We start from the raw sequence: 142447 nt of genomic DNA, 5'->3' as shown, positions 1-142447 counted from the left end.
TCGTGTTGTTACCCCTACTCGACAGTCCTCATGGGATACTACGACTTGTGAAGGGCATAGTACTGGGTGTACGTCAGGCTTAGATCATGTTTCTATAGGGAACAGCGTTGCTCCTTCACAAGCTCGGACAGTATCATCTCCAGTTCAGACTGTCATCTCTTCTCCTCAGCCGCTACATCACATGATCACACGTTCAAAAGCCGGCATTGTCAAGCCGAATCCTCGTTACGCTCTGCTTACTCAGAAATCTGCTTTTCCCACTCCCAAGACCGTCACTGAGGCACTCAAACATCCAGGTTGGAACAACGCAATGTCAGAAGAAATAGGCAATTGCAACGCTACCAAAACCTGGTCTCTCGTGCCTCGAACACCAGACATGAATGTTCTTGGTTGTCTTTGGGTATTTCGGAACAAGCTCAATGCCGATGGTACTTTCAAGAAGCATCGCGCTAGAGTTGTTGCAAGAGGGAATGAACAATCTGAAGGCGTCGACTATCTTGAGACCTATAGTCCTGTAGTTCGGTCCGCCACAGTTCGTACAGTTCTTCACATTGCCACTGTTATGCACAGGGATATTAAGCAAATGGACGTAAAAAACGCATTTCTTCACGGAGATCTTGCTGAGACCGTTTACATGCGACAACCAGCCGGTTTTGTTGACAGAAACAAGCCTGATCACGTTTGCTTGCTTCACAAATCTTTGTACGGTCTTAAGCAATCCCCTCGTGCGTGGTTCGACAAATTCAGTTCTTATCTGCTTCAGTTTGGTTTCGTGTGTAGCATCAAAGACCCCTCGCTCTTCATCTACTCTAAAGGAAATGACGTGATCATGCTTCTCCTTTATGTGGATGACATGCTTATCACCGGTAATAGCTCCTCAGTGCTCTCACGACTTCTAACTGAGCTTGATACTCAATTCAGAATGACGGATCTGGGTCCTATGCATTACTTCCTTGGTATTCAAGTCAACCACCACTCAGACGGTTTGTTTATGAGTCAGCAGAGTTATGCAGAGGACATCTTAGCTGTTGCCTCTATGGCTGAGTGTAAACCGGTTGCTACACCTCTGCCACTTCAGCTCAATCTTCCGATTGGGAATGACATTCTGTTCACTAATCCGAAGTTCTTCAGAACACTTGCAGGCAAGTTGCAGTACTTGACCCTAACTAGACCCGACATTCAGTTCGCGGTCAACTATGTGTGCCAGAAGATGCACTCTCCTATGGTCTCTGATTTCAACTTGCTCAAGCGGATACTTCGTTATGTCAAAGGTACTACGTCAATGGGCATTAACATCACCAAAGACACGGATTTTATGCTTCGTGCCTACAGTGATAGTGATTGGGGAGGTTGCTCTTCTACTAAACGTTCCACTGGTGGTTACTGCACTTTCCTCGGTAGCAATCTAATCTCCTGGTCGTCTCAGAAACAACCCAATGTCTCTCGCAGTTCTACAGAAGTTGAGTATCGATCGCTCTCTGAAACTGCTTGTGAGATTACTTGGATCTGCATTCTTCTACGTGAGCTCGGTGTTCCTCTTCCTGAGACACCTGAACTCTATGGAGACAATCTCTCCTCTGTTCACCTCACTGCCAATCCGGCTTACCACAAGCGGTCCAAACACTTTGAGCTTGACTATCATTTTGTTTGAGAAAGGGTTGCGCTCAAAGCGTTGGTGGTCAAGCACATCCCTGCTCATCAACAAATAGCTGACATCTTTACTCAGTCTCTTCCTACAGCCGCATTTCAGTCTCTTCGGTTCAAACTGGATGTTGATGTTCCACCTACACCAAGTTTGAGGGGGGGATATTAGTAAGCAAAGCTCAGTTTCAGCTCAAGTTCAAAGCAAAGAAGAAACTCCCGCCAAAGCAAGACTTTCGCGTGAAGAAAAGGGAAAAGCAAAGGTGGTAGACGACAAACCTTGTGCCAGCTCAGCCTCCAGCTCTCTTGTTCAGGATCAACGGTCACAAAGAGACATCCTTTCCCAAAGCAAATGTCACGACAAAACACAGAGCAAGACTAGTACGGTTGGAGTGTTCAATGTAAAGCTGTCCAATGCATTCTCAGCCCTTGATGGAGCTGATGAATCCTGATGTCGCCATCTGTCTTAGCTAGGGCTTTCACTCTCTTGTATAAAGACAGAAACTTTGTAATGAAACCCAGCAGAGGAAAAACAAAATAAAGATTGAAACTTTATCTTCTTCTTGTGTGTTTTTGAGGTTGCTTATACAGGATACTTTGGACGATGCTATTAATTTCTCAAAATGTCCTTTTCATCCAAATAATTTATTAAGCCCAAATTAATTTTGTAGTTTTATTGAGAGAAAAATATACCAGCACAGCAACCTAACCAAAACCCACAATAATCTCTCTCATATGCTGCGTTTACTGATATTTAGTTTAACAGAAGATAGTGACAGGGCCGGTTCATTGCGGGGGACAAGCGGTGCGACCGTCCAGGGCCCAAACCCGTGTCCCCCGTATAATAATAATTAAGCGCTCCAATTTTTTATATATCTTTATTTTATATATAAGAAAATTATAAATATAATAAATAAAATTGAAAAAGATCCAAAATTATTTGATATGTATATAGTTTTATTTTCATTACAAAATATATAAAATATTACTGATTAAATATTTTAATAATTATTTAAAAGAGGGTAAAAATAAATTTTTTTGCCCAACAATATTGAGCTGGCCCTGAATAGTGACAAGAAAGGCAGTGCATCAATATTCATGAAACTTGTATGCATACATATTCTCTCTGAGACAATCTTCTTACTGTGAGATTTAGTGTTTAACACATCTAATTGAGAAACAAGATGGAGAAGACAAAGAAGCAGAAGCAGCAGAATGAGAAGAGCCACTGAGCATTGGTGTTCCATGGAAAAGATCCGAGAGATAATTCTCCAAGTTATCAGGCTTAAAACACACCAACATCTCTATGTTTCTGTCCTGCCTCAGCATTGGCAAGTACTTCTCGTAAAACTCTCTGTACTCCGGTACAAGTTTCCTCGCTATAGAAACCTTAAGGTCGTCCCTAAGCTTAGCATCCACTATAATACATGATGATTGTTTCAAGTATGCTCCTGCGAATGCTGCATGAAACCTCTTGAAACATGTAGTGGCCTCCTCTGGTGATAGCTTGGCACTTGTTTTCGCAGGTAGTGATACAAAAACATTAGTCCAAGCTGCTTTCTCGTACTTTTCAGCGTAGCTTTTTAGTTTTGCCTCGTGCTTGGTGAGCCAATCGTCTCCTATGAGGTTCTTGAGTTGACTTGAACGAACTGTATCAATAACAAACTGAAGGTTGTTCACAAGGAAGATGTAAGAGAGAGACACATCATTGTAACTCTCTGCTTTGGTGTCTAGCTTGCATAGGAAAACAAGTATGAGCCAAGCAATATGGACGGAGCAGACTTGGTTGTTGACGTGTTCATCTTCCAAGATGGGAGCCGTGAAGTAAGATTCTAGCAAGCGAGAGTTTTTCTTAAGAGGATGCTCTGCGAGAATCTCAGACAACACACGGCTGTATTCGGACAACGATGATATGAAACTCATCGTTGTCCGAGTCAGCTTGTGAACCCCTCCTTCAGGGGAAAGTTCTTTAGAAGAATCTTTATGTATCGTTGTCTCGAACTCCTTGAGACACGTGTGGATAGAGTCCTTGAGTTTCTTGAGCGTTGAGAGGACAAGAGTCTTCACTGAAGCTAATGAATCAAAGCTGAATATCATTTCTATGTCTGGCCAAAGGTCAGAGATAGCTGCATAGAGATCCATCAGCTTGAAGATCCTCTCATGGTGGTGCTGTTTCTTCTCCTTGTGGGATACGAGTTCAGGCAACGTGAAAAGATTGAGACCTGCTTCCTTTGCTATCTGGTTAAAGCAAGACTGTCCTATCGTGAGGGATGCAGAGAAGACATGGTCGCAGAGAAGCTTCTCTCCTTTGAAGAGTGTTGTGACTCCAATCTTGGCAGCTTTGATCCAGTTCTTGATCATAACCTCGAGGACTCCCCAGTCCATTTTATGGAACTGGGAGGTCTTGACCTTCTCAATCCCAAGCAAGTGTAGCCCTTCATCAACAATAGACTTTCTGATCAACTTATAGCTTTTTATGCACTCTTTACCATAACCACAGCTGATCATAGTCTCTGCTATGACCTTTAAGTCTGTCATTACCAGAGCTGAGGCTTTCTCCACCTGAGAGATGGATTCACCCGCCTTCTTAAGCTCATCATCTTCATCATCATCATGTTCCATATAAACTTCGAACTCTGAATTGCTAGATATTGTGGACTGACCAGAGGCTGAGTCAGGATCAAGATGGTCTCGGTTAGAAGACAGTATCTGAAAGAACTCTTTCTCCATCGTGGACATGCCGATCTGCATCAGGCTCTGCGCAAGGACAAGCTTGTCAGATTTGGAGTCTTGAGAGACAAGAAAGTGCATGGCCTTGCGTAAGTCACGGACGCATCTGATGAATTCTTTGGCTTCTTTTCTGCTGTGTCTGAACAGAGAGATGATCTTGGTGTATGACTGCGAGTTAGGATCCCATTTCCTGATGATTGATTCTGCGGACTCTAAGGCTTCCTCCATCATGGACTTAGAAAAGGTTTGGGTACTGAGTGGAGAAGCAGGAAGAGAATTGAAAGAAGGAAGAGATGAAAGGTTTGATAAAGAAGAAAAGGAAGAGAATGTAACAGTTTTAGCCATTTTCGCCATTGTTGAGGTTTAATGGGAGTCACTTGGCTTTTTATAAATCTCTTGGTTGTCTTTGTAAGATCATTGAAACATTATATAGAGATATGGTTCCCTCTATGTTTGAGTGAAACCTATGACCACAACAGACATTTGATTAGCTTATCTAGACGTGTAAGCTTTGAAATATTCCGTACGCGTGACGTTCATATAGTTTCTTTATTAGATATATAAAATATTTGAACGAATAATCAAAAGTATAAAGGTATAATTCTTTAGGTAAAAGCATCTCATGACTTTAAATATAAAGTTTTATAATTCTTTGTTATGTCATTGAACATTATATAGAGAGAGATATAGTTTCTGATGTTTAAGCGAAATCGATGATGAATGACCAAACTAAACACTTGATTAGCTTCTCCATGTGTACATGCGTTGTAATATTTCTACGAATGACGTTCATGTAGTTTCTTTAAATATTTGGACGAATAGTTAAAAGTATAAAGGTATAATTCTTTACGTAAAAGCATCTCATGATTTTAAATATTCAGTTTTATACACTCGAAAAGCAACTTAAACATTTTAAACTTGGAAGTTTTGAATAGTGATAATTAAGTTTTACTATTTTTAAGTTTCAAAATTTTCAGTCTTTTTTAATTATATACCTTTTTACTAACTTTTTGTTGATCATTTTAATCCTCACTATATTATTCTTATACAAGATATATTAATAACATTAAAAATATTATACAAAACAATATTAAACCGAACAAACTTACTTTGAAATCTACAGATAAAAATAAAAAAAGACTCATTTATCATTACAAAATGCATTAATTGATTATATACTGGAGTAATATGAAAATAATTATAATAAATAATTCTGTATTTATTTAAATTTTGTGATATAATTTATTTTGATATGTAATTTTCTACTAGACTAATGTAATATTTCATTGTTAATAATAATATACTATCCTTATTGTATGTTTTTATAGTTATATAAAAGTTGTATGGTTTTAACAAACTTTTATCAATAGTAAAGATTGCAAAGAGCTGATACCTAGCAGTCTAGCACTAAATATTAGTATATGAAACTACAACTTGCATTATTCAATTTGTAAATAGTGAAACCAAAGATAATAATATGCATATTTATCCCTTTCAGATCATTTTTCATGCCACATTACTAAATTTAAGAATATTAACCTATTTGTTTGGCCAACCGTGCAAAAGATACGCAGATCTCTGATATTACGTATTTACTTGTACATATTGATTTATAATTAGTTAATGTCTTAATGACATACAGAAGGTTTGAAAAAACATATATACTATACGAAATATACGCATACATCTTGAACACGAGCTTAATTACAGAAAATAAGATGTATGACTTATCAAAGTCAATGGCGTATAGATGCAGCCACGATCGAGAGTTCTTTATCAACGCTCACAAGCAAATCAGAGATCAGCAATAAGCTATTCGACGTATTTATTTAATACCGGTTAGCGATTCAGAGGTTGTTCGATAGAGAGATTGAACATCGGTTAGTTTATTTCTAAACTAGTTTGGTTTAATCAACCGAGTACAAAGAGTAACCCGTTACGAAAGAATAATAAGATTGCAAGCGATACTAACACTTGTTTAGATTTACGAAAGAGATTGTTTCAACGAGCTTGGAACATGCATGAGTCACGTTGAGCTGTCCATTTTGATTGTTGTCACGTTGAGCTCTCCATTTTGATGGTTGTTATCATTTACTACTGATGACGATAATAATTTATTTTAATGTGTTTATTTTATGTTTATGGTTTAATTAATTCAGTGAAAACCGGAACCAGAAGAAGTTAAGAACTTGAATAAAGTCGACTATTGCATATAAAACAAGCTGTACTAATGACCAAGTCGAATCTTCTCAGATTTTGTCTTTTTCTCCCAAATAATATATTAAGCCCAAATTAATATTTAGTTTTAATGACAGAAAAGAAATATACAAGCAAGGGGCGGATCTAGAACTAGATTTGACCGGAGGCACATAACATTTTTGTCACTATATTTATTATAGATAGAGGGCACTGTATGTCATTGATTTACTTTAATTGCTTGAAGCACAGTTTCTTAATCAAAAAGTCACGATAATCTCAATACGCTGCGATTGCGATAATCACTCACGATAATGCCTGCATTCGACTGTTTTAAAAATTAAGTGTTTAACAACTCAATCTTACACATTAACGCATATTCTTTTCTTTTGCTAAAATTTGGTGCAACATTAACGTATATACCCGTTTTCCTACACCGTGTACACGTCAACGCGCCACTGTTTATTGTCTACGAGAGTTTTATACGTGGTAGCCACATTGTTTACTTGTTTTCTACTGGTAGATCCATTATATTCGAGAGAATGACGTCGCCATCTGATTAACAATTCACTAAATCTTTTAACGTGTAATCTTTAACGACTTTTGAACTGATGAGTCACCAAATGGTTCAGTGCTATACCAGCGATCAAACCGAGTGAACAAACCAAACTCAAAGTACCAAGAGTGTTGATCGGCAAGTGCTTCAGAAGTGGTGTAAGATCTTTCTACAGCCTAAATTATTAATACAGTCTAAATTTTTGCCAATCATGCTTTGTAAAGATTTTTTATAACTACATATTTTCTTTATTTTTTTTAGCTGTGGAAAATCGTAAAAGAGCATTTATTTTTTGCTTTAGAAAATTTATATGTAAGTCATTGAATCTTTAGCTAGTATTCTACAGCAAAATTATCCACAGTCACAGCAAAAAAAAATCTACAGTTTTATTTCTAAAGCAAAAATATAAAACTACAGTTCTTTCCAATTATCCCCATGATCTCAAAGTACCGAGAGTGCATGATTTGATTGAGTTATTTTTCTTTGTTTCAGCAAATAATCAAGCAATTCCGTGTTTAAACTTTGGTTCCTTGTTTGTAGGAACTACTAGTTCCAGTTTGCTATTTATATAAATGAAAAGGCCAAAAAGAATAAACAGAGAAATTTGCCTGAATTTACGTGTGTTCTAACTTCTAGGTATTCTTTTGCAAGTGTTTTTTTTATCAATATTGATAACCCTGCAACTGGGATCTATCATGAAGCCGTACCAAGTTTTAGCAAAAAAAAAAAAAAAACTTTTGAAGCCAATAAAAAAACACTTTCCGTATGTATACAAATATAAACAGAAGCACAGAATCCTCCCAAACCAACAGAAAACGATCCAGTGGACATATAAATTGCGAGGAAATCAAGTATATATATTTATAGAGATGATGGGGTGTATTGAATTAAGGGTTTTAGGAGATTTTGTGAATTTGTTAAAATCTGATCATGTTATTCAATCACTGATTTTAAAAACGCATTTCAGATTAAATGTTATTCAATATGAGATTTGTGTAAAGTTATTGAAACTCACTTGCAATCAAACTTGACATTCATTTTTAGTTAAAAATAGTTCCATAGATGTTATTTGAAGATACTTGGAAAAAAAAATTAATACATTCTGAAATGATACTCCCTCTGTTTTTAAAAGATGCATATTTTAAACTTTTCACATATATTAAGAAAACTCATTAAATATGCATTGTTTTTTGTGAATAACAATTTTTCATAATTTTTAGCCAATAGAAATTCAATAAACACCATTAATTTTTTTGAAACTTACAATTTTTCATAAAATCATACATTGAAAAGGTAAAAAATGTATCTTTTTGAAACAAATTTTTTTTCCAGAACATACATCTTTTAGGAACGGAGGGAGTAATATTCTTCCTTGGACTTGGTAAATAATGCTTTTGTGAATAATGTGTTTTCATTAAAACAAAACAAAATCGAAAAGAGCTACAAATTCAAGATGACAAAGATGTGATGTAATTAATACGAGAAGGTTACCCCTAATTAATTTATAGCGTACTTACTTATTGGAAAGTACAAAGATGGGATTAGAAACCCTAGAAAAGAATAGGAAGAAGATGACAGCTAATAAAACTTTTAGATTGCAAGCCTATTATTGGGCTGATATCAACATGGGTCGAATTCTAAAGGACAGATGCTGAATTATTTATTAATCAAATATTAGCAAGTAAATAGAATTATTAATTATAAAATCGTCGATCCAATTATTAATTTTTATTAATTTGGAATAAATAAAATATTTTTTTTAAGAACATGAATGATTTACAGAAGTGGACTTGTTTCTAAATAAGCTGAAACATATATAAAGAGAAGAATCATGAATTGGCAAATCATTAGCTAACTCAAATAAGAGGTTTAGTTGAGTCTCAAACTTAATTAAAGCACATCAACAGCAACAACAACTCTACTCCATTCTCAATCACACTTACTTAATCCTACAATGCTGCATTATGTAAACCCATTAATCCCATCCATCATTAAACATCAGACACAACACACAAACACACACAAAACAACTTGGGAATCCAAATAAGAGACCAAAAAATGGTCAAAGCTCTAAACATAACCATTTCAGTGTTTACCTCACCTTCAAAGCTTGAAGAGAAAATGTTGTTGGGTTTAAACCAAGATATGATTCGCTTTTGTATATGTTATTGCTCTCTAGCTTCCACTTGTGCTGATTTTTCTTTGTTTTGTAAAATCTGGTTTCCAAAGAAATTTATTTAAATGAAACTGTTTCAATCTGAATCATGTTTCCTTCATTCAATAGCCTTTTTTGTTTCACAACATCTTTTCTTCAACAACCAAATCTGTTAACTACGGTTGTTTTTTTTATAGTTTTCGAATTATACGTTTTTGAATTTGAACTTTGTATAATTTTATTTCAAATTTTTTTTTTGAAATTCAAAAAAAAAAAATTTGAAACTATTTTTCAAAATTTTATTTTAAGTATTTATTTGTTTGTTTTAAAAAATCCTAAATCTACCCTCCCAAAACCCACTGCTCATTTCTAGACCTAATTGTAGATTAACCAATTTTAGGGTATTTACCAATTTAATAAAATATTTTGGTCATTTTTACTATTGAAGTATGATAAAAACTTTTTATGGTCATCCTAAAGAATTTTCATATTATTAATGACAATGACGCTTTATTTTTAACTAGGGGTTGGCCCGTCCTACGGACGGGTGATTTTACACTAAAATTATTTTAAATCAAAATATATTTTAATTTTATAAAATATTTGAAATTTTATTTTTTACTGGAAATAATAAATGTAATCTCTTTTTTTTCTAAAATTATATATTAAATTTTATTAAATTTTTTTGGTTTTAAGTTGAAAAGACCACTAACAATTCTTTTTTGTCAGAAAACTCAAAATTATTAAATTAAAAATTAAGGAAAATATAATGATTTATATATTTTTTTTATTTGATTTTCATTTCAGTTTGATGTAGTTGAAGAAAATCTAAAGTAAAAACAACTAATATTTTTTTTTAATTTCTAAGAGTATCAGATTTTAATATTTTTACAATAACCAAATTTTCCCGATAATAAATTAATACAACTACCTTCAAGCTAAATCAATTTAAAATCTAATCTAATGTGATAAAATTATAAAAAATTATATTTTAGTAATATATGAATAGTTTCAATGATGTCATAAATAATAATTAGTAAATATTATGTAACAACAAATAATATTTTATAATATATGTGTGTTTCATTTTATATTAGATTTTCAATTTATAACAAAAAAAATTCTTTGATTTCTAGTGTTTGACTGATTATGTTTTTGTAGATTATTTTAGCATTGGTTGAACTTTTTATATAAAAAAATTGTTGGAAATTTAGCTCATGCTATTTGAAAATATTTTTATAGATTAATAGTGTTATAAATTAAAAGAATATTATATTTCTAGCAGAACTTTACTTGAGTTTCATACCCTATGATATCAAATAAAGCATAATCATTAATAATCTAGAAATTAAGATGAAGCAAACTGGATACAAATGTTTTGTGAAAATTATTTTTTTTTCGAAGACAAACTAAAAAAAGTAACTAACTTTTTAATTTTTTCCGTGTTGTATTGAATGCAAGTATATAAGAGCACTTTTATCCCCACCTCTTAAGTGGACTCTTAAGAGGTGGGCCCCATATTTTTCTTAAAACTCAACTCTTCCTCCTCTTCTGCAAGAGGCGAGTTTCATAGAATTTTTGTATTGTTCGCGGTACCGACTGACACGTAGCGATCCGCGATTGGTTAGTTTTTAATTTTTTTGTTTTTTAAATCGGACAAAAAAAAACTTAAGAACCCACGCTCCCCCCCTCCCGCTAGCGTTAATCATGCTCTAATTCCTATCTAATCAAACATAGAAAAACATATATAATTACATAACTAAATAGAAAAAATAACATATTAGGTTTATATTCCAGCCCAAAACAATCAAAGAACATGTCATCATGCAAACAATTATGCACATCAAAACTGCATAGTTTCTGTTTTGAAACTTAAAATGATTTTCAATGATTTCTGGAGATCCATTTTTTTTGTTTCTTACTAATTTTGCTGCTCCATATGCTTTGAGACTTGTTATCAATTCCATACGAGTATAACTCACGTAAATTAGTAAGTGTTCTGTCAGAACATAAATAATGGAGAAGTACGTTAGCGACTGATGGGAGGAGACCTCTACGATTTGCTGCTAATATTGAACTTACGTAGATGGCGTTACCAGTTACCACACCCTATATCTCCATGTATAAATCCATACGTCAATGGAAGAAAGAGTAAATAATTAAGCATAAAAGTCGACCATGATTAATGGGGAGTTCTTAGGATGAGGGTTCTTAGCGGAATATAAGAACCCGTCTCTTAATTTTTAACTAAAAAAGCTAAGAACCAGTTTTTAAATCTATTATTTAATAACCGGTTCTTAGTTTTTTTTAGTTAAAAGTTAAGAGACGAGTTCTTATTTTCCGCTAAGAATCTCACCCTAAGAACCTCCCATTAATCATGCTCTAAGAGAAACTCCATTAGTAAGAACCTATAATGGGTTTTAATCAATAATTTAGTAATTAATTTAGTGATTTGAAAGGTTTAGAATATTTGTTAGTTTAATTTAATTTTTCATGAGGTTCTTAAATTTTTTTTTAAGTTGAATGATTGGATTTCATAACATGAAAGAACATAAAAATTTAAATAAAAAAAATATAACAACATATTAAAAATACAAATACAAATTGTAAACGAGAAAAATCGATTAGTTGAAATTTTGATTTGTTCCAAATTTTTGTCATATATTCTCAACCAAATCAGTTTATTGATGTATTGTTATGATTGTGTATTCAAATTTCATATCTATATATCCAACGTTTTGTTCTTTGGGCATTTACATATTTGGATTCTGATTCTGGTTTAGTTTAAAACGGTTCAAAATAAAATATGTACCGAAATTAACAACAGAAGCATTAACCATTATAGGTTCTTACTAATGGAGTTCAAATGTGTGTTTGAAGTCTTTGTTCTTCGCACGTTTTCTGTTGGCCAGACCATTTGTTCAAAACTTTTGAAGCTGAAAAGAGAGATCATTCTCATTGTCTCCATTCACAATGGAGGAGACAATAATAGGAATGGAAAAAACTGAAAGATTGTTACTACAATCATGTGAATACATAATGTTACATAAGAGAGAAGATATTTCTTCTTCGGGAGACTTTATAGACCATGGCTTGTGCATTAAGCCCTGTTAGTCACATGTCTTCTTGTGTCTACTCCCATGTCTTCTTGTCTCACATGTATTCTTCTTCCACCTGCAAAAAAAAATGATCAGACACAAAGACAACAAATCAAGACGACAACAAAGACTTCAAACACACATTTGCTTGCTTGCAGGGGCAGACCAAGACAGCAACAACAGAAGCATTAACCATTAACCAATAACATCCAAACTCAACATTAAGCAATATAGAGTTTCTGCAACCAAACAGCTAAAGTTAACAGAGAGAAGAAAACCCATATCAGAAGAAAAGACTAAAAGATTCTAAAGAAAGTGATAAAACCAAGCAGAAGATATGAATCAGAACCCAAAGGATTCCGCTCACAGCACAATGGAACTAGAAACTGGCTAAAGACCACAGAGAGAGAGAGAGAGAGAGACCAAATAAAGTAAAAACAGGGTCCAAAATAGCGAAACTCAGAACAAGTCTTACAGTGATGCAATTATTTAGAGATCTTTGCACAGCGGCGTAGTTGCAGCCTCGTTAGCATAGAGAGAACCTGCATTCCTTCTCGTGGGCCAGCTCCTTGCAGAGAACCTGTGTTACCTCATGAAAGAAAAGATGAAGACTGAACCACAAGAGGCAGATACTGAAGCACAGAGTTGTCATCGTTGATGGCTTCGTCGACAACTAGTCGATTAGGAGACTTCTTCCTCTCAAGGATAGCTGTTCTGAAATCCTTCTACGATTTTCTGAATCAAAAACCAGAGCTTAGAGAATATATCAAAACTTTGTGATCGGAATCACCGAACCTTCTCGGTGATTTCATAGCCGGATTCGGAGGAGGACGAACCAGCCATCGAGCACAATCAACAACACGATTTCTCTTGAAAAATAAAAGAGGGATTTGTTGAGAAAATCAACACACAAAAAAATTCAATCGTGAAAGAGAGACGCTAGATCCAGAGAGAGAGAGAACCCAGTTTATATCAAACTGCCACGTATAAGGTTCTTAGAGGATGTCCAATGATGGGCTCTAACTATTAGTTTAATTGTTAATTGCGTACTTTGTACTTTGTGATGTTAAGAACCCTTGTTGACATAATTAGTTTTGTGAAAGTCCAATGTTAAGATTCTTAAATTTTGTTTTACTTAAATGCAATATGTAAACTCTCAAATGTTTTTTTTACTTAAATTCAATATGTAAACATATATTATCCCAAATATATTGACAATGCCATTACAATCCGCAAATTTTGATTGTAAGCTACTGCACTGTTATAAAGAAATATCAGACCTCAATCTCGTTCATCAGTTTCATAGCTTTGATAATGCAAACAACTTGACCCTTCTGCACTTTATCTCCAACCTGCAAAACGCAAAACAGAGCAGACTCACCTCAACTTCAAATATTTAATTACTCTCCATCCGAGGATTTGGGATATACAGCGTTCAAAATCTTTGATTCCATTTCATGCAAGAGAACAAAGATTTGTTGAGTAATTTTTTTGTTTTTGGCATCTTCTTGTACCTTGACAAAAGGAGTCACCGGGTCCAGGAGATATGTAGAAAGTACCAGCCATAGCCCATAGGACTCTTCAGTCACATTACCCGCCTCCCAGAACCAGAGGCGTCGCACCCGGCACCTCCACGGTCCTAACACAACATCCGGCTTTCAAATCTGAGAGGAGAAGGCTAGAGGTGACCATTGAAGATATCAGGGGTTCAAAGAGAAAGCAGGGAATGGTTTGATGAGATTCATAGAATCCTACGATGGTATTTACAGTTACCATGGAAGAGCTGTAGAGCTATTGAATGCGGAGTAGTGATGTAAACAACGTAAATGCGATCATTAGGGGACAATTTAATGATAGGGTTTAGACGTTACTCAGTCGTGTTCTCTGATAGGCGGTGTGGCATAAACCAACAGTCGTCGTGGTCCTTGGTGCCGTCAATAGAGAAGAAACACGATCAGATACAATAAGCACCATAGTGACCATAGATCAACCAAGCAACAACTTGTCATGTACTCTGCTCACTCGACATACATAATAAAAAAGAAACCAAAAGCAAAAGCATTAAGATCCATAAGCATCGGTCACAATCCTAATTTCTCATCTCATCTCAATTTCAATTTCTTATAGACACTTACTGTAAAAGTGTCACATTCATGAATGTCCAAGAATGTGATCGGCTGAGCCCCATCTTCCTACTCTGGTGACAGGGCTAACCCCAGAAACTCCATAGCCTCGATCTTCATCGTCTTGAGCTTCCCCTTCAAGCCCAATATCTCCAGGACTCACTGAATCTGCATAGTGACCAAAACCCCAAATCACATCAATGCTTGTAATACACATAACATCCACAAAGTTCCTACCTTTAACATCAATTCACCACAATGAACCATCAAAATTCATAAATCGCTTCTAGTGATTCGATCAAAACGGAGACAAAATTGGAAACCCTAACGCCGAAATCAAACAGAGAGAAAGGAAGGAAAGTAAAATACCTAACAGAGAGCAAAGTTTTTGGACAGGCCTGGAAGCAGGAGAAGGAGCTTTCCCAGTGAAAGTGGATTTGCAAAGTTCGTAAACCTCCATGGTGATTTCATTGACGGATTTGGAGGAGGAGGTAGCAGTGATTGATCGGTTTGGTAAAAAAACATGCAAAGAGAAAATGAAGAAGATGGAAAGAAGAACCGACGAAAGAGAGAAGGAAGAAGATGGAAAGAGAGATGATTTTTTTTTCCCTTTTGTCTTTAAGGAATAGCCAATGGGCGATGGCCAATAAGGAGTGTTTACTGATTCTTAAAGCTCCCTGCTTGACACCGGTTCTAATGTTTAAATGCATTTTAGATTTTTTTTTTTTTCCTAGAACCCTTTCATTAGACCCTCTAATGGAGGTGGTCTTAGCGGCTCCAAAACTCCTCATTTAGACATCGGTTCTGTCTAATTTGCCTTTTTTCATTTATTTTTTTGACTTTTTTTTTAGAACCCATGTTAAGCATCTCCGATGGAGATGGTCTAAGATAGTTGGATCTTTGAAGCGTTTATTTTTTAAATGTGACTGTGAAAACTCTTCTTATTAATGACTTCAACATTCTATTGATACAGGTGAGTAGCACATGTTAAATTAATGACTCTGAGTGGGACTACCTTGCAATAGTTTACTCTTGAGTAGGATTACTTTACAATTGTTGTTTTTAAAGGTGCTGATTACTTTTTTGCCAATCACGTCGAAACTTAAACTAATTTTCCAAGTGTCTCCTAGAGTTTTGTTTTTGTCAAAATGTGTATTTCATATTAAATATGAGAAAGATTAAAAAGTAACATAATGAAAAGGGAGACGACACACATAAGTTACAAAAAAAGGGTGGCACACGATCTTAAACTTTATGGTGGATCAAATATCTAAATCCTTAATTATAAAACTTGAACTGAGAGAACTAAGTTATGCGTGGCAGCAAACGAAAATAAATCTGCATGCCAATGAGTTACGTGGGATTAGCTCTGGACTATGAGGAAACTTGTGAAGGTGCTAAATGTTAGGAAATACGCGGTCAAATTTTGCGGAAAGCCAGAATTTATGGGAGCGGGAAAGAAGCACACACACCAAATTGTTAACGGAGTTCGGCCAATGATGCCTACGTCTCCGGACCTGCTACAGATCTTTTATTATTAACCAGGGAATTTTTACAAGCTCACAACTCACACCCCGATCCCAAATACACTCAGAAATTACTAGTAATTTCTTAAAGAAGATTTTTTGTGAGAAAAAAAAAAGTTTTTTTTTTTCTTCTTCTTTTTTCTTCTCCTCTCCTCTCTCGTTCTTTTCTCTCTGTTTTCTTGTTTTGGGATGATTTTCCTCTTCACCTCAGCTCTCCTTTTATAAGCATGAAGAAGGTGTTTGGTGGCTCACAATCTTTGACAAAACCAACGTCAACAATTTCAGCTCACCGTCCATGTCGTCACCGTCCATGCCGACCAACACGTAAAACGTGTTTTAACAATCTCCCACTTGAAGACTGATTTCAATCTGTCTTCACACCTTGATCAATGTAGCAGGTATTCCCAGCTTGTTACTCCAACAAGGCAACTGAGGTTGCACACAACCTCAGCTTATCATACGGCACGACCTTCGTCAACATGTCTGCCGGATTCTTGCTTCCTGGGATCTTCTCAAGCACCAACATTTCATCTTCTAACGCGGATCTGATGAAATGATATCGACGATGTATGTGCTTCGTCCGAGCATGGTAAACCAGATTCTTTGCCAAATCGATGGCACTTTTACTGTCACAGTACAACACACCTTTCCCTTGGTCATGGCCTAGCTCTTCTAGAAAAGACTGTAGCCATATCATCTCTTTTGTTGCTTCCGTTACCGCAACATACTCAGCTTCGCAGCTTGATAGAGATACAACTTTCTGCAACTTTGAAACCCAACAAATTGCAGTACCGCCAAAGGTGTAGACATACCCGGTTGTGCTCTTCGTGCTGTCAACGTCACCTCCATTGTCAGCATCAACATATCCCTGCAATCCCGTCTTAGACTTCGTGAAACGTAACGATAAACTTGGATTTCCTTTTAGATATCTGAAAATCCACTTAACGGCTTCCCAATGTTCCTTTCCTGGATTGCTCATAAATCTGCTGACGACTCCCACTGCATGTGCAATGTCTGGCCTTGTACATATCATCGCGTACATCAGGCTTCCTATAGCAGAAGCATATGGAACTTTATCCATACATGCCATCTCGTCTTCCGTCTTTGGAGACTGTTCTCTGGATAACCGAAAGTGACTTGCCATGGGAGTACTAACTGGCTTCGCGTCATCCATGTTAAACCTCTTGAGGACTTTCTTCACATACTCCTCTTGTGATAACTTAAGACCTTCCTTGCTCCTACTGATTCTCATCCCTAGAATCTGTCTTGCTTCTCCAAGGTCTTTCATCGCAAACTCTTCTGAGAGTTTCGTCTTCAAGCTATTGATCTCGTGCAAGTCTGCTCCTATTATCAGCATGTCATCGACATATAGGAGCAATATCAAGTAGGACTCTTCAAGCGTCTTGAAGTAACAACAGTGGTCAGCTTCACACCTCAAGAAACCAACGCCTTTAATAAAGCTGTCGAACCGTTTATACCACTGTCTTGGAGCTTGTTTTAAGCCGTACAAACTCCTTTTTAGCTTGCAAACAAGGCTTTCCTTCCCTTTGATCTCAAAGCCTTCGGGTTGCTTCATATAAATTTCCTCATCCAAATCACCGTGAAGAAATGCCGTCTTCACATCCATCTGTTGAAGATGCAGATCTTCTTGTGCTACCAGCCCAAGAACCGTTCTGATGGTCACCATCTTGACTACAGGAGAGAAGATTTCAGTGTAGTCAACGCCTTCTTTTTGTTGGAATCCCTTCACAACAAGCCTCGCTTTATAGCGCTTACTTCCATCAGGTTCTTCTTTTATTCGGTAGACCCACTTGTTATGCAATGCCTTTTTCTCCTTAGGCAAATCTGCTAACTCCCACGTGTGATTGGATAACAACGAGTCCATCTCGTCGTTCATTGCAAGCTCCCACTTGATCGACTCATCAACTTGCATAGCTTCCTCATAACATTCAGGCTCGCCTCTGTCTGTGAGCAGAATGTAGTTGAGCGATGGAGAAAATCTTACTGGCTTTCTGATGATTTTGCTTGACCGTCGTAACTCCGTGACTGGTGTATATGGGACCACTTCTGAATCATCACTTTCTTCAGCCTCACCACTCTCGTCTTGAGAGATTTCTTCTTCTGCTGTTGCGGTATCCTGTGGCAACTCCGGTGTCAGGATATCTTCTAAGTCAACAGCTCCAGGCTCTTTCTTCTCCGAGCTTTCTCTTAGCTTATCCTTGTACAACGCTTCTTCGTTGAACACAACATTCTTGCTGCGGATGATCTTCCGATTTTCATCATCCCAAAACCGGTAACCAAACTCCGCGTTACCATAACCGATGAAGTAACACTTCTTAGACTTCGAGTCAAGTTTACTTCTTGCAGCATCATCAATATGAACATAAGCTAAGCATCCGAACACCTTTAGATAAGAAAGATTTACTTTCTTTCCGCTCCAAACTTCTTCAGGGATCTTAAATCCCAATGGTACAGACGGTCCTCTGTTTATTAAGAAGGCTGCGGTATTGATTGCATCTGCCCAAAACGTCTTTGGCAATCCACAGTGCAATCTCATGCTCCTTGCACGCTCATTCAAGGTTCGGTTCATCTTTTCCGCTATTCCATTCTGTTGAGGCGTTCCAGGAATAGTCTTCTCCATCTTGATCCCATTATCAGCGCAATATCTCTTGAACTCATCGCTGATGTACTCTCCACCATTATCAGACCTTAGACACTTCAACTTGAGATTCGTCTCAATCTCAACCATGGCTTTCCATATTTTGAAAACCGAAAACACTTCATGCTTGTTCTTCATGAAGTAAACCCACACTTTTCTTGTGGAGTCATCAATAAAGGTCACATAGTAGTATGAACCTCCCAGCGATGCAACAGGAGCGGGTCCCCACACGTCAGTGTGCACCAGCTCTAACTTCTCAGACTTTGGCTCTCTTCCTCCTTTAGAGAAACTAACTCGTTTCTGTTTCCCAAGGATGCAGCTTTCACACATCTGATGATCCACCGTCTTCAGATCCGGAAGAGCGCCATTTTCCACCATGAGTTTCATCCCTTTCTCACTCATGTGTCCCAACCTACAATGCCACAACTTGGTCTGTTTGGCATTCTCGACAACAGCAACAGTGTCTTGATAACTCGTCGTCATATAAAGAGTGCCTCTTTTATGACCTCTAGCCACCACCATGGAACCTTTCTTGACTCTCCAGGCTCCACCACCAAAATTAACATCGTGCCCCATATCATCAAGTTGACCTACTGAAATCAGATTTCGCATCAACTTTGGCACATGTCTGACCTTGGTAATCTTCCACACACGTCCGTCTGACATTTTCAGGTTGATATCTCCAATACCAACTATGTCCAAAGGTAATCCATCAGCAAGATATACCTTTCCGTAATTTCCCGCAACATAATTTTCCATGATGTTATGGTGCGGTGTGGTGTGGAACGACGCTCCTGAGTCAAGCACCCATGAATCAACTGGGCTATCAACATAGGAGATTGACGCTTTGGTGGTATTTGCAGTTGTATCACGAGCTTCAATTTTCCTCGGGGAATCAACAGACACTACTAATGCATCAGCGATTTCACGTGTCACTGCATTGGCTCCGCCTCTAGTGTTGTCTTCCTTCTTCGGTGGTGCTCGGCAATTCTTCTTGATGTGACCTGTCTTTCCACAATTCCAGCACTCTGCAGGCTGTCTGAATTTGGATTGACCCCGTCCATTCCTTGACTTCGATCTGCCATTACTTCGGTTATTTCTATCTGGGTTTCTCCCTCTGTTTTCCACGTTGAAAGCAGAGCTCGTTGATGCTTCCCCAGAGTCTATCCTTCGAACTTCCTCAGCAAGGATACGATCTCTAACATCATTGAATTTGAGCTTTTGAGTACCCACAGAATTACTAACCGCTGCCCTCATTGGCTCCCAACTATTTGGCAGAGATGCCAACAAAATCAGTGCTCGCACTTCATCTTCAAACTCGATTTCAACCGATGACAGTTGGTTGACAATCGTGTTGAACTCGTTCACATGTGCGGCAACCAGGCCACCTTCTTCCATCTTCAAATGAAAGAGTTTCTTCATGAGAAACACCTTATTGTTTGCCGAAGGTTTCTCATACATATCAGAGAGAACTTTCATGAGCCCTTCTGTGGTCTTCTCCTTCGCAACGTTGTGAGCAACGTTTTTCGACAGTGTTAACCTTATAACACCCAGAACTTGTCTGTCAAGGAGCTCCCACTCAGCCTGATCCATCTTCTCAGGCTTCTTGCTCAGCGGTTGATGAAGCTTCTTTCCGTACAAATAATCTTCGATTTGCATTCTCCAGAATGCATAATCTGTACCGTCAAATTTCCCGATACTGTGCGCCGAACCGTCTTCGCCTCCCATCGTTTCTGGAACCACCGTGTATTAGAACACCTTCGTCGACAAACCGATGTTACCGACAAAATTCACTATTCATGAAGTACTGTTCACGTGAATAGTAACCCTGCAAAAAATTTGACCGATCACCGTAACTCAGGCTCTGATACCAGTTGTTAGGAAATACGCGGTCAAATTTTGCGGAAAGCCAGAATTTATGGGAGCGGGAAAGAAGCACACACACCAAATTGTTAACGGAGTTCGGCCAATGATGCCTACGTCTCCGGACCGGCTACAGATCTTTTATTATTAACCAGGGAATTTTTACAAGCTCACAACTCACACCCCGATCCCAAATACACTCAGAAATTACTAGTAATTTCTTAAAGAAGATTTTTTGTGAGAAAAAAAAAAAGTTTTTTTTTTTTTTTCTTCTTTTTTCTTCTCCTCTCCTCTCTCGTTCTTTTCTCTCTGTTTTCTTGTTTTGGGATGATTTTCCTCTTCACCTCAGCTCTCCTTTTATAAGCATGAAGAAGGTGTTTGGTGGCTCACAATCTTTGACAAAACCAACGTCAACAATTTCAGCTCACCGTCCATGTCGTCACCGTCCATGCCGACCAACACGTAAAACGTGTTTTAACACTAAAGCATACTGCGTCCACCATTACAGTCTCGAGCTTCTATACACCAGTGTACTGCATCCCACTTGCGGAGACACTGCCGGCTGTTGCACACAAGACACAACATGGTATGTGACATTAATGCAAACAGTTAGAGAGACATATGTGGACATGTAGACTCTCGAGATACTTCTTCGCGCATCCTATTTTCCTTCATAAAGATGATAGGTTGAAGGATCGTACCCATTCCATCTGTCCCTCTTGCCATCATAGTCGAGTTCACGGTCTATCCATACACGCCTTAGCATTGTGCGTCTTACATCACATTTAAAGAAACGGGAAAAGTTAGAAACTAAAACAAGTTCAAAGCAAAAACAAACAAAAAACACGATTTTTTTTCATCTGTCAACAATATAACCAAGGTTTCAAAATAAGAGAAAGACATACTTTTAACGTGCCCCCTTCCTGTATTTTTCAGCTTGGCAGATTAGATCTATGCACCTCTGTCATACCATGACTTTGTGTAATTGGGATCACTCTTCCATTTCATTTGATGCTTCAGACACTGTCAAACCAACGCAAAAAAATAGAGTATTCAGTGTACATGCCAAGCAAAACAATGCAGAGAATCGAGTAAGCATGCATGGAACATATGACATATACTAAAGACCGTTGGAGGACTGCTTTCATATGTTTTTCAGCCTATAGACGATTACAGAGGCTAGAATGAGAAATACCTCTAGGAGAAGAAGATTTACATTTTTAATATAAGAATGAAAGTCGGAAAGCTTTGTGATGGTAATGATTTAATAATACCTTATCCAGGACGGCTCAACACTGTTAGGGGCCCTAGGGCAAAAATAAAAAAAATTACTCTCTAAAATTTATATGCCAATAATGTTTAAAATATTTTTAAAATTTAATTAGTAATAAAATAAAAATATATACATATCAAATAATTTTGGGTCCTTTTCAGTTTTATTTATTATATTTATAATTTTTTTTATATATAAAAATATAAATTTATATAAAATTGGACCCCTTAATTATTATTATACGGGGGGACACGGGGCCCGGGGTGATCGCACCGATTGTCCCCCTAATAAGCCGGCCCTAACCATATCATCCAAAAGCAGCATGTCGACACTCTGAACTTCTCTAAAAACGAAAAAGTCTGCAAGTACGATCTTACTGCAACGTTCTAGCTTCAATTCGCTAAGCTATAGCTGAGAGAGGTGTCAATGGTTGGCTGAGATTTGTGACCTTCTCTTGAGAGGATGACTGTAATGAATGATAAGTTTTCTAGACTTCCAACTTAAAACCAATTGGCAATTAGTGGATTGGTCCAAGTCCCTTATATATTACTCAAGTCCCTTTCATATTTCCGATGTGGGATCTTCTCTCCAATATCCTCCCTCGAGATAATGATGCGTATAATCAATAATCTCGCAGAATCCATCATACCCCCTCCGAAATCATGCTTTATTTTCTAACGATCTCGGCGGAACTGAGCCTTCTATGGACCATCAGCTAATGGGATGATCGGGCCACTGTTTGGGCCGGATTAATGGGTCAGGGTATTGGGCCCGCTCTGTTACCATGATAAGTTTCTTGGGCATCCAACTTAAAACCAATTGGCAATTAGTGGATTGGCCCAAGTCCCTTATCTATTACTCAAGTCCCTTTCATATTTCCGATGTGGGATCTTCTCTCCAATAATAAATCTTTGAGAATCATTGAAACGCCCAAAACCTCAGCAAAACGAACTTCCGCAGTGTTGGAGCAGCACCCGGCTTTCAATTCGGCAAGGAGGATGAAGGCATTCACCATTGCAATAATCAGTTAGTAGAACAGGCTATTCTCCCTGATCTCGTCCAAGCTTGAGTCGGTTACGGATAAGAAATCAAAAAGTTCGGCGTTGTTCAAAGACCCTGGAGTTCGTCGGAGAAGTCTATCGCTCTTAAACAAAGCGAGGAAGAAATATTTATTAATTACTGGGCTCAAAATGTTTAAAGCCCAAACGAAAATTATTACAAAACCGCACAGCCTAAATAAACAGAAACGCAGCTAATGTATGAATGACACGTGTCAATCATTTGCCCCAATGAAAGATAAAAGTCTACTTTATTAGTGAAGAAGATGTGTTTATTTTATGTTTATGGTTCAATCAATTCAGCTAAAAACGAAAAACAGAACCAGAAGAATTAAAACCTTAGAAAGTCAACTCTTTCCTATAAAACAAGTATAGTTGATTAGAACGCCAAATTTTCTCAAATTTTCTTCCAAATAATTTATTAACCCCAAATTAATTTTTAGTTTTATTGACAGAAAAATATTACCAGCACAATAACTTAACCAAAACTCACAATAAGCTCTCTCATATGTTGCGTTTACGTTAGTTTAACAGAAGACAGTGACAAGAAAGGAAGTGCATCAATCATGAAACTTGTATGCATCAATATTCTCTCTGAGACAATCTTCTAACTGTGAGCTTTAGTTTTTTACACATCCAATTGAACAACAAGATGAAGAAGACAAAGAAGAAGAAGCAGAATGAGAAGAGTCACTGATAATTGTTGTTCCATGGAAAAGATCTGAGAGGTAGTTCTCCAAGTTATCAGGCTTAAAACTCACCAACGTCTCTATGTTTCTGTCCTGTCTCAGCATTGGCAAGTACTTCTCGTAGAACTCTCTGTACTCTGGTACAAGTTTCCTTGCTATCGAAACCTTAAGCTCGTCCCTAAGCTTTGCATCCTCTATGACACATGATGATTGTTTCATGTATGCTCCTGCGAATGATGCGTGGAATCTCTTAAAACATGTTGTGGCCTCCTCTGCTGATAGCTTCGCACTTGTTTTCGCAGGTAAAGATGCGAAAACATTAGTCCAAGCTGCTTTCTCGTATTTTTCAGCATAGCTTCTGACTTTTGCTTCGTGCTTCGTGAGCCAATCGTCTCCTAGGAGGCTCTTGAGGCGAGTTGAACGAACGGTAACAACTACGAACTGAAGGTTGTTCACAATGAAGAAGTAAGAGAGACACATATCCTTGTAACTCTCTGCTTTGGTGTCTAGCTTGCATAGGAAAACAAGTATGAGCGAAGCTAGATAGACCGAGAACGCGTGGTTGTTTACATGTTCATCTTCCAAGATTGGTGCCGTGAAGTAATATTCTAGCAAACGAGTGTTTCTCTTAAGAGGATTCTCAGCAAGGATCTCAGACAAGACACGGCTGTATTCTGACAACGATGATATGAAACTCATCCTTGTCCGAGTCAGCTTGTGAACTCCTCCTTCAGGAGTAAGTTCTTTATAAGAATCCTTATGTATTGTCACCTCAAACTCCTTTAGACACGTGTGGATGGAGTCCTTGAGTTTTTTGAGCGTTGATAGGACAAGATTTTTCACAGAAGCTAATGAATCAAAGCTGAATATCATTTCTATGTCTGGCCAAAGGTCAGAGATAGCTGCATAGAGATCCATCAGCTTGAAGATCCTCTCATGGTGTGGTTTCTTCTCCTTACTGGCGACGAGCTCCGGGAACATGAAAAGATTGAGTCCTGCTTCCTTGGCTATCTGGTTAAAGCAAGACTGTCCTATTGTAATGGATGCAGAGAAGACATGATCACATAGAAGCTTCTCTCCTCGTAAGAGTGTTGTGACTCCAATCTTTGCAGATTTGATCCAGTTCTTGATCATATGCTCCAGCATTCCCCAGTCCATTTTTTGAAACTGAGAGGTCTTGACCTTCTCAATGCCAAGCAAGTGTAGCCCTTCATCAACGATTGACTTTCTGATCAACTTATAGCTTTTTATGCACTCTTTACCATAACCACATCTGATCATGGTCTCTGCTATGACCTTTAAGTCTGACATCACCAGAGCCGAGGCGTTCTCTACCTGAGAGATTGATTCACCAGCCTTCTTCAACTCATCATATTCATCATCATCATTTTCCATAACAACTTCGAACTCTGAATTGCTAGATATTGTGGAATGACCAGAGGCTGATTCAGGATCAAGATGGTCTCGGTTAGAAGACAGTATCTGAAAGAACTCTTTCTCCAGCGTGGACATACCAATTTGCATCAGGTTCTGTGCAAGCACAAGCTTGTCAGATTTGGAGTCTTGGGAGACAAGAAAGTGCATCGCTCTGCGTAAGTCACGGACGCATCTGATGAACTCTTTGGCTTCTTTTCTGCTGTTTCTGAACATAGAGATGATCTTTGTGTAGGACTGTGAGTTTGGATCCCATTTCTTGATGATTGTTTCTGCAGCCTCTAAGGCTTCCTCCATCATGGACTGAGAAAAGGTTTGTTTGAGTCGAGAAGCTGGAAGAGAATTGAAAGAAGGAATAGAATTGAAAGAAGGAAGAGCTGAAAGGTTTGAAATAGAAGAAACGGAAGAGAAAGAAACAGTTTTAGACATTTTCTCCATGGTTGAGTTTTAATGGAGCCTCTTAGCTTTTTAATGTAAGATCATTGAACATTATATAAGAGATGGTTCATCTATGTTTGAGTGAGTATTTTACCAAAAAAAAGAGAAAAAAATCTATGTTTGAGTGAAACCTATGACCAAAACAAACATTCGATTAGCTTCTCTAGATGTGTAAGCTTTGAAATATTCCGCATGACATTCATATATAGTTTCTTTATAGATATATAAAATATAATTTGAATGAATAATTAAAAGTGTAAAGGTATAATTCTTTAGGTAAAAGCATCTCATGACTTTAAATATAAATTTTTATAATTCTTTGTAATGATATAGAGGGATGGTTTGTCAGTATTTGAGCGAAACAAATGATGCATGACTTCCTTTAACTTATCTTTTAAGTCGGTTCAAAAAAAAAAACCAATGATGCATGACCAAAACAAACATTTGATTAGCCCCTTCTCCATATACATGTGACAAGCGTTGTAATATTTCTACGAATGACGTTCATGTAGTTTTTTACAGATATGTAAAATATTTGGACAAACAGTTAAAAGTATTAAAGGTATAATTCTTTACGTAAAAGCATCTCAGGACTTCAAATATGAAGTTTTATAGCAACTTTAACATGTTAAACTTATTTTTTTTTGCTAACCGAGTATCCTGGCCCCACCGAGGTGGTCCAGACTAGAGACCGAAGTGAGCATGGGCGCTACCAGGACGTCACCATGTGGCTCACCGTATAACGGTCTTCGGTCTCGGATGCTGCAGCCCACATGTAAATTCCGCAGTGGCCAAAGCTCGAACTCAGGAGCGGGCACTCCAGCTGGAGCTCTTATACCACTAGACCAAAGCAACTTGGTTAACATGTTAAACTTAGACGTTTGAATAGTGAAAATTAAGATTTACTATTCTTAAGTTTCAAATTTTCAGTCTTTTTAATTATATATCTTCTTACTAACTTCTTGTTTATCATTTTAATCCTCACAGTATTATGCTTATACAAGAAATATTAATAAAATTAAAAGAAAATATAATACAAAACAACATTAAACTGAAAAAACTTACTTTGAAATCAACAAATAAAAAGAAAAAGACTCATTTATCATTATTTTAACCCCAAACCTATATCCAAACTTGATTTTAACCCCAAACCTATATCCAAACTTGAATCAAATGCAAAAGTAACCTAAAAGTCTAGTGAAATTACAGCTCAGCCCCTTGTGACCAAACAAAAAAACAGAAGCCATTTTTACGAATATAGCCCTAGTAAATCGTCTGAGTCGTATGATGTTGGAAGTCGTCTGGACGACTGAAGTGTAAGTCGTCTGGTACCGGTTTATTTTAAAAATAATTTATAAATCTTGTAAAAAAATATTTTGATGCGTGAAAAATAAAAATCAAGTAATTATAAATAGTTTTAAGTGATATAAATTAAGATATGATAAAATTGATTTGTTTTGAAGATAGATGAGTGGAAGTAGTGAATCATGAAATACTTTGGTTTAGGAGTTTGGCAAACATATGTTGTAGTATTGTATGTATTGTTAGGGTTAGATTTTGGAAAACTAAAATGTTTTTTTCAAAAATTAGTTTTCACCTATATGTGTTTATTTATGTGTATAGTAAACACTTTTCAAGTTTGATTTGATTTTATGAAGTCTTTAATTAGATAATTAAGTTTAGGGGTTATGTTTAGGGTGTGGACGACTTATATTTCAGTCGTCTGTTGAATAATTTACTCGGACAACGTATATTTTAGTCGTCTGTTGAATAATTTACTCGGACGACTTACATTTCACTCGTCTGGTGAAGAAATTAAAACAGATGACTTACATGTAAGTCGTCCAAATATTCCCGCCTAAAATTTTTTAAAAAAATTATTTTCCCGCTTAAATAATTTAAACCAGACGACTTACTTGTAAGTCGTCTGGAAAGTCTTCTATTTTAGTTTCCCGCTAAAAATATTTAATTTCCCGCTAAAAATATTAAACTCTTCTGGACGATTTACATGTAAGTCGTCTGTTTTAATTTTTTCACCAGACGACTGAAATGTAAGTCGTCCAGGAAGTCGTCTGAGTCAAAAATATTTAACCTAATTGGATTTTTTATCTCCCTATATAAAGAAAAATTTACACATTATCTCTCCTCCTCTCAAATGGCTGCAACAAAAATGTAATGTTCATCATTCTAAAACTCTCCAACCTCTCTCTAATCTCTTTGACTTGAAAACACCAAACTTTATATGAATTTTTCAGTTTTGTCTCATGTATTTCTTACTAATCTATCTCTTTTGCAGGTTTTTAATCAAATGGTACTCATCTTCCATTAATTTAAAGGTAAATCTATTAATTTTAGATATGTATTTTTGTGTATTCTATAAATGTAGATTTATCTAATCTTCCAATCATTTTCTCTATTTTTAAGTCATTTGAACGTTTTTGGATATGCAGGTTTTTCATATCTGGATTTGATATGCAGGTTTTTCAGATCTGGAAGACTTCTTGGACGACTTACCTGTTAGTCGTCTGGAAGTCGTCTGGAAGTCGTCTGGACTTCTTGGAAGTCTTCAGACAAAGTCGTCTGGACTTCCAGGAAGTCGTCTGGACTTCCAGGAAGTCGTCTGGACTTCCAGGAAGTCGTCTGGACTTCAGGGAAGTCGTCTGGACTTCCAGGAAGTCATCTGAACTTCATGGAAGTCTTCTGACGAAGTCTCCCTTTCATAATAGATCTGAGCGTTTTGGTAAGTTCTTATGTCTGATTTTTCTTCATTTGGTAACTTCTTGTTGTATAAAGTTCTTACTTTTTTCCCAAACTAAAACTCTCCAAACCCACTCTAATCTCTTTGACTTGAAAACACCAAACTTTATATGAATTTTCCAGTTTTGTCTCATGTTTTTCTTACTAATCTATCTTTTTGCAAGTTTTTAATTAGATGGTACTCATCTTCCACTAATTTAAAGGTAGATCTATTATTTTTAGATATGTATTTTTGTGTGTTCTGTAAAGGTAGATCTATCTAATTTTTCACTCATTTTTTCTGTTTTTAAGCCATTTGAACGTTTTTGGATATACAGGTTTTTCGATCTGGATTTAATATGCAGGTTTTTCAGATCTGGAAGACTTCTGGGACGACTTACCTGTTAGTTGTCTGGAAGTCGTCTGGAAGTCGTCTGGACTTCTTGGAAGTCTTCTGACAAAGTCGTCTGGACTTCCTGTAAAGTCGTCTGGACTTCCTGTAAAGTCGTCTGGAAGTCGTCTGAACTTCCTAAAAGTCTTCTGACAAAGTCATCTGAACTTCCTGAAAGTCGTCTGGACTCCATAGAAGTCGTCTGGACTTCTTAAAAGTCGTGTGGTCTTGTCTACTCAAGTGGAATCCAAGCTTGTCTTTGTAGAGGAATGATCTATAATAGCTTTGTTTGTGGTCTGTTTTGTGAATTGCATGTCTACTCTTTTAGTTGTGAATTTTTTGTAAAATCAGTAATAATGTTTTCCAAGATGTATTAAATGTGCTAACAATGTGTTTACACATTTACAAATTAAGAAGCATTTTAACCATTCTTCCAACTCATAACAATAGTCATCATTATTGTCTATAACAATAATACTTAAGAGATGGAAATAAACAATAGTAACTAGTCAAAGCATATCATATTTTATTATAAGTTTACGTTGAAAAACTTAGTCAAATTTAGTAAAAGTAAGGGAGAGAATATATTTTGTAAATATGAGTTTTACATATCTTGAAGTTACTTATCACTCTTAAAAATACAAGTTATTCAAAAACTAACGTAGAAGACTTAAAAACAAGCGGAGAAGACGCGGATGACTTCAATCTAAGTTGTCCAGACGACTAAACTATACGTCGTCTGGTCAACGCAGAGGTTATTTTTGCAATTGACTTTGAAATCTGTTATTTCGGACGACTGAAAAATAAGTCGTCTACTATTGTTTGGCTAAAAAAAAACTCCAAAAAAGCTAGACGACTTACATTTCAGTCGTCATAGGTTAGTTTTGCATTTGACTGGATTATTTCAGAAGTTTAACTTTTCTGGACGACTTACAATTCAGTCGTCTAGTGAAAATTAAAATAATAATATTTTTTTAAAAGTAGATGATTTACAGTTAAGTCGTCATAGGTTAGTTTTGCAATTGAAAAAAAAAACTTCAAGATTTAATTATATACAGACGACTTATAATTCAGTCGTCCACGAGACGACTGAAATGTAAGTCGTCCAGGATTTACGAGGTTTGACCAGAATCTCGGAAAAAAATCCCGGACGACTTACAAGTAAGTCGTCTCGTGGACGACTGAATTATAAGTCGTCTGTGTATAATTAAATTTTGAAGTTTTTTTTTCAATTGCAAAACTAACCTATGACGACTTAACTGTAAGTCGTCTACTTTTAAAAAAATATTATTATTTTAATTTTCGCCAGACGACTGAAATGTAAGTCGTCTGGGGAAGTCAAACTTCTGAAATTATCCAGTCAAATGCAAAACTAACCTATGACGACTGAAATGTAAGTCGTCTAGGTTCTTTGGAAATTTTTTTGAAACCAAACAAAAACAGACGACTTAACTTTCAGTCGTCTCAGGTTACAGATTTCAAAGTCAATTGCAAAAATAACCTCTGCGTTGACCAGACGACTTCCAGGTAAGTTGACCAGACGACTTCCCAAGTAAGTCGTCTGACGAACAGATCTGGAAAAAAACTCGATGTCATACCTTAAATTGGTGAGATAAGTTCCTTAGCATACATAAGGCTTCTCCAAGCACACAGAATCACAAACGAAAGTAACCCACCCAGAATCGTTAGCTTCTATGACTCTATGAACCATAAAAAATTTAGAATCAAAATCTTGGTTTTTTTTAGCTCATTGTGGAGAGAAAGTGAGAGATATGTTGTGTTTAGTTCACAAGAATGGAAAAAGAAGAAGAGTAAATCGATTTTGGGAGCATTAAGAGCTTCAAATTGGTTGTTCATGGTGGTTGTGGTATTGATGACAATTGCAATCTTGTAATTACTTAAAAATGACGAGGGTGAGAGAGTAAAAATGTTATTTTCGAAAAAAAAAGAAAAAAAAAATTGATGGCATTTTCGTAAATTATATGAACTTGTGGGGTGAATAGGGCAAAACCAATTTTCAAAAAAAAAAAAGGTTAGTTTTGTGTTTGACTTTAAGTTATAGGTCAATTCTGCAAAAAACCCTCTTTTTTTGTAGAAAAATACTCTGAAATTTTAAATTTAATGTTTTCAAATTTTAAAAATGAAGTTGTTTTGTAGATACTATAAAAACTATACAAATAAATTGACCGAATATATAGGCGTTTTATTGATTGTCTTATTAAAATATAGGAGTATGTGATAACGTCAAATTTAGTTGTGGGGTTAGAATAATGACACTTTCAAATATTTCTGAATCTTAAAATAATTTCATTATGTAAATCTATGGAACTAAATACTTAAATTATCTCTATTATTAAAAGAGAAGTACCAATAAAAAATAACCGTTAATTTTCAAAGTTATTTACATTATCATGCCACAGAGTAATTATGGAACTTACCTATATTAATGTTTGTCTTTTTCATTTAATAAATAGTATCAACTAAATCATTGTTATCGAAATTATAGCTTTCCAAAAAACATGATTCACTTCTCTACTAAATCAATATCAAAATCATTCATTCTTATCGTAGGATCAAACCAAAAATATTATGACCCCAAGTCCTATGTTATATGTGCAGTCTACATATTTCTTTCGATTCACACATATATTACACATATACTTTTTAAAATCCAATGTTCAGTCACGTCACATAGAGCTAGGCCTCAGTAAGTCCAATGGTATCGCAAGGATATATTATTTTCCTGAATATTATATGTGCAGTCTACAATTTGTTTTCCATATAAGTCATAAATATATTAATTACCTCTAAAAAACTATCTTCTATCATGTTTGTTGTACTTCTGATATTAGTTCGTTTTTATATCACAACATCATCTATTCTATTAAAAATGAAGTAGAAAATAATACTTACATATTTTTTAAGTGGTTTCTTGACGATTTTCATTCTTTTTTTAACTAATTTTAACTACTTCATTTATTGTTTTTACTAATTAATTCGACATTATTTATTAAAAATCATAAAACAATAATTACCTATTTTAAAGTATTTTACATAATATTTTCATTTTTGCACTCTTCTTAGCTACGTCACTAATTGTATTTACTATAGTCTTTGAACATCATTTATTTTATGTGTTAAACCTAATAATTTTACATTTTTTTAAGAAATTGTTTCATTCGTGACAAGAATTCAAATCGGTTAACAATTTTTTTTTTGTGTACATAATCAGTAGACATGGACATCCAAGTCCATTCGAATATAAATCAATTTTTTTTTTTGGATATCAGGTTTTTTGGATTTTAAAATTAAACTCCATTTGAGTATTATAAATTTTTGAACGGGGTTTGAGTCTCTTTCCGGGTCTGGGTAAGTTCATAAGAAATTAAAAATATCCAAATAACATATGCATTTTAAAAAAACATTAAAATTTTATAAAAGAAAAAATCAAAATCAAAACCCGCAATCAAAATCCAAACTCGCGCAGGTGCGCAGATCAAGCTCTAGTTTTTTGTATTAATTCTTAAGGACAAGTGATACCTAGTATTAATATGAAACTACAACTTGCATATATAATTCAATTTGTAAATAGTGAAACCAAAGATAATAATATGTATATTTATCTCTTTCAGATCATTTTTCACACCTGCCTTCTGTTTTTCTTATAATTCAATTTTATTTTATTTTTGAAAAATATAATGTAATTTTCTTTCAATATGTTTGCATCTTTCTTAGTTTCTCCCTCTATAAAGGTTTGTTAGTTGACCCATTTGATTATTGGCAAATTTGTATATGTAATAAGGTTTCTGTAATTAAGCTCGTGTTCAAGATGTATGTGTATTTTGTATTTTTATATGTGTTTTTCAAACCTTCTGTATGTCATTAACTCATTATATATCAATATGTACTCGCAAATGAGTTAATGACATACAGAACATTTTTATGTATATTTATCTACCAAATGCAAATAACATAAACATATACAAAATACACCTCAATATCATTTGATTATATTCATATTGACTCTTGTGAAAGGCAATTCTGCCTCCACCACTGAATAGTGTATATGACCTAACAAAGTCAGTGGCGTATATATGTAGCCACGATTTCTTTATCAACGCTGACAAGCAAATCAGAGACCAGCAATAAGCTTTTTTTTTATAAAGACCAGCAATAAGCTATTTGATAGAGGTCTTTTGATAGCGACCAGCAATAAGCTTTTTTTTATAAAGACCAGCAATATTCTACGTGCTTATTTAAAACCGGTCAGCGATTTAGAGGTCTTTTGATAGAGAGATTGAATATCGGTTGCGTTATTTCTGATCTAGTTTGGTTTTGTCAACCGAGTGCAAGAGTAACCCGTTACGAAAGAGTAATAAGATTACAAAGCCATACTCTAAAATGTTAACTCCCATCCAACACATTATATCTAGGAAAGAGATTGTTTCAGCGAGCTTGGAACATGAATCACGTTGAGCTCTCGATTTTGACTGTTGTCATTACTTATTACTAATGACGACAACACTTTATTTTATGTGTATGGTTGAATCTATTCAGTGAAAAACGGAATGAGAAGAAGTTAAAGAAAAATTAGAAAGTCAGCTCTCGCCTATAAAACAAATAATTATTCAGAATTTCTCAAAATCTGTCCTTGTCCCCCAAAGTAATTTATTAAGCCCGAATTGACACATACTATATTTCGTTTTATTAGCAAAAAAAAAATATTTTACATCGGGAGTTTCTCGTCCAAGTCTTTAATTATAAAATAACATCAAAAACAAAACAAAAATAAGAAAAATAAGGATAGAGGTAAAAGATTACAACATGACTTTCAAAAATTCATGTAACCTGTCACTTATTTAAAAATATTAAAATCATTACAATTTGAAAAATTTAATGGAATCTCTCTCTGTTGATGCTGATGATGATGCCCTTAACCAAAAACTCACGATATCTCTCTGGTATGCTGCGTTTAGGCTATTTGTGACTAGAAAGGAAGTGCATCAATCTTTCTTTTATCAACTAAAACTTTTGTATATATACTGCAAATTCTCTATATAACTAACTAAATAATATTTGATCATTCCTACTATTTTTCAAATAATCAGTTGCCACCGACTGTTTATCAACTCAATCTTACACATAATCACATATTATTGTATGTTTTCTTTCATATGGTTTTCATCGGTCGCATGTATATACCCGTTTTCTTACACCCTGTACACATCAACGCACAACTGTTTCTTTTGTCTACGAGTTCTATACGTGGTAGCCATATAGTTGTTTTCTACTGGTATAGCACATTGTATTCGAGAGAATGACGTCGCCATCTTATTAACAATTAGCCACATAGCTGTTTTCGACTGGTATATCACATTGTATATGAGAGAATGACGTCGCCATCTGATTAACAATTCAATAAATCTTTGACGTGCGATCTTTAACTTTCGAAGCCAAAAAAAAAAAAACTAAGGATCTAGACTTTCATGTTATTGAAGTTCACTTTGGGAAGGTATACACAGAGTTTCAAATAGAAACGCATTGGTTTTGTTGATAGAGAACCAGAGATTAGTCTTTTAGACAAAGTTTTTAGGCTTTTAGCTTGTGTTTTTCTTTGTTATAATTAAGAGATTAGAAACCCTAGAAAAGAATATGAATATGACGATGGCTAAGACTTTGGGTCGAGCTTTAGGTTTATGTTTATCTGGGCTTTGATTGTAGGCTTTATTATTGGGTCGATTATGATATCTTATGGGCTGAGGCTTTAAGGGGGAGGAAAAATACTGATTTATTAGTTGATTTTAAATTTTAATCATCCCAATATTAGTAAGATAAGTGTAATGATATACGTAAAATAGTTAATCTATACTATTATTTACGAAACAAATTTTTGCAACGGAGCTCTCACGTTAAAAGTTAGAGCGGTTAATATCGTTTATGCTCTTAATTAATAATTATATAAATTAGTCAAAAAAATAAAAACAAATTTCAAATCTATCTGACTAAAAAAGTGATTAAAATTAATAATAAATAATTTATACCTTTAATGAATAAATTATATAAATTAGTCGAAAATAAAAACGAATTTAAAATATATCTGATTAAATAAGTGTTTAAAATTAATAATAATAAGAATTAACTGAATAAATTATATAAATTAGTCAAAAATAAAAACGAATTTAAAATATATCTGATTAAATAAGTGTTTAAAATTAATAATAATAAGAATTAACTAAAATATAAATAATTAAAAACAAATTTCAATTAAAACTATTATATTTATATATTATATTAGATAATTGACTATAAATAAATATAATAAAATTTTCAAAAATGAAAACATGTTTTAAAACATAAGATAATTCTTAGATATATTCTGTTGTTATCTGAAAATAATATTTTATTATAAATTTATTCGCAAATTTTTGCAACAGAACTCTCACGTTAAAAATTAGAGCGGTTAATATCGTTTATACCCTTAATGAATAATTATATAAATTAGTCAAAAAAATAAAAACGAATTTCAAATCTATCTGATTAAAAAAGTGATTAAAATTAATAATAAATCGTTTATACCCTTAATGAATAAATTATATAAATTAGTCGAAAATAAAAACGAATTTAAAATATATCTGATTAAATAAGTGATTAAAATTAATAATAATAAGAATTAACTAAAATATAAATAATTAAAAACGAATTTCTATTAAAACTATTATATTTATATATTATATTAGATAATTGACTATAAATAAATATAATAAATTTTTCAAAAATAAAAACATGTTTTAAAACATAAGATAATTCTTAGATATATTCTGTTGTTATCTGAAAATAATATTTTATTATAAATTTATAGTTAGATATAAAACAATTTATAATTAAATGCTAATCAAACAAATAAATATATTTTCTAAAATATATGTGAATGTTTTAAAAATTTAGCACAACAATAAGCATATATATATTTTGATAAAAACTAATGAAGTATATTAATAATATTTTATTTATATGTTATATTTGATAATTGACTATAAGTAAATATAATAAAATTCTCAAAAATAAAATATATTTTTAAAACATAAGATAATTTTTAAATATGTTGTGTTTTTATCTGAAATTATATTTTTTATTATTAAATATAAAGTTTAATGTTTGATTTATCTTTTTAAAAACATAATTAATAATTTATTATGTTGGTTTTGATTTAATAGTTATAAATAGATAAATATCTATAAGAACACTACGTCCGCATGTGCGGCCAGAACACCTTAGCTTATACACTATTTGATTTGACAGCGGTTTTTATTCCTTTACTCCATTATTGATATGGATATCCACCTGATTCTTCATTTAAATCGGACTTCTTCTTCCTTTGAATAGACTTTTCTCTGTATTTTACAAAATGCCAAACCAAAGTAAAGTTCAAACATACTCCTTACGTTTAGACATGTCGCAGAAAGTCATACAAATACAATCCCTCCTATGATGAAATACTAACACATCTTTATAATATTTGTGGAATGCTCAAAACTAAACAATTCGAGTGTAACTTCTTATTAAAATAAACCCATCAAATTTGATCATTTTGTGTTTGTTTTTGTTATTTCACTACATTTGATCGCCTTCTTGTTTGGTGAAGCTGCAGAAAAAACAATAAACGATTTTTTTCCAATTGGGGTTTCTTTCTTTTATTTATACGTACACATGTTATGTCTGATACTTACTACTGCTAGTAACAAAAATAGAAAAAAATGCACACAAGATATATTGGCAAAGTTGAATAAAATGCATGGTTGAAAAGACCACAGCTTCGTATCTTTCCAAGTTCCAGATTCTGTCTTAAGCCAAAGTCACCGCCTTCATTCTCTTGCATTGGTTCACTCCAAAAGGAGCATGATCACGAAGGTTCTTGATTTCATCACCGTTGTAACACAGACTAGGGTTTCCCCAAACACCAAGTCTTCTTCCCATCCTCTCATAGAACTTCTTAGAGAACTCCAGCTCTCCACTGATGCTATTTCCATTTACATAGAGCGCGTTTAGACAAGGCATTTCGGTTTCCATTTGAGGAAAGAGTTTGCCTCCGAGACTGTTGTTGCTTAGACCTAAGAACCTCAGTTTCTTGAGCTCCAAGATTGACCATGGAATCTCTCCTTTTAACCTTGTGTTGGAGAGATCTAAAAGCACCAAATTCTTCAGATTTCTCCACTTTATTCCTGTTAAGTCCCCTTCGAGATGGTTATTGGACAAAACAAGTTCAACCAATGAACTCATCTCTTGGATCTCTTTCGTCAGTCCACCTGAGAATCTGTTGTTCGTAAGATCAAAAAGCGTCAGATTCTTTAAGGACTGTAGCTCTATAGGTACCTTTCCTTCCAAGTAATTGTTACTAACATCCAGTTTCAGCAGTGAACTCAATCCTCCAACGCTTAAAGGCAACGGTCCAGAGAAGAAATTTCTGCTTAGATCCAATATCAATAATCCGGTTAAGCCATGGACCTCCTGTGAATATAGCTTGGGCTTCGGCAAGACAGATGGGCCAAAAGCAATGCTGGTGTGACTTGGGCCAAGAACACGCAGACTCACTCCAGGTGAAACACCTGATCACATATAAACATAACGTGAGTATGTTGATTAGGTTAAGCCGTACACAACATAAGTAGATTGTTAAAGAGTAGACAGCAACAAGTATTCATATCAAGGTGACGTGCAAGGGGAAGCAGACAACAATACAAGATCAATAGCTTAGGCCTAAGTCTAGTTGATCTAAGGGCTTTGTTGTATTCTCTTGTGAAGAGTATTTGATACTTGTGTAACAAACTATCTAGAACATTACTTTGGTGTTTCTAGAGTCTCTTTGATCTAGTAGAGTTTGGGAGCAGAAGTTCTCCCACAAGACGTACCGCGCCGAGGGCCGGGAACTCGTTAAATTGACTGTGTCATTGCTTTCAGTTTAAAACCTAGATCTAAGACTAATTTGGAACCTAAGTAACCTAAGTTAAATTCTCTTACAAGTGGTATCAAAGCTTCCGGGTTATTAAGGCTACTTAGGAGAGAGAGACAGAGTCATATCCATTATCTGTTCAATGGTGACTTCGAAGGAACGTGTGGATATTGACAGGTTCGAGGGTGATGGTGATTTCGCCCTATGGAAGGTGAGGATGCTTGCTCATTTTGGAGTGCTTCGACTTAAATCCATTCTCACTGACGAGAAGCTTCTAAAGGAGGGATCAGACGCAAAGAATGAACCCGAGTCTGCCATGAAGAACTCGGGAAAGGGACTTGCTGGAATTGTTGACCCTGCACCTGTGATAGACCCTGCAAAATTTGAGAAATCAGAAAAAGCCAAAGACCTGATTGTGCTGAATGTTGGGAATAAGGTACTAAGAAAAATTCAACATTGTGAGACTGTTGCTGCAATGTGGAGTACACTGAACAATCTCTACACAGAGACTTCCCTACCCAACATGATTTATCTACAGCTCAGGTTCTACACTTTCAAGATGGTTGACTCAAAATCTATTGATGAGAATGTTGATGACTTCCTAAAGCTTGTAGCAGACTTAAACAATCTGCAAGTTGAAGTATCAGAGGAAGTTCAAGCTATTTTACTGCTAAGTTTTCTACCTGCTATGTATGATCAACTCAAGGAGACTCTCAAGTATGGGAGAGACACACTGAGCCTAGCTGAGGTTACTGGTGCTGCAAAGTCTAAAGAAAGAGAGTTGATCGAGAGTGGAAAGTTCACCAGGTCAGGTGGAGAAGGTCTGCTTGTAGACAGAGGCAGATCAAACAAAGATCCGAAAAGGGCAATGGAAAGACATACAAAGGTAGATCTCAGAGTTGACATGGGAGATCTAAGTCGCGTTCCAGGAACAACAAAAACACCAAGGGATGTTTTGTATGTGGAAAGGAGGGTCATTGGAAGCGTGATTGCCCTGACAGGAGATCAGCCAAGTCGCAAGACTCGGCGAATGTAGCAGAAGAGGCAAAGCAACCTTTAATACTCACAGTCAGCATGCAATACACTAAGGACGAGTGGGTGATGGACTCAGGATGTTCGTTTCATATCACACCTGATAAGAGCTTCTTATTTGATTTGGAAGAATTTAAGGGAGGCAAAATGTTGATGGCAAACAACACTCACAGCAACATTCAGGGAATTGGAAAAATTAAAATTCTAAATCCAGACGGTTCTTTGGTTATCTTAACAGGAGTTAGATACATGCCAGGCATGAGCAGGAATTGAATTTCTTATGGAATGTTGGAAACAGCAGGATGTCGATATGAAGGAAGAGACCTTACAGTTAATTTCTACAAGGATGATAAAAGGGTTCTGTCTGGAAGGTATCATCTGGGACTGTATTATCTTCAAGGAACAGTCTTAAGAGGAGAAGCTAATCTATCTAGAGCAGAGAAGTATGACTAATGTTTGGCATTCACGCCTCGATCATATGAGTCTTAATAACATGTCAGAACTTGTCAAAAGGGGATTTATTGTCAACAAGGATGTTAAGACACTGGATTTCTGTGAACATTGTATCATTGGGAAGTCACACAAGCAAAGCTTTCCTAAAGCTAAACATGTGACTAATGGCATTCTGGAGTATGTTCATTCTGACCTATGGGGTTCTCCTTCTACACCACACAGCCTTGTTGGAGATAAGTATTTTGTTACTTTTATTGATGATTTTTTTTAAAAAGTCTGGATTTATTTTCTGAAGACTAAGGATGAGGTATTTTCTAAGTTCAGGGAATGGAAGGCTGAAGTTGAAACTAAGACAGAGAAGAAAGTCAAGTGTTTGAGAACAGACAATGGTTTGGAGTTCTGTAATAAACAGTTTGATGATTACTGCAAGAAGGCTTGGATTAAGAGGCACATAACCTGCACTTACACTCCGCAGCAGAATGGAGTCCCAGAAAGAATGAACAGAACAATTATGGATAAGGTGAGATGTATGTTAGCCGAATCTGGCTTGGACTAAAGCTTCTGGGCAGAAGCTGCATCTACTGCGATTTATTTGATTAATAGATCACCTAACTCTACGCTGGAATTCAAAATGCCTGAAGAAGTGTGGTCAGGTTATAAACCGAATTTGGGACATCTCAGAACGTTTGGATGCACTGCTTATGTGCACATAACCGAGGAGAAAACGGGACCTAGAGCCATCAAGGGAGTGTTCGTAGGATACCCTATGGGCACTAAAGGTTACAGGGTTTGGATAGAGGAGAAAGGCAGATGCAGAACAAGCAGAAACGTTGTCTTCAACGAGGATGAGATGTACAAACACATTGTTGCTAAAGGAAAAGAAAGCCCAGAAGTGACCAAGAAAGAAAAACGAGCTAAGAAGAAGGTGTCATTCAGTGATGATTTGATCAGAGGGCCTTCTCCTTCTGTCGGAACTGAAGGCACATCTGATCAAGGTGGAGAAGAATCATCTTCTAGCTCTAACAGCTAAAGTGACGAAGAACAAAATCACGAGGTTGATAGTGAACGTGATCACGAGAGTGAGAGTGGTGACACTAAAACTCTAGACACCTATGTTCTAGCACGAGATAGAGAAAGGAGACAGAACGTGAGACCACCATCTCGATATGAGGATGGGAACTTTGTGGCTTATGCGCTCAATGTGATTGATGATTTGGAAGTTCAGGAACCAAAATCCTATGCAGAAACTATGAGGAGTCGTGAAAAGAAGCTATGGAAGCATGCTGCAGAAGAAGAAATGGAGTCTCACAGAAAGAATATAACCTGGGATCTCATTGATAGGCCTGAAAAGGCAAAGCTTGTTGGATGCAGATGGCTATTCAAGCTAAAGCCAGGAATCCCAGGTGTTGAGGATGAACGATACAAGGGCAGATTAGTTGCCAAACGATATTCACACAGAGAAGGAGTCGACTACAATGAGATCTTCTCTCCAGTGGTAAAACATGTCTCCATCAGGCTTATGCTTAGCATTGTGGTGAATCTAGACTTAGAACTAGAGCAGATGGATGTGAAAACAACTTTTCTACATGGAAGCTTGGAGGAAAGAATCTTAATGAAACAGCCTAAAGGCTTTATAAAACCAGGAACAGAAGACAAAATGTGCTTGCTGAGAAAGTCTCTGTATGGTTTGAAGCAGTCTCCAAGAAGATGAAACCACCGGTTCAACAGCTTCATGAAGGATCAGCAATTTGAGCGTTGCAATAAAGATCTATGTGTCTATATGAGAGACATTAAAACCGACAAAGCCATCTATCTGCTCCTCTATGTCGACGACATGTTGATTGCTTCAAGAAACAAGAAAGTGATCAAGGATCTTAAAGAAAAGATGAGTGGAGAATTTGAGATGAAAGATATGGGAAAAGCATCCAGAATACTGGGAATGGATATCATCAGAGATAGAAAGAAAGGAACATTGATTCTGTCTCAAAGAAAGTACATTGAAAAAGTGATAAAGACGTTTGGAATCCAGGACGCCAAGGCTGTAGTCACTCCCACCTCTTCTCAGTTTAAGCTTCGGAGTCTAACAGAAAAAGAATGGAAAGAAGAGGCAGCACATATGGAAAGGATTCCATATGCCAGTGCCGTAGGAAACCTAATGTATGCAATGGTCGGGTCGAGGCCTGGCCTAGGATTTGCAGTAGGCTATGTTTGTCGCTTCATGAGTAAACCATGAAGGGACCACTGGTCAGCAGTCAAGTGGGTTCTACGATGCTTACATGGAGCAATGAACTCATCTCTAACATTCAGAAAGCAGTCTACACTAGAAGTTGAAGGGTATTCAGACTCAGACTATGCAACAGACATGGACAGGTGACGCTCAGTTACAGGCTATGCTTTCAAGTTTGCAGGCAATACAGTTTCATGGAAATCATGTCTACAATCAGTTGTTGCACTTTCAACTACAGAAGCCGAATACATGGCTATGAATGAAGCAGCTAAAGAAGCAATGTGGCTAAAAGAGATATGCGCAGAGCTAGAATTCAAACAACAAGGGATCAAACTCTACTGCGATTCTCAAAGTGCCCTAGCTCTAGCAAGAAATCTAGTCAATCACGAGAAGACTAAGCACATAGCTACCAAGTTCAACTTCATTCGAGACCTAGTGGAAGCAGGAGACATAGTTCTAAACAAGATTCATACAAATGTTAATCCTACAGATTTCCTAACTAAGGCAGTACCTGGTCAGAAGTTCCGGCTTTGTTGTGAACTTCTGAATGTCCACTGATGAGATAGGAAGACGCTCCAGGTGACTATGGTTGTCTAAACTTCACCCTCGCAGATCACAAGTAACAAACGCATGTTAGTGAATACGAATGTGGAGTCAATTGATGGCCAAAAGAATCGTGACAAGAGACAGGAGATGTTACCTGGAGCAGAAGTAGAATCGAGAAGGGTTCTCGGTTCAGGTGGAGGAGTTCACCAAGCAACGCCAACCAGTCACGGGTTTGGTGTTATGAATGTCGTCACCAACCATTTCTTCAAAATGCTTTCAAACCCACAACGAGCTACAGGAGACAAAAGGAGTTGTTGAGAAGTTCAGTTGATGAGAAGCAAGGAAGCAGCGCATTGAGAGCTCACCGAGCTAAAGCAGATTACTCAGATCAAGATACAGAATCATCAGGATCGTACTAGGGCTTTCATTCTTGAGGTTGCCCTGAAACGTCAGATTGATCAGATCAGAGTAGATCGAAAACACGCAGAAAGAGGGATGAGGACTTGTCAGTTCATACCTCGGTTCACAGAAGAGGTGGAACGTGACAGCGGAGCTCGAGTAAGAGCCGGAATCATGTCGGAGAAGACATGCTAGACACAAGGAAGTAAAGGATCAGTTAAATTCCCACGAAAGCTCTCGACTTTCTTTACAGAAGACCCTAATCTCAAAGCTAAAAATGGAGATTAGATGTACATGGAGATAACGGAGGAGCAAAGGGACATCGGTACGACAGAGCTGATCGAGATCTCTCGGAGAACGGAGCCGAGACCATTTCTCCGGTGGAGGCTCGCGAGAAGAGAGACAGCGAGAGAGAGAGAGAGTAGAGACTGATGTCTTTCTTTCGCAAGAAGACAAAGAGACAAAGGCGTGAGACTGTCAGCACGAGGGTTTCATCGAGGTGGGCCAGGATCGGGCCTTAACCAAGCTGGTGGAGATTTGTGAATATAGCTTGGGCTTCGGCAAGACAGATGGGCCAGAAGCAATGCTTGTGTGACTTGGGCCAAGAACACGCAGGCCCACTCCAGCTGAAACACCTGATCACATATAAACATAATGTGAGTATGCTGATTAGGTTAAGCCGTACACAACACAAGTAGATTGTTACAGAGTAGACAGCAACAAGTATTCAGATCAAGGTGACGTGCAAGGGGAAGGAGACAACAATACAAGATCAATAGCTTAGGCCTAAGTCTAGTTGATCTAAGGGCTTTGTTGTATTCTCTTGTGAAGAGTATTTGATATTTGTGTAAAAAACTATCTAGAACACTACTTTGGTGTTTCTAGAGTCTCTTTGATCTAGTGGAGTTTGGGAGCAGAAGTTCTCCCACGAGACGTACCGCGCCGAGGGCCGGGAACTCGTTAAATTGACTGTGTCATTGCTTTCAGTTTAAAACCTAGATCTAAGACTAACTTGGAACCTAAGTAACCTAAGTTAAATTCTCTTACACCTCCGGTATTCTCCCTGTAAACCGGTTTCCAGACAGCACTAAGCGTCTCAGTCTGGTTAACTTGGCTAAATTCTCTGGCAATGAACCTGTTAACCGGTTTTCTAGCACCACTAGAGATTGAAGATTGGTGAGGCTAGTGATGAAAGAAGGGAGTTCACCGATCAGTCCCGGGTTTGATCTGATCTCAAGCGTCTCCAAGTTGTTAGAGAGATCCAGCCACTTCTCGTCTGAAACTGAAGTTAGATATTGGTTTGGTGATGTGAAGCAGTTGAATAGAGAGAGAGATTTGAGGTGCTTGAGCTCAAAGAGTTGTGGTCTGATCACTGGAATCTCAGTACAAGCAAGAGAGTTGTCTCGCATAGACCCAAAGGTTAAAGCAGTCGCATACCAAAGATCATCAAATAGATCACAAGTTACACCCTGCAGAGTTAACAACAAAGAATTAAATATTTGAGGAGGATATATATATATATATAATTGAATTTTATGTTACACAAAAAAAGAAGTGACATTATTCTCTGAAACTGGAAATGATAACTAATTATTATTCCACTGGTGAAGTTGAGTACACACCAAAATGGAACAGAGGAATTTTGATTAGTAATTACTAAATAAAGAAAGTAAATCTCATTTTTTACTATCTTCTGGCGTTAGATTACATATATAGAAATATACTTCAGATTTTCAACCATCTTTATAAGTTCAACATCTTTTATCATAATTGGTACCTTTTTGTTGCTCTTGAGTGAACACAAAAGGAGATCAAAGAAGAATGATGAGACTATAATTTGAAGTAAATTTTAGCAACGGAGCTCTCACGTTAAAAGTTAGAGCGGTTAATATCTATACTACCCTTAATGAATTTATATATAATTAACTACATAATCAAAAACAAATTTTTATTCATAATATTATTATTTTTAAATAAGATAATTCTTATATATTGTGTTGTTATCTTAAAATTTATTTTTTCAATTATAAAGTTAGAAAATAACAAATAAACAATTTATAATTAAATATTAATCAACTAAATTTGTATAAATATATTTACTAAAATATTTTTAATATGTGAATGTTTTCTTTTAAAATTTCAGCATAATAATAAACATATATATTTTAATTAAATTTATGTCATATATTTATATATATATAATTTAATGTTTGATTTAATTTTTTTGAAAACATAAATAATAAGTTATCATGCTGATTTTTAAATTAATAAATTATAAACTAATATATATTTGTAAAATGACTAAGTCCGCATGTGCGGGCAAAACATGTAGTTAGTAAGATAAGTGTAATGATATACGTAAAACAGTTAAGTACGGTGGAAATAGAATATGAATATGTAGAATTGTAAAATAACTGATCCCATAATTTTTTTTATATAATATAAGTAATGAATGTTTTTCTAAAAAACCATTAATTATTTATGGACTTTGTTTCTTATTAGGTTATACATTACAAAGTACAGAAATCATGAAGTCGCAAATCATTAGCTAATGGAAGTACTAAAATAGAGGTTTAGTTGATTCTCAATCTTAACTAAAGCACATCAGCAACAACAACTCCACTTCAATAACTCCATTAACAATAACACTAACCAAATTCTCCAATGCTTCTTTATATAAACCCATCCATCATTAACATCAAACAGAACACACACACAAAACATAAAACAACTTGATAAAGACCAAAATGGCCAAAGCTCTTCACATAACCATCCTTCTCTTCCTCATATCCGCCAACTTCCTCGCATTCATCAACTCAGCTAGACTTCTTGATGAGATTCAACCTCAGTCTCAGTTAGTCCCTGCTGGCCAAATCCCCACCGTTGCTCCAACCGAAGCTGAGGAAGAACCAGCAGCAGCAACTACACTCCCAGCTGGGCCAGGAGGGGCTGGACACGAGCCGTTACTAGAGTTCTTTATGCACGACGTGCTAGGCGGGTCACACCCATCAGCACGTGTTGTCACTGGAATAGTAGCACAAACCGAAGTAAACGGTATACCATTCTCAAAGGCCAGCAACAGCATCTTCCCTGTAGACAACGGAGTCCCACTAGTCAACTCAAACAACATCAACAGCGTCATTAACCCAAACACAGCCCCACTTCTCACCGGCCTAGGCGGCGCTCAAACCAGCACAGTGATCCAAAACACTAACGGGAACTCCAACGACGCCCTCAGCACCAACAGTCTCCCCTTTGTAACCGCGGGAAACCTCCCTCCCGGTGCTGCTCTCCAGCATCTCATGTTTGGAACCATAACCGTTGTGGACGATGAGCTAACCGAAAGCCACGAGCTCGGCTCAGCTGTTATAGGGAAAGCTCAGGGGTTTTACCTGGCTAGCTCCTTGGATGGGACGAGTCAGACGCTTTCTCTGACTGTGCTGCTAGACAGAGAGCATGACCATCATGACACTTTGGACGATGCCATTAGCTTCTTTGGTGTTCACAGGACCGCCTCTCATGCTTCTCAGATTGCCGTTATCGGCGGGACGGGGAAGTTTGAGCATGCTAAAGGGTATGCTATAGTGGAAACTCTGCATAATCAGAACAACCAGCATATCACTGATGGTCAAGACACTATTCTACACTTCAGTGTATACCTCACCTACTACAAAGCTTGAAGATAAAATGTTGTTGGGTCAAACAAAGATATGATATGCTTTTGTATATGTTCTTGCTCACTAGCTTCCCCTTGTGGCTTTTTTTCCTTTGTTGTGTAAATCTGGTTTCCAAAGAAAGTTTATTTAAATGACTGTTTCAATCAAAATCTTGTTTTCTTCAAACAAAAACTATTTGTATGCACAACTAGGCCTGAACATTTTATCCCCTTCCGAAAATCCAAACCAGAACCGACCCAATTTTTTTTTTGACCCGAAACTGAACCAACATTTACATGTATCTACTTGGATCTAAAATTTCTTTACCCGAAAAAACTGGAATAAAAAAGAACTGATCTGAATATAACCAAACCTAAAAATAACTGATCCGACAAAAACCAATTCATACTCAACCTACAAACATAAATACCCGAGCCTATAACTTAATGCGTTCTATTTTCTATATTTTAATTTATAATTTAGTTGCAATGTATTTTGTTTACAATCATTATTATTATTTTGTAACATTTTCAAGTAATTTGAAACTGTAATATGTTAAGTTTTAGAGTTTAAAATGTTTACTAACACAACAAGCCTTGAGAAATTAATGTCAAGATCTACCTACTGATACTTGTTTCATAACATTTTTTCTTCAACAACCAAATCTGTTGATGACATTTGATGTTTTTATCACATTCCACCATCCGTTACTGCAACCAAGTCTTCAACTGTCACGGACTTATGCAGCTGCAGTCAAAACCCAATGTTTTCGAGCAAGTTAAAAACAACCAAAACAAGACCGCATGAAACTCTTATGAACCAGTGAATAGAGAGAGGTGTGGATAGGAACTGTACAATACTCACCGCTTCTGCAATGCTGAACCAATGGAAAGACCGCAAGATAGTGTCGTCTTTTGAAGGAAGAGTATCATGATTCCAGTACGTCATTTCATCGAACTTGGCCTTCGCTTCCCAACACGGATTCTCCTCTTCGTCACTACAAGCCTTTCTCTTTCCATTGGCGTTCTTATTACTCGCTTGTCCAAGCACAAAGCCTGAGGGGGATGATAAACAACAACATATAAACATGCCAATTGCTAATGAATAGTGAGTAAAATAAACACACAACTTCTGCAACATCAAGAACAATCTTATAGAACTAAGAAAGAAGGGTACCAGAGTAGCCACTAGGCATTGAGATAGTTGCTCCCTGCAACTTCCTCCCTCTGAAATGAGCTTCCTCCGTTCTCACTCCATCAACTTCAACCTCTACAATCAATCACACAACTCTTGATCTCGCCACACAAAGTAACAACTGAATACAGAATCACACAAAATATGTTTCTATTACCACTGGACTTAGGCTTGAAATAGTTGGAAACTTGAGCAGGACCGTCGAATCTAATGCAGCAAGGAACCTGGTGAACTTGGCCGCTGAGATCAGCAATGGCGGTTTCACCGGAAGCAGCAGCACCAAAGTCTATGGTTCCCATCTCTGTAACCACAATTTTGACTTCACCTTGATAAGAGTTTTAAATAAAAATGTAAACTTTGATGCAGTGTGTGTCTTAAAAACATGTTAATCAAACAGCATTTGATTCTGTCTTCTTTGTTAGTGTAAATTTAAACCATTAAAGTATCAATTTTTATAACATTCAAAGATCAATAACCAAAAGAAGAACACATGGAAACTATAAGAAACATAATCAGAAATGTATTTGTACCTTTGTCTCACCGGAGAAAGAGGGAGATTTTGGTCGCGAGATTTAAACCCTAAAGTTTCAACAACAGTAGAGAATGAAGAAAGAACACTAAGAAAAAGAAAAGGGAAATCAAGAACGTTTCCCCCAAAAAAAAAAAAAAAAGAACGTTTCCCAGACAATTTCATATAGAGCATGCGAAGTTTGGGCCAGAAAGTTATTGAAAGCCCAACTTGTTTTGTGGGCCTTGTATTGCTCTTTTTTTGACATCAGGCCTTGTATTGCTCTTGTAACGGATGTGTGCATTTTATCCCAGTGTGGGAGTTTATCTAACATAGAATGTAATAAGTGCGGTTTTGGGTATATAATCAAGTGAAACTTTCGTCTATATTACTCTACTCCTAAAAGTTAAAAATAATTTACATGGACAAAAGCTTTCAAATCTGTTAGAATTTTGTTTTATTAAAATTAACCTTACTAAATTGTTTATAGTTTTTTTTTTTTTTGTGCTAAGAATTGTTTATAGTTTCTATACTAAAATTTCAGAATCGGTATGCAATGGATATGTGCATGTTTACTCATTATCCGTGTTTTATTTTGGAATTCAAATTGGAATCGGAAGCTTTCAAAAGTTTTTGGAAGCTCACTTTTAAAATGTTTCATAAAAAACTTGGCTGTCAGATCTGGCTTCGATCAGATTTACAAGTGCTCATGAGAGCAATCAACCAGAAACAGGACCGACAGAGCTTTTTGGAGTTTTGTCGAATATCATTTCTCTATCGTCTATTTTTCAATTATGTCGTCTTACTTTTCTTTTCTAGATCCCTAAATGGTCATGAAATATTATGTAGAAGCTTGTTCTTATTCATTAACGTGATCAAGTATATATATACATCGCATAACGTATCCTACTAGGACTAGGTAACCCGAGATAAACATAAATCCCATAGAACCAGGATTGTATCATTATCCTAATCCTAATACTCCTCCTCAAGTTGGGAATGAAGTTTCTTGAATGCCCAACTTGAAAAGAAGGTACTGAAACGTAGGAGTAGGCATCGATTTGGTGAGCAGCTTAGCCTGAACCGCATCTCTAACTTTGTGACAATCATTTTCAACGTGTTTCGTCCTCTCGTGAAATACAGGGTTTTTAGCAATGTGAATCGCGGACTGACTGTCGCATAATAGCCTCATTGGGCGTCGATGTTGAAAACCGAACTGCGTCAATAGCCTCTGCATCCATTGGAGCTCACATGTGGCATCAGCCATGGGCCGATACTCCGCTTCTGCAGATGATCTTGAGACCGTACGTTGTTTCTTAGTTTTCCAAGAGACCGAAGAATCCCCAAGTAGAACCACATACGCACTCAAAGAACGTCTAGTAATGGGACAAGCCGACCAATCAGAGTCGCAATACGCCGTCAAACGCATATCACAGTCGGACTTGAGCATGATGCCCTGACCAGGACACCCCTTCAGATAACGTACCACTCGTAAAGCCACGATCCAATGCTCTGCACGTGGCTTTTGCATAAATTGTGACAATATATGAACAATGTAGCTTAGCTCCAGTCTCGTAAATGTAAGATAAATAAGACGTCCAATCAGCCGACGATACTTGCTCGGGTCATCCAACAGAGTTCCTGTCGCAAGGGCAAGCTTGTGATTCAGCTCTGTGGGCACATGAGAAGGCTTCGCACCAAGTAACCCACATTCAGTGATGATGTCAAGAGCATACTTCCGCTGTGAAACAAAAATTCCATGCGGTCCTCTTGCAACTTCCAAACCCAAGAAATACTTGAGCTTGCCCAAATCCTTCATTTTGAAGCACTTGCCGGGATAATTTTTGAAGCGTTGGATGACTGAAATGTCATTTCCATCTATGATAAAGTCATCCACGTACACAAGGATATGGAGACAGACATCGTCCTGAATAAGAGAGAACAAAGAATAATCCTCATAACTCTGAAAAAACCCAAACGCGAGTAAGGCTTTGCTTAGCTTAGCAAACCAACACCTCGGGGTCTGTTTGAGGCCGTAGAGAGACTTGCGAAGACGGCAAACTTTAGTTGGATCATCAGTTTGAAAACCAGGAGGCATTCTCATATATATTTCTTCCTCTAAATCGCCATGTAAGAATGCATTATGAACATCCATTTGATGTAACTCCCATCGATTTGCCGCTGCTAGAGCAAGGAGAAAACACACTGTATTCATCTTAGCCACATATACAAAAGTTTCTTTATAGTCTCTGCCTTCTTTCTGTCTATTTCCACAGGCCACAAGATGAGCTTTTGGACGTTCCATAGTGCCGTATGCATGATACTTGTATGAGTATATCCACTTGCAGCTGATTGCTTTCTTTCCTGGAGGGAGCTTTGTAACATCCCACGTGTGTTGATCTTCAAGAGCAGTAACCTCAGTCTTCATAGCGTTATTAAAATTGGGATCACGCACCGCTTCTTTGAATGCTGATGGTACTGACTTCGTTGTTATAGTAGCCAAGAAAGCCTGATATTGTTTATGGAACATAGAAACAGATGTATAGTTAGCAGTAGGATACCGAGTTTTACCTGAGACCATAGTTGAGGAGCTAAGAGAAAAGGCAGATGAGTCGTGAGGGGGGTTAATAGCAGAGTGAGTAACAAAATTCTTAAGCAAAACAGAGGATTTCTTAGCACGATGACCTCACCCAAGGACTTCCAATAACCCAGGCGAGGGAGGTGAAGTTGATGATGCAGGAACTGGCGAAGGAACAAGTGGCACATGATCTCTAGAAGGTGTAGTAGAATCAGTTGTAGAAAGCAGCACCACAGGTGCGATCTCCGAAGGAGGCGTTGTGTCCTGAGATGGTGAGCTCTCTGTAGTAGATGGGAGAGGTATCACAGTTTCTGTTGCAGGTGTAGAAACAGTAGTAGTAGTAGTAGTAGGAAGAGGAGCTGATACCAGAGAGACATGCGAGGTTGGTAAGCTCCCCCTGGATTCTGTAATTGGTAGAAGCCACTCACCATATCATCACCAACAATATTTTGTGGTGGCGTAACAGACACGGTACTTGGTATGCCTGGAAATTGATCCTCAAAGAACACAGCATCACGACTGATGAAGAACTCATTAGTCTCAGTATCATAGAATCGCCACGCCTTCTTGCCAAACGAATACCCGACGAAGATGCAGTCTCGACTTCTAGCTCCAAATTTATCCTTATCACGTCCTCGTCTATGCACAAATCCACGACATCCAAACACCCGGAGAAGATCATATGCTGATGGAGTACAATGAAGGACCTCGTAGGGTGTTTTACCCTCAAAAATTGCCGTTGGTGTTCTGTTAATAAGATGTGCCGCCGCAAGAATACTCTCACCCCAAAACGTGACCGGTAAGCGAGATTGAAAAAGGGATGCTCGGGCAACGTTTAGAATGTGACGGTGTTTCCGTTCCACTCTCCCATTTTGCTGAGGTGTATCAACACAGGAGGTGTGATGATTGATTCCTTTCTCCCGGAAGAATGACTGGAGAACCATAAATTCAGTTCCATTATCAAACCGAACTGTCTTTACTGGATAACCAAATTGTCGTTCACTCATGGCACAGAAGTTTTGTAGAAGTTTTGCGACCTCAGATTTTTCTAGCATCAAGTACGTCCATACAGCTCGTGAGAAATCATCAACAACCGTAAGAAAATAGACAGCACCACAAGATGCAGGTGTGCGGTATGGACCCCAAACATCACAATTAATAAGAGAAAAAGGAGCCTCAGCTTTATTAATACTTTCAGGAAAAACCTTGCGCGTTTGTTTAGCGCGAAAACAAATATCGCAGTGACTTAAATCATTCAAATCTAACTTAAGATGAGAGAAAGCCGATAATGTAGACAACACTTTGTAAGATGGGTGACCAAGGTGACGATGCCACAAAGCTGAAGTAGACTGCGTCGTTTTCGATGCTCCATGCGCTCGTGCTACCTTAACCCCCGTGAAGTAGTAGACCCCCTCACGCTCTTCACCCGCTCCAATCAGAATCCTCAAAAAACGGTCTTGTAAAACACACAACATATCAGTAAAGATTGCAATACACCCCGTTTGTTTCAGTAACTTGGATACTGATATAAGCGTGCAATGAAAATCCGGAACAAAAGGAACATCATGGAGCGAGTAGTCTTCGCTTAGTTTGAGAGTTCCAATCTTTGTTGCACTCGATTGTTTCCCATTTGGAAACGTGACCGACGACATCGGCATATCAGTAACATCATGTAGAAGTGTAATATCGCCAGTCATGTGGTGCGATGCACCTGTGTCAATAATAGCGTCAGTTATATATGTTTTACCCGACAGACGTTCCAAAGAAAGATTGGACTGTTGATTCTGAAGCAGGGAGATCAAAGAAGCAATCTGATCTGCGTTAATAGAATTAGTGACTTGAGACGCATTAGCACGTCCTCTTCCTTGTCCTCTGTTGGAGTTAAAACGAGCACCCCGACCTCTAGGTGAGTTTTGAGAAGTGTAACCAGATTGATTGTTGTTGTTTTGACGTTGTTCCTGATACCAATCTGGAAAGCCATGAACCAAAAAACACTCTGAGACTTCATGTCCTTTGCGTCCACAGTGAGTACACGATCGGGAGGGATCTCTAGAACGAGTAGGAGTAGTTGATGTAGAAGTTTCCTTTGCCTTGATGGCTCTGTTTTGACTGAGAAGCCAAGAGCTTCGGAATGCTGTTCCTTTGCGTGTGAGTTGACCATGTTCTGTTCTTCACGAATCACTTGTGAATAGACAGAATTAAGATCAGGTAAAGGATCCTCGTCCGTAATCCTCGATCGTATGGAGAGAAACCGGGAGTCATCAAGGCAAAAGAGAAATTTATGAACTCTTGCATCCTCTCTTTCCTTTTCAATATCAGCAGCATCATCACACGTACAAGGTCGAGACGTCCGAAGATTCTGCATCTCTTCCCATAGCTTTGTAAGTCTTCCGTAGTAGTCAAGCACTGATTGTCCATCTTGTCTACAATTCGTGATAGCGTCCTGTATCTGATGGATGCGAGCACTGTTCTTAACTGAGAAGCGCGCTGTTAGTGTTTCCCAAAGTTTATGAGCATCAGCAACAAAAGTCACCGTAGACCTAACTTTAGGATCAATAGAAGTCCTAATCCACCCGACAATCATAGAATTTGCGGCTAACCATCGGGCACGATCAGGGTCTGTGTCTGGTTTAGTGATGGTTCCATCAATGAAACCTACTTTTTGTTTAGCTTGAAGCGAGTTTCTCAACTCTGTAGACCATTCGGAGTAGTTTTCTCTAGTCAAGAGAACCGAGGTAATCAATGCTCCCGGATTATCTGACGAGCTTAAGTAGTACGATAAGGCATTACATCCAACACCTTGGTTAGTAACAGAAGAACCCGAAGTTACGGGTGTTTGAGAATCGTCACTCATGATGATCAAGTCTCAAAGAAGTAGAAAATAATTTGAGTAAAAAAAAAATCAATAGCCTAGATCAATGGCTCTGATACCATGAAATATTATGTAGAAGCTTGTTCTTACATCGCATAACGTATCCTACTAGGACTAGGTAACCCAGAGATAAACATAAATCTCATATAACAAGGAGTGTATCATTATCCTAATCCTAATAGGTCACTTTATTGCCAAAACTCAGTTTTGTATCTGAACATCTTATTTGGACTCTCTCGGAATCTATTAGTTGCTCAAAAAAGAAAACTTGGAATGGCTCTTCATACCTTTTGTGTAATTTCTTCGCTTTGAAATAAATTGTGTTATTTCTTCTCTTTTACCTATTCATTCCTGCCTCCTATTCATTCCTGTCTCCAGTTCTTCTTATTCTTCAAAGTACTGTGTGGTTAAATCTGTCACTTTCATCATATTCTTTTTTTCCTTTAACATTCAGAATCTGACAAAAAGCTCTATATGTCACTTCTCACAACGCATAATTTTGTTTAACGATATAGCTCGATGTATATTGAATTAGATGGTCGAGATGCTGCTGACAAAAAAAAATAGATGGTCAAGATGCTATACGCAAATACACACATACAACTTAAAAAGGCTTTATAGAGATGAGTATTTATGTACTGTAAAAGGATCACCATCACTCTCAGTTTTGATGTCATTATTGTTGTACTGACGTAGATAAAGAAACAAAAAGATGAACATATATAAATGTAAATACATACATACCATCATGGAGAGGTTGTTTTGACACTAGTAAAAATCTCCAGCATAGCCACGGTAGTGCCACTCCAAAACCGTGACTATATAAAAAACGCCACGGTTTCGCTATGGACTAGCCACGATTTCAAATTAGCCACGATAAAACTAAGTAGCCACAACAACAGCCACTAAGATTTTCGTGACTAGGTAACAAACCACGGTATTGCCACTAATATTTTCATGTCTATGTACATAGCCACGGTATAGCCACTGTTTCAACGTGGCTTTTATAAAATAGCCACAATTTTGCCATGAACTTTCCATGGCTATTTGAAACCCTAATCCCTAAACATATTTTTAAACTCTAAACCCTAAATATAAACATTAAGACTCCAATATTTTCATAATAAAACTTCATTATTAAATTAAACCTCAAATTTTAATCATTTTTTTTATCTCAAATATTTAAGCTCCATTTAAAATCCTAATCTTAACCTTAAACTATACATTCTTTAATCCTATGTTTTAAAAACAAATTCCAATTATAACATTTTAAACTTAAACTTTAAATCTTAAATATAAAACTATAAACTTAACTTTTCAAAACTTTTTGGCAAACCATATATCATATAAACTAAAATCCTATATCATACTTCAAACCCTAAATCTGAAGCTCAAACCTTACATACAACCATAAACTCTTACATTTAATCTTAACATTTAAATTTAAGCCTTAACATTTAAACTCAATTCCTATTTCTCAAACTACAAATTCTATATTAAAATATAATATTAAATCATTAAACAATATATCTTATATCTAACCATCATTCCCTATACATTTTCTAAACATTAAACGCTAGCCATTTTTTATAAAATAAATTATCAAAGTATATGACGAATTATACACTGTTTTTAAAAGTATAAACTTTTTTATAGAAAAATTATACACATTAATAAAAACTAAACAACAATAGAAATGGACAACATAAATAAAACACACAGATTTTTTTATTTTTTTTATTTTTTCTTTTCTCCTTACCTCTCTTTTCTCAACCAATAAGAAGGAGTTGGGTGGATTGATAATTTTAACCATTAGATTAAAATTATGAAGGGTCCAGATTAAAATCTTTTTGTGTTTCTTTCTTCTTCTTTTTTTCTCTTTTCCGCTCTCCTTCGTCTGATCTTTCTTCTTTCATTCTATCTCTTTCTCTGTAACGATCTACTCATGTATTCACCTCCTCACCATCACCACCGGTCGACCTCTCTTTGTCTTCCTCTTCTCTGGCTTCACCTTCGCTATTTCTAGTTGATATGTTTTGTTTTGTTTATAGATCTGAGAAGGAGCAGTGATGAACCTTCAAGGAGAACGTGGGTGACGGAGACGACGGTGTGACGGTAAAATTCTTCATCGATCAATGCAAATCTGACCCTTCACTTCCGCTAGTATCTCAAGAGGTACCAAATCCTCTCTCTCCTCGTTTACTTCGATCTAATCGTCTTTTTATATGCTTTAATTTGTATCTGTGGTAGTTGTGATTCATAAAGTATTCATCTTTGTTCTTGACCCTCTTTATGTTCTTAGATGCCATAAAGCTGAGTTCTTGCTTAATGTTTCATTTGTTCTTGACTCCCTTTGCGTTTATAGGCACAAGGTGAATCTGACGATGAAGGGAAGGAGAGGTGGTGGTGTGGGAAGATGATGAAACGGAAAAGAGAAGTGGTGGTGTGACAGTGCGGCGCCTCCGGTGAAGCGTAGTGCGGCGGTAGTGTATTTGTATGTATATACGTATTTATGTATATATATATATAACAATAATGTGTATTTTTTGTTTTAGTATTAATTAATAAAAATTATTTGTTTGTTTTTATTTCTGTTTATTTTTTATTTTTTTTTAATTTTTAGTATAGCCACGCCAATAGCTGTTATTATCGTGGCTACGTAAGCCACAAATATAGCGTGGTAAAACCGTGGTTACTAGCCACGTTTAGCCACAATTGTTTTTTAGCCACGCCACGGTAAATTTCTGATTTAAAAGCGTGGTTTTTTTTCTTTATAGCCACGAATTATCGTTCTATAGCCACGGTATCCTAGTGGCTAAGCGATGCATTTTTACTAGTGTGAAGAAGTATCACATTTAGTCGTCTTGTGAATCAGAGATGATCTTCCTCCGACATTGACTCATTTTTTGTATGCTTCCGCTCGTAAGTCTCGAAGAATTCCTTGTTCGTTTTCACCAGCTCCTTCCACACTAGTCTCAATCCATTGATCGTGTTAACATACACAATAAATAACATAATTTATCATCAGTTCATACGAGATCATTCCAAGACATACTGTAAAAGAAAACACTACCAAAAGAGTTATACCATCATTGATGGTAAAGGAAATTCTAGAATATATATAGACATTTATATAGACACTTCCCCTAGAATATATTTGCGAAGTGATTTTGCCATATGTCCCCTCTACAATCAATTTCACAATACAAATATGACATGACTTCCGGAAAAATATGATATGGATAATTTCATTTAATGTTGATTTATATTTTTGGAAATTTATTAGAATATGATAATAATTCATATATTACATTTAATATTGATATTTCGTTTTGGTAAACTTTTTTTATATATGGTAATAATTCATACATCATCTATAAAATAAATATATTCATATATAACATTTCAAATTTTGAAATGTTATTGTTTTTGTATAATTATACAATTAGTATTACTAAAGCTTTCAAAAATTTCTACAATTTTTAAAATAATTAAATATCTAACCGTAAAATCATTAGTTTCTTATATATCTACAAATTTTATAAATATTGTTTAGGCTAAATTTTTGATAATTATACAATTTTTATTAGTTTTATGCAAATTGATTTAATATATATCAAATCTATATTAAATATTAGTAAGAAAATAATAAAATATTTAATATTTAATAAATTTATTTTTAAATATACATTAGATTTAAAAAAAAAATTACCGCACATGGTGCAGGAAAACACCTAGTTTATAAATAAATAAATAATATATAGTGAGTGCCCACACTCAAAATACAAACATATACTGTCCATACATGCTCCTATATTGCCATGACCTATTGTATATATGTGTGTGTTTTATACGAGGACGTCAATGATAGAAGTTTATTCGTTGGATTTGGCGGGTTTGTTAAAACGAAGATAGAACATAGACAAATGATGAATTTATTGTAGAAATAGTTGGTGAGAAAGATCAAAATAAATTAAAATTCTTCAAAAACAATTAACAAAATATATATTTTGATAAATTTATATAGAACATGTAGAATATATATGTACTCTATGTTAAAAAAAAACAACATATAGAATATATATGTACTCTTATGTTCAAAAACCCGCTAAACAATATTACTAGGTTCTTAAAGCCTAACTAATCTTTTCGCTTGATTTAACTAGTTTAGACTGATTTAAATCGATGTAATACATATTATACCAATTAACCACTTAAATCAGATTTTAAGAAGCCGCTTTGACGAAACTATATACCGATTGTTAAAACCTTGATATGCATTTTCGTGTCGAATTAGATATAATGATTATCGATTGATATATAACATGGGAGCATAATAAGAGGGCATGACGAACATTCGGAATTAAAAGTATATATAAAGGCTAAAAATGCGAACATTCACATATGCATCAACTGTATATGTAGTAGGATTAGGAAAAGAAATGCAAACCAGTGGAGGTGATGACGGGATTGATATTTGCATTCTCAGAAAGAGCTTTCATGCATTCCTCTTTGCTCATGTTGAAAATCAAACATTTTTCTATCATGTATTGCACCTATACACATACATATATCACACGGTCACGCTGATGTATATATTTGTAGACATTTGAAAGATAAAAGATAGATTTGTGCTCTAAGAAGCTTATTGGAGACTAATAGCTGATAGAGCTTTATTGAATGACAAAGAAACTAAAAGAGAAAGCTTGAGAGTTGTCACCAAGAGCTAAGTATAATGATTGATATTATAAAAGGAGTTTAAAGTGGCTGCAACTATGGCAACCAAGGTTACATTGATGAGGACACTAACGACATATATATAGACTTATAAACCTTAGTTACATGGTTCACTAAGACTTTTTATTGGATCAGAAACTGGGCTTCTCATGTGGGCTTCAATAATATACCCGATGCATGTCCAACATCAAACATATATGCCGACACATAAAAGCAACTCTCCGTTATGAGAAGAAAACATTTGTTTAAAAAATTTAAGCACATGATATGTATATCACCATGGGAATGTATGCAGCGGGAGAACTATCACCCATATCTCTTTTTGTATATTTGATGAAACCCTAAATTAACCCCTACACTCAAATTAAGAGCTTCCACTATTGATTGATGCTCATTTATACAAGAGATTCGTGAGCACAAGTAGTAGGGGGTTATAACTTATAAGCATGTGGCCATCTGAAGCCCCACGTAGAAGATTGGTTATAAATGGCTGAGAAAGAATTAGAAGAGATTTGTAAAGTCACATTTTTTTTTCTCTTCTCCTTTGTTTCCATTTCCAAAACTTATATGTAGCAATTAGCATTTCTTCTTTAAAAAGCCAATCATTTTCTAATCAACTTCTGATCCGTTTGCCATTAATCATGTTTTCTATTCCAATTCTCTGGAGGACTGATTCCAAAAGGTGAACCTGGATTTTTTTTTTTCACGGTTGCATTTATAACTATGAAGTAACATTTGCATCACTGAAAATGTTCCAAATTGATGCTCTGATCCGTTTGCCATTAGGATGGATCTACTAATAAATTTTCAAGATATAATCAAATCCAAGTAGTGTCTATTATATATCTACAATGCAATCAACCTAATATTATGCACGTTAACTATTTGATTCATCAATCCTTGTATATAATATCATCTATTCAATCCTTGTATAATAATCTTGTATTCAACAATTTCAATTATTGTATATAGTATCATGTATTCATTTTCTATGTACTAAACTAGCTCAGTTACATACCTAATAGCATGACATGTCTAATGAAATTTAAGGTGTTGATCCATACTATATCCAAGTTGATTATCCCCCAAATCTGAATAAGTAAGTATTAAATAAATATGAATGTGACTGATGGAATAAAAGTAGAAAAACAATAATTTCATTTTATTTATTTTATACAAAAGTTGTAAAAAATGTCTTTGAATTTTTATTTTTTACTTTTTTGGAATTGATGGATCATTTAATTTAAGATAAACTGTGGTTTTTAATATGTCATTTTCATAAGTTTATTCCAAAAGAAATGGCAATTAAGTTGAAGACATATTCTCATACCTTAACAGAGGTTTGAATGATTGAACTCAACCTACTATAAAATAATGTATGAAAGTTTAAGTTACATGATGCTGACGTGGTGGTTGCAAATTTTTTTTACAGGTATGTTCTAAAATTAATTCTAAACTCCAAGCTAACAAGTGTTCTGCAATTTTTTTTGTTTGTCAAGGTAGCCAATATGAATATACAGTAATTTAAAGGGATAAGGAATCATTGTAACTGATTTAGAAGGGATATACAGTAGAGGTCTAAAACGGTAATTAATTATAGCAATGTATACGATCACATATATATAGTTTTCGTCGACTTTACTCTATCGATAACTCGTTTCATCCTTTTATGAGGCAATAGCAGCCATTAAGTAGGTGTCCCAATCCTCTACACGTAGGACAGCTCCTGACTATGCCAGTGCATGAATATTCTCACGAAAAACAAACCACATGCACCAATATACTGTACATTAATTCATCGTATACCATATTACCCACACTTTTTTGTGTGCACATCATATTACCCACATCGGCTCCTATTTGTCACACATAAATCCAGTTACCTTGAGTATATATATATTTCAAAATTAAGAACTATAAGAATCAACTCGTTTCTAAGAAAATTATACAAGTTTTTTCTGACATTGTGTATATTTTACCTAAGTAAGCTTGAAATACAAATCTTTATGAAATGAAAAGGTTTAATTTAGTTCAGTTAATAATATTTAACAATAATTATATATTCATCAAAGGTGTTATTTCTTCATTTTATTAAGTAACTTATAACGATTGAACTAAAAACCGCTTAAGACCTCTACTCTAATAACACAAGTGTAAAGTTTAGCAACAAAAATAAAACGCAGAAGAACCAAATAACATAACGAAATTTTGCTGAGAAAGCTTCTAGCAATGTGTGGAGGAAACTGAAATAACACAATATGATCCTCTTACAGCTTTGTGGGGAATCGGGAAGCCGACACTCTTTTACGACTTAGTCTCTTCATGGGCCCTTCCTAGAAAATCCCAAAATGTGTTTTCCAAATCCTTTTTCACGAACCATAACTGTTAAGCACTTCATATCTCTGATGACGATTGATTTGGCTGTTGTCTAATATCGACAGAATCTTAGGTAGCATAGTCAGATGCAACCAAAAATTTCATCTGAGGACAAGATAAATTTAAATAATGTTATTAAATATTTTAATATTGAAAATATTAATGAATAAAGCATCCCACAAAAGTAGAAATATTTTATAAGATATTTTATACATTATCATATCCTTGTTGATTTGAAAAAAAGTTAGAGAATCTATGATAGCTAAAACAAACTAAGAGGGAAGAAAACTTATAACAAAACTGAGATGTTTGTAAATGTTTAAATTATACCAAAAGTTCAAAAAATGCATATGATGACCATCATACATAAAAGACTATACGGATGAGTGTACATAGATTGATATGTGGTTCTTACGTGTTGAGTAGATGTCGGTGTTAAGTTTCAAACTGAGAAGTGTTTCTGTTTTTAAACCCCCCAAAAAAAAAAACTTGAAGACATACTGTATATAGTATACAACGCAAAAAAATCACAATGGATGAGAACATTGCATAATCGTAAATGGATTAAATTGAATTGGGTGAATAATGTATAATTTCGAAGCTGAAGATCAAAGTTAGATGATCAAGTTTTAGATAAGGCCAGATTTCATTGGATAATATCATGCCAAGATTATTTTCAATAAAGGAAAACCACATATGTGTGTATAATATTATTAAGGATGATACAAAACCAGTGGTGGCATCTTTTCTTCCCAAGAGTCTCCAATGTGGATGCAATGATTGCTAAAGACCCGCTTGTGACTGAAGCATAAACCTCCATTTTATCTCTTTTGTCAATTCAGTAACAGCACAAACCACGATAGAATGCACAGGGGAAGCTAAGAGCATCATTAACCCTATGACATTTATAAGTTTCTTAAGAAAAAAAAAATTCTTTTTATCTGATTTAAAAAAAAATAATTAAAAGTCGAACCAATCGCGGGTTAACACGTGTCGGTGGGACCCGCGAACAGTGCAAAAATCCCATAAAGATTGATCTTTATTTTATTGTTTCTGTCACCCGTTTTTATAATTTTCAGTGGGACCGTCACTAATTTTAGTTAAGAAACTCCTTTAAATCTTGCGATAATCATGGCCTAATATCTATCAAATTATTCATGGTAGAATTTCTATAAATTAATATTCATTACATTACAATTTTATCCATTCAAAATTAAAGTGATTTGACACAAATTGGTAAAATAATGAATAATATTTTTATAGAAAATCATACAATAACATAGTCTTATTAGAATCCTAAATTAATAATCAAGAGCGTGTACTCATATGTTTGCAACATTCTGTGACAACCCGTCCCGCGGATCCCGGATTTCACAGCGCTGCAGCGCACCGACCCTAACCCTTCACCGGAGGTAAATTGTAACATCCCGGATTGTGATACATGGAAAGACTTAAGAGGATTGATTTGACTACCTATGTCACCAAAGTTGACTTACCTTTTCCGTCACACATCCGTTTAGAACTCCAGAGTTAAGCGTGCTTGAGTTGGAGTAGTGGAAGGATGGGTGACCTATCGGGAAGTGATTCACGATACCGTGTGAGTGAGACCAAAGCACGGGGAAAGATCGGGTGGTGATTGCATGTCAGTAAACAATGATTTCGAGCCTTTACAAAAATTAACGGACCAATCGCTGGAACGGGATGGACCCACGGACCGAGAGAGCAGGCGTGGGTGGCCCATTAGCTGTGGGCGGTCGGGGCGTTATAAGTGGTATCAGAGCTGGTTAGCCATCTCGGTTCCGACTCGAGAGGCATCTTGAGACCTGTCGTGGGCGCAACGACAACGAGGACGTTGCGTTCTTTGAGAGGAGGTGAATTGTAACATCCCGGGTTGTGATATATAGAAAGGCTTAAGAGAATTGATTTGACTACCTATGTCACCAAAGTTGACTTACCTTTTCCGTCACACATCCGTTTAGAACTCCAGAGTTAAGCGTGCTTGAGCTGGAGTAGTGGAAGGATGGGTGACCTATCGGGAAATGATTCACGATACCGTGTGAGTGAGACAAAAGCACAGGAAAAGGTCGGGTGGTGATTACAGGGTCAGTAAACAATGATTTCGAGCTTTGAAAAAATTAACGGACCGACCGTCAGATGGGATGGGGTCCACGGGCCGAGAGAGCGGGCGTGGATGGCCCATTAGCCGTGGGCGGTCGGAGCCTTATACATTCACCAAATTCAATCATGTAGTTGCACTCTCTATGCCCTTCTTAAGTTTCTCGGCCATAGACCAAAATATGCCTTGATGAAATATATTGATACTGTTATGGAATTCATCGGTGCCAATCGATATGCAGAAACAAAAGCTCTACACGCACTTCCTATCCGTCGAGCACCAAGTAAGAATGATTTTGTGTATTCACGGAGGCTGTGCTCTGACATTAAAGCAGAACATGCGATATTTGGACAAATTACCCTTTCTGAAGCTTTGATCATGTTCTGTCTTCTGTTGTTTTATTTCCCCTTTTTTTTGGTGAGATAACCAATTTGTTGTTGTTATTGTGACAAAAAAAAAAAACCTATTTGTTGATGTTTCCTCTAGAGTCACAAAGAGCCGCTCTCACTGATGAAGATTATGAAAAAAAACATGGTAACAGTTCCAGTTTACATCAGTCACTAAATCAAAAGCTAAATTGTTTTAGCTTCTAAAGAATCTAAGTATCACATGACATCACTTGAGTTGAACATAAGATCATTGATTCTTGTAATATCAATGTCAGAGATTGGATCTATAGGACTCTCGTCCCCTTCCTCCATCTGAGAATCAATTTCCCCAGGCTCTCGACTATACTCATCTGCCATCATTAAAAAACAAACAAACAATTAGATCATCGCCAAGAACATCATCATTGCAAGCCAAACTTGAAAAAAACCACACCATGCACACATAGAGCAATGCCGCAAGAGAGAGAGAGACACTCACCAAACAAGGTATTGAGAGAGGTAGGGTGTGGAGTGGCGATGAAGTTGAGACCAATGTAAAACGCCAAACCTAGCAGCAAAGTCACCATCAGGTACGTGGGCATAGCCAACACCCAGTACCTGCTTGGGTAGTAATGGATCCCTATAGACTCCAACAGTTTATCAGGTACATAAGCCCATATCAAGAAGATCAATGTGGCAACAACGGTAGAGATGGAGCCTACAAAACCATACACCTCAGAGGGTTTAGGTCCCTGAACATGTGATGCTCTGAACGGAGATGACCTTGTGCTGTCTGAATCCTGGAAACCGAAGGGCTTTTGCTTCTTTCTCTTGGAGAAGCTAAGAACCCGCCTTGGACTGTTCACTGAATGAGCTTCTTCCATTGTTTCGGACAAAGGATGCCGCTGAGAAATCAACTGATAAATTTAAAGAATGAACATCAGTGAATGGTTTTTGGTATGACTAGATATCAAATTAGAACCTTGTATATAGATTCTATAAATATGAGGAAAGACTAACAAGTAGACAAATTAAAAGCAGGCAAGTGGCAGAGATTTGAGAGCGTATTATCAGAATAGAGAAAGATCTGTGGATAAAAATCTAAGCTTCATCAAAACTCTAGGAACAATGGTTGGTACAACACAAAGATCAAATCTTTTTTTTTCACAAAATCTAGCAGTTGCTAAAACAACAAGCTTACACATGAGAGAAGGTAATGCCAATATCATCAGGCTAACGAAAAAGGAGACAACCAAAGTATAAACCTTTTTAAATTCCCAGACTAGAATGTGAAATATCTATCTTGAAATCAGTCTGTCGATATAAGTTCTAGTAGTTAAAACCAACTATCAATTATTATGTTTTCTCACTAGATTCACTCTAAAGTTGTCTTTCTCCAAATCTTACAAAGAATCATCAATTCAGATTAAACATCTATACAAGAAACAGCTGAAACTAGATCCAGTGAAACGAAACGAAAGAGAACATAAACGACAAAGTGTAACAACCAAAGCCAAATATCGCAGATTATGACTCCAGAAACCAAATCTCTAAACATACCGAAGCACAATTTCAATTATAAACGATCGAATTTGGCCTAACTCTAAGTTAGGGATGAAGCTTGATCATATTCGACAAAATACCCAAAAACCCAGCTAACGAATTCGTAGTCATGTAAAAATCAAATCAATAAAAAAAAAAAAAAAAAAAAAAAAGAAGAGAGACAAAACAGCTTACACGACCGTGTACTGACCAAACAGGATCTTTGTCCTCGATGTGAAGCTTTCTTCTTACAACACCGATTACAAAAATCGGGAGAACAGATCAACTAATCGGGGCAGGAGCTGCTCGTGAATCACAAAGACAGAGATCAATCAAAATTCATTTGTTTGCATTTGTACTCTAAAGTTTAAATAATTTTAGGTATAATAGATTTGGGGGATGAGGGAGGCCCGCGCGAGTCGAGTTCTGCAAAAGTAAGCAGCGTCAACGACTCGGCCAGCCTATTTCCCTTCCATAAATTCTTGCGCCACTTTTTATGTTTTTCGTTAGCGCTGCGACCGGCTCTCACCGCTCGCTTTGTTTTCCTTACTCATTAGTTTAAGGCAATTTTTTATAGTTGATGATCCTTGACCTTTTATAGCAGCATCCGCATGACTCATGCGCCTCAAGTTCCCGATGTGGGATGAAAACAAACATATTCCACCACACGCGCTTTTTTTCATTCCAAACCGATTAGGATTCGGTTCGTTTTCGGTTCTCTTATAATTGAACTAATCTATCCAAACCGGTGAATTGAATAGAACCAGACCTGACATAATTTTCAGTTCTGTTTTATTTGTAGTTTTTTACCACAATCAAGCAATTGCATTTTAATGAAATTATAAATCTAAGCCGAAAAAATTGTTATGGGATTCTTGATTTTATTTTTTCTTCCTAAAATTATGTACTATTGAATTAGTGATATTAAAATATTTGTCAAAATTGGGGGTTATTCAATTTTACCAATTTATTTATGAATTTGATTTCAAAGTTGATTTTTAGTTACTACAATAATTTGTAGTTTCTACCATAATCAAACTAAACTGAAATGATCTTTGTAGTTTTACTACTATCTAATTTAAGCACAAGAAAAAAGTAAATATAGTTACAACTTACAAAGGTGCTTGTCTACTAAACGATTTGATGCTCTTAAGAATTTAGACGTAGAGAGAGATCTCTTCACTGCTTTAAACGACACAAGAAGCAAACAAACAGCTAACAGTGGGATCTAGCATGCTCAGGCTTGTGAGTGTACTCATAATCAAGATGCACAAAAGCCCTTTCTATCTCCTGCAACAGCTCCAGCTACAGGACGTAGCAGTGAGAAGGCAAGAGACAGAACGAACCTGGAGAGGTGAAGCAGCTGAAACCCTAGTTCATTTCTCAGCGGCGGAGAGTTATAATACTTACAGATCATTTGAACACCATCTAGAAGTGAAGCTAAGTACTTTACAAAACGTGGTTACAAAGCATCAATACAAGACTAGTTACTACCGTTTGCATTCAACATAAGTCTTTTGTAAGAGATTCAAATCAAACAAGAAGAACGTATTGAATCTCATTAACAACGCCAAAGATCGTACCTTTAGCCGGAGACATTGCTCTGAACGATCCTTTCCGACGCAAGATCTATCAGACAAAACCAAACTTTGTTAAAATCCATACAAAGAAATGTACTCCAGCTACAGGACGTAGCAGTGGAGAAGGCAAGAGACAGGACGAACCTGGAGAGGTGAAGCAGCTGAAACCCTAGTTCATTTCTCAGCGGCGGAGAGTTATATTGTGGAAGCCACGGAACCCTAGATTACTTGGGCCTTTAGTATTATTATGGGCCTTTTATCGTATAAGCCCAAATTAAAATTTACCCGCCATAATATCACGGATCTCATTAAAAAAATCTTAGAACGATGTCGTTTAGCGATGGCCATGTCACGAGATGTATAGTTGGAGTTTAATGTAGACGTGTCAAGAAAGCGGTCGCCAATCACGTGCGAGATACTAAAACCACTTAGAGGTCGCCACGTAAGACATTTGTTAAAGACGCTTCATCTCGTGTCTGGTCCAAAGTATCTATGTGGTCACTGATATACGTCGACCACACCAGTCGTACTAGCTAGTGTTAGTCCCCCCCCCCCACGGGGATCTGCTAACGTAATTACCGAAATACCCTCGCCGTATCTTCAAATTTTTCATTCCTTACTTTTACTGCGAATGTTATTGCTAGCAGGCAGACAAGACCAAGCTTCATCTCTTCAAAGCTGTCTCGCCTCCGCCGCCTAATCTCTATCTCACCGAAGTAATGGCTAGGCCAGATGGAGAAGAAGGGATATTGCTGCTCGAGTTTCACGGCAACGGTGACCGTTCCTGGCAGCTAAACTTCGATGATTTTCAGGTTTCACCGGAGCACAAGGAGAAGAAATCGCCGAGCAAGCTCCATAACTGTCTTGGTTGCTTGGGTAAATGATCTCTTCTCCTCTCCACATTTACATTTATTTTTGTCTGATTAGGACAAGGCTAGTCTATAGAGAGACAAATGAGTTGATATGTTTGGGATTGGTTTGACTTTTTTTGAGTTTGGCTACTTTGCTTTGCTATTTTTAGCTTTTGTTGATTCTTTAAAAACATATTATCAAATTCTATAAGTTTTAATCTTTTTTTTTGGGAGTTAGTGGACTCTTTGGTACTATATAGAAGCTTTGATGGATTCACCTCAAATTATATGGAGTTTTTTTAATGAATTTATAGTAATCATGATCTTGATTTTTGGGGAGTATTCTCTATGAATCCAATCAAGAAACGCTGTCCGTGATTGAAGCTATAGTAGTAGTATCTAATTTATAAAGCTCAGACGAGGGTTCTTTGTTTTGGTTACTGTGATCTAAAGTAGTGAGAAGCTATTGTAGCTTACCTGGTTTGAACTTTTTCTTGCTTCTTTTTTGCTATACAGATTTGTTAAAGCTTTGTGTCTTGATGGTTGCAGGTCCGGAAGACAATGTGGCAGATTACTACCAGCAACAGGTAGAGATGCTTGAAGGCTTTACCGAAATGGATGAACTTGCAGAACGTGGCTTTGTCCCTGGAATGTCAAAGGTTTAAGCTTAGATGATGATGATGATGATAACTTATCTCTTCTTCCATATTTTTTTGCTCTTTGTTAATTGATACTTATCTCTGTGTTGTGTTCCACATAGGAAGAGCAAGACAATCTGGCTAAAAGCGAGACATTAGCCATCAGAATATCGAACATTGCCAACATGCTTCTATTTGCTGCTAAAGTCTATGCCTCCGTCACAAGCGGCTCTTTAGCAATCGTTGCTTCCACGTTGGACTCTCTTCTTGATCTTCTCTCTGGCTTCATCCTCTGGTTTACCGCCTTCTCTATGCAAACACCAAACCCGTATCAGTATCCCATTGGCAAGAAAAGGATGCAACCACTGGTTTGTATCATCCTTTTAAAAGATTATACATATATTAATTATTATGTATGTGATTCTTGGATCAAATCTTGTCAGGGAATCCTAGTATTTGCATCAGTGATGGCCACACTTGGATTGCAAATCATCTTGGAATCTCTTCGGACAAATGTTATCCAGTGTAAGCCCTGCAGATCTTGTCTGAAAAGCTTCGGTTCAAATAATTCACAAAATTGCTTCACATGTTTTATTACAGCACAAGGAGTTCAGCCTAACAAAAGAGCAAAGAGAGTTGGGTGGTTGGGATCATGCTCTCTGTTACATTGGTCAAACTGCTTCTTGTTCTTTACTGCAGATCGTTCAGTAACGAGATTGTGAAAGCTTATGCTCAGGATCACTTCTTCGACGTCATCACAAACATCATTGGACTCATTGCAGTGATCCTCGCCAACTACTTCGATAACTGGATGGATCCAGTTGGTGCTATCATTGTAAGCTTCCATATAAATAAAGATAAAAGACCATTGTGTCAGAGCACTACAAGAAAACAGGGGGATTCTGATGGCCGAAATCGTCGGTAATTCGTCGGAATCGGTCTATTCCGACGAAATTCCGACGAACCCGTCCGTCGGTATCGTTTCGTCGGAAAAAAAACGTTCGTCGGAATTTCGTCAGAAATTCCGACGACTTTCTGACGAATACCAAGAAACGTCATTCTGACGAACTTCCGACGATATTACGATGCGGCTACAGAAGACCGGAGTTCATCGGAAAACTACAATTCCGACGAACGTGGTTCCTCGGTTTATTCCGACGAACTGTAGGCGTCGGAATTTACCGACGGACATCGGTCGTCGGAATATACCGACGAACCACGTTCGTCGGTATATTCCGACGGAAATGGGTTTGTCGGTAAATACCGACGGATATATGTCCGTCGGTATATTCCGACGACCGTTGTCCGTCGGTATATACCCTTTTTTTTTTACAAATTAATTTTGCATTTTTATATATTTTTTGATATTAATAAATTTAAAAAATTGGAAATTTAAAACTAATAATATTATAAAATTTAAATTCATAAAAACCGAAATAGGAAAAAAACATTCATAAAGTTTAAAATTCATACAAACCGAAATAGAAAAAAAAAACATTCCGAAAGTTTTATAAAGCCGAAATAAACTAAGAAGAACTCGAAGACATCAAACGATCTAGCTTCTGCATAATCTCGGTGTTGAACTTCTTCTGGGATGCCAACTCAGCAAGGATAGTGGCATTCTCCGAACGGATAGTGGCATTCTCCGAAAGGATAGTGGTGTTCTGCTCCTCCAATGCCCCAATCCGTTCATCTTTGTCATGTAGCTCCTCGAGAATCATGGGATCGGCATACGGAGCTTGCGAAGAAGATGCCGGATACGAAGAAGCACGACGGGCCAACCCAACTAAACGGCCTCCTTTCCTTTTAGGAACCGCCTACAAAAATATTTAAAGTAAGTAAATATGGACAAGTAAGTAATCGACATTATAAAAAAAAAATATTAATAAAAAAAATTACCTTTTCAACCATCTCATTTATTTGCAATAGAGACAGGTTGGTTGAAGCTCCCGTGGAGTCGCCGTCATCAGAGAGAGGCTGAGATTGAGAAACTATCTCAGCTTCCACCAAATCAACTACACCTCTGATCACGGGGTCCTGAATTTGACCCGTCGTCTTGTTAGTGTGAGCCACCTTAATGAGTTGGAGACGATCAACGGGATTACCGTCATTTGCTTCGATCTAAAAAAACCGCCATTATTAGCCAAAAAATATATAAAATATTTATTTAAAAAATATAAAGATAAATAATAATAAAAAACTTACAAGTTCATCCTCCTTAGTAGACATGGAGCAAGCGCCGAGGTTGTGCACATACATACCTTTCCCGCCACGATCGCTCTTCCGGTTCCTGGAGTTCCTAGAAGACGTCTCTGCAGTGTCTTCCCTCTCCCAATGAGCTATCAACTGCTCCCACACCCCCCCGTTGATGAACCGTGGCTTCTTGTTCTTCTGCCAAACTGTCTTCCACGCGTTTATCTGCTTTGTGTAAGAGTCCATGGCCTTTTCGTTGAATTTCTTACGGACTGTTTCCGTAAGATCGGAGTGCCAGTTGAACTCTTGCTACAAAACAAACACAATTTAATAAGTAAATATATGTAAAAAAATGTAAAAACTTAAAAAAAATGAAGGGTTACTATACCGCAAACTGACGAAACCACAACTCTCGTTCGTCGGAAGGGATCACACTCCACTTTGGATATCCAAAACGGAGCATGGAGTACATCATCTGGTTGATGCTCCGGCTAATGCCATTTTTCGACTTGGTGAACCTTTAAAAAAAAATACAAGTTAGCAAGTTAATTAAAGCAAAAAATATAACGGTACAAATAAAAAAAAATACTAACCAAGTGCTATGGCCTCGTCGTGGGTTGGGTTGGAGAAACGGGAGATGCTCTCGACCTGGTTGTTGAACCAATAGATGAACCGGCATGACCCCCGGATCCTGTTGAGCAGCAGCGTGAGGGGCAGCGTGAGGGGCAGAGGGAGCTGGAGCGGGAATATATGCGGGAACCGAGTCATGAGACGATACCGATGCACGGGAACCGCTCACCGAACTACGTCGAAGACGGGCTGCGGGGCGGGCTTCATCCTCGGCCCTAAAAAAAAAAAATTAACCCATCAAACATATTTTCATTTATATATTTACAAAAGGTTTTATAAACGTTTTAAAAAAAACTATTAAACCTTTTATATATATATATATATATATGTATTCAAAATTATAAAAAATTTATAAATATAGAAAAATGTTGTTAAAAATTTATAAATGAAGAAAAATGTTGTTAAATATTTATATTTTAAAAAAAAAATGTTGTTAAATATTTATTAGTGGAAACTTAAAAAAAAATATTAAAATTTTAAAATTTACTATACATGATTTACATATATATATATGTATACAAAATTATAAAAAATTTATAAATATAGAAAAATGTTGTTAAAATTTATAAATGAAGAAAAATGGTGTTAAATATTTATATTTTTTTCAAAAAAACGTTTTTAAAAATCAAAAAACGTTTTTAAAAATCAAAAAACGTTTTTAAAAATCAAAAAACGTTTTTAAAAATCAAAAAACGTTTTTAAAAATCAAAAAACGTTTTTAAAAATCAAAAAACGTTTTTAAAAATAAAAAAAACGTTTTAAAAAATCAAAAAACGTTTTTAAAAATCAAAAAATGTTCCAAAAAAAACTAAAACAACAATCCTAACTTATATATCCTAAACTATCCATTCAATCCTAAAATGTTCAATCAAACAACCTAAAATCCGAGATCAACTTCCAAAACCCTAAACAATTGAAAAAAAAAAGGTTTGGGATGATTCTTACATGATTTGGGGTTTGGGGAAGAGATAGGAGGGTGAGGAGAGGATTCGCCGGTGAAGAGAGGCCGGAATCGCCGGAGAGTCGCCGGAATCGCCGAAATCGCCGGAGAGGATCTTGAGAGAGGGAGAGGCCGCGGAGATAACGAAGAAGAAAGGAGAAGGGTTTTTATTTCCGCGGATTCCGACGGACACGGGTTCGTCGGTATTCCGTCGGTATATTTAAAATATACCAAATGCCGATTCGCGAAAATTTTCAAGCGGTTTGGTTCTCCCGGGCTAATTGAAATTCCGACGGAACGTGTCCGTCAGTATTTTCCGACGGAATTCCGACGACTTAGTGTTTAGGGTGTTATTTTCAAGTTTCTAAATGCAAAATCCAAACCTTTGATAATATATATAGTATTTGCATAAAGATTTAACAATAAAAATGTTTTATAACACGATTTTACACAACAATATTTTTTGTAGTGTAAGCTTATATAAATATGATTGTATAAGTACATAATGTTAAGATGAGATGTTATGAAAACAATGATATGCATACATAAATATTTTAATGAGTTGTTATATTTGAACGGTTGCGATCTAATACTATACTAAACACTTATTATGTGTTATTTTCATAGTTTTGGCATCTAAATTTATAGATTTTTATGATTGAAACTTTATAGAAAAACATGTCGTCGGTATTTCGTCGGAAAATACCGACGTCATTCCGACGAACTTGTCGAGTTCGTCGGAATGTCGTCGGTATTTTCCGACGAAATACCGACGACCTTTCCAATTTTCAATGAAACCCGTTGTCGTCGCTATGTCGTCGGTATATTGCGAGGGATTTCCGACGGACCATTAAAAAAAAAAAAAAAAAAAAAAACTAATCAGAATCTTCTGAATCTTCATCAAACTCCCCAACCTCGGCTTCCGGCTCTGAATGTACGACAGCATCATGTCCAAACACAGTCAAATTCTCAACGAGTTGAACATTTTCCAAATCTTCAACTGCCTGGGCGTTGCTGGTAGACTCTGGTTGCAATGGTTCATCATCATCAGAAGTTCCATCCACTCGTCCTCTTGGGTTGATTTGCGTTACAGTAACCCATGGATCGTCTCTGTACGTCACCCGAGGGTAACTGATGTAGCACACCTATACATATCAATTATACAAAGTATTAGTTCAATATATAACATTAATTAATTATATTGGTAAAAAATTATGAATATATTGACATACCTGATCAGCTTGCGAACCAAGAATGAAGGGATCATAATATTGAAGTTTCCGCCGCGAATGAACTGATGTAACACCAAACGCATCAATCTTCACTCCTCTATCTGGGGTGGTGTCATACCAATCACAATAGAATACTACACAACGCAATCCAACCATTCCAGGAAATTGGATTTCCAATATTTCTTTTATGTTGCCGTAGTAGACATCGTCACCAGAAGAAGATGAAACACCAGCATCATATGTTGTCTTAGAATGACCTTTCCTTGTGAATGCATATCCTCGCGTACAAAATTTAGGATATGATTTGACCACATAGTTTGGTCCCTGCACAAATTCGCGTACCAATCATCGAACACAAGACCTCTGGCCAAACCATCATTCACCTATAAAAAAAAACATATATGATTGCAAAATTAATTAGTTTATATATATTAAATTTAAACTAATCATTTGCATAGGGTAATAGGATATATGACTCACATAACTACGAAGCCACGCAGCAAATCCGTTATCTCTAAGTTGTCGAAGCTCATCTTCTGTTGCATGCCTGTGAGTCATACGCAACTCCGCCATATATACACTATATACAAAAATATTATCAATATGAAATAAATTTATTGAATATTAATCTAACAATAAATGAATAAATATTTTTACCTCTCATATTGTAGAACATCTTCACAGTTGGTGAGCAAATATGTTTGCAAATGAGCGTTCTCAGTGTCCGTAAGTCTCCGCTTCGTGAATTTTCCACTAAGTCGTCCTATTTCCTTGAACATGCTTGGGACAGTAACATGATATGTTGCTCTCTCCCCTCTATCATCATGCCGAGCAGGTCTTCGGTGTTTTGTTTGCACTTCTGGTGGAAAATAATTTTCAGCAAAGATTGCAGTTTCTTCATTGATCACCTGTGCCACTATAGATCCTTCCACCCTGCTTTGATTTTTGACCATCTTCTTCAGATGATGCATATAACGCTCAAAAATATACATCCATCTGTACTGCACAGGACCACCAAGTTCCAATTCTCTTGCGAGATGAATAGCAAGATGTTCCATTACATCAAAGAATGATGGAGGAAATATCTTCTCAAGGTTGCACATGCTGACTGGTGCGTTTGTCTTCAAATTATTAATACCCTCTTCAGTCAATACTCTGCTGCATAAGTCACGGAAAAAAACACTAATCCCTGCAATTGCTTCATGAACATTACGTGGCAATAATGCTGAAAAGGCAAACGGAAGGAGGCGCTGCATAATTACATGACAATCATGACTCTTCAAGCCAGTAAACTTTCCTTCGCTTCTATCAACGCAGTTCCCCAAATTTGATGCATATCCGTCAGGAAATTTCACTTTCTCTGTAATCCAATCAAAGAACTCTTCTTTTCTAGCACCATCTAGCCGATAAATGGGAAAAGGGGCCGTACCGTTCTCATCAACGTGAAGTTCAGAACGATCACAAATATCGACTAAATCCAACCTTGACTTCAAATTATCCTTCGTTTTACCTTGGATGTTAAGGACTGTGTTCATCAGATTATCGAAGAAGTTCTTCTCAATATGCATGACATCTAAATTATGCCGCAATAGATGACTCTCCCAATATGGTAGATCCCAGAAAATACTCTTTTTGTGCCAGTTATGTAGCTCTCCAACCGCATTGACTCGAATGTTTTCATGTCCACCTACATCTGGCGTCCTTTCTGCATCAAAATACCTAAACTGCTTCAACAAATCTTTCCCACTAACTTCCTCAGGTGGACCATCAAACACCTGCTTGTTCTTCGTAAACGAAGTCTTACTCCTGCGGTATGGATGATCAGGTGGTAGAAATCGTCTGTGACAGTCAAACCAACACGTTTTCCTTCCGTTCTTTAGTTGGAAAGCATCTGTGTCATCTTGACAATATGGACATGATAGCTTCCCATGTGTTGTCCATCCAGATAACATACCATATGCTGGAAAGTCACTTATTGTCCACATAAGTACTGCCCGCATCTGAAAGTTTTCTTTGCGCGAAACATCGTATGTCTCAAAACCATGCGCCCATAGTTGTTGCAACTCATATATTAGTGGTTGAAGAAACACATCTAGTGATCTTTTAGGATGATCTGGCCCGGGGACTAGAATTGAGAGAAACAAAAACTCTCGTCGCATGCACAAGCTCGGCCGTAAGTTGTACGGTGTCACAATAACTGGCCATAGAGAATACTGCCTTCCATGCTTTCCAAATGGGCTGAAACCATCAGTAGATAATCCAAGATAAACATTTCTTCTCTCTTCCGCAAATTCTGGATATGTTGACTGGAAATGTTTCCAAGCCTTTGCATCTGAAGGATGTCTAATCTCACCATTTGTGGAATGCTCTGCATGCCATCTCATTGCTTTTGCTGTGCGCTCACACTGATACAACCTCTTCAATCTTTCCGTCAAAGGCAAATACCACATTCTTTTGAATGGGATCGGAACTCTTCCCCTCGTCTCCTGATAACGAGGTTTCCCACAAAATTTGCATACATTCCGTGTCTCATCCGCTCTCCAGTAGATCATGCAGTTGTCAATACATACATCTATCACTTCATACGGTAGTTGAAGACCTGCAACAAGTTTCTGAACCTCGTAGTATGAACCCGGTGCAAGGTTATCCTCAGGTAGAATACCTTTGACAAAATCAGTAATCGCATCCATACATTCTTCAGCCAAATTATAGTCTGTCTTAATACCCATTAATCTAGTTGCAGATGATAAGACTGAATGACCATCTCTACAATTTTGATACAAAGGTTGTTTTCCTGCATCCAACATGTCAAAAAATCTCCTAGACTCGGGGTTTGGTTCTTCCCCTCTATAATGATCATGTACCATCTGCTCAGTACCTACACCATAATCTATATCCGTTCTAGATTCTTCTAACCTAATATCAGGCTGAGGTTCACTAACAGGCTGAGGTTCGCTAGTACTACCATATTCATAACCAGTTTCCCCATGAAGGTACCAAACTTTATAATTACGTGAAAACCCTTTCATATACAAATGAGTCCAAACATCAAATTCTTTTATAACCTTATTATTATTGCAAGAAGAGCAGGGACATCTTAACATACCACTTTTTGCATCCGGTTGCTGTTGAACAAGCCTCATGAATTCTCCAATCCCTTGAACGTATTCTTCCGTAAGCAAATTGGTGTTCGGATCCAAATGAGGTTTATCCATCCACGAACGATAATAAACTTCTGAAGACATGATTTTCACGGAATTGTTATGACTAAAGAGAATGAAGAGAGAATGAAGTGTGAATGAGTTGAATGAGGAGGGGTTGTATTTATAGGAAATTGCTTACGGACCTCCGACGACTTTCCGACGAAATTCCGACGGATGTAAAGAAGTCCGTCGGAATTCCGTCGGAATTGTCCAATCCCAAACGGCTATACAACGGTCATATGTATTTGTCGGCAACGGTCACATGGTTCGTCGGAATTCCGTCGGAATATACCGATGGAATTCCGACGACTTTGCTATTAATCGGAATGTCGTCGGAATTTCGTCGGAATATACCGACGAACTTCCGACGACTACAACGGTTACATTTTTTATCGGAATGTCGTCGAAAAGTCGTCGGAAAATTCCGACGAACCGTATGTCGTCGAAATTCCGTCGGAAATGGCCGACGGAATTCCGACGACTTAATTTTTTTGGATTTGGTCGGAAATTTGTCAGTATTCCGTCGCAAATGTCCGACGACCTTGGTGTCCGTCGGAAGATCCGTCGGAATTCGGTGTGTTTTCTTGTAGTGGAGGTTCCCAGTTCGAGTGACCACCAGGAAAAAACTAATATTACATGATGTGGTTTCGCGTCTTTTGATTCATGTAGCTTGCATTGTACACAATACGGACGTGGTCAATGACGGTTTTGGAGAACGTGAACTCACTAGTTGGGAAAACAGCAACACCAGAGTATCCGCAGAAACTGACTTACCTGTGTTGGAACCACCATAAAGCCATAAGGCATATCGACACAGTGAGGGCTTACACGTTTGGGTCTCATTACTTTGTGGAGGTTGATATCGTTCTTCCTGCTGATATGCCTCTGCAAGTGGCTCACGACATTGGAGAATCGCTGCAGGAGAAGCTGGAGCTGTTGCAGGAGATAGAAAGGGCTTTTGTGCATCTTGATTATGAGTACACTCACAAGCCTGAGCATGCTAGATCCCACTGTTAGCTGTTTGTTTGCTTCTTGTGTCGTTTAAAGCAGTGAAGAGATCTCTCTCTACGTCTAAATTCTTAAGAGCATCAAATCGTTTAGTAGACAATCACCTTTGTAAGTTGTAACTATATTTACTTTTTTCTTGTGCTTAAATTAGATAGTAGTAAAACTACAAAGATCATTTCAGTTTAGTTTGATTATGGTAGAAACTACAAATTATTGTAGTAACTACAAATCAACTTTGAAATCAAATTCATAAATAAATTGGTAAAATTGAATAACCCCTAATTTTGACAAATATTTTAATATCACTAATTCAATAGTACATAATTTTAGGAAGAAAAAATAAAATCAAGAATCCCATAACAATTTTTTCGGCTTAGATTTATAATTTCATTAAAATGCAATAGCTTGATTGTGGTAAAAAACTACAAATAAAACAGAATTGAAAATTATGTCAGGTCTGGTTCTATTCAATTCACCGGTTTGGATAGATTAGTTCAATTATAAGAGAACCGAAAACGAACCGAATCCTAATCGGTTTGGAATGAAAAAAAGCGCGTGTGGTGGAATATGTTTGTTTTCATCCCACATCGGGAACTTGAGGCGCATGAGTCATGCGGATGCTGCTATAAAAGGTCAAGGATCATCAACTATAACAAAGCGAGCGGTGAGAGCCGGTCGCAGCGCTAACAAAAAACATAGAAAGTGGCGCAAGAATTTATGGAAGGGAAATAGGCTGGCCGAGTCGTTGACGCTGCTTACTTTTGCAGAACTCGATTCGCGCGGACCTCCCCATCCCCCAAATCTATTATACCTAAAATTATTGGGTTGACTGCGTATTTCCTCTGTAAACGCAAGAACCCTATCTATTCTCCTCTGTACTATCTACCTCTTGACTAGACCCTTTGAAATATAAAATCTCTTCATATTTTTTCCTCTTCTTTTTTACTCTGTTCAGATCCCCTTCTCTAATCCAATTTCAAAATCAAGATTAAAACTTAATAAATCGCGTTTTCTGAACCGAGATTGCCCATTAAAAAAAACCCGACCCGGGATTAAAAACCAACTCGACACAATTAAAAAAAATGAAATCGATTTTAGGTGTAAATTAAAAATTTTGGTTTCTCTTTCTCAAGACACGAAGAACAGGATAAAGAAGCATTTCTCTCTCTTCGAAAGTCGCTCTAACCTCTCACTACAAAAGCACCGGAACCCTAACTCCGGCGCGGCGACTGCCGTAGCCGGAGGCTCCCTCTTCCCTCTTCCTCTTTTCCTTTGCTCTCCTTTCCATCGTTTCTTCTATTTGTCTCCTTGCTTGGCGTTTCTGGAAACTGTGAAACAACCGGAGATTCGTAGTGTTTCAACGGTGACGGGTTACGGCTACTCTGGAGCGACTGTGAGACTTGTAGACAACGGTAGAAGCGAGAATCGGCTTTTAGGACTGAAGGAGGAGACATATCTACTTTTCCTTTTTTTAGATATGCGGCAAATCCTTCAAGACGGCGGCGCGTGGCGAGGCGAGGCGTCTCCTCCACCATGGATCTCCTTCCCTATGCGGCGGTGAGACGATTGGAGGAGAAAAACAACGGCGAGTGAAAGGCGGTTTGACATCCGGTTCTCGGGAGCAACATGTGTCAAGGCTCACAACGTCGGAGTGGTCAACCGGCAAAGTTAACCTTACGACGGCACGTGGCAGAGGCTCTGCATCCCAGCGCCGGAGAGGACGTTCTGTTCATAACCGGCGGCGAGAGTTGTGCACCGTTGGAAGCTTTGGATTTGCTGCGGCGCCTGCGAGCGTTCGTTGTTAAAGTCCGCTTTTTTCAGTACGGACACGTCTGTCCGTTTTGTGGTTGAGGATCGAGTCATCGAAATCCGGAGATGTGAGCTGAGTTTCAAAGATGCGCCTCTGGCGAAGTTTGTTGTTGGTACATGAGCTCCACTCCTATCTTCTGGAACCAATAATCTGGTTATAATTGTGTTCGAATTAGGCTTGTATCTTTCGTGTGAGTAGATGTCTTCGTATCATTAGGTCGAATTAGGTGGTTTAATGGGACGATTTCATTCCGTGTCGTGGGATGATTTACGTTCGTTTGGGGTTTAAAACGCAATGGGATTAAGTCGGGTAGCGTTGGATCCTCTATAGTGATTCAGGGTGATACTAGATCCCCATTTGCATTTGCGGTGAAAATCTGTTGTGGATTGAACTGGTTGTACCCAATCTTTGGATGAATATAAGTTGATGTTGAGCCCAAAAAAAAAAAAAAAAAAGACGCCAAGAACAGAGACGATGAAAAACAGAGAGAGAGAGAGAGCAAGAACGAAGAAGAGAGACAGAGAGAGTGACGAGGACGAAGAACCGTGTGAGAGAGACGATGAAGAACAGAGAGAGAAACAATTGCTTCATCAACTTCGGTTTCAAGCCATGAGAATTTTGGCTTATCATCTAAACCTGCGGGTCCTGCACCATTGCAGTTATAACTTCTCTGGTTTGTTTTGGGTTTTCTTGATGAGCTACAACTGGTGAAACAGTTTCAGTTTTGCCTAAGGTCAATACAGTCACAAGAAGGTGCATCCATTTATGTGTCAGAGGAGCTGATTTCAGTTTCTAGCGTATGGTACTTCCATGGATATCTCATGCTTATAGTGATGCTTGATGCTAATTGAAATCGAGAGTATGCTAGACCATGGACTGCATTTGATATTGGTAATCATGATTCATGACTTGTTGAATGGACAGAGTCACGTTTATGCAGTGCATAGAAAGATCACCAAGGCTCATTCTGGTTGGTTTGAATTTTTACTTGGATTCTTCTATGGCTCACTACCAAGACCACCAGAAGCTCACTATGTTCTCATCCCCAAGCACTCACACTTGTGCAATATAGAGTCAAGTTGTTAGTTAGTTGACGATGGCTGATGTAAAGCTCTATATAAACACTTGTAAATCATTTGGTTAAGGTTAATGAGAAAACAATTTGATTAACTAACAACTTTGAAACGTGTTTTTTAATTTCGTGTTCTTTACCTTCTAAAGCATTAACCATATCCAAGCATAAATAAGCATAAACAAGTCAAACTCATGTTTTAAACTCAACATCACAAAACCACATAAAGGTACATGACCATTTTCGAACATAGCTTTCAATTTCATCATCTTTATTCTCATTGCTTCTTTCTCAAGCCTTGTTTCTTGAAACTCAAAGTGCTCCATCATACCCTTTCGCAGATCTTTAACATCGTTCACAAGTTCAATCATGTTTTGCATCCACCTTTCAATCTCATCTATCACAGCTTCATCCTCCTATACGGATTCTTTTAGGTCATTGATACTAAGGTCACCACATTCTGATCACACCAGTATTGTATTGGTACGCCTACAATTGTCTCTCTCTCTCTCCTCTGTTCTTCATCGTCTATCTCTCTCTCTGTTCTCGTACCCGTCAAGCTCTCTGTCTCTCTTCTTCGTCTTCGTTCTCTCTCTGTTCTTAGTCGTCTCTTTTTTTCCGTCTTCATAGTCGTCGTCTTCGATTTCATTTTTTTTAATTGTGTCGAGTTGGTTTTTAATCCCGGGTCGGGTTTTCTTCAATGGGCAATCTCGGTTCAGAAAACGCGATTTATTAAGTTTTAATCTTGATTTTGGAATTGGATTAGAGAAGGGGATCTGAGCAGAGTAAAAAAGAAGGGGGGAAAATATGAAGAGATTTTATATTTCAGGGGGTCTAGTCAAGAGGTAGATAGTACAGAGGGGAATAGATAGCGTTATTGCGTTTACGGAGGGGAATACGCAGCCAGCCCAAAATTATTTAAACATTAGAGTACAAATGCAAACAAATGAATTTTGATTGATCTACGTCTTTGTGATTCACGAGCAGCTCCTGCCCCGATTAGTTGATCTGTTCTCCCGATTTTTGTAATCGGTGTTGTAAGAAGAAAGCTTCACATCGAGGACAAAGATCCTGTTTGGTCAGTACACGGTCGTGTAAGCTGTTCTGTCTCTCTCTTTTTTTTTTTTTTTTTTTTTGATTGATTTGATTTTTACATGACTACGAATTCGTTAGCTGGGTTTTTGGGTATTTTGTCGAATATGATCAAGCTTCATCCCTAACTTAGAGTTAGGCCAAATTCGATCGTTTATAATTGAAATTGTGCTTCGGTATGTTTAGAGATTTGGTTTCTGGAGTCATAATCTGCGATATTTGGCTTTGGTTGTTACACTTTGTCGTTTATGTTCTCTTTCGTTTCGTTTCACTGGATCTAGTTTCAGCTGTTTCTTGTATAGATGTTTAATCTGAATTGATGATTCTTTGTAAGATTTGGAGAAAGACAACTTTAGAGTGAATCTAGTGAGAAGACATAATAATTGATAGTTGGTTTTAACTACTAGAACTTATATCGAGAGACTGATTTCAAGATAGATATTTCACATTCTAGTCTGGGAATTTAAAAAGGTTTATACTTTGGTTGTCTCCTTTTTCGTTAGCCTGATGATATTGGTTTGATTGTTTAATTTTCCACATATTATTCTCAGTGAATGGCTCATTTTATGATATTCTCTTATATTTTCTCCCATTGTATATTCAGTATTCTCTATCATATTTCTTTCCAAGGGTATAATTTTTTCTTTATATGGTATTCCTGGTATAGAATATAATTCTGGGTGGTATTCGATAGTTTGATCTACGAATTCATCCATTTTTATAAATTTATCAGACTTTCTATAATTTTAATTTCATTGATTTTCTTGTTTATTAATTTTTCTTCCTCTTCTGAGTATTTTAATGCTCGTCCTTTATTTTTATTTACAATTGCACATAATAATTTCATATGTTCTCGTTTTTGTTCAATGATTTTTTCAAATTTATTATTTTCTTTTTTGGTTTTTGCAGGCTCTGATACCAATTTTTTCTCAGCCTTTTTATCCATCTTTTTCTTATAACTCTGATTTTGTCTTTTCATAGTTTATTATCTAGTGTGGTTATAGTTCGTTCTAGCTTATTTAGTTTTTGAATAATTTGTTGTAATTCATACGAACTACTAATTGACTTTCTTCTTTCGTTGATGGTTCTGCTTTTGGCTATTCTGGATGAACAAGAACTAGGTTCTAAAAATTTTAATTGTGGAGTATATGTTTTATTTATTTGATCGCTTATATTTTTCTTTGGTACAAACTTGACAGTAGTTGTTTCTTTAAACAAGTTTTCTAGATAGATATCGTTCTTATTTGCGAATTCAATACTATGCGCTGAGGAGGATAAAGCATATCCAACAGCGTAAGTAATTGATAACGGGTGATCTCCATCTTCCATAAGATCATGTCTTTGAAAGTTGTAGATAATTCCGATTGAATTGTTAAGGTTTTTTGTTGCTAGTGGGATGCCATATTGACATACCACATTAAATTTAACAACTGAGTGTTTTAAATTGCTATCTACTATCCTGATTATTCTATCGTTCTCATCTTGAATTCTATTGTCAGTTACTACTAGTCTTATTGGGGAATCGATGTTTTTTTTAAATGTTGACCTTACTATTATTTGAATTGTTCCTATATGTATATACGATATCTTTTCTTGGTGACTTGACTTCATTTTACTTATCTTATCGTTTATCGCCTCAGATGAAATTATTGGTAGTGTAAATTCACCACGAGTTGATTCAATTGGTAAGGGAAATTCACTTATAAATTTTCCAAAGTATAATACATTTTTTTCTTTTTAATATCTCTGATAATCTATTTCGATGTATATCTTGATCATCTTTCAAGGTTATTTTTGCTTCCTTTTCAAGGTTCTTGATTTTTGATCCTTGGATCAATATATCTTTTTCAAAGAAATTATTTGTATCAATAGTACTAATATAATCTAATATGTTATTTTGTGCTATATTCTGAGTTTCTTCGTTATCGGACATACCTGAAATGAGTTATTGTTGACGTTTTGTTGGTTGAAACGCTTGCCTTTGATTTTGATTGAACTTCCTTATTGATTCTTGGGTGTTTTTTTTTTTTATTTTTTTTATTTTGTGTTTATGATTTTTGTTAAGTGAAAATAACTGTTATTCAGAAGGTTTTAATCCTTCAACAGTTAGAGCTTCAGAGAAAGGTTTTTCTCAACTCTTGAAACGAAACTTGTTCGATTTCTTTATTTCACTCTGCCTCTTCCAAGGAGGTTTACAAAGGGAAAAGTTGGTTCTTCTTCTGATGAAGAGGAATGGTCAATTATTATTTCATTTTGTTCAAGTTGTTGAGGGTTGTCAATTAGAGTAATATTTTTTAACATTTCTCTTAACTCTTCCATATGTTCATCCATTTTTCAGTTTTTTATATTGGACTATACTCTCCCCCTTTTTTTTAACATTTCTCTTAACTCTTCCATATGTTCATCCATTTTTCAGTTTTTTATTCTTTTTCCGAAATGATTTAAGAGAAATGTTAAAAAAAAAGGGGGAGAGTATAGTCCAATATAAAAAACTGAAAAATGGGTGAACATATGGAAGAGTTAAGAGAAATGTTAAAAAATATTACTCTAATTGACAACCCTCATCAACTTGAACAAAATGAAATAATAATTGACCATTCCTCTTCATCAGAAGAAGAACCAACTTTTCCCTTTGTAAACACCGTAGAAGAAGGAACAAGTAAACAAAAAGAACTTATTGATCAAAAATCAACCATAAAAATGGATGATAGTTATAAAAATAGACGAGGATATTTTAGGTCCGAAGCAGGAAATCTCGAAAAATATAAACAATTTAAACCAAAACCAGTAAAATATAATGACTTCTTGGATCTTGATTGTGTCAATCATCAAGAAGGAAAAATTAGATTACACACTTGGGTCTCTGAACAAGAAATGCAATTACAATTAAACGAAACAATTCAAAAAATGAACGCCGAAAATTATTTAAATCTCTTGATATATAACACAACCGGAATAGTATTTACATACCTTGCCGGAATGAAAGATGCTAATAAAATTCAATTACAAAATTTTAGAAATCATCAAGAAATTCTTGTCGCTATAGTAGAAAAATTAAATACACAGTTCTTAGGCGGAATAAACCTACTAGGGAAAGAACAAACTAATGAAGATGAAGAACAAATAGCAAAAGTAAGACATATATTAAATAATATAGAAATATGCAATATGAGATACCTAGACGAATTTATATGCCAATACGAAAAGAATTATTATGAATTACCACACGATGATTATGCTAAATACATGGAAGTATTTGTGCAAAAATTACCATCCCCGTTTAACATAACATTACCTAAACTATTTAAAGAAAATATAGATAAAAAATAGTATCTGATTCTTTTGGAGGAATGATACGAACACTAAGAGAATACGTAAGAACCTTATGTATTCAAAACCAAGAAATCAAAAGAGTAAAGAGAGCATTTGAATTCAATTGTGAAAATTATGAAGATATACCTCAAAAATTTGGTTGTGAAAAGCAAAGAAAATATAAAAAACAAAAATATAGGAGAAATAATGAATATGAAAATAAAAAGTTTAGATACAAGAATAAATACTTTAGACCAAGAAGAAAAAAATGGTATAAAAGAGAAAAGGGAAAGAATTATTATAAAGAAAAAGAAAAGAAAACAACGAATAATGAAAAGTATTGCCCACAAGGCAAGAAAAATTGCAAATGTTGGTTATGTCATGAAATAGGCCACTATGCAAATGAGTGTCCAAATAAAAAATCTTATAAAAAAGAGGTAAAATATCTTAATCAAATCAATGCAATTGGACTAGTACCAATAGAATCATTAAACTCATCAGACAATGAATCATCATATTGTTATGAAATATTATCTTCATCAGATTCTGAAAGTGGATATAGTAGTTCAGATGAATCCGAATAGTACATTCATTCAAATACAAATAATGGATGATAAAAAAACAAAAACTTTAGCATATATCGATACTGGTGCTACATTATGTATTGCACAAGAAAATATTATAGATAAAGAATTATGGAAAAAGTTAAAGAAACCAATAACTATAAAAGTGGCTGATAAAAGCGAACATAAAATTAATTATGGAGCCTTTATAATTCATATAAAAATAGCAGAAAAAATATTTATAGTACCAAGTATTTATAAACACGATACGGGAGTACCCTTTATAATAGGAAATAATTTCTTAAAACTATATAGACCTTTTTGTCAATATCTAAAACACATATCGTTGACATGTCCAAAAATAGGAAAACAAAATAAAGAAGTGATAAATATACCCATATACAATACTAAAAAAAAAAATTAAAAATTCAATTAGTAAATAAAATTGAATCAATGATAAATTACGAAAAAATTATGAAAAAACTAGAAGAAGTATGTAGTGAGGATCCATTGGATATTAAAAACACAAATAATATGCTAGTAGAAATTAAATTAAAAGACCCTAATAAAGAAATAAGAGTTAATTATAAAATGACTTATACCGAACAAGACGTAGAAGAATTTCAGGAAGAAACCCAAATACTATTAAAAAATGGATTAATTAGAGAAAGTTTTAGTCAACATTCTTCACCTGCCTTTTACGTTAATAATCATAATGAACAAAAAAGAGGTAAAAGAAGAATGGTGATAGACTATCGAAAGATAAATGAAGCAACAATAGGTAATGCTCAAAACTTGCCTAGAAAAGAATACTTAATTAAAAAATTAAGAGGAGCTAAGTATTTCTCAGCGCTAGACGCAAAGTCAGGATATTGGCAAATCCGACTCCATGAGAATACTAAACCATTAACGGCTTTTACATGCCCACCTCAAAAACACTTTGAGTGGAATGTATTACCGTTTGGGTTAAAACAAGCACCAGGAATATTTCAACAATTTATGGATAATAATTTAATTGGATACGAAGAATTCAGCTCAGTATATATAGATGATATAATAATATTCACAAAAAGTGACGAAAAAGATCACCTCGAAAAGGTATATAGAATACTTGAAAGATGTAAAGAAAAGGGTTTAGTACTAAGCCAAAAGAAAGCTCAAATACTTAAACAAAAAATAGAATTTTTAGGATTAGAAATAAGTAGCAACGGAACAATTATTGCACAAAAACATATACTTGAAAAAATAAATCAGTTTCCTAACCATCTACAAGATAGAAAATAAATACAACGCTTTCTTGGAAATCTAAACTATTTAGCTGATCAAGGATTTTTTAAAAATCTTGCAAAACAAAGAAAAACTTTACAACAAAAAATATCTGAAAAAATTCCTTGGAAATGGACCGAAGAAGATAGCGAGGTTGTTGAAAAACTAAAAGAAATGTGTAACAAATTACCCGAATTATATAACCCAAGTGATGATGATATACTCATCGTCTCTACTGACGCATGCATAACACATTGGGGCGCCACTTTAACCGCGTTATGTGGCAAAAAGTCAGAAACAATTGAAAGAATAAAAGAACTAATAACTCAGAAAACTTCCTTGAAACAAGAAAAATTGGTAAAATACAATAGTGGTACTTTCACTAATACTCAACAAAAATATCCGATACATGAATTAGAAACATTAGCAGCTATAAAAACATTTAAAAAATGACAGATTGATTTAAGACCAATCACGTTTTATTTAAGAACTGATTCGAAATATTTAATCGGATTTCAAAATTATAACATAAAGGCAAACTATAATCAAGGAAGATTAATAAGATGGCAGATGCAAATATCACAATATTCTTATGTGCCAGTATATATAAAAGGAGAATTAAATTCAATTGCTGATTCATTAACAAGAGAATTCAGAGATAAACATTCAAAATAAATAATTATATTTATCAATAAGAGAATTGATAAACTATCATTAATAATTATCTATCAATGATAAATTTATCAATCACTATTTGATAAATGCTCTTGATATAGAGATTATGTCATATAAAATAATCAGCCTTAAGGCACACAAATCATTTCAATTTCAGGAACTTATAGAGGCAGCAATAAAAACTTTGGAGAATCAACTCAAGCAGAAGAAAGAAAACCTAAAAAAGCTCCAAGACGAAATAAGCTCACTCGAGTCAGTGATCCAAAAACTAAAACCAAAAACACAAACCCAAAACACTGAGACCATAATCCTACCAGAAAGTCCGCCAAAAAGCCCAGTCACTAAAAAACCCCATAAATTCTATGTCATTTTTAACGGACCAATGAAAGGAATTTATGACGAATGGCATAAAGCAGCCCCATTCGTAACAAACAAAAACGTTATTCATCAAAGCTTCCCAACAATCGACGACGCCAAAAGAGCCCTCGAAGAATCAAGTAAAAAAAATAATAAATCCATTGAGACTTCATTTAAAGATCGCCTACTTCTTGGCGGGGGAGGAAGTATGCAACCAACAGTCAAAATGACACCCATTGGGAAAATCCCAACCATTGCAACAATTATCGGAACAAAGGAGGTACAAAATCAAATAAAACCTACCCTTGAAAAATTTCTCGAAAATTTCGATGAAATAAACACCTATCCAGAAAACACCAAATACAAACACATCTATCCAAAAAATCACCAAGGTTTAGGCTCAAAAGCAATTGTCCTACCCGAAGCAAGCCCAATAACCACCATAAACTTACACAGTTTTGGACTTATTGAAACCCTCTACATCCAAAACCCGGAACAGCAACTCAAATATTTCCCCCAGGGATTAAAAACAGTTGTTTCCCGATATTTTACCAGATATGCAAAAAACAAAGAAGTATTCATGCAATACTACAGCAATTACCCAGAGTTCAAAATAACGGAAATAGGAGAATCAGGAGTCAGTTGTCCAGCATCAAAGGTAATAATTATGGGAGTAAGCAACGGACAATATCCAACAAAAGACGATCCAGCAAACATCGGATATACCAGCGAAGACAGAATTCGAGTAGATGCTGAGCTAACAATTGGAATGCTCAGAAAAATCATCTACCTAAGTAACAACCATCGCCTTAACTACAAGAGTGATTCGACGCTACTACTTACAAGAGTAACTGAAGAAACAACAATTAAAGAAGAGACAAGTCCATTTATTTTCAGAATATGGGACAACACTCTCATCAAAAGTCCAAGATATCATTATCTGATGTGTGAACTACTCAGAAAAACGCAATTCGAAGTCAAGCTTGGAGAGCCACACTCATGCGCAATTTGCGGAGCTAAAGATGAAGAGCAAGAAGATGAAGTGATTGAAGAGACTGAAGAAGTGATTGAAGAGACTGAAGTAGAGATTGAAGAGAACCGAAAGAACCAATAATTAAAGAAACAGACAACAAAATGTAGACACCCGACAGAAATCACGTGAAGAAATTATAGCTACTTCTGAAAATAAAGTGGAAAAAAAAGATTTCACACTACCTTTATAAGAGTGGACAGAAAATGAGCCACGCGTCTGTAAAATAGTCCTGTCTTTTAGTATAAATAGGTATGTAAACCTCCTTGGAAGAGGCAGAGTGAAATAAAGAAATCGAACAAGTTTCGTTTCAAGAGTTGAGAAAAACCTTTCTCTGAAGCTCTAACTGTTGAAGGATTAAAACCTTCTGAATAACAATTATTTTCACTTAACAAAACTCATAAACACAAAATAAAAAAAATAAAAAAAAAACACCCAAGAATCAAAAAGGAAGTTCAATCAAAATCAAAGGCAAGCGTTTCAACCAACAAAACCTCAACAATAACTCATTTCAGGTATGTCCGATAACGAAGAAACTCAGAATATAGCACAAAATAACATATTAGATTATATTAGTACTATTGATACAAATAATTTCTTTGAAAAAGATATATTGATCCAAGGATCAAAAATCAAGAACCCTTGAAAAAAGCAAAAATAACCTTGAAAGATATCAAGATATACAACGAAATAGATTATCGGAGATATTAAAAAGAAAAAATGTATTATACTTTGGAAAATTTTAAGTGAATTTCCTTACCAATTGAATCAACTCGTGGTGAATTTACACTACCAATAATTTTATCTGAGGCGATAAACGATAAGATAAGTAAAATGAAGTCAAGTCACCAAGAAAAGATATCGTATATACATATAGAACAATTCAAATAATAGTAAGGTCAACATTTAAAAAAACATCGATTCCCCAATAAGACTAGTAGTAACTGACAATAGAATTCAAGATGAGAACGATAGAATAATCAGGATAGTAGATAGCAATTTAAAACACTCAGTTGTTAATTTAATGTGGTCTGTCAATATGGCATCCCACTAGCAACAAAAAACTTAACAATTCAATCGGAATTATCTACAACTTTCAAAGACATGATCTTATGGAAGATGGAGATCACCCGTTATCAATTACTTACGCTGTTGGATATGCTTTATATCCTCCTCGCGCATAGTATTGAATTCGCAAATAAGAAACGATATCTATCTAGAAAACTTGTTTAAAGGAAACAACTACTGTCAAGTTTGACCAAAGAAAAATATAAGCGATCAAATAAATAAAACAATAACTCCACAGTTAAAATTTTTAGAACCTAGTTCTAGTTCATCCAGAATAGCCAAAAGCAGAACCATCAACGAAAGAAGAAAGTCAATTAGTAGTTCGTATGAATTACAACAAATTAATCAAAAACTAAATAAGCTAGAACGAACTATAACCACACTAGATAATAAACTATGAAAAGACAAAATCAGAGTTATAAGAAAAAGATGGATAAAAAGGCTGAGAAAAAATTGGTATCAGAGCCTGCAAAAACCAAAAAAGAAAATAATAAATTTGAAAAAATCATTGAACAAAAATGAGAACATATGAAATTATTATGTGCAATTGTAAATAAAAATAAAGGACGAGCATTAAAATACTCAGAAGAGGAAGGAAAATTAATAAACAAGAAAATCGAAGAAATTAAAATTATAGAAAGTCTGATAAAATTTATAAAAATGGATGAATTCGTAGATCAAACTATCGAATACCACCCAAAATTATATTCTATACCAGGAATACCATATAAAGAAAAAATTATACCCTTGGAAAGAAATATGATAGAGAATACTGAATATACAATGGGAGCAAATATAAGAGATGATCATAAAATGAGCCTTTCACTGAGAATAATATGTGGAATATTAAACAATCAAAACGAAATAATTGGTAACATATCAGTAAACCAAATTAGAATAAATAGAAAGGTACAAGAAAAATTAGATAAAATTATTGACTCAGTTGAACTTATTAAGAAAATACAGAAAGACATCTCTGAAATAAAAAATAATATAAAAATATTAGATGAACTTGACAAATTACAAGGACTAGATGACGTATTAATAACGGTAAAAAATCTAACAGAAACTGTTAATGAATTAACTGAAAAATTATGAACGAAAAACTAGGAGACCAAATGAAAATAATGCTAGAAAAAAATACAAAAAATAGAAGAAAAACAGGATAGCGATCTGGAACACCTAAAACAACAAAATAAAGAACTTGAAGAAAAAATAAAAAACTATAAGCAATTAAATAAAAAGCAACTAGAGGAAATGGAAGAATTAAATAAAAAAATAAAAGAATTAGAAAATAATAAGTGTGTAACGATAGAAGACCTAGAGAATCATTTTCGGAAAAAAGAATAAAAGGATTTAACGATGGGCAACCAACAAACATAATTAGGGTTCGAAGATAAAAAAAAAAAAAGGGGAGATAAATTAAAAGCAGGCACGTGGCAGAGATTTGAGAGCGTATTATCAGAATAGAGAAAGATCTGTGGATAAAAATCTAAGCTTCATCAAAACTCTAGGAACAATGGTTGGTACAACACAAATATCAAATCTTTTTTTTTCACAAAATCTAGCAGTTGCTAAAACAACAAGCTTACACATGAGAGAAGGTAATGCCAATATCATCAGGCTAACGAAAAAGGAGACAACCAAAGTATAAACCTTTTTAAATTCCCAGACTAGAATGTGAAATATCTATCTTGAAATCAGTCTCTCGATATAAGTTCTAGTAGTTAAAACCAACTATCAATTATTATGTCTTCTCACTAGATTCACTCTAAAGTTGTCTTTTCTCCAAATCTTACAAAGAATCATCAATTCAGATTAAACATCTATACAAGAAACAGCTGAAACTAGATCCAGTGAAACGAAACGAAAGAGAACATAAACGACAAAGTGTAACAACCAAAGCCAAATATCGCAGATTATGACTCCAGAAACCAAATCTCTAAACATACCGAAGCACAATTTCAATTATAAACTATCGAATTTGGCCTAACTCTAAGTTAGGGATGAAGCTTGATCATATTCGACAAAATACCCAAAAACCCAGCTAACGAATTCGTAGTCATGTAAAAATCAAATCAATCAAAAAAAAAAAAAAAGAAGAGAGACAGAACAGCTTACACGACCGTGTACTGACCAAACAGGATCTTTGTCCTCGATGTGAAGCTTTCTTCTTACAACACCGATTACAAAAATCGGGAGAACAGATCAACTAATCGGGGCAGGAGCTGCTCGTGAATCACAAAGACAGAGATCAATCAAAATTCATTTGTTTGCATTTATACTCTAATGTTTAAATAATTTTAGGTATAATAGATTTGGGGGATGGGGGAGGCCCGCGCAAGTCGAGTTCTGCAAAAGTAAGCAGCGTCAACGACTCGGCCAGCCTATTTCCCTTCCATAAATTCTTGCGCCACTTTCTATGTTTTTTGTTAGCGCTGCGACCGGCTCTCACCGCTCGCTTTGTTTTCCTTACTCATTAGTTTAAGGCAATTTTTTATAGTTGATGATCCTTGACCTTTTATAGCAGCATCCGCATGACTCATGCGCCTCAAGTTCCCGATGTGGGATGAAAACAAACATATTCCACCACACGCGCTTTTTTTCATTCCAAACCGATTAGGATTCGGTTCGTTTTCGGTTCTCTTATAATTGAACTAATCTATCCAAACCGGTGAATTGAATAGAACCAGACCTGACATAATTTTCAATTCTGTTTTATTTGTAGTTTTTTACCACAATCAAGCTATTGCATTTTAATGAAATTATAAATCTAAGCCGAAAAAATTGTTATGGGATTCTTGATTTTATTTTTTCTTCCTAAAATTATGTACTATTGAATTAGTGATATTAAAATATTTGTCAAAATTAGGGGTTATTCAATTTTACCAATTTATTTATGAATTTGATTTCAAAGTTGATTTGTAGTTACTACAATAATTTGTAGTTTCTACCATAATCAAACTAAACTGAAATGATCTTTGTAGTTTTACTACTATCTAATTTAAGCACAAGAAAAAAGTAAATATAGTTACAACTTACAAAGGTGATTGTCTACTAAACGATTTGATGCTCTTAAGAATTTAGACGTAGAGAGAGATCTCTTCACTGCTTTAAACGACACAAGAAGCAAACAAACAGCTAACAGTGGGATCTAGCATGCTCAGGCTTGTGAGTGTACTCATAATCAAGATGCACAAAAGCCCTTTCTATCTCCTGCAACAGCTCCAGCTTCTCCTGCAGCGATTCTCCAATGTCGTGAGCCACTTGCAGAGGCATATCAGCAGGAAGAACGATATCAACCTCCACAAAGTAATGAGACCCAAACGTGTAAGCCCTCACTGTGTCGATATGCCTTATGGCTTTATGGTGGTTCCAACACAGGTAAGTCAGTTTCTGCGGATACTCTGGTGTTGCTGTTTTCCCAACTAGTGAGTTCACGTTCTCCAAAACCGTCATTGACCACGTCCGTATTGTGTACAATGCAAGCTACATGAATCAAAAGACGCGAAACCACATCATGTAATATTAGTTTTTTCCTGGTGGTCACTCGAACTGGGAACCTCTGACACAATGGTCTTTTATCTTTATTTATATGGAAGCTTACAATGATAGCACCAACTGGATCCATCCAGTTATCGAAGTAGTTGGCGAGGATCACTGCAATGAGTCCAATGATGTTTGTGATGACGTCGAAGAAGTGATCCTGAGCATAAGCTTTCACAATCTCGTTACTGAACGATCTGCAGTAAAGAACAAGAAGCAGTTTGACCAATGTAACAGAGAGCATGATCCCAACCACCCAACTCTCTTTGCTCTTTTGTTAGGCTGAACTCCTTGTGCTGTAATAAAACATGTGAAGCAATTTTGTGAATTATTTGAACCGAAGCTTTTCAGACAAGATCTGCAGGGCTTACACTGGATAACATTTGTCCGAAGAGATTCCAAGATGATTTGCAATCCAAGTGTGGCCATCACTGATGCAAATACTAGGATTCCCTGACAAGATTTGATCCAAGAATCACATACATAATAATTAATATATGTATAATCTTTTAAAAGGATGATACAAACCAGTGGTTGCATCCTTTTCTTGCCAATGGGATACTGATACGGGTTTGGTGTTTGCATAGAGAAGGCGGTAAACCAGAGGATGAAGCCAGAGAGAAGATCAAGAAGAGAGTCCAACGTGGAAGCAACGATTGCTAAAGAGCCGCTTGTGACGGAGGCATAGACTTTAGCAGCAAATAGAAGCATGTTGGCAATGTTCGATATTCTGATGGCTAATGTCTCGCTTTTAGCCAGATTGTCTTGCTCTTCCTATGTGGAACACAACACAGAGATAAGTATCAATTAACAAAGAGCAAAAAAATATGGAAGAAGAGATAAGTTATCATCATCATCATCATCTAAGCTTAAACCTTTGACATTCCAGGGACAAAGCCACGTTCTGCAAGTTCATCCATTTCGGTAAAGCCTTCAAGCATCTCTACCTGTTGCTGGTAGTAATCTGCCACATTGTCTTCCGGACCTGCAACCATCAAGACACAAAGCTTTAACAAATCTGTATAGCAAAAAAGAAGCAAGAAAAAGTTCAAACCAGGTAAGCTACAATAGCTTCTCACTACTTTAGATCACAGTAACCAAAACAAAGAACCCTCGTCTGAGCTTTATAAATTAGATACTACTACTATAGCTTCAATCACGGACAGCGTTTCTTGATTGGATTCATAGAGAATACTCCCCAAAAATCAAGATCATGATTACTATAAATTCATTAAAAAAACTCCATATAATTTGAGGTGAATCCATCAAAGCTTCTATATAGTACCAAAGAGTCCACTAACTCCCAAAAAAAAAGATTAAAACTTATAGAATTTGATAATATGTTTTTAAAGAATCAACAAAAGCTAAAAATAGCAAAGCAAAGTAGCCAAACTCAAAAAAAGTCAAACCAATCCCAAACATATCAACTCATTTGTCTCTCTATAGACTAGCCTTGTCCTAATCAGACAAAAATAAATGTAAATGTGGAGAGGAGAAGAGATCATTTACCCAAGCAACCAAGACAGTTATGGAGCTTGCTCGGCGATTTCTTCTCCTTGTGCTCCGGTGAAACCTGAAAATCATCGAAGTTTAGCTGCCAGGAACGGTCACCGTTGCCGTGAAACTCGAGCAGCAATATCCCTTCTTCTCCATCTGGCCTAGCCATTACTTCGGTGAGATAGAGATTAGGCGGCGGAGGCGAGACAGCTTTGAAGAGATGAAGCTTGGTCTTGTCTGCCTGCTAGCAATAACATTCGCAGTAAAAGTAAGGAATGAAAAATTTGAAGATACGGCGAGGGTATTTCGGTAATTACGTTAGCAGATCCCCGTGGGGGGGGGGGGGGACTAACACTAGCTAGTACGACTGGTGTGGTCGACGTATATCAGTGACCACATAGATACTTTGGACCAGACACGAGATGAAGCGTCTTTAACAAATGTCTTACGTGGCGACCTCTAAGTGGTTTTAGTATCTCGCACGTGATTGGCGACCGCTTTCTTGACACGTCTACATTAAACTCCAACTATACATCTCGTGACATGGCCATCGCTAAACGACATCGTTCTAAGATTTTTTTAATGAGATCCGTGATATTATGGCGGGTAAATTTTAATTTGGGCTTATACGATAAAAGGCCCATAATAATACTAAAGGCCCAAGTAATCTAGGGTTCCGTGGCTTCCACAATATAACTCTCCGCCGCTGAGAAATGAACTAGGGTTTCAGCTGCTTCACCTCTCCAGGTTCGTCCTGTCTCTTGCCTTCTCCACTGCTACGTCCTGTAGCTGGAGTACATTTCTTTGTATGGATTTTAACAAAGTTTGGTTTTGTCTGATAGATCTTGCGTCGGAAAGGATCGTTCAGAGCAATGTCTCCGGCTAAAGGTACGATCTTTGGCGTTGTTAATGAGATTCAATACGTTCTTCTTGTTTGATTTGAATCTCTTACAAAAGACTTATGTTGAATGCAAACGGTAGTAACTAGTCTTGTATTGATGCTTTGTAACCACGTTTTGTAAAGTACTTAGCTTCACTTCTAGATGGTGTTCAAATGATCTGTAAGTATTCTAAGTTACTTGTGTTCATTGCAGTTGATACCACGAAGAAGGCCGACCCAAAGGCCAAGGCCCTGAAGGCTGCAAAGGCAGTGAAGTCTGGTCAAGCCTTCAAGAAGAAGGACAAAAAGATCAGGACTAAGGTCACCTTCCACAGGCCAAAGACCTTGACCAAGGCTAGAGATCCCAAGTACCCCAGGATCAGTGCAACTCCCAGGAACAAGTTGGACCATTACGGTATCCTCAAGTACCCACTCACCACCGAGTCTGCCATGAAGAAAATTGAGGACAACAACACTCTTGTCTTCATTGTTGACATTCGTGCCGACAAGAAGAAGATCAAAGATGCTGTTAAGAAGATGTACGACATCCAGACCAAGAAGGTTAACACCCTCATCAGGTATGTCAGAAGATAGTTTTCTTTAGTGGCTTGTGAGTTTGATTGTGCTTTGATATGTATTTGACACAATTGGTTTTTGGTGCAGGCCTGATGGAACGAAGAAGGCTTACGTTAGGCTCACACCGGACTATGATGCGTTAGATGTTGCTAACAAGATTGGCATCATCTAAGTCTATCTACCTCCTGCTATTATATGAAACAGACTTGTGTTTTTGTCGCTTGTAGACTCAGTTTTGCTTTGAGATATTATCTGCCATCATCTTTTTCTACAAAACATTCTTGTTTAATGTTGAATTCAGTTTCCTCTGTTTTTGGGCTTCTCGGCAATCTTTTTAACTCTTTATATAAACTTGTGAAATGCAAAGATACAAAAGCAATCGCTTCATCTTTAGTTTGCTGGCACCACATGTTTGTTTGGATTTTTCATTATCCACATGTTAGTATGAATGGAGAAAATTGAGAAATGACAAAAATAGAGGTCTCTTATCCCAACAGGCAAAACATAAGGCAATGATCATATCTCATCTGAAGTCTTGCAAGTTGTAGCCATTATGGCAGTCTCTTCACTCTCAATCCGCTATTGTCTTTCACCAACAATCTCCCACAAGGTTAGTAAAACTGCTCTTATTCATCTTTATCTCGGTTTCTGATTATTACACATTTTCTTTATCAGACGGATATTCACTGTCCAAGCCCATCACTCAGAGCTTCATGTTCACTTTCATCCGGCTACAATCTTGACTCCTCCGAGAATAGTAAGAAACCAAACTCTTGTTGACAGTGTTCTTGGCCTTTGAACTGATTTCGATGATGAATGACACTTGAATAGCCTATCAAAAAGGAAGTGGAAGCAGTTGGAAGAGAAGGCAAGCGCTTGTGGGAGTAGGAACTTTACTAGCAACTTCAGTTCCAGAAACTTTGCTTCTTGCTGAAGGCAATCTGCCAAAAACTGACTTCTCTTCTTCATTCTTTTGGTACCAAAAGCATAACTTTGTTTGGTCTTGTAATGTTTCTGCAGAGGTACCAAAAAGCTACTCAGCTTTTGTGGATAAAGAAGACGGATATTCTTATTATTACCCATCAGACTGGAGGGTGGGTAAGCTATGGCTTTGGTTCTAGTTATTGTAAGGATGACATCTTAAATGAATAAGCTTTGAGATGGTCTTATTCCGGGCGAACTTGTATTATAGGAATTTGACTTCAGGGCACATGATTCAGCCTTCAAGGATAGATATTTGCAGCTACAGAGTGTTCGTGTCAGGTTCATACCAACAGAGAAAACAGACATCCGCGAAGTGGGTCCAATGGAAGAGGTATGTAATACACATCTTACTGTCCCTCTTTCTCTCTAATATCATTTGAGATTAAATATTCTTGTGTCATAATCAGGTGGTTTATGATCTAGTGAAGCATAAGTTTGCAGCACCAAACCAAGTAGCTACAATCTACGATATGAAAGAGGTCAGATTCACTTCTTATCTTTGTTGCTAATCTTAAAGAATCATCAAAGTATCAGTGACTGGATCTTTATAAAGAAAAAGCTGAAAATGCAGAGGGTGGAGGATGAAAAGAGCTATTACACGTTTGAGTATGGACTAAGAACTCCCATCTATGCAACCACTTGCTTTGCAACAGTGGCAGTTGGAAACAGTAAGCATAGATTATACAAAGACATGATATAGCTTCACTGATAAATGAGAGAAGAAAGCGAGGAATAACAAAGTTTTTACTGGTTTTGATGTTGCAGACAGATACTACACACTCATTGTTGGAGCAAACGAGAGAAGATGGAGAAAAGTGAAGAAGCAGCTAGAAGTTGTTGCAGACTCTTTGAAGATTCTTCAGATTTGACAACATAATGAACAATCTATTGTTACTCTTTATCTATACTCTCTCTGTGGTTACAAAACTCTATGTAGATTTCAATTCTCTACAACTCCAGTGATGTTTTGGTTCAATAATAGAGATGAAATTTCAATCAAACTTGCATTAAAAAGAACTGCCAAATAAAAGTGGATACAAATGTATTTACAAAACAGACTGTCTTTTGTTCATCTTTCTTCCTACCCATTACACATTCTCCACCTAAATCACTCACACCAACAACAAAAACAAACCAACTTCCTCTAATCTTCAGAGTTTCAATAAACAAAATGATATACCTTAAGAGCAAGCAATGAATAAACACAGTGCTACTTCTTCATTGCTCTTCTCTCCTGAAAAGAATATGGGAATCTACGTCTGTCTACACGCTCCTACTTTTCTTACAGAAACTAACCGTGGTTGTACAACTTCTACTCATAAGCCTTGAACAGACTGCAAGTTATGTCCAGTGATCGCATCCAATAATAGTATCCCGTGGCATTACATCATCCTTACGTGTCAGAGTTCAATCTCTCTTTAGATCAATCGATGTTGGCGTAGACCCTTGCCAAAATGTGGTTGCATTAAACGCACATACAAGCCGTTCTTACCAGCTAAAGCATCATGCGTACCTTCTTCAACTATTTTGCCTCCATTTAAAACCACAATGTTGTCCACATGTCTCATCATCGCCGCTCTGTGCGCTATCAGGATCGTCGTTTTGTTCCCCATTATCAAAGTATCAAGAGCCTCCTGCACGACGCGGCTGGACTCTGATTCAATAGACGAGCTCGCTTCATCGATCAGCAATATCGGAGCGTTCTTCAGCACTACTCGAGCTATAGCGATTCTCTGTTTCTGTCCTTGTGTAAGCTCAACACCTCTCATCCCTATATGTGTGTCGTAACCGTGAGCTAAGCTGCTGATGAAATGGTGTGCGTTTGCGATTCTTGCTGCTTCCTTCATCTCAGCTTCGCTCGCGTTATGCCTTGCGTAGATAATGTTTTCTCTGATCGTTGTGGAGAAGATTATGGGTTCTTGTTGAATCAGACCCATATGGCTTCTTAACCATCTCAAGTTATATGACTTTAAGTCTCTCCCGTCTAAGAAGACCTGACCAGCGACTGGATCGTAGTATCTCTCGATCAATGATATGATTGTGCTTTTTCCAGAACCAGAAACACCAACTACAGCTAATGTTTGTCCTCCGCTGATTTTGAGACTGAAGTTGCTTAGTACCAACACTTCCGGGCGAGTTGGGTAGCAGAAGTCGATGTTTTTCAGTTCAATGCTTCCATAGACGTTAGGGGGGCTTAGAGCTGAGGTGTCATCAGGTTCTATCGTAGGCACTCGATCTATGATTTCAAATACTGAAGCGAGTGACTTGCGGCGCTTGAGAATGTAAGGTGCTAACCCGAATGGCTCGACAAGGGCAAATGTAGCAAAGGAGAAAACCATGTACTCGGTTAGAGCTGTTGACAGTTTCATGTATCCGCGGTGTACTGAAAACGCGGTGTACCAGAGGAGGAGCGCGTTGCAGGCGAAGAGGAGGAACTGTGAGAAGCCGAAGGCAAAGCCAATAGCCATCCCGTGGAGAAAGCTCTGCTTGAGTATCCGTTGAAGCTGTAGTCTGTAGAGTTCCATCACCTTGTTACCAGCACAGAAAGCAACAACAGTATATATGTTTCTGACTGCATCCTCGAGTACTAAAGACGCCTTTCTATGCATCTCCTGGATGCCCTTTGAAAATCCAGCAAGCCAAAGTTTCTGGAAATTTTTGAGGGTTATTAAGCTAAGTGCATGACAGAGATAGAGAGATTCACACTTTGACAAAGGGTAAACAATTGGTTAAACCAAAAAAAACATAAGAAAAAAGATTCTAAGCCTTCTTGTGCGTAAAATATGGGTTTTTGGAGGAAGAGTAAGAAACGAAACAAACCTGAGCAATGGCAGAGAGAGTTAGTACAGGCAAAGTTGCCAATGCAACAAGGGCCAAACGCCAACCGAGCAGCAACCCAATAAGAACGGCAACAATAACAGCAAAACTATCCTGAATAAGTATCGAAAGTCTGTTGCTGAAGGCGGCTCGGACAAAAGTGGCATCATTTGCTAGGCGCATGGAAAGCGTATCTGGACTATTCTCTTCTTCGTCAAACCATCCCACTTCATTACGCAGCATCGCTGGTACAATCAGAGAAAAAATAATGAAATGAGGCAAGTGAAAGCAGTAACATGTAGTGCACTGAAATAAATAAAGAAGAAAATAATGCAGTACCTGAGAACATCATCCTTCGCACTCTCTCCGTCATTTTCTCCCCCATAATACCAAAGTAGAAGTGCTGCAGGAAATTTGCAACAACTGTGACTAGTCCCATGCCAGCAATGATCAAGCACCACTTGTCAACCTCCTCACGCAGGTGGCTTCCCTTGCTAGTATAGTATGCCGTCACTACCAACGCAATGACGTAAGCTAAAAGAGGGTTGAAAGAACCAAAGATGGCAGCACCAATACTCCCTAATACCGCATATAGCCACTCCGGAAAACTAAGCTGTGCCAACTTCCAAATTGAAGGTGACTCCTTGTGTTGAGAGTCCTTGGCCACCATCACATTTGCTGAAGTGTCATCAGAATGACCATGAGGGCGGCTAAACGTCTGTGAATGGGAGCGCTCGTTTTGGGGATCTGATATCAGAAGGGGTGATATAGGGGACTCCGGATCTGAACCATTTGACTTTTGACGTTCTGGACACTGAATGTCAATTTTTGGTAGTTCTGGTAACCGCATCTCGAAGCTATCTTGTCTTTTAATGGTTGGTTCCTTATCAGCGACATCCAAAGACGAACCGTTTTCTCCCATTTTCTCTGGAGCAGGGCTATGATCATTGGGTGACTCTTCCCTGTTGAAGTACATTTCCTGGGGACGGAAAACGTTATGACCTCTCTGAAGAGATGGAGACTTGGCCATTTTGGGTGATGATGGTTCTTGGAAGCCACGACCAGCTGAAGAATCCCTCTCAGGCTGGAACCCAGCAGAGTCATTGTAGTTCCTAACTGGCATCCTGTAAGAAGATAAAAATTCCATACAATCGTCAGAGTCAACTTTTACATAGATACATATGTTTTGGCTGGAGAATCATACCGTCTTGGTAGCTTTGTCGCTTCTTCACACTTTAGAAGCTCAGCATACAAATTACCAAGGTTGATTAATTCATCATGTGTACCCATTTCAAGTAGCTGACCTTCTTCCATTACAGCAATATAGTCAGCATTTCTTATCAGACTTAACCGTCGAGCTATTATTATGGTTGACCGTCCTAGCATTAGAAGATCAAGAGCTTCTTGGACAACTCTTTCAGCTTCAAAGTCTAGTCCTCCGGTGACCTCATCAAGCAGCAGTATTTTTGGATCTAAGAGTACAGCTCTAGCAATCGAAAGTTTTATTTTCTGCTCCTCTGTCAACGTTAAACCAGCCTTCCCAACCTACAAGACAAGGAAGTCATTTCCAACTTCTAAATTGAAAAAAAAAGCAGCAAAATTGCAATTCTTAACTAGAAACTTTCCAGTGATTGGTTACCTGAGTTTCATATCCTTTTTCAAGTGAGCTTATAAATGTGTGTGCACGAGCTTTTTTAGCTGCCTCCTCTATCTGATCCGGAGTAGCATCCCGGCCATATGCAATATTCTCTCTTATGGTCAAGCTAAGCAAAGCAGGCTCCTGTGTCACCAGGCCTATTTGGCTTCTCAGCCACTCTAATTTTAGATTTTTAATATTTTCCCCATCAAGCAGAACTTCTCCTGTTTAAGAGAAAACCACAGATCTTCAGCTTGTAATAGTTTCCGTCTCAGGTGATTATTCAAGGGGGTTAGAATAAAAATGTCGATACACCAAAAATCACACATCATAATACCTAGTGTAGGATCATAAAACCGTTCCATTAGAGGAATAATGCTGCTTTTTCCTGAACCATTTCTACCAACAAGTGCGACAGCTTTCTTAGCAGGCACAGTGAGGTAAAAACCACTCAAGACTGGAATTTCAGGTCGTGACAAATAGCTGAAATATACGTTCCGAAACTCAATATTTCCTTCAACAGCAGACAAAGTAGTACCCTCTTGGTTAGTCCCAGATGATGAACGAGTTATCATCTCAAAAAGCCTATATGCTGCAATCCTTCCTTGATCAAATGAATAAAAGTTTGTAGCAGCTTGATTTAAACCCCTGCAAAGCACAATATGAATATAATTAGCAAATCAATGTGTATACAGAAACTGGAGAATAAAAGTACAAGCAGTAAAAGTAGAATCTGAAGCTTACAGCCCGCTTAAAATAACAGCAAAAAGGGCTGTAATAATTTCTCCACCAGTCGCCCTTCCATGAATGACAAAGAACCGACCAATCCAAAGTTGCAGAGCACATGAACATATAGCAAGCCCATAAGTAAATCCGAGTCCCAGTCCTTGCACAAGACTTATCAAAATACCGTATCTCAAAGTTGCTTGGAGAGACGTTGCATAAGAGTATTTTGCAAGAGTTTCATTTGTAAAGGCATACAACGTCCTAATGTACGAGACCGCCTGCACATTTAGAACAAACCCTTTTAAGCTTAGAAAATTGCTGCAGGACGCGCCATACTGACAAAGTAAACTAACCAGAATGGAGCACTCAGGAAACGACCAACACGGAATACATTTCAAAAGAACTTGTACACATCAGAAATAGCGAGCGTGTGATTGTCATGCATCCTAACGTAACAAAAATATGGATCCTAAGATCTAAGTAGATGCAACTTATTAAGATATGAATGCTAAAAATGATTATACATGCATCCTAACATAACAAAAACGAAGCCATGGCGGTGGCAATATGTTGGGATGATTTTCCAGATAGCAAGACAGCCGCATTAAACCAAGATAAGTAACCAAAAATTTCTAAACCCAATCATAAAAAGATAAACACTATCTCCACAATGTCCCCCATAAACCTATCAATTACAATACCTGTTCAGCAATGCTGGCTGCTTCAGCATAAGCATCTTGAATATTCTCAGCAAGTCTGTGGAGAAATATATTTGATATGCCTCCTGCAGCAACAATGAAGGGACCAGTGGCTAACGTAATGAGTGCAATTTCCCAGCAGTTGACAAAACCGATGATAAGGCCACTGATAAATGTTGCCATGTTATGAATGTAATTTCCAACCTGCGAATTTCCAAAATCACAGAGATTTTGAAATGACAGTAGACGTATCAATCCTTGCAAAATTAAAGATATTTGGAAGCAAACTTGAAACCAGATTTAAAAGTTAAACATACTTTTTCGCTTAGAGCCGACTGAATAAGAAGAACATCACTCAGCACTTGGCTTACTATATCCCCGTTATTCCCGTATGTATCAAAGAAACTCATATCCTGATTCAGTAGTACTTGGACATACTTTGACCTGATCACAGCAGTCTGCCTCTCTCCAGTCAGTATCCAGCAAGACACCTCTATAACAAAGAAAAATTAATTAATTGTGGTGGCAGCTAATATCATCATTGTAGTTGACGAAAGAAGGACACAGCAAGGCTATAATATATGCATAGTTTAAAGCAAAGGTGAACTTACCAATCCAACCAGATACGAAAACACCCCCAGCGATGTAAACAATGGTCAGAGAAAGCTGCACAAAGGGCATAATAACTTAGAAGGGGACATTATTTCAGGATCGCTGCCAATTTTTTTAATAAAATCAGATGAAGTGGTTTGTAAACAAACAAACTTGGAGTAATAAAAGACATACATAAGAGCATACTTAGAAATCCGTAGTCACAAAAAAAACAAACGAAAGACATTTAAAACAAGGGCTGCCTTCTTTTGAACATGCATTTGAGTGAAACAGAGGTTTAAACGCTAGTTTCCAGGTTAATATACGATTTAGATGCAGAAAACACATGAAAGGCAGTATCCTTACTAGTCATCCATGTAATAGCACCCCAGAAATCATGAAACAGAAAATCAACTAACAAGCCAACATGCATATCCACAAAGTTGCCACATTTCAGAGATTTTTACGCCCTCAGAAAGATGCTAAATCATATGCTTATTTTAGGAAATATCATACCGACGCTAAAAAACGACTCAAAGCTTGTTTAGTTATCCCACTACACTCCCATGTTCATTTCATGACCAAAGAGTGCCACAAACACTGTGGAGTTAAACATCCCTGACATGAATACCTCTCCATTAAAATTTCATAGCTCCAACAAGAAAAGCCTAAACCTTAAAGCTAAATAAACCACGGAAAATAGTGAATCTTCTAAACCAAAACCCTAAAGATTTCGTTTTGAGTACACTAAATACTAAACTTTCAATAGCTCAAAGAGGAAAAGCCTAAACCTTTAACCTTAATAAACCACGGAAAATTGCAAATCTTCTAAAGCCTAAAGATTATACATATCACAAAACTATACACTAAACTTTCAATACCTCAAAACAAGAAAAAAGCCTAAAACCTTTTAACTTCAATAAACCACAGAAAATTGTGAATCCCGTAAACCCACAAGCTGACATACCTCGACAAGGCGATTGAACTGATCATCAGGTATCCGACGCCCGGACTCAGCCGTATACGCAAGCACCTCAACAATCTTCGCAAAATAGTGCAAGTAAACAATAAGCGCCGTCCCGTGAGCAGCGGCGGCCACAGATCCGAGCACCATCAGCACCCAATCGAACCGATCAGCGCAAGCGAAGAGCTGCGAGAAGGGAACCGCCGCGGGAGGAGGCTCCATCTCCTCCTGCTCCTCCATCTCCTCGTCCTCCTCCGCCTGCGTCGCCATCCCCGCGCCGCCGCCGTTCTCCGCGCCGGGATCGAGGTAAGGGGACGGAGACTCGGGAGGCTCGGAGACCTCCGAGACGGGGGTTAAGGGCTGTATGTGCGGCGGAGACCATCCGAATAAGCCTCGGGAAACCATCATAGCGACGGAGCTGGAGAAATTAAACCCTCCGTCTCCTTCTTAGGGTTTCGAATTTTTGAAAATCTCTCGCCTGATCTCTGTTAGAGAAGAGAAAGGAAAAGGATCCGAGAATCGGCGAAGATATCGATTTTCCCGGTTAATATTGATTTTTTCTTTTTTTAGAAGAAAGTTTTAATTTTTTTTTTTTTTTTGAAATGAAATAAAGTGACAGATAGACAAGTCTTTGTTGTGTGTGTATGTGTGTCACCTGATGTAACGCTAGTTTTTATTTTACATTATTATTATGGAAATGTAATGTAATTAGTATTTCATTATTTCGTATTTTAAATAAGTGTGTTTTGTATTAATTAATTCTCCGGGGAAGATGCTGATGGTCAACTACGGCGACGAGTTTTTATATTTTTTATTCTTTTTCAGGTGTATTTCGTTTTTTCTATGCTAAATTTCTTATTTTTCCTTCTAATAAGTCATAGGAAAAATCGTAAGTTAAATGTCTAATTTATAAAAGCTACTGTTAAGTAACTTCTATTTTTATTGAATAAAGAAAAATCGTCAGTCGAAAAAAAAATTGAATAAAGAAAAATCGTAAGAGTTAAATGTTGAATTTGTTAGATAACTTCTATTTTTATTATATAATGATTTTTAAGATTACAAATTGAACCGGTTTGATTTTGATTTGAATTTTAACTCATCTCTCAAATTTTTTTTCTAGAATACTGCGAGAAGGAGGTGATGGTTAGGTCACCGCCATATTCCTAACGGTTACCAAACTTCTTTATCATATTCACTGGTGGTATGGTAATATGTCGACGTGAGACATATAATATATATGGATACAATAGCCAAAGTAAACTGTTTGTTCATTACTATATATATGGTGGTTTGTCTTGCCGGCTTAATTGAAGTTAATATTGAATCGTTTCAAATGTTCTCGTCTTCAAAATAACTTTGTATACTCGTGCTCCAACCAATAACCATACATATCACAAGACTTTCATTTCGAAGTGTTTTTTCTGTATAAGTCAAAAAAGTTAAATAAAGAAACGCTAAAAGCAATACTAAACCTATTTTTAATAGCCCGAAGGATCATAAAACTAATACTACACACCCATTCTGATTATCAAAGGTTACTTATTTTTATTTTTTTGAAAAGATCAAAGGTTATTTATTAGTAACGTGAAAACTCTTCTTGATAATAGAATGTAACAATATACAAAGAAAAAAGATTGTAAAAGCTTGGAAAAATGTGCGTTTTGGTTGGTGTGCCGTGAAGAATGCATGCAACAATAGCTGTCATTGTTTCTTACCATTTTCCCTGTCGAAGATTACTAGAAGCGCAAAGTAAGGTGAGGGTGACGAAAGAGATGGGTGCTACGACTTGTGAAAGTAGCCTTACCCAGTGGGGGCAGGTATGTATCATTGAGGCAGTATGGATGGAGACTCTCTTTTTCTGCCAGTGCATCTGATCTGTTCCCTCTTTTGTTAAAATATCCACCTTTTTCTTGATCTTTAGCAAAAGGAAAAACTCCACACATGTTGATTAAACCAATAACTAATGAGATTGTATTTTATCTAGAAGATTATTTGAAATCAGTTTGTTTGTATACTGTTATTTTCTACTTGTTGTGAAATATATTTGTGTTAATTTAATTTTACAATAATCGAGCTATTGCATTGTATACTCCAAATGCTGTATTATAGGTTGTAAACACTCAGTAAATGAGTATTAGATTATACCATATTTCGTCAAGATTTTGGATATTTGGTAATCTACACTTCATTTATATCATAACTAGGAAATAAGCTGCCTTGAGCGGGGTTAAATACGTTTTTAAAATTCTACATTATATATTTGTTACGCGTACAATACATTATACCACATTTATTGTAATGACATCATACATAATAATATATTTGAGTGTGTTTAATATTTTTATATATTAATTGTAGATATGAAATTATTGGTTTTGTGAAATATATCTAACATATGTGTTGGGTTCTATGCTAAGTTTAAGCATAATATTAAATGGACTAAATGATTGTTTAAAAATCTAATATGTTAAAAATGAGATTGGCCGATTTCTATCAAGTATTGTCATTTTTTGGAGAAGAAAATAGTCAGCAATAAAAGAAAAATGAAAAAGTGATTAGATTTTGTGGGAACGGTTCGTTAGACCTATTACCGACTTGATTTTTCTTAAACTATTGATCACAAAATTTTAAATGTGAATCTTTTAACAATTTTAGTAATTTAAAGTTGTTTTAAAAAATTCAAAATGTAATATATACAAAAAAATATAAATTTTATTATATGTTGAATATAATTGTCTAATTTTATATTATTAAAATAAATTAAACAAAAATGATGAAAGATAAAAAAATAGTTACAAAATTTTTATTATTTGAAATCATTAATTGCAATATATATTTTAATCATATTACGTAATTCTGTAACTTTCGTTTTAGGAAAGAATGAAACTATCATTTTATATATTAATAATTAGTTTATGATTAGTTTAATAAAAAAATATAGTATATGTTTATATGAATTAATTTAATTTTCTAATGATTTTAATAATTATTATAATGATCACATGTGTTATAGTTAAAAGATTCTAATAGTTATAGTTAATATATAGGGGATGTTGACTGCTATGTTAGGAAACAGAAGTCATTCAATAAAAAGCTGTCTCTAGCCCAAAATTATGAGATAATACGGGTATTTTTATTTCACTGTTATAAAGTATACTAAAACATACAACCTAATGAAATACTTTTATAGAATCTAACGAATAGATATACAAAAAGTATATAGCTAAATTCTAATAGAATACATGTAGTTGAGGCGATCTATAATATAGTATGGTTGATTATAGTTGGAAATACAATCTTAAGAGTTAGAATAATTGAAACGAAAAGCTATGTGTATCTCTATTTTTCTGCGGATATATATAGTATTGACACTTGGTTGTCTTTGTTCGACTGTCATTTTGAGTGTTTTATAATAGCACCATCCATGTGTCATGTGTGAGCCATTTGGGGTTGGTACTGTCCAAACAATGTTTGGCCTTTAGTCAACCCGATCAAATCTAGAGTTAAAGTCGAAAAGATTATTAGACTGATTGTTTTTTTTTCAAATGATCAACTATTATGATGTAATCAAAATGGTTTGGTTTGGGGCTAATCTATTAAGAATGACTTGTGGTATGCACGCTTTTCTTTGGTTGACATAGAGGAAATTTCATTACATGCCTTTTTTGAACAGGTCAAGAACAAAAGCCACGCACATGGATTGAAAACGATATTTCACCTAAACTAGATATTTGGGCATTATAGGCTTAAGTTGCAAGTTTATGAGAAACAATTATCAATTAACACAACTCCTATTACTAACATATACACATGTGAAATCAATGTTGGTGTCTTTGCTGCCAACATCTATGTTTTTTATGTCAGATGTCACAATACACAGAATAATATTACTTGCAGGTGAAACTCATTAATCGGTGAATCATGACAAAACAGCCGAGTTTGAGTTTTACTTTGACGAGGTTTTCTTGTACAGCAAGAAATATAAACCCACGAGTGGCAGAAACTTAATTAAAGCATGCCCATGCGTGTAAATTTAGACATAAATCTTAAGTGGCCCCGTTCCTAATCGGAGTTGATTTCAAGAAAATGAAGACAGTATAAGCAGAGGCTGATCAATGTTAACTATCTCCTGTAGAGCCAATATCAGTTGATTCTTATCCTCTTCACTCTTTGATCCTTCCAACTTGACCAGTTCTAAGTTCCTTGGTACTCTTGCATGATTGCTCCCATAGTCAATATCAACACTCGTTTCTTCCTTTGAACTATAAGTATTTGAATCGATCTTCAAAAAAACCATATAGAAGTTGTTAGAATAGAAGTAATCAAAAGACGTGAACTGACAAATACTTTAGGTGCTTGACACTTACGGTAATGAAGATGCGCTCGACAGAAGGACAAAGTTTAAGAAAAGAGATTAGTGAATTGGTCTTTTCTTGTTTCATCGAGTTATCAATCCACCGCAACTCATGTAACTTGTAGAATTTGAATGATGTCCAAGAAGAGGATATAGATGGTTTGATTAGTTCCTATAAACAAAAACAGTAATATATAACTCTCAAAAGCATGTTCTAATCTCAGAAAACGAAATAAATGTGGTATAACCCTATTTTCAAAAATGAAACGCATGATAAATATAACTTTAGATCTTAAGACAAAAAGATATAGATCTTTGTTACCTCGAACATCCATCTACAAAGTGTAAGAGATTGAGAATTCTTGATGATCAGCAAGAGAGGACCGATGTCTAAATCATTGTTGCAATATCTTGGGCCTTGTCTTACGTCGAAAACCGCATTGGTCAAGTTAAAATGTTCATGGATCTTGATCGTAGGTAGAAACCCTTGGTAATGAAGAGTTTTAAGCTTAGATGATCTTATATCGAGACATCTCAGCTTCGGGCAACCCGAGATCGACAAGTGAATAAGCTTAGTTGGTGAATCTATAGTGAGAGAAGTCAACCCTTTGCAACCACAAATCTTGAGGTTCTCAAGCCAAGAAAAATCCAACACCATGGAGGAAACGACATCATGTGTTAAAGAATACACCGAGTCTAAACAAAGCGTCTTCACCAAGAAACCTCTCGACTCGACACGTCTTGGGATATGATCGTTAGTCTCAATACACCAGCAGAAGCTATCTTCTTCCTTGGAACCATCAGAGAAGAAGAAACTCATATGCATGACGTTATTAGGTGCGAGGATGGTTGACACGAAGGTTGACTTGTCGAGGTGTAACTCCAGCTTCCGAGTGTTTTTAGACGGAACATGCTCGTCGAAGTTGTGGATGAAGCGAGAGATTGACTCGATGGAGCCGTTATGGGTGTGTGCAACGAGTAAGGCTTGGTTCCAAACGGACCTAAACCGTGTGGAGACGAAAGGGGTTAGTCTTGCGGAGTCGAAAGGGAGGAAGCTGATGATGTAGAGGAGAAGCTCTAGTGGTAAGCTAGAGATGATGTCTGGTTTTTGTTCAGACATGGTGATTGTATTTTGAATTATTTGAATTTTGTGAATGGGTTTTGAAGAAGTACTTTTATGGTCCGTACGGGTTTTGGTTTATATAAATCTGGATATCTCTGGCGTAGATCATGCTCCTTTTGTTGTTGGACACGCGTCATTAGTCCCCTAGACTATATTTGCGAAGTGATTTATACACATGTCGTCACTACAATCATTCTCGCTGAAAAAAAGATGACATGGCACTTAAAATAGATGACATGGCTTTAAAAAATAGTGACATGGCGTCATATTAATTGTGAGATGTAAAATTTTCTTATACAAATTTAATTTTTTTTGCAGAGATTTTAAATATGGTAATAAAAATAACTCATATATCATCATTAATGTCAATTTTCCATATAAATATTTATTTATGGTAAACTATTAAATATATTAATAATTAATATATCACAATTAAAATAATTATATATGTATATATGTATATCACATTAATAAAAAATAAACTAAATAAAGTAACACTAATCCAAAAAAAATTTGATAGTTAAATATTTTAAACATTATTTAAATTTATCAGTTTCATCTTCATCATTTAAATTAACAAAAGATTTTTCAGTTTAAGTAAAACAAATAAAGTCTAAAATTTATTAGAATTTATATGTATATGTATATATATAAAATTAGATGGGAATATATATATATTAAAAATAAATAATCATTAAACACAATAATATAATTAAAACTATTTTTTTATAAAATCTAATTTTATCTTCATTAAAATTTAAATAAAATCAAATTTAAATAGTTATACATTACAAAAATATGTTTATGATTTTTTTATAACTATTGAAGTTAAAATATAAATTAATAATGCTGAAATATAAATCAAAATTTTCTTTTTAAATAAAAATCCCCTAGACTATATTTGCGAAGTGATTTGCCACATGTCCTCTTTACAATCAATTTCACAAACAAATATGACATGACTATTAAAATTGATGACATGGCTTCTGGAAAAATATGATATAGATAATTTTATTTAATGTTGATTTATATTTTTGGCAAACTTATTAGAATATGATAATAATTCATATATTACATTTAATATTGATATTGTTTTTGGTAAACGTTTTTAAAAATATGGTAATAGCTCATACATCATCTATAAAATAAATATATTCATATATAATATTTCAAATTTCGAAATATTATTATTTTTGCATAATTATACAATTTGTATTACTAAAGCTTTCAAAAATTTCTACAATTTTTAAAAAATTTAAATATCTAATCGTAAAATCATTAGCTTTTGATAATTATACAATTTTATATCATTTTTATTAGTTTTATAAAAATTGATTTAATATATATCAAATCTATATTAGATATTAGTAAGAAAATAGTAAAATCTATAATATTTAATAAAATTTATTTTTAAATATAAGTTAAATTTAAAAAATGTCTTACTGCACATGGTGCAGGAAAACACCTAGTTTTATATATTGTATATGTTCTTTTCTTATTATAACATACGTACGTATACGGACGTACAATAGATGTCCTCATTATACGTATTTCAACATACTTCCTGAATTTTGATACCAATAAACGTACATCTAATGATGTCATACGTACTTCGGTATCCTGTTTCGGAGCAATCTAAATATTTAACCGGCGTATTGAAGGTGGGCTAACCGCTAACGTAACTCAGCCTAACTAAATTAAAAGTAGTAAAATGTATGTTCCAACACTTCTAAGCTTGTCCTACCAATGATTTAGCAATTAGGACGAGTATATGCTGCACATTTATTCCTGATCCTTGAAGAAGACTAAAAGATAATTTTAAAAATCTAGACATTTGTTTGCTTATTATACTCAATTAATTAATCACAAAACATTTCAATATTTTTTAGAAAAACATATACACAGTGTTTTTTCATGCTCTTTGATTTAGTAGTTTTGATTCATGCCAATGCAGACTATTCCCTCTAACATAGTATACAATTTGGTTGATGGCAAAAAAAAAAGTATACAATTTGGTAATATTATTGCAACGCCCCAACCGCCAACGGCTAGCGGATCACCCATGTCTGTGGGCTCCATCCCGTTCCAACAATCGGTGCGTTAATTTTTCAAAATCCGAAAATCATCTTTACTGATCTTGCAATCACCACATGATATTTCTCTGTGCTTTGGTCTCAATTACACAATATCGCGAATCACTTTTCAATAGGTCGCCTATCCTTCCACTACTCCAGATCAAGTACAATTAATTTTGGAGTTCTAAATGGATGTGTGATGGAAAAAATAAGTCAACTTTGGTGGCATAGGTAGACAAATTAATTCTTTTAAGCATTTCTACGTATCACAACTCGGAATATTACAATTATATTCTAATACTATAGTCTAATTTGCTCTTTTTGTTAATCAACCACGCATTTATGTCAGAAAACAAGTCTTGGCTTAGTTTTTTCATATGGTCTGTCTCACAAATTCATTTTCAATAATTCCATAAACCAATCAGTTTCTTGCTTTCCTCAATTACCAGTCTCATTTACCGAATTTCCAAAGAGAACTGGGCTTAGGCCGCTTTACTTGGCTTGGGCCGCTGCAGTGGGTTTGATGTATCAAGACTTTACATACCCACTTTCAATGTATTGGTTAAAAAAATAAAGCCGAAGGTTAACGAAGAAACTGGAAAGGGTTTTAATGGCTAGCTTCGACCTGAAGACGATAGTCAAGGACAAGAGATTCTGGGCAGCTTCCTTCCTCATCGCCTGGGCTGCTGGTCTCCAGGTGATTCATTCCCACTGTTTTTTTTTTCTTCCAAGTTACAAATAGATCATATCAATTGTTTGATTCTGGAAGCTCATATCTTGAATTGAAACGTTATGTAATTGAATCTCAGGGGCACATGATGTGGCTGCAGAGGCAAGATTCATTTAAGCAAAAATTCGGAACGATCGATGAAGAAAACCAGAAATGATTCATCCATTTAGCTGTTTTTTTTTGTGAGTATTGTGAGGATGATTTGAGATTTGTTTTTTTTTTTTTTATATTTCATCAAATGTCATATGGTTAAGTAAACATAAGTTGTCATCTTCTTCTTCTTCATACTGGCGATTAGTTTGTGCTTTGGGCAAGACTCCAAATCGAATGTGGTCTCTATTTAATTTTAAGACCAAGTTTTATTATTATGTTTGTAATTAAAAGTGAAACCAGAAATATATAGGCTGGTTTCTCTTGTAATTGCATGTTAAGAATCATGCAGCTAAGCCTTTCCTTAGACCAAATCTTGTAGCTTTTTGTTCACTTCCTATCCAGTTCATTCTCAGAGCAACTAAATTTTTCGAACTGCAAAACGAAACTTCATAATCAATTAATAAACAGAAATAATTGCACTCCGATTCCTATCAGAAATATTGCTCAAGAACACGGGCATTACATTACTCAGCTAGAATAACACAGAAGGCAACACAACCGATCGAAAAAAAATTCTTTTTTTTTTGTTTTTTTTTTGGTCAAACGAAAAAAATTCTTTAAACAGCTAGAATGTTGAGGTTAAAATATTCTACTGGGTTGGATTTATGTTGGGTTTTAATGGGTTTGTCCTATGGACTCGGCCCATTAAACTAAATCTAATGTGGATTAGCGTTCACTCAGAACGAAGTAAAATCCTCGAGATGAGCATATTGGCTCCATCCGCTGTAACCTTATTTAATCATCCCCTTTATCTACTTTCTTTTACTTTTTGTTTTCAGTTTTCCTTTACTTTATTCAACTTTCCGCTGTTCTGACTAAGTTTTCTTAATTTTCTGTTGTTCTGACTTTGTTTTTTTAATTATTTCTCGTACTTTACATACGTCAATGTCAAGTACGGTGGAGAAAGGATCTTGAAATGACAAACTCAGAATATTCCAACAAAACAACACCAAACATTGTATGCTCTGAAGCTTTTTGCCATTTCATTACAAAAGCTGTCACGTTCAAGTACACTATTTTTTTTCTTGCACCGATGCTTTTCTTATGTGGCGATTAGAAGTCGCAACAAACAAGAACCATAGTTTCAAAAAGAAACAAACAAACAAAAACCTCTAAAACACGTCCCATATAATGCTGATTTGATGCTGCTCCATACCCACCAGCGCATTACATTACGCTCACGCTCGATCGTGCTCTAAAGCATTACCTTTCAATAACTTTTATGGAGATTAAGATTACGTATGAAAAGAAAACAACATAAAGCAATTGTTTATGTTACATAAGTATACTTGTTGGAGATTTCTTGGCTAGGTGTTGGAAAAATACGTAGGAAACCCACAAGAGTTTGAAGATGTGTTACATAATTCAAGAACTCAAACGCACCATATATTAATTATTCATTCGTTAAAAGGTACTTTTATTAGTGCAAAACATTTCATATTATTATAGCCGGATACAAAATTTAACAAAGCCAAAATTAGCATCAAAATAACATCACTCTTGAATCTACCAATCAGTACCGATCCGGAAACTGGAAATCGGACTCATTGTTTACAATTATTATATTTCATAATCAACGTTAGTGCTTTATTTACTTTAGACTGAATCATTGGTGGTAGACCTCAAGATCACAACATTTGCATCCATTGTGTCCTTATCTGCGTTAGCTTTCGACGAGAATGACACAACTTGTATATTACTAAGTGGGAGCTCCTTGTCCGTGTCTGAAAACGAATTAGCTGGTTCGTCTTTGCTTTTGCCCCACAAAACGGAATAGAGCCCAAGAACTATCACTATTGCTCCAAGAATCCTACAAATATTATTTAGATATATGGTTAGATGATTCATATTTTGAAAAAAACATTAATTATTTTCAAGATCTTCAAAAGCATACGTACCTTCCAAGGTACATAACCTCAGAAAGAATTATAGAACCCAAAATCGCAACAATGACCATGCTTAGTGGATTAAAGGCAGTCACAAACACCGGTCCTCGAGTTTTCATTATTACTCCTTGAACGTAGTAACCAACACCTGAACATATTATCCCCTGCATCATATCACAGTAAGATCATTTAGTTTAATTTGTATATAACAAAAATATTAGTATATCAAATGCTCACCCCATAAACAGCAGCTAGCAATTTGGAATCTAATTGGATGGCCCAAGCAGAAGGGTTTCCCCTTTCAATGAAAAGTGCCACAATAGTGCTTTCAATAGACCCCATTAAGCATATTAAAGCTGTCAAGGATAGCTCCACCGGGTACGATTTAAGCGTGATCGCCTGCACATAACCAAATCATTAATTAGTGGTTCAATATAACCGGTTTCTAATATGTAGAATCTTGGTCTTTAAAGTTACCTGGAGATTGACAAAACCTGCCCAACAGATGCAACCGGTAGCAATGAGAAGTGCGCCTTTGGTAAGATCTTGTTTGACACCAAGATTTGATGAGTCTTGATGGTTGTCGCTAGGATGAGCCCAAGGCAAAGGAATCAAAGGTCCTTTCACAACAGTCATAAGCATTGCTCCACCAACTGTCACAACTGTCCCTAGAATCTTTGCTTGGCTGTGTATTTTCCTGATGTTAACCTTCTCAAGTCTACACACATTAAAATATATTGATCCTTTAGACCAAAAAACTTTAAACTGGAGAGAAACATAAACCACAGCAAACGAAACAAAACTGTGTTTACCGACCTGAAGATCCATGCCATAAGAAAGGCAAAGGCTGGAAGAACGTTGGTCATTGCAGCTGTGAAAGTCGCGGAAGTGTACTTCATACCAGTGTAGTATAAGTTCTGATCAATTGTTGGTCTATAAACACATAAAAGCAAATTCAATTGACTTATATAACATAAGAAATCAATATGTAAATGTTTAAAAGTTCAAAACGGATGAACGAAATATAATTCAATTATTCTTACTCCAATAATCCGAGCAACAATATCTCGAAGAAGATGGGCAGCGTCATCTTTGGCCGTATTTTTCTGTTCATTTCAAAATCACATTAAACTAAGATAATCAGAAAGCATATTTTTGTAGCTAGAACAAATCATCTTATAAACGTATACATGCACATGCATGACCATATATAATACAATTTTTAAGTATGCTAAATGAAAATACTATACCTATCCAAGAAAAAGGCAAATGGAGCAATGAAAATAGTTGCGACGATATGACGATATGCAGCTAGAACGTGAGGGCTCATGCCTCGGTCCAGAGCGAACTTCGCTATGATCGATAGTCCAGCGTATCCGAATTGTAGAGAAACAACAGTTAGGAATGGCTTCCATGTGTTTAGAGCCATATCTCTACGCACTTTGGTACAAAGTGAGAAATAGGAAATATGATGATGTAAGAAATTAAAGAGCTTTCTCAAAAAAAAAAAGAAATTAAAGAGCTGATGGAGAAATGTGGGAGAGTATGAGGTTGGTTTTATAGGTCAGTTTTTAGGGTTTCGTATTATTTTCCATGTGAATTTAAAAGTTAAAATCTGACTTTTGGGTTAGGATGAATTCAAGGGATTCCACTTAGTAATGCAAGTCTAATAGTGAGGATAATAAAATATTAAACATGCTTTAGATGTTATCCAGAATTATAATAAGCACATACATGATCATATAAGTAACTTGGTGGTCGTGATGATGATGAAAACATCAACTCAAATTGTTATAAAATTAAAATATTACGGGTTGGTTTTGTGTTACCAAGGAAGCTGAGTACTTCTCACTGGATTCAAAATACCATTGGATATTCCATAGACTTGTTTCCTAAAAAAAATAGCAGGCTTAGAGCATCTTTATCGAGATTAACCAGAGGGTTTCTAAACCTGATGGCCCCATAAAAATTTTTAAATTCAGTTTCCAAAGACGTAAGATGAGGACCGCTTGCGATGAATTTTTTTGCACTGTTTGCGGATCCAATCGACACGTGGCGATCCGCGATTGGTGCATTTTTTAATTTTTTTTTTAATCAGAAAAAACATTTATTGGGATTTAGGGATAAAGATGCTCTTAATCCTTATCCAATTACGTACACTAAAAAAAAAAATCAAGTTGTCCACATACTTTAGTATCCAAAATTACCGTATGTCGTATATGTTGAGTATTAGCGTTTCGTATTTTGATGGTTTCGTATATGTTGAGTATTGTAGCGTTTCAAACTGTTAAAACTTATATAGATAAATAGATTTTGATATACAGTAAGAAAGAAAATATTGAAAAACTATTGGTCATCGTAGTAGTTGCAATAATTGTATCGATAAGCATGGACTTTCAGGTATCCGTTGGCGTTCGGATCGGGTTTTTCGGATTTTGGTTTTTTTAATAATACTTCCTAGGTCTCATTCTAGTAAATTTGCAAGTACGGGCCGGGTTCGGATATAACACATCGGGTTCAGGTCGGTTTTGTATCACCTCATAGAACCCATAAAGTAATCATATATCATTCGGATTCGGGTTATATCGGATCGGTTCGGATATACCCGAAATAAAATCTAAAATTTAAAAGTAAAACATAAGAAATATATATTTATTTATAGATAATTAAGTATTTAAGGTAGTTATTTAAATTTTAAATACTTATTGTTAGATAACATATCAAAATAAATATGAAATTGAATATTTGAAGTATATATTCATGTTTCATATAATTATATTGTATATTATTTTGTACATTCGGATCGGTTTCTTCGGATATTTTTCGGATTTTTTGTTTTTTTTTTGTTTTTCGGGTTACCCGTTCGGGTTCGGTTAATAATACTTCGGGTTTGGATATGTTTTGTACCACCTTACTAAGCCCATTCAGATATTTTTTACATTTCGGACCGGATACAGATCGGGTTCGGTTCGGATTTCGGATTACGGATATTATGCCCAGGCCTATATCGATTCTTACCAAAAAGAAATTATATATATATATATATATATATAATGTCCACAAAGATAATGTAACGTTCTTCGCCACTAAATTTCTATATCCATTTGCTCGGTCTGTGGGTTCTATCATCTAGACGATGGTCGTTTCATTAATTTTTTTGTAGTCTTGCAAATTTTGCTTACTAACTCTATAATTACCATATAATTTGTTGTGCTTTAATCTTAATCTTACGGTATTGAGGATCATTTTTGATATGTTATCTATCTTTTTACTTTTCCAATTTAAACGCGTTTAAATTTGTAGTTTTTTTCTAGATGTGCATTCAAAAAGATAAGTAAAGTTTAATGACATAAGTAGCAGAATCTATTTTATTAAACCTTTGATTATACATCAGAAACTGAAATTGAGATGTTACATATATAAGGAGTCATCAAAAAGGGTGCCCAGCGAATATTATATTTAGCCAACAAATGGGGATAGTGAGATTCTATTGGAAAACACAAGTGGATCCGTGTAGATTACAACGAATTATTGAACCCACGAAATTAAAAATAACTTCAATCAAGCTGGAAATATAATTAGAAATGTGAATACATGTCCACATAGCACATATAATAAATAGAAAAAGCATAATGCGTCCGAATCGGATCATATGTGGAAGAATGATAACAAAACAACTTTTGGCCAACGTCGTGGTTGATAATTTTTTGGCAGTTTATGTGATTCTTCCCACCTGGAACCTCTATCTCTACGTAGAACAATAATAGTAATAATTAGGGAATATACCTGACGAATTCCACAAAGTTTAATTCCCGACAGCCTAACTAAGTGTGTATATCGTAGGCATAACATGTTATGCGGTGAACCGTCCCTGACGAAATATATTCCCCATCTTCAGTGTAATATGTTAAGACTTTTTGTTTTATTTTGTACCTTAACCTGTTCCAAATATACGATTTGTCATGAAAATGATGGTTGTTGATGACTTTCAAATCTAAATACGTTCCTAATACCTTATGTGCAAGTTAAAACTTTCTATAATTGTGATATATCATATATCATGCGTGAATACATATCATGATCCTTTTTAAGATATTGAATCAATGAACTTACACATAAAATGTAAGAAGGTGGAGTGGATATGTTGTTCTCCCCCACCATGTTGGACAAATTTGGCAAGCTGAGTCGTCATCGAATCAGCTTAGCTGAATTTTTGAAGTAGCGGATGCATCATCATTGATTTGATACTTGATTCGTAATAGATAACTATGTATATTCTCCATATCTTTCCATATATCTTCTTGTGTATATTGTTTCCTTTTGTTGATAACATTGTACGATATATATATTAGCGTGAGCCGGTGGAATAAGACAAGAACCTTGAAACCTAATTTGTCATGGTATCAGAGCTTGAAAATCCTAAAGAGTGTTTTTGATTTTTTTTTATTTTAATACTGATTCATCTTGCAATCGCAAGGGAATCCCTCTCTCTTTGTTTAGATTGAACTCTGTTTCTAAGTAACCAGAACAGAACATCTTGATACTCAACACGATGGCACTTGCAACGAACAACATCGATCAAAAATACAAGACAATCACCCCATATGATCTCAGCGCCAATGATAATCCTGGTGCAGTTATTTCGCAGCCGCTACTCAACGGTTCGAACTATGATGAATGGGCCATTAACTTCCGTATGGCGCTTAGCTCACGGAAGAAATTTGGTTTTCTGGATGGCAGTATACCGAAGCCAGCAGCAGACTCCACATATCTTGAAGACTGGACAGCAAATAATCACTTACTTGTAGGATGGATCAGGCAAACAATCGACCCAAAACTCAGATCGTCTATCTCTACAAGGGAAGTGGCCAAGGACTTGTGGGATATCATTAAGAAGTGATTTTCACTGAAGAGTGGAGAACGCGTGCAACAGCTTCGGAACTCACTAGCAACCTGTAAACAAAATGGTTCAACAGTAGATGACTACTTTGGACGCCTGACTCGACTCTGGGATGGCATAGCAGAGTGTATGAATTCAAAAATCTGCATGTAACAAATGTGAGTGTGATCTTAACACAGCACATGAAAAGGAGAAGGAGATTTTGCGTGTCCATGATTTTCTATCCGGGCTGGACGATTCTGCTCATGGAGTGATCAGATCGCAGCTGTGTGCGATTACACCTCTTCCGGATTTGGATAGTGTGTATCAGACAATAACGCAAAATGAGACACTGCGATTGAACACAACAACGGAGGTTCCGGTTATGAGTTTTTCTACTCAAGCTGCTCCAAATCGGCGACCAGGTCCTGTGTACACGCATGATCTGGGAAAGCAGAGCTCTTTTCATTCTGCAGCAGTCAGAGGTGGATAAGGGACTCGTGATTCTCAGCGCCAATGTTCGGTGTGTGGGAAACCGGGTCATGATGCTGCTTCTTGTTTCAAAGTCATTGGCTATCCAGAATGGTGGGGTGAGAGATCAAAGAACAGGAGTGATAACCGTGGTGATAATCGAGCTTCATCGGCTGGACGTGGTCGAGGTTACATCCCAAGAGCTAATGTTACTCAAGTCAATACGGCGGTAGCTGGACAAAGCACTGGACTGACTGACAATGATAGACAAGGTCTGAGTGGTCTATCAAATGAACAATGGGCGACTGTTCAAAAGCTGATCAATGCAGGAAAAGCTACTGCAAATCAAAGCGGTAAGATTAATGATATACACTGGATTTTAGACACCGGCGCTGTGATAACCCGCCCTTCTGGAATTAGTCTTTATGCTAGATTCTGGAATGTGGTTGATTGTGTTGTGATTATTACTTGAAACCTTGTGTTATTTTTACCGGGTTTAGTATTAATCGTATATTAGCCGACAGCATTTGTGTAACCCACAATGCTAGGCATATTGGGGTGAATTAGTGTTCCTTCAGACCTCGTACCCGGCGGGTTCAAGGAAACCCCTTATTCGCTGGATCGGGAAGACTCAGATAGACGGGGTCATGGCCTATGGCTGAGTGATTACACGACGGTGTAATGTGGCAGTGACCCGAAGGACTGTGGGCTGTCGCGCGGTGACCCAAAGGACTGTGGGCCGCGGTCGGTTGAAAGTTCCTTCTTCTGGCCTTTGTGGTAGGGAGATAGGATATTGCCGATAGAGAGGAGGAACACGAAGTCACCAGGGCCCAGGTTAGAGTGTTGTGTTAGTGTGTCGTAGAGGGTTATGGAACCCTCGAGTTAATGTAGCACCGATATACGGTGTTACGAGTAAGATCGAGTCATTGGTAGTTACTATCTTATTATTGTTGTGGTTATGGTTGTTGATTGCTTTGTTTGCAGGTTCTGACATTAAGTCCTAAGTCTGGTTTAGGTACCAGATTAGGCTTGGTGTGTATTTTGTTAGTGTAGGCCTGACGTTGGACTGTATGTGTTTGAGGGATGGCTTGTGAAGGGTGGTGGATATTAAAGCTATGCGGTATCATTGGTTGGCCGATCATGTTCTTGTTTGATTGTTGGTCGACCGGCTCATGATACTTGTATAGTCTAAGTGTCTAACACTACATGAGTACTGAACTCATGCGTATATATGGTTAACTAGGGATTGGTTGTTGACTTGTTTTAATGCAGGTTCCCGTTACTTGGAAGTTGGATTATGGCAGGAGGCCAAGTCTAACTTAGTAACGGTTTGCTTAGCCTTAGCTTATATTGCATGCTAGGGCTAGGTTGATTGTTATTTTGGGTTGTCTGGGTTAGAGTCTAAGTTGCGGGTAGATGCCGCCAGCTCACTGAGTAATACTAGATTACTCATCCAACTCCGTTGTCCTTTTTGCAGGTCGCTTTAGGTAAGGATGATTGGATAGCATGGTGCTGGACGTTAGGACCGCCGGTGTAGATTTTCATGCCTTTTCTAAACGGTATTGTGAATTGTGTTATGTTGACTCGATTTGGCATTAGGCCGGGCCCAGTCTTGAATTATTCAATGTATGAATATTTTTTAAATCAATAAAAATAATTATTTTATATGCGCTTCATGAGTACTCTGATATTTGACTAGTCCGGTCTAACACAACGTTAGGTCGTGGTACGGGTTGAAAAGCTTTAGGCTTCGATCTAACGGAAAACGCTAACTCTAGGTACAGGTTGCAAAGCCTTGTGCCTTGACGCAGCGGGACGTGTTAGTAGACGAACTGGTCGAGGTCGTGGAGTAAATTTTGTGACTCTGGCCGGATCGTCCCTAACCCGTCACGTAGCGCTTCTGGACCATGGTGTTGGGTTGGACGGTCAGTCATGTTCTTGTTTGATTGTTGGCTGGCCGGTTGGCCTTTCATCTCCAACCCTTGGTGTGGGTCGTCCGTCGGTCATGTTCTTGTTTGATTGTTGGCCGGTGGGTTGACCTATGCCTAGGACGGTTCGGGGGTGTTACAGAGGTGGTATCAGAGCATGGTTTCGTTCATGCTTCCGGAACTCATGATTTAATCGGTTTTAATTATTTATCGAGTCAAAATGAGTCACAAAAGGCATTAGGGAAACCGGCCACGTCCAACAATAAGATTTATTGTTTAAGGAATTATGATTGAGATAGTGGAATCTAGAATTGCTAGGTTGCTGGTTAGCACTGTTAGGTTGCTGGTTAGCATTGCTAGGTTGTTTGATTAGCATTGCTAGGTTGTTGTTAGTAGACTGTTGGGATTAGTTGTCTACTAACTTGTGTGTGAAGTGTTCTTTTGAATTGCAGCGAGTAAGTGTGTTCGTTGATCGGAACTTTAAGGGATGAAAACCTTAAAGTGGAGAGAGTTCGAGGCCAAACCCAAACCCGAAGCGAAAGAGGAGAGACAGATTCAGAGAACTGGGCTGTGGTATGGACTGGACAGATGGAAAGAAACAAGACTTCATTGGGAAAGGACTTCATCAGTATCTGGGAAATAAGAGATCGAGGAAATGGTTGGAGTAATCAGAGGCGCAGATTGGCAAGATCGTATCATGGGAAATTAGTTGGGCAGCAAAGTAAAAACTAAGAAGAAGACGCAGTGATCATTCAAGTGAAGATTTATGAAGATGATTGTGGTGACATTGGGAAGGACACTCAAGGGACAGTGAAAGGCAGAGTGAAGAGATATGAAGACGATTATGGCGACTTTAGACTGTATACACAAAGAGACATGGGCAAGCAAAGTAAAGAGTTATGAAGACGAGTTGAGATTAAGTGAAGCATGAGAAATCAAGAAGTGAAGAAATGAAAGGATTCAAGACCGAGGAAATGCATGGAGATGTATTAAGATGGAGCGAGTTCAGAATCAGAAAATCTAGAAGAAGACTGAAGAAATCAAGGGGAGATATCTAAGGCCAACCGATAAAGAAGCACATCTAGTGATCAAGACAAAGTTATGTAATGAGGAGTTATGGAGGAGTTGTTATCAAGGTGGAGCAAGTTCAAAATCCAAAGTGTTTGTGGAGACCCAAAGAAACCAAAAGGAAGGCGAGCCAGAAAAGAACCATATCTTATGACCAAGACCGCAAGACGAAGTTATTCAAAAGCTGAACATCATCACTACACATCAAGGAGGAACATTTCATGAAGCTAAGCAATTACGCAACTAAGAATTCGAGGACGAATTCTATTAAGGGGGGGGGGAGAATGTGATAACCCGCCCTTTGGGATAAAATGGTCGAGAGAGCAAGAGTCAGAATCCAGAGCCAAGCTTTTGGGAATCAAAGCAATTGAAGGAATGTTAAGTTTTGATCACTTAAGACTTAACATGGATCAAAGAAAATAGAAGATTGGTCGAGCATCAACTTTGTGGTTGAGTCGCGGGCAATACAGATCGATCGGGAAATTTGAAGTACGAGAAGGTCGAAGAATGGATCGTGAGTTATAATCGATTGATTGCTGAGTTGTTTTCATGCAGGGGTCCCGTTACTTGGAAGTTGGATCATGGCAGGAGGCCGGGTCTAACTGAGTAACGGTTTGAATAATTGAGGTTATGTTGATTGAGTTGATGTCATGCTTGTTATTGTTTGAGAACCGTAGTAGCATGCTAATGGTTAGGTTGATTGGTTAGTTAGCGAATGCAGAATGCTTAGATGATATCGCTAAGTTGTGGATAGTTAGGTATTCTGGAATTAGTCTTTATGCTAGATTCTAGAACGTGGTTGATTGTGTTGTGATTATTACTTGAAACCTTGTGTTATTTTTACCGGGTTTAGTATTAATCGTATATTGGCCGACAGCATTTGTGTAACCCACAATGCTAGGCATATTGGGGTGAGTTAGTGTTCCTTTAGACCTCGTACCCGGCGGGTTCAAGGAAACCCCTTATTCGCTGGATCGGGAAGACTCAGATAGACGGGGTGATGGCCTATGGCTGAGTGATTACACGACGGTGTAATGTGGCAGTGACCCGAAGGACTGTGGGCTGTCACGCGGTGACCCGAAGGACTGTGGGCCGTGGTCGGTTGAAAGTTCCTTCTTCTGGCCTTTGTGGTAGGGAGATAGGATATTGCCGATAGAGAGTAGGAACACGAAGTCACCAGGGCCCAGGTTAGAGTGTTGTGTTAGTGTGTCGTAGAGGGTTATGGAACCCTCGAGTTAATGTAGCACCGATATACGGTGTTACGAGTAAGATCGAGTCATTGGTAGTTACTATCTTATTATTGTTGTGGTTATGGTTGTTGATTGCTTTGTTTGCAGGTTCTGACATTAAGTCCTAAGTCTGGTTTAAGTACCAGATTAGGCTTGGTGTGTATTTTGTTAGTGTCGGCCTGACGTTGGCCTGTATGTGTTTGAGGGATGGCTTGTGAAGGGTGGTGGATATTAAAGCTATGCGGTATCATTGGTTGGCCGATCATGTTCTTGTTTGATTGTTGGTCGACCGGCTCATGATACTTGTATAGTCTAAGTGTCTAACACTACATGAGTACTGAACTCATGCGTATATATGGTTAACTAGGGATTGGTTGTTGACTTGTTTTAATGCAGGTTCCCGTTACTTGGAAGTTGGATTATGGCAGGAGGCCAAGTCTAACTTAGTAACGGTTTGCTTAGTCTTAGCTTATATTGCATGCTAGGGCTAGATTGATTGTTATTTTGGGTTGTCTGGGTTAGAGTCTAGGTTGCGGGTAGAGGCCGCCAGCTCACTGAGTAATACTAGATTACTCATCCAACTCCGTTGTCCTTTTTGCAGGTCGCTTTAGGTAAGGATGATTGGATAGCATGGTGTTGGACGTTAGGACCGCCGGTGTAGATTTTCATGCCTTTTGTAAACGGTATTGTGAATTGTGTTATGTTGACTCGATTTGGCATTAGGCCGGGCCCAATCTTGAATTATTCAATGTATGAATATTTCTTAAATCAATAAAAGTAATTATTTTATATTCGCTTCATGAGTACTCTGATATTTGACTAGTCCGGTCTAACACAACGTTAGGTCGTGGTACGGGTTGAAAAGCTTTAGGCCTCGATCTAACGGAAAACGCTAACTCTAGTTACAGGTTGCAAAGCCTTGTGCCTTGACGCAGCGGGACGTGTTAGTAGACGAACTGGTCGAGGTCGTGGAGTAAATTTTGTGACTCTGGCCGGATCGTCCCTAACCCGTCACGTAGCGCTTCCGGACCATGGTGTTGGGTTGGACGGTCAGTCATGTTCTTATTTGATTGTTGGCTGGTCGGTTGGCCTTTCATCTCCAATCCTTGGTGTGGGTCGTCCGTCGGTCATGTTCTTGTTTGATTGTTGGCTGGTGGGTTGACCTATGCCTAGGACGGTTCGGGGGTGTTACAGGCGCGACACACCACATGACCAGACGTATTGATTTGCTTGAGGACATTCATGATATTCCTCCTGTGCCGGTTATGTTGCCTGCTGGAGCTGATGTTCTGACTGTAAAACAGGGGACAGTCCGACTTACTGCTAACATATCGTTGAAAAATGTCTATTTTGTTGATGGCTTTCATACGAGTCTTATATCGTTTGGTCAGCTGGTAACAGATGATTATTTGGTGGCACAGGTTACTGATAAGGTTGTGATTTTGCAGGACCGTACTACGAGGATGCTGATTGGAGCGGGTGAAAGAGAGGGAGAGGGGTTGTACAGGTTTCGTGGAATCGAGAGTGTGACTTCCCTGCAGACTGGAATTCGTAATGATTTGGTTTTGTGGCATCATCGAATGGGTCATCCGTCTCTTCAAGTGACAGAGCCTATTTCTGGTGTTCGTGGTGTTTCAAATAATAGTAGTAATGCGCTTTCTATTACGAGTTGTGATGTATGTATTCGAGCAAAACAAACTCGTATGTGTTTTCCTGATAGTTCAAATAATGTAAAAGAAGTTTTTGATTTGATTCATTGTGATTTATGGGGACCATACCGCACTACAGCGTTCTGTGGGTCTCCTTATTTTTTGACGATTGTAGATGACCATTCTAGAGCGGTTTGGTTGTATCTACTTTCAGATAAGACGATGGCGCCACTGCAAATTCGAAATTTTGTCGCAATGATCGAGCGACAGTTTTCTAAAAAGGTGAAAAGGATAAGAAGTGATAATGGATCAGAATTTGTATGCCTTGCTCGTTACATTCAGGAGCAAGGAATTATCCATGAGACATCTTGTGTTCATACACCACAACAGAATGGACGGGTCGAACGCAAGCATAGACACATACTGAATATCGCAAGGGCTCTTCGGTTTCAGGCGCACTTGCCTATAAAGTACTGGGGTGAGTGTGTGTTGGCGGCTGGATATTTGATTAATCGTACTCCGTCAGTTTTGCTGAAGAATAGAACTCTATTTGAGATACTATTTGGACATGCTCCTGGCTATAAACATTTGCGAGTGGTGGGATGTTTAGCTTACGCTCACAACAAAGATCACAAAGGTGATAAATTTGCTTCTCGGAGTAGAAGGTGTGTGTTTTTGGGTTATCCGTATGGGAAGAAAGGATGGAAACTCTATGACTTGGAACGCAAGACTGTGTTTGTCTCTAGGGATGTATTGTTTCACGAGAGTGAATTTCCTTTTGCTACGATTGAGTCTGGTCATGGCTCGCAGGAACTTGATCTATCTTCATCAACGCAGCCTGTATCAGAATCTGATAGTGAAGAAGAGGCTGATCAGAATACAGTTGAACTAGGGGTGTCCCATGAAATTTCTCTTGGTGATAATTCCTCATCACATGATGCGCCTGCGACGTCTACCGAACAGAATTCAAATGAGATATTAGGCAGAGGACGAAGACATAAGATTCCTTCCACCCGACTTAAGGATTACGTTGTTGACACTATTACTTCTTCACAGCCCTCCTCTCTCTCTTCTTCAATACTCGTTCCTCAGCCTTCCTCAGGTACTGCATATCCTCTTTGTAACTTTGTTTCTTGTGATCGATTTTCCCAGAAACATTTAGATTTTCTGGTGGCATTGCCGGCTACCATGGAACCGAGGTCATTTGCGGAAGCAATGAAGGATGAAAGATGGGGAAAAGCAGTTGAATGTGTGCTTACATCTTTGGAGGAGGCTGATACATGGAGGCTTGAACATTTACCTCCTGGTAAGAAGGCGCTTGCTTGCAAATGGATCTTTACAATAAAGTATCGATCAGATGGAACGATAGAGCGTTTTAAAGCTCGTCTGGTGGTGTGTGGGAATCATCAGGAAGAAGGAATCGATTACACGGAGACCTTTGCACCGGTTGCTCGAAGGACAACGGTACAACTCTTTCTCGATATTGTAGCAAAGGAGAAGCATGAAGTTCATCAAATGGATGTCCAAAATGCCTTTCTCCATTGTGATTTACATGAAGAAGTATATATGAGATTGCCACCAGGTCTTAAGAAAGATGGTGATACGCGGGTGTGTCGCTTACAAAAATCTCTCTATGGATTAAAGCAGGCTCCACAGTGCTGGTTTGCGAAGCTTGCTGCATCTCTCAAGGCGTATGGTTTCAAACAGACAAGGTCTGATTACTCGCTGTTTATCTATTACAATCGAGGAGTACGGCTTCGTATTCTGGTATATGTTGACGATCTAATAATTTCTGGCTCGTCTCCTGAAGAGATTAAAACATTCAAGAGTTATTTGGCTACTTGTTTTAAAATGAAAGATCTTGGAGCTGTCAAGTATTTTTTGGGTTTGGAGGTGGCTCGCAGCCCTGCGGGTTTCTATCTTTGTCAGCGCAAGTATGCGTCTGATATTGTCTCAGAAGTTGGTTTGCTTGGGTGTCGTCCTGCTGGCTCTCCAATTGATCAGAATCATAAATTGAGTCTTGCTGATGGTGCGTATCTGGCTGATCCGCAAACATATAGGCGTTTGGTGGGACGTCTCATTTACTTGGCAGCTACTAGACCAGATCTTACATACTCGATTCATGTTCTTTCACAGTTTATGAATCAACCACGTGAGGAACATTGGTTGGCTGCACTCAAGGTAGTTCGATATCTAAAGGGAACGTTAGGGCAAGAAATTTTGTTGCGTGCTGATTCACCAAAGCATTTGAAGGGATGGTGTGATTCAGATTGGGGGGCATGCCCATTGACTCGAAGATCACTAACGGGATGGATTGTGCAGTTTGGTGACTCGCCGATATCATGGAAAACACAGAAACAAGATACAGTTTCTCGGTCTTCCGCAGAGGCGGAATACAGAGCAATGACAGAGATAACAGCAGAGCTTCGAGGACTGAAGAGTCTGTTGTTTGAGTTTGGAATTGGTCATGATGAACCAATGTCGATAATGTGTGATAGTAAACCAGTTATCTACATTAGTAACAATCCAGTTTTTTATGAGAGAACTAAGCATGTGGAATTAGATTGTCATTTTGTTCGTGATGCTATTGTTCGAGGAATCGTCAAGCCATTTCATGTTTCGACCGAGAACCAGTTGGCTGATATACTTACAAAGGCGTTAGGAAAGAAGGAATTTGATGATTTTCTTATCAAGTTGGGCATTCATAATCTCTATGCTCCAACTTGAGCGGAGGTATTGAGATATACTATGTATATTTTCCATATCTTTCCATATATCTTCTTGTGTATATTGTTTCCTTTTGTTGATAACATTGTACGATATATATACTGGCGTGAGCCGGTGGAATAAGACAAGAATCTTGAAACCTAATTTGTCATAACTATTTATAAGAAAACATCACCATATTTTATCTTTTGTATTTATACGAAATTTTATTCGACAAAGATCTGTTGAATATCTAAACATAAATAACCAGTTTATGATAGTCTACTGGTTGAAAGACCATTTTCATTTGATATTTGAGAGATTAAGGTTTGAGTCTTTCCATTGTATTATTTTTTTTTTTTTTTTATTTATAGTTTGTGTCAATTCGAAATTCTCCAGCTATCAGAAAGAAAAAAAGACTATAAATTAAGAGTCATAACCTAAGACATAATCGAATAAAAGAGAAAGCAAAATGATAAGAAAACAAAACTTGTATTATTTATCAAAAACCGATGATTCATATATTCTTTTCTCTGTAACACGGAAACGCTTTTCAACGAGTGGTATTCCTAGTAACATCCAGCTGCATAAAACCATGCGTGAAAGCCTTCTCTGACTCGATTTTAAAAAAATAAAATAAAGTCCACTACTCAACCGGTAGAGTATGATTTATCCAACAACAATGTAAGTATATATGTTTAGACTCACGTCAAAAACTAGAAGAATAGATTTTAGTTTTTGTTTGTATTTTTAGTTAAAATTTTGTAACTCGAAGACATCACGAATTGCGATCAAAAGAGAAAGAAAAAAGGAAAGTTAAAAAATGTGTAAAGAATACTGATCTTCAAATATAAGCATATCCGCCAAAACCAGTGGTGGAGTGCGGGCTGAAATTTATTCACTGCCACCAGTAGTGCAAGAAAATATTAATTTTGATTTCAATTTTTAGAATTAATCATAAAAGTATCGTCTAGAATATTTTCTTGGCTTACATTGTCTAAGAAAAGATTAAGCAGCCAGAGTTTATATATAATATAAAACGGAAAGGGTTGATAAGATAGTGCCACGACATCTCCCAGATGTATGTGCTGTGTTGGTGTGCTCATTGGGGTAGGTTTTGTTACCATTAATATACTATTCTTTGCTCCACTTACATGTGATATGATATGCCTATTTTTTTTTTTTTTGCAATGTTCTGTTCGATTTGATTATTGTCCAATATCTTGAATTTTTGGATATTCACAAATTTAGATATGTTTAATTAGCTACATACAAATAAATACCTCTAGAAGTGGTCACTGAAAACCTTAAATCGATATAGTATATACGTATGGTACTACTAAGTTTGGATTTTTGTTTTAACCAATATCTTAAAAAAAAAAAAGAAACAATTTCAGTTAGTTTTTTACTTTTTCCTTCTTTTTTTGGTTTCGTTCATATTCAGAATAGATTTTCGGATAGTGAAAAAGTTTTTTTTTTTTTCAAACATAAACTTCTATCAAAAACTTAAACTGGGTTTGAGGCCCAAATGACATGTTTAGCTACTAGATCTGCTTTAACATTTGCTGATCGTAAAATGAAATTGAAAACGATTGAAGTAAATGAAGAGGCTAGAAGGTAGATATCATTTATGACTCCAAAGATCTCGAGATTCATACTTTTCTTTTTGATGACGTTGATGAGCGTCTGTGAATCAGAGAAGAGAGCGATGGAATCGAGCCTGATAGAGAGGGCAAAGGTCATGGCTGATCTAACTGCCAAAGTTTCTGTCATTAGAGACGATGAGACTGAAGTCACAGTCGCTGAGTGTTGAGTTGAAGAGACCAGATCATCAATGATCCAACCAAGCCCTGTTGTACCCGTAGAGGAGTTCCAAGCCGCGTCGGTGAAGATCGAGCAAAGGCCGGGGATTCTAGGGTTTGGTTCGAGTCTGATTAAAGGTATCGATTGTTTTGGGGTTGAAAGGGGTTGAGCCATTCTCCATTCTCTAGCATCTGAGATCGCCTTCTGTAATGTTTCTTCGGGGGAGAAGCTTCTGTTTTCAAAGATGAGACTGTTTCTCGATCGCCAGAGAGAACAAAATGATGGAGGCTGCGAGAGTTCCTGCTTCAGCGCCCACTGGTGGAAGGGAAGGCAGTTTCCGGACCTCTTCCCAACCTTCTTGGAAGCTCAAGAAGTTGATGGTGTTAACATTTGTTGCAAGGGGGGCTAAGCTCCATACCTTTGAGGCGTAGGGACACATGAACAAGAGCTGATTCACCGATTTGATCTCATTGCATCTGGCGCAAAGGGTTGTGACAGGTATATTGCGAATTGCGAACTGTTCTCCTACTGGTAGTGCATTTTGTAGGGATTTCCATATGAATACTTTAATTTTCTCTGATGTTTTAATGTTCCAGACATTAGGGAGCCATTCAGGAGCAGCAGGTTGGTTAGGTGGGTTGAGCTCAGTCTTTTCTTCTGCTATTGTAAGGTAACCCGATCGAGTAGAATATTCTCCTGAGGAGTTTTTTAGCCACACCAACTGGTCTTTAACTCTTAGCACACTAGGCTTTATTTTCAGTATCTGCTCTTTATGGAAATGCAAAATAAGCTCTATTTTTTTCCATTTCCCATTCATAGGTACCTGTTTGGATGAGGTCCAAGACTTTGAGGCTTTGGAGACTCTTTGGTGATGGGCCATACGGTCTCAATTGTTCACAATGTGAAAGCCACGGGTCATTCCACGCATTGGTGGACTCACCTGTCCCCACCATCCAGCCTAGTTGCTTCGAGAGAAGGTCCCTTCCTACTAGGACATTTCTCCACCCGTGAGAAGATGAGGGCGCTACCTTACATCCTAGGAAGGAATCACTATGACAGTACTTTCCAAGTAGACATCGAGCAAGGAGACATGCAGGGTTCTGTAACAAGCGCCAGCCAATCTTTGCTAACATAGCATCATTGAAAGAGGTAATATCTTTGAAACCTGATATCTTGCATATTTCTAATGTTTTATCCATTCACCCATGTGCATTTTGATCATATAGATTAGGATTTAGCCATGTTTAGGTTGCATTTTGCATACATGAGTCCTTATCAGGTATTGGAGTACCACATGGAGTTCTTGGAGACATTTGGGTGCAATTGGAGTCCAAAAGAAGTGTTTAAAGTGATCATTGGGCGAGCACCTTACCGGAGCGACCAGTCCGGAGCGACACCGTCAAGTCGCTCTGATCTCCCTATCAGAGCGACCTTACCAGAGCGACAAGGAAGAGTCGCTCGCGTTTTGGTCACCCAGAGATGTGAGAACGAGTCCGGAGCGACCTCTCGCAGCGACACAGCGAGGTCGCTCCCGAAGCATGGAGCGACTACTCGGAGCGACGAGCGGAGATCGCTCGCGTTTTCATCACTCGGGAACGCGAGAACGAGTCCGGAGCGACCTCTCGCAGCGACACAGCAAAGGTCGCTCCCGAAGTATGGAGCGACTACTCAGAGCGACGAGCGGAGGTCGCTCCGCGTCTTATTTCTGCTCGAACTTATGATTTCTCAAGGGCCTTTTGGTCATTTCATGATGCACGTTTTTATTTTCTAAACCTATGTTTTAATACTCTGTAAGCCACCAGGAGGCAGGGGATCTTTGTTCTTAAGAAAAACCACCAAAAACTCTTGGAAAGTCATCTCTTGAATCAATTGATCAGTTTTGTTATTGAAATTCTGTGTTCTTATATTTATTTTCTTTGTGTTTCTCTACATGATTAATCTGAAATCCAGCATGGGTTTAAGAGGAATCATGGAGATTAGTGAGTAATCTCCCTTTGAATTCATGGGTTAGGGAGATTAAGGGTGATTAGGTTAGAGCTAGGATGTTTTAGTGTAGATCATTCATATTTCCTTGCTAGCAGAGTGAACCTAATGCATCTTCTGAGTTGACCACTCAGTTGTTGATTCTTAGGCATTTCTCACCCGAAAGGTGTTCGAGGAAATCCCCGAGATAACTCTTCCTAGCTTTTAGCATACTTTGCCAAAAACATTTGTTGTTAGAGGTGCTAAGATAGCCATTGGACTTGCTAGTTATGATTACTTTCATATCGTTCAACCAAAGACATTTGATGCTTGGATTGTGTTAGTAAATGAACATTCATCTAGACATAGAGTTTGTTTAGGATTGTGTCTAAGCTTAAGGTTGATAGTTTGATTGATCGTTTGCCATCCTTAGTTCGAAACTTGATCACCCGATGTCTAATCCCTATATCCATGAGTTCTCTTTTCCCATAGTTAAGAAAGTATCATTTAGTTATCCTTTTAGTTAGTTATAGTTTAAAAACCCTTTTAAAAACCATTGGTTGCACTTAGATTAAGTGATTACTTGCATTCTCGGTGCTTTCACATCTCTCAGAACTGGTTCGACAATCATTTATACTACAACATTTGTCTTAGGAGCCTTGAAAACTCCTAACATCAAATTGGCGCCGTTGCCAAATTCTGAGTAGATTTAAACATTGAGATTTAGTCAATTGCTTGAGACTAAGTCATTTTTATTTTCTTTTGTTACTGACTCTTTTTCACCTCCTCTTATTCTACAGGTGTATGAACTTGCGGAGCAACGGTCCATCAAACCTAGTTCCACGAGCTGCAGACATCAGAGCTTTAGAGAGAGAGTGTGCTAGAAAGAAAAGAGAAGAAGAGCAACAGGCTCAACTGCAAAGACTGAACACTGATATGGGAGACGTTCATCAGCATGATGCAGGCGTCAATGGCGCTAATAACAATGCTCCAGCTAACCAACAGCGAGCAGCTCGCCCCATTGGCACTTACGATCGCCCCAACATTCATGGTCATAGATTGGGAATCCGAGCACCCGCTGTGGCAGCCAACAACTTTGAGATCAAATCAGGACTCCTCAACGTGATCGAGAACAACAAGTATCATGGCTTGGCTCTAGAGGATCCATTTGATCACTTGGACAGGTTCGACAGCTACTGTGGGTTGTCAAAAACCAATGGTGTGTCCGAAGACGCCTTAAAGCTCAAGCTATTCCCTTTCTCTTTGGGGGATAAGGCACGTCAGTGGGAGAAGTCTCTACCCAGCGACTCTATCACCACTTGGGATGATTGCAAGAGAGCATTCTTGGAGAAGTTCTTCTCTACTTCAAGAACTGCTAAGCTGAGAAATGAGATTTCCAGCTTTCAACAGAAGGGCTTGGAAGGATTCAGTGAAGCCTGGGAGAGATTCAAGGGCTACCAAGCTCAATGCCCACACCATGGTTTCTCTAAGGAGAGTTTGCTGAGCACATTCTACCGTGGTGCTCTTCCTAAGTACAGAGCCAGACTGGATACAGCTAGCAATGGGTTCTTCTTGGGGAGAACTGAGGAGGATGCAGAGGAGCTGGTTGACAACATGGTTAAAAGTGATGCAGTCTACAGTGGAGACCACGACAGAGGTAGTAGAACAGATGATAAGCAGACGAGGAAGGAGTTGAAGGCTCTACAAGATAAGATAGACATCCTCATTGCTGACAAAGCTACCCAAGAGCAGCTGCACTTTGTTGGCAACCCAAGCCAAGAGACACCAGTTGTTGTCCATGAAGTTGAGGGTTTGGAAGGTCAGGAAGAGCTGTGTTTCATCAACAACAATGGTAGCTGGTACAAGAAAGAGCCCAACTTTCAGTACAACAACTACCAACAGAAATCCTATTCCAACAACCAACAGAGTGGTTATCAGCCTCGGAATAATCAGCAAGGCAGCTATCAACCTCAGCAAAACCCTCCTCCTGGTTTCAACAACAAGGGCAACCATTCTTCCCAACAGCAATCTAATCCCTCTACCTCAACTCCTCAGGTCAACACCACTGAAGCTCTACTGAAACAAATCCTGGAGTCTCAAACAAGAAGTGAGAAGCATGTTGGCTATGAGTTGAAGAACCTTCACTCAAAGATTGATGGGAGCTACAATGAGCTCAACAACAAGTTCAGAGCTTTGGAGAACCAGTTTGCTGCCATGAACACTCAACAAAATCGCCAACAAGGTTCTCTACCTGGAAAATCTGAGCAAAACCCAAAGGAAACCATGAAATCTATCACTCTCAGGAGTGGTAAGGAGTTACCTCAGAGAACTCTCACCAAGGATGCTGAGAAACAAAGTGAGGGGGTTGCCATCAACATAGATGATGAAGTGGTGATTGTTGATGAGAAGATCAATGACGAGATCTTAGAGAAGATAGTGGAAGCCAAAGGAAAAGGAAAGGTTGGAGAAGAGAAGAAAACAGTTAAGGATGGTGAAGTTGTCACTCCTGCCAGTGAAAGTTCTTTTGTTCCTCCTGCCTATGAGCCCAAGCTCCCATTCCCAGGTCGATTCAAGAGGCAGCTGCTAGAGAAGTACCAAGCTCTATTTGAAAAGCAAATGAGTGAAGTCCAGATCACAATGCCCATTATTGATGCTTTCATGCTGATTCCTCAATACAGCAAGTTCCTGAAAGATGCTGTAGCTGCAAAGAAGAAAGAGATGGAGGGCATGGTGATTCTCACTCATGAGTGCAGTGCTATCATTCAGAGGCTTGTCATTCCAAAGAAGCTAGAAGATCCAGGATGCTTCACATTACCTTGTGCTCTTGGACCTATGGTATTTGATAGATGTCTCTGCGATTTGGGAGCTAGTGTCAGCTTGATGCCTCTATCTGTTGCTAAGAAGCTCGGCTTCACTCAGTACAAGAAGTGTAGACTTTCTCTGGTATTGGCTGATCGTTCAGTGAAGTACCCTGTGGGTATCTTAGAGGACCTCCCAGTGATGGTTGGAAATTATGAGATCCCTACAGACTTTGTGGTGCTTGAAATGGGTGAAGAAGCTCAAGACCCTTTAATCCTTGGAAGGCCTTTCTTAGCAACAGCAGGAGCTATTGTTAATGTGAAAGAAGGCAAGATTGATCTCCATCTGGGTAAAGGGCACATTCTCCATTTTGACATCAAAGAGGTAATGAGGAGGCCAACAGTTCAAGGGCAAGTGTTCTACATTGAAGAGATGGACGCCCTTGCTGATGAACTCCTTGAAGAGTTGTCACTAGAGGACCCTCTACAGCATGCTTTGACTGTAGAGAGAGAGGCTGTGGTGATTGAGAACCTGGAGAGTACTGCCTACGGGATGATGCTGGATTCACACCAGGGGTTTGTCAGTAAGGATCAGTACGAGGAGTTTCCACAGATGGTTCACCAAGAAGTCTCAGCCACTCAGCAAGATGACACCCAGCAGAATGACTGGAGTGAGCTTAAGGCACCTAAAGTGGAGCTTAAACCTCTACCCCATGGTGTAAGGTATGCATTCCTTGGTCCTAATGAAACTTATCCTGTCATTGTGAGTAGTGAACTTACTGAAACTGAGCTATCTGAACTTTTGAAAACGCTTAAAAGATTTAGAAAGGCAATAGGTTACTCACTGGATGACATCAAGGGAATATCACCCTCTTTGTGCATGCATAGGATACATCTTGAGGATGAATCAATGACTTCTATCGAGCATCAAAGAAGGTTAAACCCTAACCTGAAGGATGTTGTAAAGAAAGAGATTCTTAAACTCTTAGATGCTGGTGTTATTTACCCTATCTCAGATTCTAAATGGGTATCACCTGTGCATGTTGTACCAAAGAAAGGTGGTATCACTGTGATTAAAAATGACAAGGATGAATTGATACCAACAAGAACCATCACAGGTCATAGAATGTGCATTGATTACCGAAAACTAAACTCCGCATCTAGAAAAGATCATTTCCCATTACCATTTATTGATCAGATGCTTGAGAGACTTGCAAATCACCCATTCTACTGCTTTCTTGATGGGTACTCAGGATTTTTCCAAATCCCCATACACCCCAATGATCAAGAGAAAACGACATTCACATGTCCCTATGGTACCTTTGCATATCGAAGGATGCCATTTGGTCTATGTAATGCTCCAGCCACCTTTCAAAGGTGTATGATGTCAATTTTCTCTGATCTGATTGAGGATGTTGTGGAGGTATTTATGGATGATTTCTCTGTCTACGGATCTTCGTTTTCTGCTTGTTTGTCAAACTTGTGCAGGGTCCTACAGAGATGTGAAGACACCAACCTTGTGCTGAATTGGGAGAAGTGTCACTTCATGGTCAAAGAAGGGATTGTGCTGGGACACAAGATTTCAGAGAAGGGGATTGAAGTGGATAAAGCCAAGATCGATGTTATGGTTGGTTTGCCCCCACCAAAGACAGTGAAAGACATCCGGAGTTTTCTTGGTCATGCTGGGTTCTACAGGAGGTTCATCAAGGACTTCTCCATGATCACTAGACCTTTGACCAGGCTGCTGTGCAAGGAAGCCACTTTCAGTTTTGATGTGGAATGTCTACAAGCTTTCAAGAAGCTGAAAGGTGAACTCATTAGTGCTCCAATTGTCCAGCCACCTGATTGGGATCTCCCTTTTGAGATCATGTGTGACGCTAGTGACTATGCTGTGGGAGCTGTTTTGGGGCAGAAGAAAGATGGCAAAACCCATGTGATCTACTATGCCAGCCAAACCCTCAATGATGCTCAGATACGGTATGCCACAACAGAGAAGGAGATGCTGGCAATTGTTTTTGCCTTTGAGAAATTCAGGAGCTACTTGGTTGGGTCTAAAGTCATTGTCTACACAGATCATGCTGCTTTGAGACACCTTTTGGCCAAGAAGGATGCAAAACCCAGGCTTTTGAGGTGGATCCTTTTGCTTCAAGAGTTTGATATGGAGATTAAAGACAAGCCCGGAGTTGAGAATGGTGTAGCTGATCATTTGTCCAGGTTGAGGGTAGAGTCTGGTATTCCTATTGACGAAGGACTTCCTGAGGAGCAGATCATGGCTATTGAAGCAGTGATAGCAGTTTGTGAGACTGGTAGGAAGCTGGAAGAAGTCAAAGCAACAGAAGAGAAGGAACCTTGGTATGCTGATTTGGTGAACTACCTAGCCACAGGAAGAGAACCTTTGAATCTTGTGGGCTATGCCAAGAAGAAGTTCTACAAGGATGTGAAGAGATACTACTGGGATGAACCCTATCTCTACATTCTCTGCAAGGATCAGCTTTATAGAAGAGTGGTTGCAAATGAGGAGATTGATGGGATCCTTACACAGTGTCATGGATCATCTTATGGAGGCCACTTTGCCACCTTCAAGACAGTTGCGAAAGTACTACAAGCTGGATTCTGGTGGCCACATATGTTCAAGGATACACAAGACTTTGTCTCAAAGTGTGATTCTTGCCAAAGAAGAGGAAACATCACAAAGAGGAATGAGATGCCTCAGAATCCAATCCTTGAAGTTGAAGTGTTTGATGTGTGGGGTATTGACTTCATGGGACCGTTTCCATCATCTTTTGGAAACAAATACATCCTTGTGGCTGTCGATTATGTCTCCAAATGGGTGGAAGCTATTGCAAGCCCCACCAATGATGCTAGAGTTGTAACCAAGATGTTCAAGAGCAACATTTTTCCAAGGTTTGGAGTCCCAAGAGTTGTGATCAGTGACGGAGGTTCCCACTTCATTAACAAACTGCTTGAGGGACTTCTCAAGAAGAATGGTGTGAAGCACAAGGTGGCAACCCCTTATCACCCCCAAACAAGTGGCCAAGTTGAGATTTCTAACAGGGAGATCAAGTCTATCTTGGAGAAGATTGTGGGGATCACAAGGAAGGATTGGTCCAATAAGCTAGATGATGCACTTTGGGCTTATAGGACAGCGTACAAGACACCACTGGGCACCACACCTTTCAACCTAGTGTATGGGAAAGCTTGCCATCTGCCAGTGGAACTTGAGTACAAGGCACTATGGGCAATAAAGTTGCTGAACTTTGACATCAAGAGTGCCAAGGAGAAAAGGATTTTTCAGCTACATGAGCTTGATGAGATAAGAATGGATGCTTTTGAGAACTCAAGGATCTACAAGGAGAAGACTAAAGCTTTCCATGACAAGAATATCCTGAAGAGAGAGTTTAAAGAAGGAGATCAAGTTCTTCTCTACAACTCTAGGCTGAAGCTATTTCCAGGAAAGCTTAAGTCAAGGTGGTCAGGTCCTTTCAAAGTCAAAGAGGTTAGGCCATATGGAGCAATAGTTTTGTGGAGTACTGATGGAAGAAACTTCACAGTCAATGGGCAAAGGGTTAAGCTCTACATGGCTACTGCACCAGAGGAAGATGGGGTTTCAACTCCACTGTCTGACCCTACCCCGGCCTAATCCAAAAAGAGGCAAAGTCAAGCTAGAGACTTAAAACAAGCTCACTTGGGAGGAAGTCCCATGCGTATCCTTGTATATATTGCATTGGTATTTTCATTTTCATCTTATAAAAAAAAGGGGAGGGAGAGAGAAGTCGTGTGCAGGTGCTTGATCGATGCAGGTTCGAGCAATTGTCGTGCGTGGGAGCGACCTCACACAGCGACACTTCGAAATCGCTCCAGCTGGGAGCGACGTTACGGGAGCGACACCTCGAGGTCGCTCGGCTTAAAGACGTTTTGTGCTCCAAACACGCTCTCGGAGCGACCTCTCAGAGCGAGCACATGAAGTCGCTCCAACTGGGAGCGACGTTACGGGAGCGACACCTCGAAGTCGCTCGCGTTTTCGTCGTCACGGAGCTCAAAAACTGCCTCGGAGCGACGTCCTAGAGCGACACCTCGAAGTCGCTCCATCTCCAGAGCGAGGTTTCGAGAGCGACACTCCAGAGTCGCTCGCGTTTTCGTCGAATCACGACGCGAGAGAAGGACTCGGGAGCGACCTCTCGCAGCGACACCCTCACGTCGCTCCCGAACCGGTCCAGGTAAGTTTTCTGACTCTAAACCCCGGTTTACTTCAAGTAAACCGACCCTAACCACCCTAGACCGAACCGGACGACCCTAAACCTACCCCCAGCCCCCGCGAATCCATCTCTATCACTCTCCCCTCCTCTCACAAACTCTCAAACTCTCTCAAACTCACCCACACCAAAAATCCCAAACTTTCTCAATTCTCACCCAAATCGACTAGTTCTTGTTTCTAAATCCAAGCTTTCGCCCCTGTAGCCTATTCCTCACCACCCATTCACCATTTCTTTTCATCCAAAGCAAGGTATTGAGTTTTAAAATTCAAATTCGTAGGTCCATGAACCCTAGGATTTAAAAATCGAAATTTGGTCATTTTCTTGCTAGATTGTGGTGAAATAGACTAGGGAAAGCTTATCTATCAAGTTGGGTTGTCGAATAAACGGTGAAATTGAGTTTAATTTGCACTTTGGCAAAGTTAGGGTTCATGGATTTGGGGGTTTTCGAATTTCACCTTAATTGGGTGTGTCTGTGAGTGAACTAGATGCGTTAAGGTGTTACAAGAGTGAGAATCATTGCATTGTGTTGAACTTGAGTTTAAATTGATAATTCATTTGTTAAGTTCACTTTTGCAAATTTTCACTTGCAAAGTCTTGCCCTTCTTTACTTCCATCTACTTATCCCTTTTCAAGTTTTTAATTTTTCAGGTGAAAATGGTTAAGAAGACAAAGGGAAAGTTGGAAGCTGAGAGGCAAGAAGCTGAAAGACAAGAGTTTGCACTAAGAGGAAAAGCTTTGCCCTCCGAGCCAACTGGCTCAGGGACGCAGAAGACTGTTCGACAGCAGACCTTGGCTGCAAGGAAATCGAAAGAACAGGAGAAGAGGGCAGGGAAAAGTGTAGCAGTTCCCATCCATGAGGAAAGTGAAACTGAGAGTGCTGATGAGCAGGCACCTACGAAGAAAGCCAAGATGTCCAAAGGCAAAGGGGTTGCGGTTGATCGAGATAGGGCGAAAACTCCATCTGTGGAGGAGCTGTATGATCACTTGAAGAATGAGGTCACTTGGACTCCAACCAGGTTCGCCGACCTTGATCTGCTGAAGGAGTTGGGTCTTGACTCTGACATTGAAGAGATGCTAGGACATTTGAAGATGCCAAAACTCCTCACCATGGCATATCCTTTCTACAAGGATGTCACTTGTCAGTTCTTATCTTCTCTTGCGGTCACTTACCACGACACCGCGCATGTGAGGCAAGGATGGGGAAAAATCAGTTTTAAGGTCAATGGACGAGACTACAACATGAACTTCAAGGACATTGGAAGAGTCATGGGGTTCCAAGACCTAGAAGACCACTCCCTACCCAAGTGTGAGAACCTTCCCACGGAGCTTTGGAAGTTGATCACTGGAAACAAACACACTACCGGGGCTGACAAGAATTCACACATCCGACACCCGTCCGTACGTTACCTCCACAGGATGCTAGTCCATGCATTCTACCCACGGAAGCAAGCTGGTACGGTTACTGAGGAAGACATGCGACTGCTCTGTCCGGCTATCCGTCCCTACGCCCAACCTGGAGTTTTACCCCTTCCCAGCACCGACATCTATGCTACCTTCGGGATGGTCAGTTTCTTTGTGGGTCGTCTCCAGCACTACAGAGACTGGGCGTGGTCCACCACTGACTCGCGCCCAAAGATGGGGATAGGTGGAATGATCACACCACTGCTCCAATTTCTGAATGTTCCCTTGGGAAAGGACGCAGTGGGACCGAAGTTCATTGATGGCACCTACTTGAGGATTGCTACCTATTTTAGTGGGATGTATGGGAAGGACTACGTCTACCACTACTATTTGCAGGGCAAGCCAGTCGAAGTGGTTCTTCCAAACCGGAACCTGACGAGTTTAGAGATACCTGGAGCTATTAGCTTCAACATACCCCAGGAGTACTTTCTTGGAGAACACGGGCCTCTCGATCCAGTTAATGCTGCTCCATCAAGGAGAAGAAGTGTTCCTACGCGACATGACTCGCCTGTTGCAGACCCTTCTGAGCATATCTATGGACCTCCGCGCTACTACTTCAAGCCACATGACGGAGTTCTTCCCCCTGGAGCTCTTCGTGATGCTCATGACCACATTAGTCGCCTTCAGAGGTGGAACAAGGCTCAGGACAGAACGATAGAAAAGCTGAAGGATAAGTGCAAGGCGCTAAGCAAGACGGTAAAGAAGCAGGCAAAGACCTCAGCCAAATTCATGAAGAAAGTAGCTGATGTCTTAACCAGGGGGGGGATAGCCGGATGTAGCTCAGCAGACTTCGCTTTCGCGAACACCTCAAACCCCCAGCCTCCACCTCCGCCTGATGCTCTTAGCTTCCCCCTCACTGCTGCGCAGCTTCAGCGTAAGCGGAGGAACCCACCCACTCAACCTTCCATTTCCGGTAACAAGTCCCCATCCCTCGCTTCTTCTGATAGTGAGGACGAGATTGACGAGGTTGAGAGCCACCATGGTATGGAGGCTCCGGTTCAGCATCCGGTGGTTACTATACCACCTTCCCACCTGACGACGACGATGCTGGGGCATCAGCCCCCACCTACTATCCATAGGAGGTACTTCTTTCTCTCCCTTGTATATACCATTCCCTTTTTGCATATTAGTTTTCATTTCGGTATCTCTCTCTTTACTTGACAACACAGAGACTGTGTAACTCAAGTTTGGGGGAGGTACCAAGCATTTGATCATGTTTGCTTTGATGTTGTTTCATGAGTCATGCATTGCATACCTATTTGCATAAAAAAAAAACAAATTCATTCAGTTTGCATCATTTTGCATTTCTAGGAGAGTCTAGGGCATATAGGTTGCATTCACTTGCACTGGGAGCAATGATTTTAAATGCCTTATAAAGAACACTACGTTTCACCTGAAAAGCTATGCACCTCTCGAAAAGACTTGTATGTTTCGTGCCTTGAAAACTCTTCTTGAAACTTGTTGATTGCTGAAACCTACTCTTTGAAGCCAACTACAACCCTATTTGAACTAAACGAACTTAATGCTTCTTGCTTAGGGTCCCTTGTGTACCGAGTCATGGCTATACACACTTGAGTTGTCACATCTTTTATGCCAATCTTTTTTGACAAACTCTAGTGGTAGACCACTCCCAAAAACCTTTCCCTCCTTTTAAGCTTTCATTGTTTGATGAGTGAGGCCTTCTTAGGAAAGTCTTACATGTGCATAATGTTGAGAGTATCGGGAACGACAATGCTTGATCTTCATTCTTGCTAGATTAGGCACATCATTGTCTAGCCATAGATGGGGGTGAGTGTTGTAAAGTTTGATTTGGGAGTTTGAGAAAATGGAAGGAAAAGAGTGAACTCTTGTGCTTAATTGGCTAGTCTTTATGGGATAAGTAGAGAAACTTCTAGCTCAGTTTATGAAAAGTCTTGGCCCCCGAAAAAAAAAGAAAAAAAAGAAAGGGGGCTAGCAAAACTGTTTAGAGCTAAGTTTTGTTTTGAAGTTGAGAAAAATCCTTATGAGATTTCAAAGAAAAGAGTTTTGTCGTGCAAGGTGTTCTTGAGATCTTTTGGTGAGAGATGTGAGTTGGGCTTGACATTTGGGAAAAATTGTGTAATTGTATGTTTGGGAAAAGGGTAGAACAATGGAGATTGAGCATTGTATGCATGAGTTGGTCCCTTTCTTAGATATATTATGTGCAATGTCAAGGCTACTTGTTTCGAGAGTAAACCACCGTAAAGATTTTATGTTTCGAACCTTTTGATTCACCTTTTTGATTCACCTGAATAAAAGCCTTCCCTTACCCAAATGACTTGGACCGACTGACCATTTGCAAGAATTCACTAGATGTTTTGTGCTTAATGAATGTGAGAGTTGGTT

The 142447-nt window shown here is 37.3% G+C and overlaps 13 protein-coding genes, 1 long non-coding RNA gene, 3 other non-coding genes and 2 pseudogenes across 22 annotated transcripts; 6 read left to right on the top strand and 13 right to left on the bottom strand.

Annotated features, from left to right (window-relative positions):
* Positions 1-2670: 2670 nt before the first annotated feature.
* Positions 2671-11594, bottom strand: LOC106395260 (exocyst complex component EXO70H1-like). Its single transcript, XM_048753445.1, has one exon. It carries the CDS (start codon positions 4723-4725, stop codon positions 2794-2796), a length of 1932 nt encoding a protein of 643 aa, XP_048609402.1. The 5' UTR covers positions 4726-11594; the 3' UTR covers positions 2671-2793.
* An 11846-nt stretch (positions 11595-23440) lies between these two features.
* On the bottom strand, positions 23441-25705 carry LOC106394801 (exocyst complex component EXO70H1). The gene has a single exon (XM_013835353.3). The coding sequence runs from the start codon at positions 25437-25439 to the stop codon at positions 23499-23501; it is 1941 nt and encodes a 646-aa protein (XP_013690807.1). The 5' UTR covers positions 25440-25705; the 3' UTR covers positions 23441-23498.
* A 10535-nt stretch (positions 25706-36240) lies between these two features.
* LOC106392988 (piriformospora indica-insensitive protein 2-like) lies at positions 36241-44001 on the bottom strand. Its single transcript, XM_048753446.1, has 2 exons — positions 43220-44001; positions 36241-37068 (listed from the first exon to the last, which is right to left on the bottom strand). The coding sequence occupies exons 1-2, from the start codon at positions 43577-43579 to the stop codon at positions 36409-36411; spliced, it is 1020 nt and encodes a 339-aa protein (XP_048609403.1). The 5' UTR covers positions 43580-44001; the 3' UTR covers positions 36241-36408.
* Positions 44002-44632: 631 nt separating this feature from the next.
* LOC106391510 (dirigent protein 9) lies at positions 44633-45996 on the top strand. Its single transcript, XM_013832175.3, has one exon. The coding sequence runs from the start codon at positions 44918-44920 to the stop codon at positions 45848-45850; it is 933 nt and encodes a 310-aa protein (XP_013687629.1). The 5' UTR covers positions 44633-44917; the 3' UTR covers positions 45851-45996.
* A 365-nt stretch (positions 45997-46361) lies between these two features.
* Positions 46362-47699, bottom strand: LOC106394689 (ribonuclease H2 subunit C-like). 2 transcript variants are annotated; one of them, XM_013835257.3, is made up of 5 exons: positions 47551-47699; positions 47178-47321; positions 47003-47095; positions 46691-46881; positions 46362-46573 (listed from the first exon to the last, which is right to left on the bottom strand). In XM_013835257.3, exons 2-5 carry the CDS (start codon positions 47317-47319, stop codon positions 46517-46519), a joined length of 483 nt encoding a protein of 160 aa, XP_013690711.1. In that variant the 5' UTR covers positions 47320-47321; positions 47551-47699; the 3' UTR covers positions 46362-46516. The 2 variants fall into 2 exon arrangements, with proteins under 2 accessions (XP_013690711.1, XP_013690712.1); XM_013835258.3 differs by having other exon boundaries at positions 47178-47345; positions 47551-47692.
* Positions 47700-53724: 6025 nt separating this feature from the next.
* Positions 53725-55566, top strand: LOC125585070. Its single transcript, XR_007321945.1, has 2 exons — positions 53725-55153; positions 55344-55566. It is a non-coding gene; the product is annotated as an uncharacterized LOC125585070 (long non-coding RNA).
* On the bottom strand, positions 55223-57953 carry LOC111211751. Its single transcript, XM_022713022.2, has 2 exons — positions 57429-57953; positions 55223-55947 (listed from the first exon to the last, which is right to left on the bottom strand). Exons 1-2 carry the CDS (start codon positions 57523-57525, stop codon positions 55850-55852), a joined length of 195 nt encoding a protein of 64 aa, XP_022568743.1. The 5' UTR covers positions 57526-57953; the 3' UTR covers positions 55223-55849.
* A 4737-nt stretch (positions 57954-62690) lies between these two features.
* Positions 62691-66240, bottom strand: LOC106391049 (phosphatidylinositol N-acetylglucosaminyltransferase subunit P). Of its 5 annotated transcripts, XM_048753442.1 has the most exons (6): positions 65842-66226; positions 65701-65746; positions 65234-65463; positions 64313-64419; positions 63075-63492; positions 62691-62946 (listed from the first exon to the last, which is right to left on the bottom strand). In XM_048753442.1, exons 5-6 carry the CDS (start codon positions 63457-63459, stop codon positions 62813-62815), a joined length of 519 nt encoding a protein of 172 aa, XP_048609399.1. In that variant the 5' UTR covers positions 63460-63492; positions 64313-64419; positions 65234-65463; positions 65701-65746; positions 65842-66226; the 3' UTR covers positions 62691-62812. The 5 variants fall into 5 exon arrangements, with proteins under 5 accessions (XP_048609399.1, XP_048609397.1, XP_048609398.1 ...); XM_048753440.1 differs by lacking the exon at positions 65234-65463 and having other exon boundaries at positions 65842-66225; XM_048753441.1 differs by lacking the exon at positions 65701-65746 and having other exon boundaries at positions 65842-65914.
* Positions 64520-64684, bottom strand: LOC125586499. The gene has a single exon (XR_007323027.1). It is a non-coding gene; the product is annotated as a U12 minor spliceosomal RNA (small nuclear RNA).
* Positions 66241-66342: 102 nt separating the features above from the next.
* On the top strand, positions 66343-76567 carry LOC125585068 (annotated as a pseudogene).
* Positions 76568-90964: 14397 nt separating this feature from the next.
* Positions 90965-91130, bottom strand: LOC125586501. Its single transcript, XR_007323030.1, has one exon. It is a non-coding gene; the product is annotated as a U12 minor spliceosomal RNA (small nuclear RNA).
* Positions 91131-91612: 482 nt separating this feature from the next.
* Positions 91613-93923, bottom strand: LOC125585069 (annotated as a pseudogene).
* Positions 93924-94335: 412 nt separating this feature from the next.
* Positions 94336-95457, top strand: LOC106395928 (60S ribosomal protein L23a-1). Its single transcript, XM_013836243.3, has 4 exons — positions 94336-94427; positions 94523-94568; positions 94775-95138; positions 95224-95457. Exons 2-4 carry the CDS (start codon positions 94553-94555, stop codon positions 95306-95308), a joined length of 465 nt encoding a protein of 154 aa, XP_013691697.1. The 5' UTR covers positions 94336-94427; positions 94523-94552; the 3' UTR covers positions 95309-95457.
* Positions 95458-95465: 8 nt separating this feature from the next.
* LOC106395927 (photosynthetic NDH subunit of lumenal location 1, chloroplastic) lies at positions 95466-97121 on the top strand. The gene is made up of 8 exons (XM_013836241.3): positions 95466-95746; positions 95812-95893; positions 95968-96072; positions 96157-96230; positions 96329-96451; positions 96528-96599; positions 96692-96788; positions 96886-97121. Exons 1-8 carry the CDS (start codon positions 95690-95692, stop codon positions 96987-96989), a joined length of 714 nt encoding a protein of 237 aa, XP_013691695.2. The 5' UTR covers positions 95466-95689; the 3' UTR covers positions 96990-97121.
* Positions 97106-104150, bottom strand: LOC106395926 (ABC transporter B family member 6). The gene is made up of 11 exons (XM_013836240.3): positions 103556-104150; positions 102609-102663; positions 102315-102490; positions 102001-102201; positions 101318-101577; positions 100911-101221; positions 100577-100797; positions 100142-100482; positions 99277-100061; positions 98941-99182; positions 97106-98768 (listed from the first exon to the last, which is right to left on the bottom strand). The coding sequence occupies exons 1-11, from the start codon at positions 103958-103960 to the stop codon at positions 97539-97541; spliced, it is 4227 nt and encodes a 1408-aa protein (XP_013691694.1). The 5' UTR covers positions 103961-104150; the 3' UTR covers positions 97106-97538.
* Positions 104151-106781: 2631 nt separating this feature from the next.
* LOC106395738 (F-box protein At2g39490) lies at positions 106782-109170 on the bottom strand. Its single transcript, XM_013836110.3, has 3 exons — positions 108229-109170; positions 107920-108078; positions 106782-107834 (listed from the first exon to the last, which is right to left on the bottom strand). Exons 1-3 carry the CDS (start codon positions 109024-109026, stop codon positions 107631-107633), a joined length of 1161 nt encoding a protein of 386 aa, XP_013691564.1. The 5' UTR covers positions 109027-109170; the 3' UTR covers positions 106782-107630.
* Positions 109171-111063: 1893 nt separating this feature from the next.
* LOC106394888 lies at positions 111064-112271 on the top strand. The gene is made up of 2 exons (XM_022702217.2): positions 111064-111801; positions 111914-112271. The coding sequence occupies exons 1-2, from the start codon at positions 111715-111717 to the stop codon at positions 111989-111991; spliced, it is 165 nt and encodes a 54-aa protein (XP_022557938.1). The 5' UTR covers positions 111064-111714; the 3' UTR covers positions 111992-112271.
* Positions 112272-113387: 1116 nt separating this feature from the next.
* LOC106395979 (WAT1-related protein At2g39510) lies at positions 113388-115407 on the bottom strand. Its single transcript, XM_013836281.3, has 7 exons — positions 115124-115407; positions 114917-114979; positions 114690-114806; positions 114351-114591; positions 114111-114272; positions 113886-114037; positions 113388-113797 (listed from the first exon to the last, which is right to left on the bottom strand). The coding sequence occupies exons 1-7, from the start codon at positions 115300-115302 to the stop codon at positions 113584-113586; spliced, it is 1128 nt and encodes a 375-aa protein (XP_013691735.1). The 5' UTR covers positions 115303-115407; the 3' UTR covers positions 113388-113583.
* A 17538-nt stretch (positions 115408-132945) lies between these two features.
* LOC125586615 lies at positions 132946-133052 on the bottom strand. The gene has a single exon (XR_007323152.1). It is a non-coding gene; the product is annotated as a small nucleolar RNA R71 (small nucleolar RNA).
* Positions 133053-142447: the final 9395 nt, after the last annotated feature.

The sequence above is a fragment of the Brassica napus genome, chromosome C4 (genome assembly GCF_020379485.1).
Source record: "Brassica napus cultivar Da-Ae chromosome C4, Da-Ae, whole genome shotgun sequence".
Classification (NCBI taxonomy): Eukaryota; Viridiplantae; Streptophyta; class Magnoliopsida; order Brassicales; family Brassicaceae; genus Brassica; species Brassica napus.
The sequence above is the reverse complement of the archived record's forward strand: the minus strand, read 5'-3'. Positions and strand labels throughout refer to the sequence as shown.

What these genes read in the sequence shown, in the direction of transcription:
- LOC106395260 (XM_048753445.1), bottom strand. Translation starts at nt 4,725, where the DNA reads ATGGCGAAAATGGCTAAAACTGTTACATTCTCTTCCTTTTCTTCTTTA.
- LOC106394801 (XM_013835353.3), bottom strand. Translation starts at nt 25,439, where the DNA reads ATGGAGAAAATGTCTAAAACTGTTTCTTTCTCTTCCGTTTCTTCTATT.
- LOC106392988 (XM_048753446.1), bottom strand. Translation starts at nt 43,579, where the DNA reads ATGCGAGACAACTCTCTTGCTTGTACTGAGATTCCAGTGATCAGACCA. An exon ending in TTACAGGGAGAATACCGGAG is followed by an intron (nt 37,069 to 43,219) that starts GTGTAAGAGAAT and finishes TATTCACAGGAG; the next exon opens with GTCCATGGCTTAACCGGATT.
- LOC106391510 (XM_013832175.3), top strand. Translation starts at nt 44,918, where the DNA reads ATGGCCAAAGCTCTTCACATAACCATCCTTCTCTTCCTCATATCCGCC.
- LOC106394689 (XM_013835257.3), bottom strand. Translation starts at nt 47,319, where the DNA reads ATGGGAACCATAGACTTTGGTGCTGCTGCTTCCGGTGAAACCGCCATT. An exon ending in TTTCAAGCCTAAGTCCAGTG is followed by an intron (nt 47,096 to 47,177) that starts GTAATAGAAACA and finishes GATTGATTGTAG; the next exon opens with AGGTTGAAGTTGATGGAGTG. An exon ending in AATGCCTAGTGGCTACTCTG is followed by an intron (nt 46,882 to 47,002) that starts GTACCCTTCTTT and finishes CATCCCCCTCAG; the next exon opens with GCTTTGTGCTTGGACAAGCG.
- LOC111211751 (XM_022713022.2), bottom strand. Translation starts at nt 57,525, where the DNA reads ATGATAGAAAAATGTTTGATTTTCAACATGAGCAAAGAGGAATGCATG. An exon ending in TCCCGTCATCACCTCCACTG is followed by an intron (nt 55,948 to 57,428) that starts GTTTGCATTTCT and finishes GATTGAGACTAG; the next exon opens with TGTGGAAGGAGCTGGTGAAA.
- LOC106391049 (XM_048753443.1), bottom strand. Translation starts at nt 63,459, where the DNA reads ATGGAAGAAGCTCATTCAGTGAACAGTCCAAGGCGGGTTCTTAGCTTC. An exon ending in CTCTCTCAATACCTTGTTTG is followed by an intron (nt 62,947 to 63,074) that starts GTGAGTGTCTCT and finishes TAATGATGGCAG; the next exon opens with ATGAGTATAGTCGAGAGCCT.
- LOC106395928 (XM_013836243.3), top strand. An exon ending in AAGGTTAACACCCTCATCAG is followed by an intron (nt 95,139 to 95,223) that starts GTATGTCAGAAG and finishes TTTTTGGTGCAG; the next exon opens with GCCTGATGGAACGAAGAAGG.
- LOC106395927 (XM_013836241.3), top strand. Translation starts at nt 95,690, where the DNA reads ATGGCAGTCTCTTCACTCTCAATCCGCTATTGTCTTTCACCAACAATC. An exon ending in ATTACCCATCAGACTGGAGG is followed by an intron (nt 96,231 to 96,328) that starts GTGGGTAAGCTA and finishes CTTGTATTATAG; the next exon opens with GAATTTGACTTCAGGGCACA. An exon ending in AAGTGGGTCCAATGGAAGAG is followed by an intron (nt 96,452 to 96,527) that starts GTATGTAATACA and finishes TGTCATAATCAG; the next exon opens with GTGGTTTATGATCTAGTGAA.
- LOC106395926 (XM_013836240.3), bottom strand. Translation starts at nt 103,960, where the DNA reads ATGATGGTTTCCCGAGGCTTATTCGGATGGTCTCCGCCGCACATACAG. An exon ending in GCTGTTATTTTAAGCGGGCT is followed by an intron (nt 101,222 to 101,317) that starts GTAAGCTTCAGA and finishes TGTGCTTTGCAG; the next exon opens with GGGTTTAAATCAAGCTGCTA. An exon ending in CTCTCTCTGCCATTGCTCAG is followed by an intron (nt 98,769 to 98,940) that starts GTTTGTTTCGTT and finishes AAAAATTTCCAG; the next exon opens with AAACTTTGGCTTGCTGGATT.
- LOC106395738 (XM_013836110.3), bottom strand. Translation starts at nt 109,026, where the DNA reads ATGTCTGAACAAAAACCAGACATCATCTCTAGCTTACCACTAGAGCTT. An exon ending in TTTGTAGATGGATGTTCGAG is followed by an intron (nt 108,079 to 108,228) that starts GTAACAAAGATC and finishes TTTTGTTTATAG; the next exon opens with GAACTAATCAAACCATCTAT. An exon ending in TCGAGCGCATCTTCATTACC is followed by an intron (nt 107,835 to 107,919) that starts GTAAGTGTCAAG and finishes GTTTTTTTGAAG; the next exon opens with ATCGATTCAAATACTTATAG.
- LOC106394888 (XM_022702217.2), top strand. Translation starts at nt 111,715, where the DNA reads ATGGCTAGCTTCGACCTGAAGACGATAGTCAAGGACAAGAGATTCTGG. An exon ending in CCTGGGCTGCTGGTCTCCAG is followed by an intron (nt 111,802 to 111,913) that starts GTGATTCATTCC and finishes ATTGAATCTCAG; the next exon opens with GGGCACATGATGTGGCTGCA.
- LOC106395979 (XM_013836281.3), bottom strand. Translation starts at nt 115,302, where the DNA reads ATGGCTCTAAACACATGGAAGCCATTCCTAACTGTTGTTTCTCTACAA. An exon ending in CTTATGGCATGGATCTTCAG is followed by an intron (nt 114,592 to 114,689) that starts GTCGGTAAACAC and finishes TAATGTGTGTAG; the next exon opens with ACTTGAGAAGGTTAACATCA. An exon ending in GAGGTTATGTACCTTGGAAG is followed by an intron (nt 113,798 to 113,885) that starts GTACGTATGCTT and finishes TAATATTTGTAG; the next exon opens with GATTCTTGGAGCAATAGTGA.